Source organism: Haemaphysalis longicornis, unplaced genomic scaffold, assembly GCF_048455015.1.
Source record: "Haemaphysalis longicornis isolate Haplotype H1 unplaced genomic scaffold, Haemaphysalis longicornis Haplotype H1 scaffold_5, whole genome shotgun sequence".
NCBI lineage: Eukaryota > Metazoa > Arthropoda > Arachnida > Ixodida > Ixodidae > Haemaphysalis > Haemaphysalis longicornis.
In genome coordinates, this window is record NW_027526385.1 from 196,735,899 (window position 1) to 196,862,580 (window position 126,682).

The following is a 126,682-nucleotide window of genomic DNA, read 5'->3' on the forward strand; positions in this document are numbered from 1 at the left end:
CTTAAGAATGAACTGAAGTTTGGTTTACCCGAGGGAGATAGTGGGATGATGCTAACACATCCCGGCCGCGGCTGCCGCTTTTCTGATGGAGGCGAAAAGCAAAAACGCCCGTGTGTTCGAGATTTCAGCGCACGTTGAAAATTTCCAGGTGGCCAAAATGTATTAGGAGCCCGTCATTACGGCGCGCCTCATCGCCTGAGTGGTGTCGGCGCGTTAAACCCCAAAACCAATCAATCTAACGGACTCGTTGAAGGCCTTTTTAATAGTATGCGTGTTACCGTTCGCATTCTACTGTGGTGGAACGGTGTTCGCGGTCCACGATAAATATCCCTATTGAGAAGATTTTGGAATCTTTCTGGAAGAAGAATGAAATGAATCTAACGTAAAACCCTGTGGAGACAATAGGCAGTTTAGCATATCGTTACCGTGTTTGCGTTACCGTTTACCGTGTTACCGGAAGCGCTGGCGACGGTGAAGCCTGTGGCGGTAAGTTAACGTTCGCGGTAACTCTCGCGCTGAGCAGTCTACTCCCGCAAACACGGCAAACGGTAACGTAACCACGGTAACCATATGCTAAAACTGCCTAGTGTATTCAACAAATCTGCATAATCACTTGGAGTTGCCGTCAATGCGAGCTTGCGCTATAATTTGTAAATTCCAACGCCGTCTTCCCAAACCTACATATTTATATCGGTACTTTCGTATCATTGTGAGCATATGAGCACCGGTAGGTAACTTTACGAAAATTCAATGTTTCAATTCTCTTGGGATCAATCCGTGCCTCATACATTCTTCCCGTTCGGGGAACGTTATCGTTTTTACAGGACACTGAATAGTTGGCACCACACGGCGGTCCCCTATGATTTTTTTTTTTCAAGGGGCGCGAATAATCTCAAAATTAAAAGTTGGCATTGGGCAACAATCGGTGATAAAACGCGCTCTTGTCTCACTCCAAAGGCACCATCCATGCAGTAACCCTCAGTCAGGACCCTCGTCAAGGTATAGCACGGGCCGATAAAGTCCGTATATATCTCAACTTCTCATGCATGTAACAAGTTCACCTCCCCCCTCAGTGACGCGCAGACATTCTGCAGCCTCCCAACCCCAGAGCTGCAGGAAAGTCGGAGCAACACGGCAAAGTTGCTGTGGAATGCTTGTTCGGATTTCGCGCTTTTTTTTTATTTAGTACATCAGTCCTCTAAGGACCAAGCAGGAGGGCAGAAGGGAAGGTTACATGTATCGCATGGTAGCGGTGAATACATATCAATTACCATGCTTTGGTCACACACACGAAAAGTATAAATATATAAACAAATACACACACATACATACATTTATACACACATCTTCAGGTAGGAAGTAACGGCAAAACCATTTTAAGCAAAAACCGTTGCACAGTGCAAAACTCATTGTAAACTAAAAAGTTGCAACGATCACTCTACGTCTCTAGGTCAAGCAAAATAAAACCATTGTACAATAGAGCTCGTACATTAAGAGACCAGCGTTTCTTGGATTTGGCATACCAATTGCGAAACACCTTGTAGGAAGGAGCCGTGACTGGTGCCATGGGGGTCATGATGCGACTTCCTACATTTACTGTCGATGCACAAGTCCCTGCAGCGATGACATGCGAGTGCCCAACGCACAACGTCACAGTGTTCCATCTATTGTGTCGTGTGGCACGGCTTGGCACGGATCACGCTCAAGCCCAGGCGCAGTTGATGATGATGATGATGACATTCGTTTGTGATGATGATAGTGGCGCTGGTAGTACGAGATTCACGCGACTACAATGTCGTACACTCTGCGCATCTAAACAATTTTGCTGTCGCCTAAATGAACTACGCTGATTCATTTAATTAAGGGTTCAAAAAAAGCCCCCCTCCCCCTTACTTGGTTGCGATTTCAAATGTCAGCATAAAAGGAACATAAACTGAGCCATTGCCAGTTTTTCAACGTGAACAAATTTTTATCGAAATTAACGCGTTTTTTCACGAGAAACCTCCAGATTTCTTTTTTTTTTTTTTGAACCAAGCTGGAACACTGGCCCAGCATCAGGTTCTCCCCTTTGTCCACCAATTGAAGCTTGTCTAGGCTTTCCGTTACGCCTGAGAAAGATGCGGGCGCCTTTAGAAGACGGATGTAAAAATAACGGGGGCACATATAAGCGCGATGATCACTTCTCGTTGAATTGTGGCAGCATATATGCGCGGTTGGCAATAGGCGCCGTGCAGTGAACAGAGGGCGACACTGAGCCGCGACGCCCAGCGCCGCCATCGGGAAATGGGAAAAATACTGGGTCGGCCACCGCTCACCAGCGTGTTCGGGTTTCGGTTGGACACCTGCTTGGCGGCACCGGAATAGGTGCAATATACGCAATTTTAGCTTAATTAAAACACACTACAGTAATTCTACAGCACCGGGCTAGGAATAGACTGAAGGATTGAACTGTTGACTACGCGTGCGCAGGAGGGGGGCAAGCGATATTCACTTCCCAGTGCCACGCACATCCAGGGGCCCTATTCTCGACTGCACAAATTGCCGGCATTTCGCCCATGTTTTTTTGCGTAAGCACGACGTAAGCAATCAGTGACGTGCTGCACCTATAGTTATGACGACATGCAGTGTAATTTGACGAGTCACTCATAAAGATCGCTACCAAGGTATCAAATATTGTGCAAGAAAGATATAAAAACACTTGGCATGTACTATAAAAATTAAGACGGTAGCTGAGGCTGACAAGAAAAACACATTTCTGGAGGTCAAATTTGGCATCAACACCACAAGGCGATCGAGTAACGTTGATCCAAAAGCGAGCGAAAGGCGGATGTCGAGCTAAAGAACATCACACAATTTTTTTTACTGTATCTATTTATTTCTTTCAATCGCTTTTAGTAACATAGCTGGGCTCACTGCTTCAATGCAAGCTTTGTTGCGTTATCACCTTCCCTGCCGCCACCGCCGCCAAGCCATCGTCTGCTGCTATGTTACAAGTTTATGGCGTGATCACAGAAAAAGACGGCCGCGACCATCGCTTCTATGATACATAAGAGCACCGAAGCGCTGCGCCTGATAACCGCGGAGCGCACCGATGTCGCCGATTCACTCATTCATCAAGCTCGACTTGAATCAGCGCTGTAATGAACCAAATAGTCACTATTCTTTGTTATTTTTCTCTTGAGTTCGATCATGTGACCCAACAGCTTACTAGGACGAGTATGGACAAATGCCATGCATTGGGTTTTCTTTGTCATGGAGAGGATTGTACTGCCCTCTTATGTTGCTGTTACGCCAAACAAATAATTTTTATTTTATTGCCAAACATAAAAGCAAAATAGTGCACGTTATTTGTATGCTCCATGATCGCTGACTTGGAAGCAGCTTAAACTATAATTTGTTTCGGTAGGAAACATGCTTTAAACAGCGCGCATGCGAAACTGCGCCTGCTGCAAATTGCCGCACATTTCGCGGCGCCTTAAGTCAGGGCAATTTTTTGCCCTATTTTTCTTGTAATTTGCGACAAAAACAGCCGCCATTTTCAAGCTGTTACGTAGCAGTACGTCACTTTTACGCAGGCTGAAGTTGCCAATGCATGACGTAATCGTTCCCGCCAACTGTTTAAATTACGTCACGCCTTCTCAGCCAATCACAGAGGGGGTGTGTATTACAAGCAGTATTGTTGTTGAATAGCAAAGACAGGCCTACGCTGTCATGTCCGCTGCATTTAGTCTGGTTTTTCATCGCCGGCTAAGAATTATGCGCCTTTAGTAACGAGAAATAAGGCAAACTTTAGAACTGGTGTCCGTAAACGTCATAAAACGTCAAAATGACGACAGCACACACAACCACTTTGTCAACCGGAAGCGCGTGACCAAAATTGAAAGCCAATCAGAAAAGACTTCCGGAAAATTGCCTGAATTGCCGGCAATTTGTGCAGTCGAGAATAGGGCCCCAGAACGCGAATACAGTCGGCCCCTGGCGGCGGCGGCGGGACGAACCGCTCGTAGTGTGGATGGCGCTCTCGCGTCGTCTGCTTTTTCGCGTTGCGTGCGGCGCAAGACGCGTGCTGCACACGACAAAACAACTAATATGTGTGCTCGTTTGGCAGTAAGCAATGACATAGTTACCTCTGCTTGCGCATTTCCTCTAGAAACGCCATAATCAGCGGCTGTTGCGGTTTAATGCGCTGGTTTAATTCCACGAAACATCTTCGCCGTGGTCACCGCTTGAGTGTGAAACGTGTTATAAACATTGCTTCCACACATTGCACTTTTATTATTGATGAGTGCAGTCGTCTGCCGTTTCGGGAACGTCGAAGGGTGCTTTTTGAAGGTGGCGTGGGGATTATTTAAAGGATAAAAGTTTAGTACGCGAAACGGGTAAGAAGCGACAAGACCTGGGCATGCGCGTGCAAATTCCACACCCTTGTAAAATTGCGCTGTGTCCTTATAGAAAGAAGAAACAAACAAAAACATTTACACTGCACACGACCCGTCCGCTATCGCCCATACATTACCGGACACGTATTTTACACCCGCAAGCGCCTGTGATCGTGTCCTTCCCGTGCCTTTTCTAAAATAAATACCATTTTTGGACAGTCGTTGTTTATACTAAGGAGGAGGAATAAACATTTATTCAACTGTATCGAGTTGCTAATTTTACGTATTATTTAAAATACGTTTCTATGGATGCGCAAGAGTATTTAGGGGGGATTTTTTGGTAAAATTAAGCAGTTGTGAGTTTGCGTCTGCCATGTGGCATTCCGTGTGTCATTTTCATATACCGACATGAATCACCTTGTCCAGAAAACGTGCCTCACTCAGCATAACCAAATGCCTAATATGGTCACGGCTTAACCTCTTAAGGTGGACCTAAGTTTAAAGAAAGAGGAGAAAACGCGTAATATAATGCACGTTGTTGCCCACATGTGTGAGGGGTGTGTGCCATGACTCACTGTTTTTTTTTCCCCACAATGCTTGCTTTCAATACAATTTTGGAAAAGGCGAGCCACAATTCCTGGACAATCTCGGACCAAAGGGGGGTTAATCAGTTTTGAAAATACGTGTTAAAATACTGCTTTTTCACCGCTACAGAACACGACGCCTAGTGTAGTTTCGATTGTAAGTAATAGTGATAACCATAGTTTGGCTTTTCGCGTTACATGCATTCTCTTCTCGCTGCACTTGCAACGTTGGCAGGACCTCCCCCCCCCCCCCCCCCCTTTCCCGAAAAAAAAAAAACGAAATGCACAGAATTTTATTTTTTAACCAATCCTCAAGAAGTAAATGCCAACACAAAGGCGATATTCAGTTTACAAAACAAAGTAGTTACCGGGAACCCGTTGAGCTGATTCGCCACGAGAAATAAAAAGGAAATGTTTTACTACGTCTGCAACAGCGCAACTTCATTTATTGCCATCTTTAGGGATCGTAAGCGACCTTATACGCAAGAATGCAAACACATCTCGCTGTTGCAGGCACCCGTTAGATTTTAAAAGGAACGCAAACGGTCAACAGAGCAGTCGTAACAGAAAATTTGTGCTCACTGTGAGGTCCCATGCTTGGTTTGCACACTGTAAACCTGCTTGTCACTTTGCGAAAACCTAGCTAAACATGAGATGTTGATTGTACTGCGTGCGTTGACAATTCAATTCGCAAGTTCACTTGCGACGAAAGCTGTAAATAAGTAATCCGAAACCGTTATTCATCAAACCTTCCTTCAGAGTCGCTAAAATTTCATGTAAAAGCCCGGGCCCGTTAGAGCGGTTACATTTATATATCTGCACTGATCAAAATTCAGTAATCTTATGTTGCCTCTTGAACACACAAAAAATATCGTAAGCTCTTAGAAAAAATTTCGGGGCAGTTACGCAGTGTTACCATTTCAGGGCATCCCACAAATGCAAGAATTCGTCATGCTACCAGTGAAAGCGATTGAGATTGCCGTTGTAAACTGAATTTCAGAGATCGAGGTTCCCTGATTTGTTTCTATTTATGCTTTTACTGAAGGCTCAAAGCCATAGTCTGGAAAGATCGAGCTTGCTACGAGCCACAGCGTACTAGTTCATTGTCACAATTACGGCCATTCTGAGATTCCCGATGAGTCGTCGCTTTTTTTGGCGTAGTAATGAAAACTTACTGCCGCTTCCATGCTATACATTGAACGTTGAGGAACCGAACTACAGGATACCACTCTTGTTTGCACCTTTCGTGCGCACATACGGTGAGAAAAAGGCACGAAAGTGAGCGCTGATCGTGAAGGGACGCGCCTAGGTGTTGTTGGACAAGCTAGATAGCGCCGCCTCCCATGGTTACAGCCGTGTGGCGTTTGTGCCTCGGGGCCATATCCCAGGACAAGCTGAGGTATATGAAAATTAGAGGATGGTGTGTTTATGTTGCAGCCAAATTGGGACTGGTCTTACGAATAGTCATGAATTTTGAACTAGCCGGCGTCGAATTATTGAGGGTCTACTGTAATTACCTACAGGCGGAGAAGAAGTTCCGTGCGGTTTGTCCAGCAACAAGTACTGCAGGCGCATCAAACCTGCTTTGTAACATACCCACCGCGGTGGCCCAGTGGCTAAGGCGTTCGCTGCTGAGCACGAGGTCACGGATTCGATTCCCGGCCGCGACGGCCGCTTTTCTGATGGAGGCGAAAAGCAAAAATGCCCGTGTGTACGAGATTTCGGCGCACGTAAAGATCCCCAGGTGGTCAAAATTAATCCGGAGCCCTCCACTACGGCGCGCATCATCGCCTGCGTTGCGTCGGCGCGTTAAACCCTACAATCAATCAAATCAATGCTTTGTAACATAACCCGTCGTCCTTAAGGGCTCGAAGCCTAATGCACAACCAGCCGCGGTGGCTCAATGGCTAAGGCGTTGTGCTGCAATTGAGCCCAAGGACGCGGGTTCCATTCCCGGCCGTGGCGGCCGCTTTTCTGATGGAGGCGAAAAGCAAAAACGCACGCGTGTGTTCGCGATTTCGGCGCGCGTTCAAGATCCCCGGTGGTCAAAATTCGTCCGGAGCACTCCACTACGGCGCGCCTCATCGCCTGTGTAGCGTCGGCGCGTTAAACCCCACAATCAATCAGTCGATCGATTCCCGGTGGCGGCGGCCGCTTTTCCGATGGAGGCAAAAACGCCCGTGTGTTCGAGATTTCGGCGCACGTTAACAGGTGGTCAAAATTAATCTGGAGCCCTCCACTACGGCGCGCCTCATCGCCTGTCTAGTTTCGGCGCGCTAAACATCAACCAATCAAGTCTAATGCACAGCCATGGGCGAACGAAACGATAACACGAAAATATAAGCGGCGCAAGCAGATTGGAAGATAATGCTTCGATAAGCGCATCATATATGGTGCCATGGTTCGAAATGTATATATATATATATACTTAGCAAACCCTTGGCCGCACTTCATACCCTGCTCTGCCACAATAAAATTTTCATAAATCGTTCAGTGTGGGTCCTGCGTGGAGTTTCTTTTTTGTTTCGGGTTTAATTTTTTACTTTCTTAGAGGGACCGATGACGTCCAGTCAAAAAACTAATGCCTTTCCCTATAGACAGGTTGGTCGACCGATAAGCTCTGGTAAGATTTCTGGACCCACGGTGCGTGCGTGAAACCGGGCGTCATCCATTGTGTCAAAACGGTTACTCGAAAATCGCGAAGAAGGAATGGTTCTAAATAAGACAATTCAATGATGAAGGAGTACAATAGTGTACATTTATCTCATTAACCATGGGCGGTATTCTCGTAGCTGTCTCTTTTGAAAACGTGCCTTTTGAGCCCCTTTCATGGTGACGTACTTCCGGTTAAGGAGTGGGCGTTGGCAGTAGGTTTGTTGCGCTTGCGTTACGTCACTTCCGGTTGTTTGCTTTTAGCCAATCAGGGCTTGCCGAGAGGGACACTTTGTAAAGGGACGCAAAAGGGACAAAACTCGAGAATTCCGCCCCATGTGTCGGTACACATTTAGATCGTGCGTATAGATGCATTTACTTTAAAGTGTGCGAAAAATTATCGCATTGGTTGATTCTTTGTTTGCGATATGGGGCTTGAAGGACTTTCAGAGAAGGTTTTGGTGCACTTTTGATGCAAGAAAGCTTTCGCTCTCTTCTCATCGTTATATTTATAGAAAGGGATGGCAAATTTGTTTTGTTTCACGAGTACACAATGGTTGTACGTGCACAACTACATTATTCGCTAAACAAATAATCGCCTTAATGTGGAATTAAAAACCTTACAAGATTTTTTCTTTTTTGGATGGAAAAGATCTTTCGCTCTCCGCACGAGGCAGCGCGAAACTCCCAGAATTCAACGTATATTTATTTACTATACATACTCACAACGTATACATTAAGGGCGCAACTTCTCCAGTTCAGCTCGAATCAGCTTATTGCTCGTGCAACTATATTTTTGACTTCGAGAATTTGTTACGATTTAAATGCCATCTTTGTGAGACTTGCGCATGCGCGACAGGCATGGCAGCCAATCATAAAAAGACCTGGGAAATCTTCGCCACTTTTTCCAAGGATTTAAAAGTCGAGCAGAGCAATACATTATAGAGATAAAAATATTATTTGTGGCGCTTACGTTCTCATAATACGAAAGCATTATGGTCTCTGGCGATACTTTCTATATCGATTGTGCAGTATATGTTGGTGCCATGAACACAGATCCAGATTCATAATTGTAGCTTGAAGTGCCTAATGACCTGCAGTTTGGTAAACAATGGAGGCCAATAAGAAAAGCGCAAAATGTAGTATACTACTACATTTTATACTACAGTCAAACCCGGGTACAACGAACCCGGGTAGAGCGAATCATGCTATATATCGAACAAAAATATTTCAGTTACGGAAGTACACGGGAATCATATTCCTTATAACGAAGGTCACATCCGATATATCGAACTCTGCGCGCCTAGAATGGCCGCCGAAATGCATGATCTCGGAGCGGCGATTGAGATGTGGATTGGCCGTAACCACAGAGCAAGAGCCGCGACTGAGACATTGCGCCTTGCATGGAGCGACGTGACGCCGGACACTTTCTGTAACTGTTTCCGACCCGCGGGACTCACGACGGACCCCGCCCACTCAGCGAGTCCGGACCAAGACACCAGCATCAGTGAACTGTGGTGAAAAAAAAAAGGCGGGGAAAAATTAATGTTCCGGGAAGAACTCGCCAACGTTCCCGATGATGTCGAGAATGAAAGCTGTCCGACGCTTATAATGAAGCGCTTTCGGCAGTCGATGTGCTCCGCCAATGCTTCTTCAATTTTGGAGAACGCGCACTCCAAGTGGTGCAAACAATGTTTCGTGTAGAGAATGCTATGCTGGTTGAAGCCACCAAAACGAAAGCGAAAACAAAAATCACCGCTTTTTTGCAAAGTAGGCAGTTAAGGCGGAAAGTAGATTTATTACTTGCAAAAATTGATTATTTTGTGTATGGTAATGGCTACTTTACTGTGTTCGTTTCTGCATGCTGCGGGGATGGCGGAGTTTGGGTGGGGGGAGGAGGGGGCTCCAGTGGATCGCGAACTCGTAACAATAAGCTCATTATAGGCGGGTTCGGCTATATCGAATAATTGGATATATCGAACTAATCGCGGTGCATATTGCAGTTCGCTATAAATGGGTTTGACTGTATTGTAGTACATGTAGTACATTTTATACTATTTTACTACTACTTTTTATACTACATTTATACTATTGTATATGTAGTATACTACTACAGCACTACCATATATAGTACAGTGCTGTGCTCGCAAGTGGCGCGCTCGGTGCACGTTCTTGCCGCGCCTTATTAAATTAACGGCGAGCGGCACGTGGATTTTTCGAGCCATTCGACGAGTCCAGCGCCACCCTTTTGACAGCAACGCTGTTTAATCTTTTAGTTCGGCCGTATGGGCATTACCAGAAAGAAATACAAAAAAAAAAAAAAAAGACCGCGTGCACGTGAGCGTGCTCCCCGTGAGGAGCGCCCGGCGTCGGCCAGGCAATTGTGCCACGCCAGGAGCTCGCAAAAATACGAAGAAAAAGTTCCCGTTCAGGGTGCAGAAACCAGCAAGCAGTGTCAACGCTGGCAAAAAAATCCTGGGCAACCTCCATTGACGTGAAACCTGGGGAGGGGCGAAGGATGCAGTATACAAGTGTATTCTTGGCGCCTTGGAGTTTTTGCCAACGGAGATGAAACCATTGCGGGGGGCGCGGGGGTGCGTTGAGGTATACCGTATACAGCTTTTCTGTAAAAGTCGCTTGTCTTTGAAGCTCGAAGCTCAACAGCTTCGAAGCTCAAGTGTCCCGGTGTTTTAGTACGCGTTACGAAGCGCTCCAGCGCGAGGCGTAAACGGGTGTCCCGGTGGTTTAGTACCGTGACTACATGAGACGACGATTACGACGACGACAGGAGACGCCAACAGCCCCGGCCCCTAAGGGGCTCTGCCTTAAAGATACCAAGCGCATGCGTATAAGCATGCGCCTCGTGAGGAGCGCCCGGCGTCGGCCAGCTCAGCCGTCGAGAACACTGCCCAGCGTTCGTGGCGTGATCTCTCGCGTGCTGTTCTCCTCGCCAGTTCACGTGCGTTATCGCCTGAATTGGGGAGCACGGGCGCCGAGTTTGCGAAGCCGGTTGCCGCGGGTTCTGGCGCGTGCTAACGCGGTGCACTGTGGGAGAGATGTGAAACCCTGCGGGCTTTCTTAAAACGACCCAGGTCTGCCAGTCATGGAGAACTTTCAGCGGCAAGTTCGGAAATCCATTTGAGGAGCAACAGCCGGGTCTCCGACGAAGGGAGAGATGGGGCGACAGCTGTTAATTTCTCCAGCCTTGCACCACCAGTGAAAGCTGCGCCATTTTTTTAAATCGCGACACATACAAGGCTTTCGCATTGACAATATCTGTTTTGGAGAAACTCCCGTGAGCAACGTCCAAGAGCTCCGAAGTAGATATGGGCGGCTCTCGTAAATGCCAAATGTTTACGCAAATTTATTTACACGACGATAGGGAGAACGACACGCGAACGAGCGCTCGTGTTCTTTATCGTACTCGTGTGTACGGCGCTGTGAACATTTGGTATCGACTGCCTACAAGCCCAACAGGTTCCCATTGACTTATGCGTGCGTTGATAGTCTCGAGTTTGCCCTGTGGAAAGTGTTCCAAGGACAGACGGAACAATTAAACCGATTACGCAGGAAGCCTAGAGGCACTCCACGCGAGTGTCAATTTGCATATAAAAGGAGGTCATGTAAATACCTTATACAGTGCCATCATATCTATAAATTCATTTTTGCATACTCCTAAGTAAGCGTAACGGAACTCGATGGGGTAATTTGTTGGAATGAATTTGTGATTTGAATTTGTACTTAGTTTAAGCTAATACATATTGCAAGTCCTTGCATACGGCATTATAAAATTCGTTTTAAAAACTGCTGCTGTTTACTGCGTACGGCCCGAGATATTATTAGCCACACTACCAGACGCTCACATTTTTAACGGCTCCCGTGTGAACTAATCAAGACCAAGAAATGCACAGGAGAAAACTTGGCGCGGTTATGTTGTCACCCGCCTTTACTGCTTGGGCCTTGCTGCCTATTTCCGTCTGCTGGGTACGTCTCAGTCATCTCAGTTGTGGAAGTCCTCCAGAAAATCGAGCGTAGAGCCGCTAAGTAGTTCATTAAAGGAGCCGTGAAGAGAAAACACAACTCTGTTTAATTTAAAAGAACTAGGATTCAGTATCTCACTCAGCTCCATTACAGCCACAAAAGGTGTTTTTTTAACGAAAAAAAAAGCAAGAAGTATTTAAAAACTTTCAAATTTTGCGCCACAGTGACGTGTTATGAGCAAGAATGATGTCATACAGGCCAACAATAAAATATAATTTTTGAGTGCGTTAACTGCACGCTAGCATTCAAGTGATGCGGTCAAATGGAACTAGAGGCCCCATTACAGACGTCCAGTCATGTGTCGTCACAACAGGTGAATTAGGCGGCGGCCAATCGCACAAAATTTCGTGACGTCATAGAAAAGTTACGGGAAATCGGCGAGGGGGTCGCAACTGCTTCACACGTTTTCTTTAATATCTCCGTTATTTGTTCAAATATTGCGATGATATTGGTATCATTGTTATTGGGACTAAGCCATCTTTTTAATAAACCCAACTTGTATTTTGTCTTCATGGCTCCTTTAAGTGCCCACAGTCCATGGTGTACACAACGTGGGGCTCCGTACAGGTTCATTTCATACCTGGAGGGGGTGCTGGGCGTGCGATCAGTTTGACCACACGGCACATATCCTTGCATAGAAAAATAGGCATTTAAGTGCACCTTAACTGCATGTACCAGTGCTACTGAAATGCACTTTGCCGAGTCACCACCATCAGTTCAGTGAAAGATGTCTGTGGAACAGCTGCGTACCTGTTGCTATACAATACAGGGTAATGTAAACCTCACATTTGACACAGCAACATTCACACTGCTGACGTCACAGACAAAATCACCATTATAGTGCTACAAATTACCGCTGCAACTACGCCATGACAACGCGTTGCAGACGATTCATCTAACGCCACTTCATCGAATAGCGTTGCAGAACGCCGTTTGGTCAGAGGACGTTTCATCGAATTCATCAAATTATGCAAGGCCTTTAGCGTGCGTGGACAGAAATAAATGAGATTGATGTTTTTTTGCCAGGGTGGCGGTTTCAGCGGCTCGGGTCGCATATGTTTTGTGGGGAAGGAAATGTTTGTCTTTGAACATTCAACAAATCCCTCCATCCTAGCACGCCGTGGTGTCGGCCGATACTATCGCCCATGCCTGGTTTGATGTTTTTTTGCAAGCTCTATTCGTCAGGATGATAGTAGCTTTTTTATTCGAGCATGTATTCCAGTTTTTTTTATTTCAAGATGTTTACAGGAGCTTGCAGAGCACTGGACTGCAAATACTTTACGGAAGTGACGCCATTTTTTGGTCTTAGTGGGGCAAATCTGCGGTTTGGTAGGCCTTTAATTCCTGGAACTCAACGGATATACCTGGTTGTTCAAAATTAAGTCGACAGGCGTTTTTTTTTAATTAGGCGCTTTGGTTTACGTGAAGCTCCCCCCTTTTGTTCTGTTTTGATAGCGGTTCCGAGTATTGCAGATTGCGATGTCAGCCAGGACTGGAAGGGTGCCAGTTATCACTTTTGCCTATGCCCCCACACCGTTGTCAAACTAAACACTGTACACAGCAGGCATGTCACAAAAGGGAGGAGCAGCCTTGCCCCGGTCCTCGCTGTGCCTAATCATGCGGGCGACGATTATTTCCCAGTTCGATATCTCGGAGTACGGATGCGCTATACTAAACACTGTACACAGCAGGCATGTCACAAAAGGGAGGAGCAGCCTTGCCCCGGTCCTCGCTGTGCCTAATCATGCGGGCGACGATTATTTCCCAGTTCGATATCTCGGAGTACGGATGCGCTATAAGAATTCTGCACAATGAAACTGCATAGAAATACGACTGCGTCTAACTTTTCAACGCAGACATGCCTGCTTACTGCAGGCACTAAAAAGTTAATTATTCGATTTCAGTTAAGAAACTGACATCAAGAGTCACCACCTCTATTCGTGTCCCTGTGAGCACATCACCTCGCTGTAGTGATGGTCTTCACGTACACCTAACCGCCTTATTTTTTAAAAAAGCTGTCGACTTAACTTTTATCACCCTGTATGTATACGTCAAATGATCACAGTTACTTAGCGCATCACTACAAACTTGCTGACTCACAACTCACAGGGGTTCGAGCTGCGTCGGAGCAGCTATGCTTTTTCGAGGAGAAATGACTTCTGGGAAAGCGTGCCAGCTGCCTGGTGGTGTACTGATTCACACACCACCTCAGTTCCTCCGCTCTGTCCGTTCGCCGTTTGACGAAACAAGGGCTGCCACGGGGAAACAAATGAGAATAAAGCTGGCACAGTAAAGTTTCAAAATTGATCGGAATCGCGCACATTTCTGCATTGGGTGGCTCAACAGGAGCAAAAAGCCACGTGCACACCTCCAACAACCGAAATCTGCCTGTAAATGACTTCTTGTCGACCATTGCTCATCGAATAATACAGTGACTGCGATCTTCTATGCTTTCATGCAATTTGCGAGCGATTCACACATGGAACTTCAAGTTACGTTTGTTCTCAAAACGATGGTCCGGTATCACTGCAGATAAGCATAAATTTTTCAAAACATGACACTTATGACACTTTTTTCCCTTCTTTCCAGTCCTCCCTTTTTTACAGCATCCAGCCTTACCTGGAACAAAACTCTGCATATGCCACTGCTTTCCACGTTTCTGGAACTAGCTGGGATGTTGCACATCCACTGCTATTTTAAAGGACGTGGTTTCTGGGTCCCACACTAGAATTCTACATTCACACGAAAATGGAGGGGATTTGGGGCTTCCCTAGGCCGGCCTTTTGGGATCACAAATGTGGGACATGTTCCAAGGCACTAAAACAAGTTGCTAATTACAGTTCAACAACTGTTTTAAGCGCAATGTGTGCACAGCACCAGCTTTGCAGAGCAGCTCCCCAGTTACCTGCATGAGCAAAGAAAGTCAGGAGGCAGAAACAACACTTCACCGCCCTTTCGCAGCCCTACAATAAAGTTTGCCCAGACCAGGGGCAGTACTCTCGCGTTTCGTCCGTTTTGAGGAAGCCCTGATTGGCTAAAAGCGAACAACCGAACGTGACGCCATGCAAGCACGGTAGAGCTATGAGCCGCGGCTTCTTGGAGCAGACGATTTGGAGCAGACGATTTTTCGTCGCCTTGTTGTGGGTTCGCTGGCGGAACAACAAACACAGAAAAGATAGTTTGAAACAGAATTAGTCGTTTAAAATATTTACAAGAACAGTTGCGCAAAAGTCAACCCAAAGCCTGCCTACAACTGAAAGTATGTCGCAACAAAACGGACAAACACGAGAATACCGCCCCAGCACAGCGCGTGCTAACAATCAACTCTCACTGGCATTCAACGAAGAATTCTTGGCCATGCTGTTCACACAAGCAAAGCTGTGCAGATATTTTGAAACCTAACCGAAATGCCAACCGACATGACAGCCAGGTTAGAGCCAAGTTTTGAGCCACACAGATTTTTCTCTACCATATGAACTGCACAACCGTTCCCGAGTCTGCTTACATGAGACAAACCTTGGCACTACACGCCAATGGGCAACACCCCCACAAGAAAGAAGGCCTGAGACTAGTGAACCCCTGCCCCCACCCAGGTGCAGAGGTTTAAAGGAGCCACGAAGACAAAATACAAGTTGGGTTTATTAGAAAGACAGCTTAGTCCCGATAACAATGATACCAATATCATCGTAATCTTTGAACAAATAACGGAGATATTAAAAAAAACCTGTGGAGCAGTCGCGACCCCCTAGCCAATTTCCCGCAACTTTTCTATGACGTCACGGAACCTTGTTTGTGCGATTGGCGGCCGCCTAACTGACCTGTCGCGATGACACATGACTGGACGTCTGTAATAGGGCCTCTAGTTCCATTTGACCGCATCACTTGAATGCTAACGCGCAGTTCACGCACTGAAAATTATGTTTTATTGTTGGCCCATATGGCGTCATTCTTGCTCTGAACACGTCACTGTGGCGCAAAATTTGAAAGTTTTTTAATACTTTTCTTTTTTTTCGTTAAAAAAACATCTTTTGTGGCTGTAATGGAGCTGAGTGAGATACTGAAGCCTAGTTCTTTCAAATTAAACAAAGTTGTATTTTCTCTTCATGGCTCCTTTAAGCTAAGGTGCTCTCCCACCACAGTAAACAGCCACTGGCAGCACCCTTTTTCTTTTATTTCAGGCACAAGGAGACGAAGGGAAAAGGAAGGGGGGCCACTGTGTTGCTGCTGGGCTCTGCTGGGGGGTGAGCGGACGGACGGGTGGGCAGCACCAACGGGCTTCCAAGAACACGGAGGCCATCTTCCAGGAGGAGGTGCAGTCCATGGGGGCTGGGCCGAGGTCATCTCAGGTCTCCTCTGCAAAGCAGGCAGCACGGCAAAGGAAGGGGCCAATCCCACACACACTGTGACAATGCATGGCATCCACAAAGCGCAGTGTCTACACCATACCTCGGCAAACTTGGCGCCGCTCACTCAAACTCACTCACAAATTTATTTTGGAATCACCAATCACTCAAACTCAAGACTCATCGCGGAGCAGCACATCTGCGCTCACTCAAAACTCAAACTCACAGTCAGCGCGAAACCCAGAATTCACTCGGGCTCAAAATGTACTCTAAACGCAAAATGAACTCAGAATGCTGAATGGACTCAGAACTCACTCGGTCTCAGGCGTACTCAAACTCAGTCGGGCTCACTCAAGCTCAAACTCACCATGTCACACTAGCCTCGCGCTCACTCAAACTCAAACTCACGCGTGAGTTTCAGTCCAAATTGGTTGAGTGAGTGGGCTCATGAGCGAGTCCGCTGACTTCTGGTCTACACTGCCATTCCTTCAGAGGACATTCGAATACCATATTTTTGTGATTCCTAAGCACACTCCCCTATGTTAAAAGCAAAGAAGTTTGCATGCGAATCTAAGCATCTTCTTTCCTAAGCAACTATCGCAAGGTGAATTTCACATGCATGTAAATGGGCCCTAGTTCATGTTGTGGCGAAGCCATTTATGAAGTGTTCAATTATGAACCAGTTTGATGTAACTAATGCAAGACCGACCTGCTGTGGGATGCTAAGAGCGGCGGCTCAAGCGGTGGTGCAACAAACTCGAATTATAGTGAGGGTGACCGAGTATCACACAAAAACAGTGGGTTTACTGTCTGCACCTATTTTTTACCTCGAATGTTTGCCCCAAATAAGACATTTTTTGTGCACGTCTTGTCAAAATATTGCTGGAAAAAAAAAAAAAAAACGGTGGGGTGTGTGAAGGATTATTTTAAGTTTTTCGAATGAAAGTATCACCACTCACTTTGGGCATCACGACCACAGAAAACAGCGGATGCTTAGAATAGAGTAAAACATGGTATGCAAGACAAGGCTTGCACAGGGCGCAGCATCTGCCACTGTTGTGGTGTAGAGGTTCTGTCTTTGTTTCTGGGTGCTAAGGGAAGTAGTTCGACTTTAGCTCCCCCCCCACCTTTCTTTTGAACTTTAGTTTCAATCACAATTTTGAAGGCAAAGGTTTGTTTTGGGTGTTATGATTGTTTCTGTTCATTGGGGTTATGTTAGGTTAGTTTACGTCACGTTAAGTTCATGGAGGGCAAAGTGATTCCAGATTTGGCACTGTTCTTGCAAAATGTCAGCGGACGGACATTGCTTTAGTGCAGTACTTAAGTACAGTAAGATGGCACGACTCTAGACACAGCCTTTACAAAACATGAAGATGGGGACCATGAACACTGAGTTCAAGTGTAAGGTGAGGGTGCTTGCCAACAGCATACCAAGTGAGCACGCACAAATAGGGGGGGTAAAAAAAAAAAGAGGAGGATTCTGAACAACAGGAGTTCCCGGAAAGTTGAACAGCATGCAAGTTCACTCAAAGCAAAATCCCCCCTTTTTTTAACTGCCTTGGTTTTGTATGTAACAATAGAGAGTTTTAGCAGTTTGTCTGTTACGTCGTGTACGTAGTTACCGCGTTGACCGGGGCCTGTCTGGGTACTTGTGCATTCGTCGCGGTAGAGGGATTAGTTCCGTGGGCCAGCCTTCGCCTTCACTGAAGCGGCTTGGGCACCGCCATTTTGGCTTTTGACGAGACTTGGCCAGGCTTTGTTACTGAACTGGTACAAGAAGCCGCAAGTGATTTGGAGAGGCCGTCACTACATGGCCATCTGTCGAAACTGCTATCACGATAATCACTGAGCTTACAACAGAAGTTTCACTTTGGAACGCTGGGAGTGTGTGATGTTAGCGCCGCCGTCCTGTCGTAATGGTGCCATGCAGCGTTTTCAGATTAGGTCAGTTGGCAAATTAGGTCAGTTGGTCAGTTGGCCGATCCAGTACTTGCGGCGCGGGCCGGTGCTGCCGCCCACCAGGCGGCGGCGCTGTGGTAGCGTTGAGATCGGTCTCGGTGCATCATCTGCTGCTCCTTGTTACTCTCGGCACTTTCTACACCACCCATGCCATCACTTGCGCCAGTCCTTCTACACCGCTCTTCTACACACTACGCTGCCTACACCACCTATACAGCCGGTCAGAACAGCAAGAGAGTGGTACGGGGATTTCACGACACCCGATTTTGCTGTCGACCTTCACGAGTAGGGTGACGGCGAGCGAGTAGTACGGTGATTTTACGACGACTAACATGACTTTATACCCGTCTTAATTGCTCTTGGCAACACTAAATGTGCACATAAAAAATGCAAAAAAAAAAAAAAGACCGCTACCTTTGGAAGAACAGGCAGAAACCAAGTTGGCAATGATGGAGTTCTAGATAGGGGGTGATTCAACAACGCCACTTAGACACCGGCCCATTTTCATGGCTTTCCTCACTCTTACGTTTTTGCGGCTGTTACGTTTTCCTTTCCCGGTCCGGTGAAAAACACATAACGGGGTTCCACTGTATTCCAATAAATACGGTACATCACTGTAGCGCGACATTTGAAACCTGTTCAATAATTCTTGCATTTCCGAATAATGTCTTTTGCGGCTGGAGTAGAGTTGAGTAAGTTACCTAAGGCTAGTTATTTCAAACCGACCAAAGTTGCACAGTAAAAGTTCGTGAATTCGAACTCAGTTATTTCAAACTTACGCTTGATTCGAACTCACGCCCCGGTCCCAGCACAGCCCTGTACATTTCAATGGGGGAAAAAAAACTCCAGATAATTCGAACATGTCGGTATCCAGAACGGTTAATTCGAACTATGATCCCCTGGTTTCCATCGCTCCTGGCAGAAAAAAATCCGCCCAGAGTGATTACAATGTATTGCAAATCATAACCAAACGAAATTTACTAGAGATGCAAAACAACGAAACGGAAAAACGGTGTGGCGCGGGCGCTACGTTCCTGCAACAGCTTATTTAGCGTCTACAGAGGGCGCCACACCACTGGCGCCAGTGCTCTGGCGCATGCCATCATTATTTACGAAGTGTTATTTACGAAATCACCTGCCACAAACATGTAGAAGCGCCTAATTTGCAATAGCGAGTCCAGAGGTGGTTTCTTTGTGATCTGCCCGTGCAGTGGGGCGCGATATCCGTTCATTCTAGTGCCCGCCCGCTAATTCGAGCAATTTTATGGTCCCCTTCCAGTTGAAATTACTGAGCTTTTACTGTATTCTGTCTTCAAGACTCTTTCAAGAAAAAGGATGAACTTGGCGACCAGTGCGACAGCCCAGTTACACGCAAAGCTATGTTAGCCGTGAACGTCTCTATAAACGCCCACTGACATACTGACAGAACACAACGCAACCAGCATGCATGTGAACTGCTTTGCCTCGGCGGAAACTTGCACACTGACTCTGTGCAGGGAGTGAAGAGAGTGAATGAACTGCGATAAAATGGGAATGAAGCACTGAACCGATAATTGAGGGGAAAAAAAAAAAAAGCTCGGCATGAAGCTTTCAAGAGGAAAGCGAGCGGACAAGTTTACGTAAAACGTAGTTTGTATAATGTTTCCATTGAGGAGCATGCGGCAGAAAGCTGCGGTGAGTGCAGTTGCATGCATACACGCAGCAACAAATACTGCTCAAGCTGCTAGCAGCACAGTTCACCACTTAGTACACTCTAAAGAGCATGCACCTAACAGCCTTTTTTCGATGAAGAAACTCGTTGAAGCGAGGGAAAGACAACCGCTTTTTGTGGAGTGCACGTCCCCGAGCTTATATCAAAGCCAGCTTTTAATATAGCAGAGTAACCGCAGGGAATTCCTAAACAAACTGAAATCTGAAAGGTGGTGCCTGGTAGTGTCTACTTGTGACACCACCGTACATATACAAACAGACCTGCTATGGTTTCCATGTGCAATTCAAAGACCACATTAAGAATTACACTGCACTTTATTAATGCTTTAGCTGGGGACATGGGTGTCCAAAGGGGGGGGGGGCAAGGGGGGGCAACTGCTCCCCCCCCCCTGTAAATTCAGATATTTTGACGAACAGCTTGTGGCCGAGATTCGTCAAGAGTATGACTTCCTTGTAAGGCATGGACACAATATTATTTTTCAATGGCTCCCTAGCCACTGCGGCATTTCTGGGAATGCATGTGCAGACAAAGCGGCTCATCGCGCCCACGGGAAGTGCCCATTTAGCCGACATCCCGTTACCGCAACATGATGCGGCAAGGTCACTGCGCTCCATCGCCCGCAAAATCATGCTGACTGTTTGGAATACGCCGGCGTTTTCAAACCCCCGCCTGCACTTGCTCGACCCTGACCAGCAGCGCCATCAACCCACTAACATGCCACGCTCGGATGCCATCATACTGTGCCGACTGTGGATAGCAATTGCTTTCACTAAAGCTTACTCATTCACTATCAGCATGACTGACAGCCCTGCTTGTGTCACATGCGCCACGGACGAGACAATAGAACACCTCTTGTGTCACTGTGCCCAGTTTGCAATGCAGAGACTACACCTGTCAACCGCACTCCGAAAACTCGACAACCAGCCATTAACTGCGCAGACTGTTTAGTGTCACAGGCGTTGCCCATCACAGTACCAAAAGGTCACAAAGGCATTACTTCGTTTCTTAAAAGACACATGCCTGTCTGAACGATTGTACAGACACTGTGTGCCATTGTTTATTTGTCACTTGGTTAGTTTATCGTTTCAGTTTAGGCTTCATTATCGCCCACTGTTTTGTTTTTGTAGTTATCTTTTTCTCTTCTTGCTCCTCAAGCTCTATCCCCTGACTTTTCAATACCCTTTCTTTCTCTTTATATCCTTCCTTCCCCACTTCTTATGCGTAGGGTAGCCAACCAACCGGACTGTAACCTGGTTAACCTCCCTGCCTTTCATGCACTGTATTATCCTTCCTTCCTTCATCCTTGATGCACTACAAAAAAGCTGCACAGCTTGGTTGGCCCATTATTAAAATAACTTTGCCCTGATGGACGGAAGAGAGGGTTTGTCCCGTCCTTTAGCGCAAAGTTTTTTAAATTACCTATGTACGTGTACCAACTAGCCCAACAATCCAAGCTACTCAAATAATCAGCACACTCATGCAGGTCCTGCGTATCCGTATGGAACGCCCTTCAGGACTGCAATCAACATAGCACTTCAGACACTGACTAACATTGCCGGTCATGTGATGGCAGCGAAACAGGCTGCCTGTGCTGGCTATTGAAGATAGCGAACAATTCTGAAAAGTTTGATGTTCTTTTTTTTAATTTTTTCCCCTAAACTTTAGATTTATGCAGTCCTACCGCAAGAAGTTCAGTTTTCGGACGAATTTGCAGCTATATCTAGCAAAAAATCTTCACCGCTACACTTAGTCGGGAGAGTGTAACATCCTCCCGTGCCATCCCATCCCTTGTACACCCTTTCCTTCGAAATAGCGAAATGTCAGCACCACCCAAGCCCAGAAACAAAACCTATGAATCAGCCCCTCAAAACGCTTGTATGCCTGTACTGCATTGAAAGTCGGGGAGGCCAGTAGTATCTTTATTGTGTGAGCCATTCCAACAGACTTCATCACACATGTCATCTCACAATTTGCCCAGAAAAACCCGAGGCGTCTGCAGCTGCTAGTCAAGGAAGATTGACGAAGTGCAGTTGTATGTATGTGAACGTATTGTGCTGTGTGCTGGTGATCAGTTGGCGTGAGTCGAGAACCCTCACGCAGCGAGACTGGCCACTCTTCTTTACAAAGTGACAGTAACTTTTCGATTTTCTTTATTAACTTTATTTCTTTGTTCGGTAATAAAATCCAATGTATATTCTCCTAGTCTGGTTCTAATTCGCTAAATAGCGCCTTTTTGGTGTTTTCAAAAAGCCCCCCCCCCCCTCCCCCCTGCTAATGGATGCCCCCCCCTTGCAAAAAGTTCTGCGGACGCCCATGGCTGGGGGCAAGTCTTCGAGTACCATTTTTCATCTCGTGTATAGTTAACAATATGTTGCCATGTGGCCCACTGCCGTTGCCAGCATTTATTTTGGCAGCATACGTAAGGGTGGTAGGTGTAAAAATTCCCCTTTCAAACGTTCTAGGGTCCTAGCAGGGTAACCGTTTCACTTTAAGGTTTGGTATAGAAAGCATATACCGTATTTTCGCACGTATAATCCGCCCCTGCATATAATCCACACCCCCACTTTCAGCCCTACGGAAAAGAAAAAAACCTTCGCGTATTGCCCGCAGATTTCATACAGGAAAGGCTGCACCAAAGCTACTGCTCAAGCAACACATCACATATCATGTAGACAGAAAAGGCGTAAAATTCAGTTGTTAGAGTGCGCTCGTCCTTGTTTTTTCTTTTTTGTCCTTGTATGTTTTGCGCAATCGCTGCCATGAAAGGCTTAGTCAGTGTTACTGTATAGGAGCTTCACGGCAGAGCGTGCATTGCCGCGAAGCTTAACTAAAGGAAACACCCAGCGTATTATCTGCACCCCTACTTTGCCACAGAAGTTTTCGCATATTTAGTGCGGGTTATACGCGCGAAAATACGGTACGCCGCAAAAATTGGTTGGCTGTCTTTTTAAAGCGAGACCGCTTGGTGGTTGAGCTAGTGTGAGGTGAGGTAGCTTCGCTCAGTCCTCAGCCCTTTTAAGGCTTCTGGCACACCTGAGCCCCCTTCGACACTGGTTGCAAACTTTTTACTTACCACTGGAAAGATGGGTCAACTGTTTTTTCAGCGGTGTAAGAAAACAGAGCAGCAAATTCGAACTTAGCTTATATACACGTTGAACATGCAAATATGTAGATGATCAAATGCACTCTCCAAAAAGTTGCAAACTTGAAGGTCCTTTGGCAAAAAACAAGTGAACAAAAAATAATCCAGAACGAAAGCTTTGAAGTACTCACTAATCTCAAAAACTATTCCTACATAAAGAGGTGATCTACCAACAACAGCTTTTTATACTTTAAAAGGTTGGGGGGGGGGGGGGGGATTTACTTGAAACTGCGCGGAATGCAAGATGTCCCTCTGAATAACAGCTGTGTGAAAATATTTTCTGTAACACTAAACACTAGTTTCACAGTAACCAGCCCGCAAAGGAGCATAATTAGCCGAAAAGCTGCACTTGAGTAGATGAACATTTCAGCCACAAGCCACAATCTCGGTCGCATAATTGAAACGAACCACGATTCTGACCCAGCACGTCTTGGACCAACCACTAGATGGCCGGTACTGGCCTTACAAGCGCCTTGAAGGCTACAAAATTGGGGATTGAAATTGTTGACAACTGGAGATCAATGGAAACAACAGCAGTCGCACATTGGTGCAAAAGATAAGACTGCAGGCTGTAAGAAGCCTGGCAGGTGGTTGTGAATTGCGTGCACTTTCCACCACGGAGTTTAAAACTGACCCCGGAGTTTAAAACTGATATAGTACTGAAAACTAGCTGGAAACTCGGTGCGAGTGCTATGAATGCATCACACTGCACTACAAGGTTCTCAACAGCTTCAGCTTATCAATGACTCTGGTCCCTAACACTAATCTTCCAGCAGGTGACTCGGTGCACACTGCAACACACACACACACACACAAAAAAAAAAACACTTGCATAAACACCCAACCCAAATGGTGGCCAGGACACACTACAGTGAAACCTAGTTACAAGTGACACTGTTACTAGAGACACCTGGTTATAGGAGACATTTGAATGAAGATGGTTTGGTTGGTTTTCCCATGTTCGCCATGTGAGCGACATTGCACACAAGAGACCTTGGTTACAAGAGACATTGCCTGGGTCCCTCGAGTGTCCCTTGTAACAAGGTTTTACTGTATAACGGGTGCATTGAAGTGGAAACCTTTTTTTATCTGAAATTACTGGTCTCTGGCAAATCCCATGGCACTTATCTGGCCACAAAATATGTTTCATAGAAAGAAAAAAAAAAGCACAAACAGTGACAAAGTTTAAACTTCCCGCCATATGGGCAAAAGTGACAGCACGACTATGTCATTTGTGGAATGTGGCGAAGCAGCATTGTCTATGCTAAGTGCATCCCGGCATGCGAGGAGTGATGCGATCCAGCACAGACCCAACGATTCGTAAAAACACAACTCTCTTTTTCTTTGTAAGAAGAGGCCAACTGCACTAACTAGTACTGATGACGTCTTGGGTCCTCAGACCAAAATCTGAAAGGCGGTACCAGCGGTGATCTGATTTGCTTTTTATCTTGCTCGATTATCGGAACTTCGCGATAAAACTGGTCACAGTAGAATCTGTGTGAAAATACTGCGGAACGGCACCTCTAATTGCAATCTTTTAAAGGTAGTGTCTATTATCGCGGCAACCATGAAAATTCCCGTCAAATTTCTTACGGCAGTCGCCTCTCATTGGCTAAGAACGCTACCCGGAGATTCTACGGGATAAATATTCCCTAAAAAGCTGTGTTTGCAGCTGCCCCTGTAGCGCTGTGGTATAGTTCTTGGTTTTAAACGAGAAGGCTCAGATTCGAGTTCGACATTGCAATTTTGTTTTTTACCTTTCAGAATTTTTCAGTCATTGTGATTTTGTTAATGCTTTTTTTTTACTCTGGTTTTTACTATATCAAGAGATCGACGCACAGGCCTTCTAGAATGGATTGAATTACGTTTAATACAGGTTGTGTTGTGTCGTTGGCCTGGTTTATATTACGTTTGTTGCAGTTGGTCTGGATTTGGGTAGGTTATGATGCATTCGGTTAGGTTACATTAGGTTCGGTGAGGTTATGTTACGTAGTTGGGATGTAATATTATTCAGCAAATGTTAGGCCAGCCAGCGTTTATGGTAACTACTGTGAGAATATGGTAACTACTGCAGAAAAGAGCATGAAGTTCGTGAAAAGGCGCCCCTCTTTCAGCGTAAGTTTGGTTCTTGAAACACGTTAAGGCACCGAAAAGTACCAAAAAGTAAAAGTGATGCTCAGTTACTTTTTGTGAATTCGGGGTAGCAGCAAGCGCAAATCACGCACTTTTTCAGAGTGAAATATATCGTTGATTAAGGGTGAGTTCAGCATTACTGATGCCAGCGTCACTACATAAGCTACACATAAGAATACCGCCACTTCGTGCACCCGGAAGCGTCTGGGGGGCATTTTGTTTCTGGCTTGCAGTGTTGCCATCTCTCCCAACGAAACCGCCGCCGGTTGTGACGGGCAGAGTGCGACCGGCCGCTCTAGCGTCCGCGCAGCAGAGAGAGAGAGGCGCTCAGAAACAAAATGGCTGCGCCCATATGTAAACAACTATCACGTGGTGCCGACCGACCCGTAAAAATCCTGGCGGCGCATAACAATGAGAGAAAAGAGTGCCGATACTCTAAAAGCCTTTATTTAGTGACGCTAACTGATGCCTGGCATATTGGTTTCGTTTCTGCTTCATTCCCGCGAGCTTTAACTCAAAACCTGCATGTAACGAAAACCTGGATGTAACGAAAAAATGCGAATTTTTGTCAACTTCGTTACATCCAGGTTTAACTGCATTTTGTAAAAGTGGTGCGGGGTACAACTAAAATCAGACAGTTAAAGTGGAAGTGAAATGGAGTGAAAGCCAGATAAGATAGCGTGTCCAAAGGGCCAGGTTGTGATTACGCAGTTAATATGCACCAGTTGTAAAACTCCCCATAGGCCCCCATGTATCAAAATCCAGTCCGAGGTTTTCCCTCCTACTCTGCAGGCAAACAGGCGCAAGCATGGGGCATGTCGACTGGCCTGTCAACTGTCGACAAAAAGTTGAAAGTGTGCTCAATCGCTTGTGGCTGCTGCCGCAAGTCATGAAGGAAAAACCATGGAAACATAAGTAAACGTTACTTAATTCGACGTTTCCTAACTTGAAAAGCAAGCTCTGCTTTACTAAGCTCTGTTATTAAGTAAATGTTTAGCAGAGTTCAGTTTATGGCGGCAGATCGGTCTTTGGGGCCAGAAGACGGTCAAAAAATTGTTTTTTGGAAACAGGCATTTGCGGCATCCAGGGCCATTTTTCTACCAGTGTGCAAATTTTCTCATCATAAGACACCATATTTTATTGTAAATATCATTTTAATGTGCACTCTATAAAGTTCGCAGAGAATTCGATGGTGAAACAGCACTTTTCTTGCAACGCTAAGCTAGCATTTCACCCTCGGATATCTCGGCACCACCCAGAGCAGGTACAACTGTAATTTCTTTTGCTTTTGATACCTAAATGCGTGGAGAATACAATGTTGGAAATAAATTGTTTTGCAGCTGGTAGCATTTTTTAATAGCTGATAGCTTTGGAAAATTATTATTGTGTTTGATTGTCACCACCGCTGTGCCATTGCTGGCAGAGTGTCGTTGCAAAATGACCAAAAATAGCTAAATAATAAAAAATTCTTCCAATGTTTTGTTCTTCAGTCATTTGTCTGCCTAGCCACGGGGTAACCACCCTTATGTATGGAGTGGCTATTTTGTAATTGTGACCCAAAATAATGGCAGTCAGTCATTGTCTAAAAAAATATTCCACTTGCAAAAAATCTCATTGCAGGTTTGAAATCAGCACAAAAAACTCCACAATGCTGTGCAGTTTAATAAAAATTGGTTAGTAAATAAAAAAAATAGCTATAAGACCGGTCTGCCCCTTTATGTCCCTTTGGTGTGCCACGCCAATGCAGTTTACCCCCAGCTCCAACTAAGCAGGGGTGCTTGCATGGTTCGGATTCTGACACAGAGTTTTGCAAGTGGCGTACATTGAAGAACTCTGGTGATCGTGTGGGACACAAAACAAAATGTAAAACAAATCCCCACCGTTTCCGGGGGCATCGGCCATGTTGCACATGTGTTTCATGACGAGGGCCACGATGTTGCGGATGACCATGCGCGAGAAGCCGCCATGCAGGATCCGCACCTCATCCACATGACGGCGGATCTCGGCCCTGCACGCGGCAAGGCACAGGGGGTTTCTTGGGAGCCCCCCAAGGTCTCAACTTTTCGCCCACGCTTTTTGTTCTTTTAAAATTCCCCTAACGTTCTCCCTTTTCAACTTCCTTTGGTTGTACGGAAAACACTTCCCTGAAGAATGGAAACACTAAATACTAGTGACCATTCCTTAGGGTGCATGACCCAACCCAATGCTTACCACACAGGTCTTGCAGTAGCAGAACTAGTTTCCAACTGCTATTCGTGTCCAGGAAAAAGGCAAATGAATGTAAAAGACTTGCCCACAACCCTACTTAACTACAAAAAGCACCTGCTTTTCTAGGTAAAACTGTTAACACTTAATAGACTGCACCTACAATGGTTGGCATAAGTTCTTTTCACATGTTTATGAATAAAATAACAGCAGATGGCACAACAGGATGCTGCAGATTTCAGCAACAGGTAAACTTATTCTGTTATTGATTACTATTGATTAATATCCAATCAGTATTCCTTCACCAAAGCCTTTGGCTATCTCCTTTGGTGGTTATTTGCTGCTCTGTGTAGGTGTTATGCACGCCATACAGTTTCATACAATAACATCTAGAGAGTTTGCCTATGTTGGAAGAAGCATTCAAAAATACGTTTCTCTTTGAACTGAATGCCACACGCGCACTGACGCTGCCCTGAGTGGAAATGGGTTGTAACCATAGTTGCAAATCGGGTGGGTTATGAATTCATTGCTGGCACAGTGAGCACGAAAACATAAATGAGGGCGCTGTGCACGGCGAAGTTGCCTGTGAATTAGGAGTTGCGGTGCTACTCATTCGGTAGAGCAATGCATTTTCGAAGCCGACGGCGGTTGTGAACTGCTTGGAACAGCCACTTTTCGTGCGAATGCCGGCTCCTATAGACCAGCAGTGCCGGCGGCTGATAGCAACGAGGCTTGATAAATGTCACAAATTCAGGCTAGAATAACTTCTCCAAAGGTAATCGGTCTCTTTTTTTTAAAACACAGAACTTTTCTTCATATTAAAAACTACAAGCGCCGAAACCTTGCCAAACAGTTTTTAAAAGAAATTCGCTTCCTGCTGTAGTTGGCGCCAAATGGCAAACCTACTCCGCAAACCTCCTCGACTCCGCGTCTGCGTTTTATTTAAATGCACCGTTTTATTTTGTACAAAACCAGTTTTTGATCACTAGCTTTCTTGTTCGCCACCGGCCAATGAGAGTTTTTTTTTGTCAAAGAACAAAGTGCACAGCCATGGGCCTGTTTCTATCCTATGCAATCCGGTTCCAGAACTACCCATCATTCCCATCGAAGCGGAAGCGCCACCTCAGTGTTTGCATTGACACTAGCGCCAGTTTACACCCTAGCTATTATTGTATGAAACTCTATTATGCACACTAAGGCATAAAGTGGGTCGCACATGTGATGCAGTGTTTTGCCGAATGCCACAAAGTACAGCAATTATGGATGTTACAACCTGATCGCTATGAAACCACGCAGCCATGCCTAGCCAGAAATGCCCCCAGAGCTAAAGAAACACCGAGACAAATTCCACATGCATGTCACCAACAATGCAAAAATGCTAAGGGCATTTTTGTTTAAAAATTCCCATTCTCTATCTCTTCCCCCCCCCCCCCCACACACACACAGACGCACGCACACAACCTAGCCTGTCAACAACCAATATTGCATTTAAAATTAACATTGAATGTAGAACACAAAACTTGACAGCTATTCTCATGACGTGAAGAATTTGGCCTTTTTGTTTTATCTTCATGCCACAACGGACTACTGTGTTATTTTATAATCACAGGCATTGTAGCTACCCTGTTTCTACGCATGTGTTTCTATGTATCTCCTGTTTCTAGTGCACTTGGTATCATGGCACCTTGCGCACAATACATGTGACTTAAACATCGTAAAAACCACGGCTCACAAACTAGAGAGGACGAGAACACAAGCGCTGGGTTCTCGTCCTGTACAGATTGTGCGCTGTAGTCTTTATGAATAGCGTTCAACCAGCCCAACTTTCAACGCTTTTAAACATCACTAGCAGCCGTCACCCGTCCTGCGCCCTCACATACGCACAGCGCACAGTCTGTCCTGTATGTCTCTAAATCAAATCAAGCGGCACTTTTGTTCACAAACATAATTACTTTCGCAACTCCGGATGCGAACTAAATTCATCACGCACTGATGCCCAGTTTCACCAGTAATAACGCCACCACAATTATTCTACACTGCTCCTCAGCACTAAATTTTTTGTTCTAAAATAAAAAAAAAATCAAGTGTCCCGTACAGTTTGTTACAGTTCACTGTGGGATTAAACAGCACAGCACAACCGGAGATAAGAAGGACTTGCACATACAGTATCGATTTACAGTAGCCGACCGATTTTTCGGACCTGAAGGGGAACGAAAAATAGTCTGAATGAAAGAGGAGTCTGAAAAATCCACCGGTTGCAAAAACGAACTTTTTTTCATTTAAAGGGGTTACGCAGACAACATACAAGTTTGTTTTATTCAAAAGATTTCGGGTTTTACAGGGCCCTCAGCCCTTGTCCGGCAGGAAACGATGCCGTCTTCACTGAGAAATTAATTTAGGCAAAAATTTTGATTCTCCCGCTAAATCGCGTGTTTCCGTGACGTCTGCCATGAAGTCAAGTGCGTCAACCAAGTCAACCAAGGAGGTTGTATAAAACTTCTGGAGTGGAGGCTGCCCATAGCGGGGAACGCGAAGAGGTGAAGCCGGGCAAACAGGTCGGCGGCCATATTGCCGTGGGCAGAAAAGGTGCTGAGCTGGCAGGGACGCTGAAGTGCGGTCGTGTTTTTTTTTGGCTTTACAAGGGAGAAAACGCTGGGTAAGCTGGTTTATCGACCACAATATTTGAGGGCAGCCTGAATTTGGCCTTACGCGGAAGGTATTGACGCAAGATATGGTTCAAGCAGCGAGTTCGCGTGTGTATATCTTACGGTGGTGAAGAGAGCTGTTGCCGCGCGAAAACGCGTAGCGCTAGGCTGAAGACACCACCCCTGCTTTTATTTTAATAAATGTTTATTCTGTATATCTAAGGCGATAGGCCGCCCCCTTAACATTAAAATTACCTCATGTTGCACGCCAAGGCAAGAGATGCCGCGTTATAAGGTTACTATTGGCCGTGATTTCACGCTGAAAGTGCGGGACACGCGACAGCGTGATTATTTGATGGTTGTTTCTTTTAGCGGCATTGCTGGGATTAGTGAACGCTTATTCATTAATGATTAATGAGTAATAACGCAGCTCTCACACCCAAGAAAGCTCTGTAGACACAGTTTAGCGGTTCGAATGGTTTTTAGGCAGTACTGCAAGGAATCATATGCATCAGGACATTGCAATCTTTATATGTACTGCACATGCACGTTTTCTGGTTTAAACAACATTCCCAGTTTTGCTTTTGCCGAAGAAGACCAAATTAAGCACGAGCTTTTGATTGATTGATCGATTGATTGATTGTGGGGTTTAATGCGCCGACACAACGCAGGCGATGAGGCACGTCGTAGTGGAGGGCTCCGGATTAATTTTGACCACCTGGGGATCTTTAATGCGCGCCGAAATCTCGTACACACGGCCATTTTTTGTTTTTTGCCTTCATCAGAAAAGCGGCCGCCGCGGCCGGGAAACGAACCCGCATTCTAGGGATGAGCAGCACAATGCGTTAGCCACTGAGCCACTGCGGCGGGTCTATTTCCAGCTTTTCAATCGCATTTTGCAAAATGGATTAGGCACACACTGAAGCTCATTAAAGCAGGTTTTTTTTTATTCCGTGTGCACTTTACAGAAAGCATGGGACAAATTTAAGGAATTATGAAATGCGTGAGAACATGAAGTAAAAAAATCACATTACACTCAAAAATATACATGAAACTTTAAGGAATACAATTTCAGGAAACACAAAACAAAGTATTTACAACAAATTTCAGGTATTATGAAATGCCGCAAGAGTATGAAAAGTGAAAGATCACAATGCACTCACAAATATAAATGGAACTCTGAGCAATACAATTTCAGGAAACACAAAACACCGCAAAACTAAGAAGAAATGTACTGAAGGTATTTACAAAAAAATTAGGAATTATGAAATGCCCCAAGAACATGGAAAAATAAAAAAATCCCCATGTGCTCAAAAATATACATGGAACTAACTCTAAGCAATACTATTTCAGGACGCACAAAACACAGCAAAACTAAGGAAATGTACAGTATGAAACTGAGCCTACACTTAGTGTACCCACTGGGTATTCATCCGAAATTTGCTGTACTGAACACTGCTCACTAATTTTTGAAAATGATGAGCCTGGACAGCATTGTCTGCACCTTCCCTTTGCAGTTCACTACGTTGGTTTCCTTGGTGATGCGGTGCAGCCGAACCTTCAAGTAGCACTCTTCAACCATCTTCGAAAGCTTGTAGATGCGATTGTCGAGTGGGTCGCAACGCGGCAGATGTGGCTCAATCAAGCTCAGCAAACCACGCCCTCTCTAAAACCATGGTTAATATATTCACAACCGATCCCGCACATTTTGCGTGCGACAGCCGCACGTTCTCGCACTGCGTCTGCAGCAATCAGAGGCCCTTTTCTGCAGCTTCACAAACTCGCAATACATCCCGCGAGGGTGCCACAAGCCCACCAAAAGTTTTAAATGCAGAGCATTTTAGTAACTCACGATGTCACCCGCGTTGGCGTCCGTAGTCCGCATCACTACGTAGTCCGCACCCTACACTATATAAAGAAATAATACCTTCCGGCGCCAGGTTTCGATCCCACGACTCTGCGGGCGGAACGCAAGGTACACGGCACTTTACCGACTGCTCCACGGAGCCGACACAGAATGGAACGTTACGCACGCGCCTTATATCCTTGACTCATTCAACCGTCGGCCACAGGTGCGCCCTCTCCCCCGCGTCCTCTTCGCCTTCTCTCAGCTCGCAACACCCTCTCTCGCCGCGTTCGGTTCGCGTTCATGTGGTGGCGCGATTTCGGCGCTATAACACTCTCTCGCGAAGGGCATTGGATTGGATTGGATTCGATTGGATTGGCTTGGATTTGGATTGGGTTGGATTAAAGTGGATTGTGTTGGATTGTGTTGCGTCATAGCCTTTCCACGTTGCGTCGTAGCCTTTCCACGTTGCGTAATAGCCGCGGCAGGGGGTTCACGGCACGTTTCACGTTTCACCATCGACTTTATCGACAATGTCTACGCTGGAAGACGACAATTACAACAACAACAACCAATAAGTAATCCATAAGACTTGCAGGCACGCCCCCTGCGGAAATGCTCTGCATTTGATCGTGCCCCTCGCGAGGGGGATGTTTTTTTTCACTGTTACTGCATTTTATCGCGATATCGCTGCGCGAAAATATGTTTTTTGCTTTTGATGAGGGCAGGAAGCTCACTTGATTGCAGAGCAGCAACACACTCCTTGCAATGCGTACTTGCCGCAACTTTTCGTGCAACAAATCCGGCACATCGATACGACACGTGTAGTCGGTATCGTCATCGAAGGAGTCCTGTGCTGCACACCTTCTGTCCTGGCTGACTGCGGTTGACTCTAGTTTGCCGACAGCGCTTGACACGTTAAGCACTGCGACAACACTGGCAGCGCAGTTCCTGGCATCTGAGGACTTCACTTCAAGTCTGAATAAGCAGCCGCTTATAGGCTGCTCTAAATTGGGAAGCAGTTGGGTTGTTGCAGAAACCACCCCTTCCTCTGATGCAACCAAAAAATATCTCCAAGTGATCTTGGGACAGTTTGTGCGTAAGAAGGTACCTGAGCCTTTCGATGGCAGACGAGAAGTCTCACAAACCCAGTTTTCTCCAAACTTTCAATTAAAGGACATCTACTTGCTTCCTTCAGTGCCCTAATGTAGCTCTCTGTGTGTCCCGCAGGAACTCTTTCCCCGAAGCGGAATTCTCACGGTGCGGTGGTGCTTTGTAGGACCTCGCTAGCGGGTTCTTCGAATTAGAAGGTCAAAAAGCCTGTCAAAAATGCGTACAAATTTGGCTGCGGCATGTGCGCCCTGAAACTGAGGTAACTTTAAAGTGAATTCGCAAAAGTCAAGGGCATCGGCTACCAAAGCACTCAGCGTTTGAACAGCCAGCCTGAGCTTCATATTTTTTTGTTTTGCCCATTCAAGGTGGACCTTCGTAAGCTTCTTACCAAGGTGCACAGGCCTTCTTGACGTTGTAGAAAGTTCTAGCGCTTCAACGTACTGCCGTTTAATGTGCGAGCCATCACCATCAACTAGATGACTGGCTGATCCCAAACAGTTCCTAACTAGCTCCACCACGCGGCAGGCGTCCAGCATCGCACGGGCCTTCTTTGAACGGTCAGAAGGATGGTCGAAGCTAGTTTCCAATGTGCTTGAGCGGACGTTCGACTCGGCACCGAGGCATCGTGCCACGGCGAAGTTTGAGGCTGCTCCATCAACAGTGAGGGACACGACATCAACTCCCGCAGCTTCCGTTCTTAAAAGGCACTCTTTAGTGAGCTCTGCCCAAGAGCGAATCAATAAAGAAGTACCCCAGGGGCGCCTTCAACCTCATGTTCGGGGCCACTAACATGATGCACACACATTTGTAGCCTCAGGAAGGCTGTCATCAGGCAAACTCCCTCCCGAAGTCAATGTAGCCGGCGACTACAAAGTCGTCGGCTACGACTATCTACGCCCTGCAGTGGGCGTAGATAGGCTGACGATGATGATGAAACATCCACATTTCATGCTTTTGTGATGTGTCACGGGCCAGCACTGAAAGCAACTTCACCGTGTTAACTGCACGTCTGCATCCAAGCGATCGTTCAAGTGCTGAAACAGAAGTACAGGCCCCACTGCAATCGCTGGATCAGGGTGGAGGCCTCCAATAGCACAAACAAGATTCCGTGATGTGAAAGTGAAATCAATTGACAGTGGCTGAGGAGTGGTTTCTTCCCTAATATCTTATTGTTATCAAAGTAAACGCGTTTTTTTCAATGAGCAAAGCTTCTATATTGTCCACACAGCCCCATTAAGTTTTCAAGTAATCTTTGTGAAACTTGTCAGTCTTGCTGCTTTTCCCCCACTGATTTTGAATGCTATGCCACTATTTTTTCAGCCGGTGAATTAGCTCCCGAGACAATTAGTTTTGGACAAACGATAGACAAAACAGCGTTTGTCATAAAACCACAGTTCTTTTAATTTTTTAATTCTGTGAACCCTGGTGAATGCAATAATCAAAGCAGTTTTTTTGATGCATCGCTTGGAACTAATTTTAAATCTCATTAAACTTCGGTGGCACCAGTGGCAAGGAACCATTTTCAGTGCCCATTTCAAACACCGAAGTTTAATTGGCTGTAAAATTAGTTCCAAGCGATGCATCAAAAAACTGCGATTATCGCATTCCTCCAGGGTTCACAGTATTAAAAAATTTAAAAAACTGCAGTTTTATGACAAACGCTGTTTTGTCTATCGTTTGTCCAAAACTAATTGTCTCGGGAGCTAATTCACCGGCTGAAAAAATAGTGGCATAGCATTCAAAATCAGTGGGGGAAAAGCAGCAAGACTGACAAGTTTTACAAAGATTACTTAAAAATTAAAGGAAGTTGTTTTAAGGCCAGTGCTCCCCCCTCTTAATGCCTATTTTGCTACCCCAAAATGGTACCCCTCTTCCTCCGACATGCTTCCACTCCAGCACAGCGAAGATGGAAAGTGAGAGGAAGAAAGAAGAGCGGACAGAGCAAGAAGCACGGCTGTGCGAGCGCTCACTCGGTGAATGCAGGCATCCTCTTCTTCACCAACTTGACTATCTTGACCATCTGGGCCTCCGACTGAAACCACAAGGTGAAAAGAAAGGGGGAGACAGAATGAGGCACTCGGTGGGAGACAGATCAGGGAGGGAGAGAGGGACGTCACTCTATCTCTCTCGCAACTAGGACGACTACCGTAAAGTACCGATCAAGCACCCCCACCCAGCATTTTCTGGGAATTTCCCATTTTTGCACACGGCCGGGCAAGCGCCCCCTCCCACTTTCAGCCAATCCGAAAGCGTTTTTTTTTTCCCCCCCCTGGGCTTTTGGATGCCACAGTGTTCAAAGCCAACGTGAGTGTCAGAATGTAAGTTTTTAGCATTGACTAGTTCAAGTGTCGTAAATTAGCATCTTTGGTACTGCTGGCTACAGTGCTTTTCTTGCGACCGCCACCATTTTGTGCCACCATCTCGAATTTGGGGCCCGATCTGAATAACGGCCCCCTCCTAGCTATCTCTTGACCAATTATCTACAAGCTTTTGGGGGGGGGGGGGGGGGGGGGCCTTGCTCAGTAGGTTGTAGCGCATACAGTGGTGAAGCTTACACATGCGTTTTTGCAACCCTTATTATAGACGGGGAGAGGGCGAGAGCAAGTTTTGTGGCAAACGCTACTTCCAATTTCAGGGCAAGATACGTCTCAATATTGCAATGTTGAGTCGCACGAAAGTATGCACAGAATCAGCCGTTCCTCTCTAATAAATTCTAAAAAAAAAAAAAGGGAGAAAAATCTTGGGGGAGTATGTTCATCACCAAAGGAAAGAGGCTTATTGAAAAACGTGCCATGCAGTCAAGTTTGCGCTAAAAGTTGCAATGGACAAATATAAACGCTGAAGTTAATTTCATTTCTGTGGTTTCCACATTTCTATGAAGATTCGAGGCCTGGTGTGAGCCGTGAATGCTTCTATAATGCCTCCATTTTTCTTTCTATGAACACACTTTTCTTCCCTGGAGCTATAGTTCACTTCAGGATGCACATATCCGCCATCCCTTGGTAGACACTGGAGCTACTTTTTCCACTTGCACTGGCTGCACTGGTGCAAGGAGTGCAGCACATGTTCATTTTTCTAAACTAAAATATGGCTCCAGTAGTGCTCTGCAGTGGTCTGCATGACAATGGACTTATCTGCACCAGTTCAAGAAAAGACAGAAAGAAAGGAAAAAGAAGAAAGAAATAGGGGGGGGGCTTTTTTTAGTACTTATGCAGTTTACATCTACATCAGTTCTTTGTTCTGCACCTCACAGCCTTCAGAAGAATTATACGTCTCAGTTACTTCACATTGAATTTTAGCATTGTTTACGCATGTGGCCCCTAACTGCAACTCACAACTATTGGCCTTTAACTGCAACTCACAACTATCTGAAAATAAACAAGCAAACAAACAAGCAAGCCAGCAAACAAATGAATGAATGAATGACTAAATAAATAAATAAATAAATAAAAGGCAGAGCTCGTGGTTCCCTGTGGGCATTGCTATTTCTGACAGAACAATGCTGGGAATGAAGCGGACATTGGCCTTCGTGGCACTGTCTGCTTCATAAATGCAACTTGAAAACAAGCACCTCTTTTAAAGAGGCTAACAAACCTTAGCTTGGGTAAAATTATTTTCCAGAATAACATTTGTGTTGGTTTGAATGTAACTTCAGTAAGACAACTTAAACATTGAGCAGGAAACGAAAAGAAGCCCAGTGGTGATGGACTGGCTGCTTTTATGTTCTAAAGTTTCAAAGCAATCACTCTAACTTGAATGATTGGCTGATGCCCGCCAAATCACGAGTCGCTTTAAGCACGTTGGTTTAACTTTCACAATTGCAGCTGGGCCGCATTGAACATCATGGAATTTCTTGGTGATAAAGCAATGTGCAAAGAGCGATTGGGAAACAGCCAAGAAACTATCAATCAACAAGAATCAGAAGCAGATGCCTGGAAGAGGATGCTACGTGCATCTTTATAAGCCATGGTGACACTGGGTCATCCCTAAAATGGTTCTCACAACGACCCAGAAGCTTTCGAAATCAAACGAATCAGGGAAAGACTTCGTGTCAGTCGTTTTCTCAGAAAACCAACGGTTCCTGGTGAGCTCAAGTCACCCAAAGAAGCTGGTAGTTATGCGGCGCCTCAAGGCATTTTTCCACACTCACTGCTGGTGTCAACTGTACGCTGCCCATACAAACATAAGACTCACAAAAATATGACGCCATCTCTACACAGCTCGGGTAGAGAGCGACATTAAAAACGACACACCAGGAACTTCTGCTGTCACGTTAAACATTGAGAGACGAGGTGGGCCCTAGTTGTTCAATTCCGGTCAGATGCAAGCCTAAGCCCATGCGTTATGGTCTGGAACAAGTCCAGTATCCAAGTTTGCATATTTGTAAGCATGAAACATTTTCGCACGTTTGACTAGGGTTATTTCTAATGACTGCTGCCGAGCTGTGTTTCTGCACATGTACATGGTCAGTATACTGCCTGCTTTTGCTCCCCCCACCCCACCCCAGTATATGTCACAAGAAAACCTTAGCATTTAATCCGGGATCGATGTGAATGGTTAATATGTCCTTTTAAATTTCAGCTACTCCGTCATGAAAGCATCACTTGCTGCTAAATAGAACTGCAGCCAATCTATTGAATCAAGCAAATTTCGTATGATGTCTTCACGATCCCTTAAAGAGATGTGAAGCACAGAACACAAATGACAGTTTCAGGATGTGCTCTGTACTTGCCGACACGCTGTTCTACAAGACCCTCTGAAGTTTGACTGCGCTGCCAGCGTAGCAGATCCGCCCAAGTCATAACGAAGCAGTGCAAAAGAATTTGTCGTAGCAACAATTCAGACTTTTGGAATAGTGAGAAGCGTGCCTTGAAGCGGTAAAACTGCATTCAGCACAGGAAAACAACCCACCATTACCGGTTCGTCACACCTCAGACGGCAAAGTAGCTCATGCCTTTTGATAGATTGGTGAATCTTAATGAATAAACTCGCAAACATACAGGCCAAAGGTCTTTGGTTTCAAGTGACTAGGTGCAGCGCACAGCAATCATGACCCAGAATTCAAAATTCAGAATGTACAGGCGTAAAGCCAAAAGACATAGTATATTGTACAGTTAAACAAACCCCCCAACAGAGAACTCCGCTTCTACAAACTATTTCTAATTCCCCATCAGCTAGCCATAGTAGTCATGCAACAAAGTCTTCGCCACAACAACCGTTGTCAAGCTTGTTCTTGTTTCAACGAAATTTTTGCTCAGTGGGACTGGATTTACACATTTGTTCTACAATAAAATACTGCATTTACTCGCATAATGAACCCTCCCCCCACTTTTCTTGTTGAGAATTTACTTTTTTGTCACTGAATAAAAAATGCAGCCGTAATGTGTTTTTATTTTAAGAATGGTTGCTGATGCTGTAGGCGATCGCAGTAACTTGATATCACACCACAGTACGCGCAGAAATGCTAAAAATGCATTCCAAGAAAAACAAATCTCATCAGTAGCCGCAGACGTGAGCGCGAGTGCCGTGGTTTAGAATTTAAAAATTGCGCGTTTGCAGTGCACCACCTGTTGAATGCAAAACAAACCTTGCACCATAAAAACGTTGCGGTGTGCGAACAAAGCACTAAACGTACTCTGCACTCCTCTGCTCTTGCTGTTACGTGACTTCGCCATTACACTTTGTGGTTTTGTTTGTTATTCAGCTGTGTTCCAACCTTTTTTTGCGGTCCTGCCGCGCGGCGTTTTAAACTACGGTGGCGGAGCATGCGCTGCACATGGAAATGGCGCAGCTGTGTGGCACTTCACTGTTGACCCAGTGCGTGTAGGCTACGGGCGAAAACGAGAGGTTTTCGGGCGGTGAACAGGGGTCACCGTGTGTTTCGTGGGCCCAAAGGAAGTTTGGCAGTGTCGGAGAAGAAATTTTGGAGTGCCTCGACGGCACGGAAGACGGTGCCGACAACAAAAGCGCGGCCGCAAGCGACTTCAGTGAGGAGGGAAGCTCCATGGCGAAGGGGGACGATGGCGAGTTGCAAATAAAATATAAATTTCATTACATAATTACCTACGCGTTTTTACGAAAATGGTAAGGCTCTGACAGCGCTTCTCTTAGCAACTTTATTGTATGAAATTTCAACTTTAAACAACTCTTGCAATTTTTTTCCCGCATAATAAACCCTCCCCCCCCTCCAAATTCATGCCTAATTTTCCGGAAAAAAAGGTGGGTTCATTATGCGAGTAAATACAGTAAGCATGATGCCAGCCATCCGCAACTTTTGATACTTTCAGGACGTGTAGTTTCACTGAAAACGTGTGCCCGCACCACCACCTATAAACCAACTCGTAGATGACTGTTCGGTGCTGGTACCGATGCGGCTGGCCGTCCTTCCACAAGGCATGGGTCTGGTTTACCAAGCCAGAGCTACGGCCACTCCATATCCAGTTGTAATCACGCGAATGAGCGGTCCTGGCGTTGCGCCGTGATGTATGCACTGCAAGCAGCTTTCATTGCAGTTTTTTTTTTTCTGCCATTCTTCAAATTCAAAAGCAAAAATAATGCGTTCCTGTTCAGTCTTGAAACCAAATCATCCTATCTTTATTGCAAGCACGCACTCTGAATAAAGGGAAACGGACCCCTTGCCTTTATCAGAGGTCAGAGGTGAGCCCCGCTCCTGCCACAAGCCTGCCACAAGACCTAGCAGCTACCTCCAAGTGATCAGCTCACTAGATGTGCCTTGTTGCACAGGAGCATGTTTTGCGACTGAATTTTCCCCCCTAGAAATGCACTTTTTGATAACCAGTTTGATAGCCATTGGTATGTCCGTTATCTGATGCGGATAATATAGGGGGCCTATTTTCTTGCCCTTCTGTGGAGTGTTGGGGCAGATTTTGCCACCAGAAATTTCCACTTCAATGAAAATTTTTCCCCCGTCCCTCCAATTTCGTTGTAATGCGATCTGACTGTACTGCAAGTCTTCACAGATTACAAAAAGTGTTCTTACACAACCAACAAGACCCCACTCCCTCTACCACCCCCCCCCCCCTCAATCCTTATAATGAACACCAATTATTATCTACCCTAAATGACTGATGATGACATCCTTGCAGCTTCGTGATGCAGTGAAAAATGACTGCTACAGTTGTCTCGCCAATGTATGTAACATGACAAGAATGGGACACCTTTGCGTGAAGCCGCCGGGAAACAGTGGCCAGAAAAATCTTCATAAGGTTGCAAGTGAAGGAGGGAAAGAAAGGTTAAATCTTTTGTAGCATGGGGAATGACGCATTTCTGGTGTTGTACCGCACTCGGCTAACGACTGGCACAACCACAAGGTCAGCTATAGCAACGATTGGCTTGAGCCAATCGTTCCTATCGAGAAACCCTACCCGACACACCCTTGGTGGTTTGTTTCTGTAGATGACGTATTCTGAACAATCAGAAGGTGATCTAAGGCTCTCTTGTGCTTAACACACAGTGTAATAAAATCATAGGGCACTCAAGCACTTCCTATGAATTGTGAATGTGCAACCTTTAATGTCCAACTTATCCTTTTCTTGTGTTTAAAGGATGAGAAGCACATGGTTGTACTGACTGCGGAGCCGTTTGGCTGCCCCCAACACTAGCTATTTCGTTTCAATTGGCCGTTTCATGCCTTCGAATTAAAATTCCGCATTGACGTAATGCACATCTATTCCCTACCCTCAAAACGATGCGTATATGGGAAGGAGTTTTGGCAACACGCAAAGCAACCTTCCAGCCCTCTCCCTTTTTTTTCTTCCTGGGACATGAATTCATGCACCAACCCTCTCACAAAGCTACACAAAATGGCCTGACCTAACTACATCAGAAACAAGTATACATGCCCCAGGAGTTTCAGCCCACATTAGGGCCCACTCAAGCGCTAGAAGGAAGGAAAAAATTCTCGGAGTAAGTCTTGCGTTTTACAGACACTCACTATTAACATTCCAAGGCCAAACACAAAACCCTCGAAGGAGATCGGAAATTTCGTTGACCAATAGCCTAAGTTGACTGTTGTTTGCCGCCCCGAGATTTCTCCCACAATTATGCTGTCTTGAGCTTGAACGCTGAATATTCCAGATCCTAATAAACAAAAACTACCCTTCCTCTTTCATAATAATATTTTGTTTCTTTTCTTTTTACAAAATGCTAATTTTGCCATGATTATTCACAAAACATTGTACATTTCCTTGGCTGTCACACTCCAAGCTCCTCCGAACGGCAATTCCTCCTTATGTTCCCGAACCTCTTTCATTTTTTCTGACACAAACTCCTTTAGCATGAGGGCAACTGTGGCCCACAATACGCCTAAAAATTCAGCTAGACAGTTACGGTCAATGACACTGCCAAACAAGCTTAGTTTTATGCGCAGTAAGATAGAGTCCCCCTAGTTGCTTGTACACAAGTTCAGGTATGTAGAATTGCCCGATTTATCAAACCAACTTTAGCGCATTAAATCTTTCGTGACCGCAGGAAAATTGACCGATTTTTAGGGGTTCAAGAAAACATTTTTTTTTCTGTTAAAGAAAATTGGTTACTAATTACAGGAACACAAAATGCAGATTATATTTCAGATACTGTTAGCCCTTACGGGCTGTTACAGGAGTGGGCAAGTACATCATAAACAATACTCACATGCACAAAAACTGCTCAAGTCACAGTGCAAACGAAGGACAAGAAAACAACTCATATTATTTTAGAAATATTTCCAAGTGTTTCACACAGCTATCAGTGGTATTTGGTTCCACAAACACTCGCGGGTCAAGGCTATTCTAGTCTACAATAGTTTTGACAAGAAAGGAATGCTTAAAAATATTAACCCTTGGAGAATAAGGCAAAACAGCATACAAATGATTCATGCGAGGGGAGACTCGTGTGGGAATTTGCAGATATAACTCAGGACGTAAGTTTAGTTTGCCGTTGAACAGTTCGTGAAAGAATTTAAGTCTTGCCATTTTTCTACGCGAGGCCAGTAACGGAAGTTCTGCCTTGGCAAGTAAGGCCGTCACCGACTGATTTCTGCGATATTCTGCATAAATAAACCTGGCAGCTATTCGTTGAACTCGCTCAAGCTTATTTATTTGATACTGCTGATACGGGTCCCAAATTATACTTCCATATTCGAGAGTTGGCCGCACGAACATTTTGTATGCCATCAGCTTAACCTCCGCAGTTGCATCTCTGAGCCTTTGTCTCAGAAAACCTAGCTTTTTTTGGGCAGTACCACATATATTGTCAATATGTTCATTCCAATTCAAATTTGCAGCAATTGTGAGACCAAGGTATTTTAGCTTACTCGTTCGCTTAATATCTGTATCATTCATGGAATAGTTAAAATTCAAAGGGGACTTCTTCTGTGTAACTGTTATACAAGCACTTTTTCCATAATTTATCTGCATATTCCACTGCACACACCAATCATGCACAACTTTCAAAGAATCATTCAACAGTTCCTGATCCCGAACGCTCCTTACACGACAAAACAGCAAACAGTCGTCAGCGAATAATCTCACTTCAATAGATGAGTCCGCGATGTCGTTGACATACAAAAGAAATAAAATAGGCCCCAAGACAGACCCTTGAGGTACTCCGGATGTTACGGCTAAACTGGATGACCGTTCGCCAGCAATTTCAACAAACTGTTGCCTGTTATGTAAGTAGGCCTGAATCCAACGAATAATCCCCGGATTAATACCGAAATCATACAACTTATTAATAAGTTTCACATGGCAAACTCTGTCAAAGGCTTTCGAAAGATCAATCGAAACTGCGTCAATCTGCTCTTTCGAGTTGATGGCTTCGGCGAAGCAATGCGAAATTTCAAATAATTGTGTTACAGTTGAGAGCCGCCTGCGAAACCCGTGCTGTTTCGAATAAAAAAGGTTGTTGTTTTCAATGTATTCGACTAAATATTTACTGATTATGTGCTCTAACATTTTGCATACTGCACACGTAATCGAAATGGGGCGGTTTTTTTCCACATGCAGACGGTCTCCTGTTTTAAATATCGGCACGATTCTCGCCAGAAGCCATTCACTCGGCACAACGGCTTTCTGCAACAACACGTTGAAAATTCTAACAAGAAAATAGGACACCCATTCACAATATCGCTTCAGAAATGCATTTGGTATCATATCAGGCCCGCATGATTTCTTTACATCCAAGTTTACCAGCAACGCAAGCACACCTTGCGACACAACAAGACTATCACTTAAATCCCCGGTTTGCTCTTCCACGAAATTCATAGTCGTCTGCGCAGTGAAAACGGACCCGAAAAAATTGTTGAAAGCCTGCACAATGTCCGTCAGCTGACTACAAATGTTCCCATGGCCTTTCCAATACCAGTTTTTAAAATGTTTTCACACATCATAGTTGCGAACAAAAAATACCAAGATCAAAATTTTTATCAAGTTGTCAAAGAAAATGATAAAAAAGTAGTGTAACCAAAGCACCAGTAGTAGAAAAAATTTATGATGTACATTTTGCAGGAAAAAATTTCAAAAGCACGCACTAAAAAAAATGTCGACTTGCACAAAACAGTTTGTCAGATATATTAAAAAAAATGTTACCACTGGAAGTACTCGTGCCATGCAGTGAAGCCCAACCTCAATTTCAAAATGTGCAATTTCAAGTCGTTTTCTGAAAGAAATCTGGTGGTTTGACATTATCAGAGGCCCCAATTTGCCCCAATGTAACGTAAAAACATCTTGTCAATGATTGACTTTGCATTTACGGCCAGCACACTAGTATTTGGGACAAGCATGCGAGGCGGAAAAACATGCATGAAGTTGAAAACGGAACTCCGTGGTTGATGCTTGTTGACTTTCACTGTTGGTTATCTCTCAAAAAATAAAGTCGCGGTTTATTATCATCTTTTGACTCGCAATTGTAGCTTTGCTTGCAGGAATTAGGTGCGATGCGCTAGAATCGTGCCCTGCAAACTTCGGCCAAGTAGCCGTTGCGCAATAAAAAAGATCAGCACTACGAGCCTCCTGCATTGCAGCGCCACCTAACATTTTTGAAATGAAAAAGTACAAAACTTATTGGAGACTTTGTTCAAATAGACAGTTCAACTAAGCAGCAACATTAGACACCCGGATATACCCTCGCATGGAAACGAATCTGGAAGGCGAACAGCTGGCAGTGTAAGGCCGGTTTGAAGCGCTGTCCTCGGCGGAACAGGTATCTGGAGACTGGGTGTGACCTTTTGACTTGCATCTGAAGTTCTTATCGCAGAAATTGGGTTAGGGTGGGGGGAAATCAGGAGCAGCATGCTTTGTTCGAGGATCAGTCGCGGACGCTCCAGGCGCCATGGCAGGTAGCCTTGAAGTCGGGTAACTGCGTAGTAGTGCTAAATATGAATTTCGCAATGCAGAAACGAAACCGAAACTGTTGTAAACTGTTCTCGAATGGTCCTGTGGTAAGTAGAATTACCACACAACTTAGAACAGCGCGCGCAAAGGCAATGAAACTGCCTAAAATCATAAAGTAGCTTTGCAAACAGGCACTGCTTGACATTTTCAGCCAATCTCTGGGATTGTCACTGTCAGAGCGCAAACCTGACGATTGAAAATCATCTTTTGATTCACTATTCGTGCCCTGATAGCAAAAACCAAATGCTGCTGCACAGTAATTCCGAGTGGCACGCATTCTTCGTTGGTAGCAGTGATGCGCGATGACCTCGCCCCTTTGCCACACCCAGGTGAGGCAATCACGTTTTTGTTGCAAAAATGAAAACAAAGCTTATTTTGGAAGGGCATTTTCTGAGCTAACTCCAAATAGCTTTACTTGTTCCAGCGACGCCTGGAACGCCATGAAAAGGCGCTGCCAAAGTATCGTTCAACTTGAACGATTTTGAACAGGCGCGGTCACGAAAGAGTAAACCTGCTTGCTGTAAGTGGGCTCGACTGTACTGGACAAGGGAGCGCAAGACATTTGACAACCAAAACACACATTGAGGAAAAGAGCTACAATCCATCCAAAAATATTCTTCTGCGGTGAAGGACCAAATGAGGTTTTGAAGAAATGAACGTTTATTACAGCGAACTCGAGCTCCGCAAAGGATTTAAAGAAAATGCCAGCATCAAAAAACCAGTCAGGGAAGCAATGTGCCCAGAGAAGCGCTGGCGACACAAGCCACCTCGTTTCCTTGGCATGCATTTATCCACTGTGCTCTCACTGCTATTAACATCGATTTAGATCGAGAACACTGTAGATGAGACAAGAACAGTCTACGATGGGGACCAAAAAAAGCTTCACACTTTCTCGATCAAGCCTGCCGATACGGCATGCGAAAAGAACAAGGATACATGCCCTGTGCAAGGAACACAAGATAAGGAAGCCGAGTGCAGCTACATGCTGGTGACAAACACAAATATAAACAAATAGGAAGGCACGGTTCGGAGAAATACCAATGAACAAATTTTGCAGATGTTTTTGCAGCTGTGTTCCACCAGGTCATGCATTACAACCACAATCAGTAAAAATGGAAGCGGCTTAGCACAGCTAACCTTGAATATGCAAAGCAAAAGCTTTGCTCAGTCTGGTTAAGTCTTGGGTTCGCTTGGTTGACCTTTGACGTAGCTGAATTGCCGACCACAACTCAAAGCCGTTCGGTCCCGTGCAAACGCTCGCAAAAGGAGGCCTGGCCTTGTTTCATTCTCGGCGAATGCAGCGTCCCTGTTTCACAGCGAACGCGAGAACGACTTAAAATGGGGCCTTGTGCGGAGCCCCGACAGCGGGCCCGGCGGATCACGCTATGCGCTTCGAGGGGAGTGTCGCCGGGGGTGTGTGTCCGGTAAAAAGGGCACCTTGCGCATCCTCCGCGAAATCGCAGGACGGAAGTAGTAAAGCTTCGCTTAAAAACTCCCTCCAAACGGACCTGCATGACATCAAGTCTGTAGCTTTGCTGGGGAACCGGTCAACATGCTGCTAAACTTTGCCACACACGTACTGTTATGCTGGGAGGAATGCCTTCTTCGAACTCACTTGATTCTAGAAACTGCTGATTACCTGATCTTTGGTCGCATAAGCCGTTTCAGATAGAGGTAGTCTGGGAGCTTCATTCTCTAAAACGACACACGTCGTTTTAGAGAATGGACTATTTTTATACAATTTAAAGGGACCCTGCAACACTCTTTGAGCAGTGCAAGTAAACCTGCGCGACGTTTAGATTGCACTGCCAGGAATACCTGAGCCAAATATTACACGTGCACGTGAAGCGGTGAGCGCGCAAATCGATGTGAAAGACGCGGAAAAACCAACCGCTCTCTCTTCAGTTGTCCTCATTATGCAACCCCTGGCATGGCCTAAGGGACGTCACATAGGCCATGGCTGCCCAATCGGCTGTCACTGGTCAACTTCGCGGCTAGATTCTCCCATTTCCGTCGTCGTCATCGCTGTGTACGAACCTCTTCTATGCCTGAACCTGTAGGCACAGTTTTGCCGTTTCTTTTGTGTTTTGAGTGCGCGCGGAGTTTGAGTGATGAGCTCAATACTCCCCTTTCAACGGGACCACTCGACTACAAACGTTTATTGCTTCAAAAACGCCCTACCAGCCCAAGCGCGCACTTGCGAGCAGGCACCTATGCCTGTCTTTTTTTGTGGCACCAGACCGGAAATAGGCCCCTCCGCGTTGCGGAGAAAAGGAGAAAACTACCCGGCATGTGATACAGTGGAATCTCGATGATACGAATTTCTGAAAAGTCCCGGCGAAATTGCATTGTTTGCAATGGGAAAAATTTCGGTTGTTATGAACGGACCTGCGTGGCCCGGCGGATGATACGAACGAGCCGGCGAGGTGCCCAACTGCCGAACAAGCAAGTGACGGCTCTCTCTCCCCATTTGTCACTCTCCTTTCTCCAGAAACGTCCGAGCTGTTGTTTCTGCTCGCGAAAACGAGTCCCGAACGCCCCATGCCAACACCACCTATGCGCGCCGCGGCGCCGCGGCCGGCAGCGGCAACATGGAGGCGGCTTCGGCCGCGAAGTGGCACGGCCGCTCGAGCGACCGCTTCTAGCCGCTCTTTAAAGTGCCGCTCAAGGTGCACACGAAGTTGTTTGTGCAGTAAAGGAGCTGATAACGTTGGCGAAAACGGTACTATAAAACATCATCCGCGCCGCTAGTGAAAGCGCCCATAAAATATCTGCCGGAGTGCTAAGTCTAAACATCTCGGGCGGAGCCAGCCGGCTGTCTCGATCGTTACTCAAGTCGTCAGCGTCATTTTCTGAATGAGGTAGGAGATACCGCGGGCGCGAAATCGTCAATGCGGGCGTGAAAATACAATGCGCGCAAAGCCGAGGTGTGCGAATCGCGTGCAAAAACGCACCATGCGGTTCACACTTGACTGTTGCGGCATGTAGCGAGCTTGGGCACCGCGAGTGAGGAGACAAGCGCGAAGCTAGGCGAAGCGTTACGCTCTCCAGAAAAGACTGCTTTGCGACATGTGGGTTAAAAAAAAGCAGAAAAAATCACGGATTTCCCCACTCGAAAGTAAGTAAAGAAATAAACGAAAACTTTTTTCAGCGCTCAATTTTTTGGTCTATGTTGGGTCATACGAATTTTGGATGATACGAATATTTTTCGCGGTCCCGCGAGATTCGTATCATCGAGATTCTACTGTATATCGAAAGCCGCCGAAGACAACGCCGCGAGCTGCCCCCTCTCCGGGAGAGAGCGCGCAGCTTTCGTCGCGTTGTCCGCGGTCGAGTTGAGAGGGAACGATTATGCGCGATTTCTCATCGCGCGTACCGTATTTACTTGAATCCAGGCCGATGTTAAAAAAAAAAAAAAACGGTGTGCGAAAGTGGGGGGGTCGGCTTAGATTCGAGTGCCATGGCTTGACCGCTAAAGGCCCGGCTGGGCCAGCGCCATGACGGCTCGCCATGCGCTGATCTCGGGCTGCCGTGTGCAGGCGGTTCTGCATGCGCACCCGAGGCTCATTTTCGCAACTTCTACGGTCGCTGCACAGTGACGTGGCTGCTCTGGCTCAGCGGCGGTGCAGTGGTCCCCACGGCTACATAGGCGAACCGCGTCGTCTGCTTCGTGCCGTCCATTATTCCGAAATCTCGCAGGCCCACGTTCATGCAGCGAGAATCGGCGAGCCGGCGAGCTTTCACGCCGGCAAGGCTGGATCGTGTCACATGATTGCGGCGCCGGCGACGGCCTGCGCTTTGACACCCCCTCCTCTCTTCCTTTCGCGTGGCGTGCTGGTGTGGGCGCGGAGTTTTCTCGAAGCGTTCGTTTGGTGTAGTCGTGGTGGTAGAGGTTTGGAAGTGTCGCACCTTCACCGCGTGTTCGCGAAACGCCTGTGCCACCTATGTGCTTGAGAAGCGATGGCACCAACCAAGCGGTACTACTACAGCGCGGCCTTTAAGCGAAAGGTCGTTTTGCACGCCGAGAAGACCTCAAACCTGCAAGCGCAGTGGGAGTTCGGCATGAACGAAAAGAATGTGCGACGATGGCGCAAACAACGGGCCGAACTGTTCAGCTGTAAAGCAAGCCGCATGGCGTTCCACTGGACCAAAAACGGGCCGACACCATGAGGTGGAAGAAGTTGTCGCTGAGTTTATCAGAGAACAAAGGGAAGCGGGAATGCCCGTGACTACAGAGATTATCCAGGCGAAAGCCAGGGAAGTTGCCAACTTGAAGGGTGTCGCACGAGCCACTTTTAAAGCAAGCAGGGGCTGGGCAACGCGCTTCATGAAGCGATTTGGGTTCAGCCTGAGACGACGGACCTCCGTGTGTCAGAAGCTTCCCGTTGACTTCGAAGAGAAACTTGTCAAGTTTCAGCGCTACGTGATGGACAGATGGCGGGAAAAGGACTACCAACTGGGGCAAATTGCAAACGCTGACCAGACCCCGGTGTTCTTCGACATGCCAATGGCATACACCGTGAACAAAAAGGGTGCGAAGGAAGTCAAACTTAGGACGACGGGTTACGAAAAGCAGCGAACAACAGTAATGTTGTGCTGCACCGCCGATGGACGAAAACTCCCCCCCTACATAATATTTAAGCCCAAGACTCTACCAGCGGGTGAAAAGTTCCCCAGAAATGTTGTTGTTCGCGTTCACGACAAAGGTTGGATGTGCAGCGGCTTGATGGAGGACTGGGGAAAAACGGTTTGGGAACGTCGTCCAGGGGCCGCGCTGTGCAAGCACTCACTTCTCGTCCTCGACTCCTACCGCAGCCGCGTTTTCTCGTGCTGGGACAGACATCGCCGTAATCACTGGTGGCATGACTAGCCAGCTCCAACCCCTTGACGTCGCTATCAATAAGCCTTTTAAAGATAGGCTTCGCAAGCACTACACCGACTGGCTGACGTCGGAAGACCATCAGTTCACTCCAACCGGGCGCATCAAGCGTGTGTCGCTCGGCCAGCTGGCGGACTGGATCGCCGCGGCGTGGAATGAGATTCCAGATGAAGCCATCATTAGAGCTTTCAAGAAGTGTTGTATTTCGAACGCGATGGACGGAAGCGAGGATGATGCCCTCTGGGATGAACTCAGCAACAAACAGCGATGTTGCGGACGACGATGACAACGACGATAACGAATAAAACTAGCGTACGGCCCTACGGGGTATGCGCGTTCGGCCTGCATTCGAGGTACGTTTTTTTTTTTGGAGGGCCTTGCGAATTTGGGGGGGTCGGCCTGCAATCGAGGTCGGCCTGGATTCGAGTAAATACGGTAGTTTCGTTAATTGTGAACGGATTTTCATAATTCTTGCGGGAGGAGATTTCTGGGACAATAGACTTTATCCCAAAATACATTACTAGTAGTCGATGGCAAGTGTTGCAGGGTCCCTTTAAGGGGCGACACTGCTCTTAAAACTGCTCCTTTTAATTTTCGAGTAAACTCTGTGAAACTTGCCACTCTTGCTGCTTTCCCACCACTGATTTCAAATATGCGATAACCTTTTGAGTGAGTCAATTAGTTCCCAAGATAATTAGAGATAATTAGCCATTTTTGGAGGAACTACAGATAAGACAGCGTTAGCCATAAAACTGGAATCTTTACATTTTTCAATACTACGAACCCTGATGAATGCAATAAGAGAATTGGTGTTTTGGTGCACCGCTTGGAACTAAATTTACAGCTCATTAAACCTTGGTGGCGCAAGCGACAAGGAACCACTCTGAATGCCCATTTCAAACACCAAGGTTTAATGAGCTGTAAAATGAATTCGAAACGGTGCATCAAAACTTATTGCACTCACCAACTTAGGGTTCATAGTACTGAGAAATGTAAAGATTCCAGTTTTACGACCAACACTGTTTTGTCTATTGTTCCTCCAAAAATGGCTAATTATCTCTAATTACAATTGACTCACAAAAAAAAAAAAAAAAAAAAAGCCACATTTGAAATCAGTGGGGGAAAAGCAGCAAGACTGGCAAGTTTCACAGAGTTTACTTGAAAATTAAAAGGAGCAGTTTTAAGAGCGTGCAGTGTCCCCCTTAAAGGAGCCATGAAGAGAAAATACAACTTCGTTTAATTTGAAAGAACTAGGATTCATAATCTCACTCAGCTCCATTAGAGCCACAAAAGATGTTTATTTAACGAAAAAAAGCAATAAGTATTTAAAAACTTTCAAATTTTGCGCCACAGTGACGTGTTATGAGCAAGAATGACGTCATACGGCCCAACAATAAAACATAATTTTCTGTGCGTTAACTGCACGTTAGCATTCAAGTGATGCGGTGAAATGGGACTAGAGGCCCCAGTACAGACGTCCAGTCATGTGTCGTCGCGACAGGTCAGTTAGGTGGCCGCCAATCGCGCAAACAAGGTTCCGTGACGTCATATAAAAGTTGCGGGAAATTGGCTAGGGGGTCGCGACTGCTTCAAACGTTTTCTTTAATATCTCCGTTATTTGTTCGAAGATTGCGATGATATTAGTATCATTGTTATCGGGACTAAGCAGTCTTTCTAATAAACCCAACTTGTATTTTGTCTTCATGGCTCCTTTAAAGCCTCTCTAGGTTCTGCACGTTTTGTAGGAGTAAGTGGTGAAATAGGCAACCATTTTTAACAAGTGTAGCCCGGTGTGTGGCAATCTTTGAAAAGAAAAATGAAAGCAACAAGTTTCTAGGAAGGATAAACGAACTGCTAAGGCCCTCATTTTGGTGGCCGTTTCTATATAACGGTGCTGAGGAGGTTGGGAGGGGGAAGGGGCAAGCATGGCCACAACAGAACAAGAGTTCTTCAAACGTTGGTTCCAGAATGTCACCATTAACTCCATTGCACTCATTCATTTAAAGGGACACTGAAGTGATATGTAAACATTGCGGGATTACTAGCGCAAATTGTAGCCCGGAGTCCCCAGGCCATGTTTCGACCACTCTGGGCGCGTTTACGCGATTTTATTTAGTAGAAAAATTAATTCTAAAATGCTGTCCTCCTCTCTTTACGCTCGCCCATTTTCTGTGGCGTTTTCGTGTGACGTCGGGAGGAGCCGAGCTCGCAATTGGCTGCGCAACTGCACGGCTCCCCGGCCTTCAGACAGAGTCAGTCGGCCCAGCGTTTCGTCCGCCGGCCGCCGACGGGTCGTCGCAATTCGTTCGCTCAGTTGAAACGAAGCCAGGACACGTTTGTGAATGGAAGAATGTGCCTTTCTTTACTTGGTTAGTTTGTACACTGTATCTATATAGCTCCAAGTCAAGGTCGCTTCACACAAGCGCTGCACAAGCGAACATGCGACGCTTCGCTGACTGGTACGCCAGTAGGAAAACATAAGGCCTCTTGAAGGCGGGAGAAGAGTCAGCGAAGTCAATATAGGTACTAAGGAAATAAAATCAACTGATATTTTTACCGTACAGTGTAAAACTAGGGTGCGGGAAGCACTTTTTTGCGCTGGGCGAACAAGCACAGCGGTCAGCAGCACGACTACGCATCTGCGAACGCTTTTCCGTCTACGAAATGCAATTGCTAGACGTGAGCTATTGTGGAAACTCGGGGTACGACGCTTACTGCACGAGCGCAATACAACAAATAGTCCCCTAAGCTGCTTGAAATGCCAAAACTAAATAAAAGTGTAAACTTGTTGTACAATATATACCTTATATTACCAAGGTCGGCTGAGCCGGTTTGGTGGCCTAGTTGTCTGGGGCGCTAGGTGTGTTGTCGCAAGTGTTTTGCAAGTCACGAGTTCGAGTCCCCGCGGGTACGTGCTTTTTTTTTTTTTTAAGTTGACTTTTTTGTTTTCTACCGATGTTTTCTATAGTGAGTTCATCATTTTGGGGCCGCAACGTTCATGGCTCCACGAACTAGTTCACAGAACGCGCGCAGGCCGGCACTGGCGCGCTAGCGAGTTCTCGTTGGCGTGCTGTCGCCATAAGCACCGACTGCTTGCAGGCAGTGGGCACCGGCCAGAATGAGCAGACCCTTGGCCTGGTGCGAACACGCTTTTTACGATACAGGCATGAGGGAGGCAAGCTCCAAATATGGGGGAAAAGCGCATGACATTTGGGCGTCTGCGGGTACGCGGAGGGTGTCCGGAGGGTGTCGAGGCGTAGGCCTTGGCTAGTGAATGCTACGATTCCAAGCCGTCCTGGGAGGCTTATCTTTATGCATTTTCACAGCTGACAACATGGCAGAAGCGCGGTACGATGATTACTGAGTTATTGAGAATGCCCATCCGACAACGCCACCAGTTGTGTTTTACAGAACCGAAACCGAAACCGAAACTTGTTTGGTTGCTCACCTTGGGCATCGTCCAATCACGGTGTCCGCTCCTCCTAACGTCACAGCTTTAGTTGGTGCGGCCGCCGCAAACCGCGCATGGTAGTTTTTGTTCTTTCACGCTTTGTAAAATAATTACCGATTTGTCAACCGGATAAACGATGAAAAGTGTGCTAATTTGAGCCAGTCTACGCAGTCCAAGCAAAAACGGGAGCTTGGCAAATTCACTTCAGTGTCCCTTTAAAGGCTGCAAGCTATCAAGAATGTCGCAATAAATTATAACCGTTCCGTGGAAATTTATTCGCATTACATCGCATTGTCTCCGTAATGAATTCTGCCCATTTGATCTATCCCAACTGCCTTTCTCAAATGTGTAGTACTGCTGGCCGACCGGTTTAAAAAACAAGATCCCAAGTGCACCTTGGTCCACTGAAGGCACACATAGGTAGGCTACAAGGGTCACCAGAGTGAAGGGGTACAAATTCATAATGCCCACAGAACATGCGCCGAAACCTCAGGGCTCATTAATGAACCACTTAATTAACTCTTGTTTACCACGCCTATTCAAATCTATCACCGGCAAATGATGCCATATATAGCCAATTTTGACATGTTTCTCGTGCACATAACGCACTTCAGTGGTAATTCTAGGCACTGCACTTCTACGATAAGTTTGAGTTTCCAGCTCCAGCAACACAGATTTTTGACGTTTTTCTGCAAGCTCAGGTGTGCGCGTTTTTGCAAAAGAGGGCGTGGCTGCTACGCTTGACAAAAAAGCGTACCACTTGTGGTTATGTTGCATACCATCACATTCACGTGATCTACCAGCAAGTCAAATACCAAATTATGTTGTTAGCTTTGCGATCTTACAGCTTTGAGCAGCGATAGTTACCTGAAAATGACACCAGCGAGTCACTAGTGAGCTTTGGTACAAAAAAAACAGGTAGCTTTAATCTGCCAAAGGCTTATTTCTAAAGGTCCCCCCCCGCATGTCTAGCAAGTAAACCTGGCATTTTCAGCCAGTTTCCAGTAGTCGCAGTTTTGTTTTTGTGTTGCAAAATTCATATTTGGCGCTATTACGCAGTTACACAACTTCCAAGCCAATCTGCCGTGGCATCTCTGCCGCCCACTACTGTCCCTCGAAAGATGCATGCCGTTCGTGATTCCACTTCACCCACATCTTACTTCTGCAATAACTGCTTCAGCTGAACGCCGAAAGACAGTAAGTCGTCGAACGTCCGTTCAGACATGAAACTGCTTCCGATCGCTTTGCCACATTGCCAGCTGTTCGCCGGTCAGTTTCGTTTCCGTATGAGAGTGTTTCTGATGATGATGATGATGGTTGGGTTTTTATGGCGCAAGGCCAACTAAGGGCAAAGAGTGCCAGAGGAAAGTTTATTTAATGAAGTGAAGTGGTTACCACAAAAAGGTAGGTAAAAAAAAAACATGTCAACCGAACATAGTAAAATCAGTTACAATAATGGTGATGGCTGGTGTATAGGGCCAGATTTGATTATGCGTGATAGGAAATGAGGTTTAAAAACTTAACGTCTGACAAATACTCAAACACACGTTTAACAGAAACAATGGCTTCGTCACCTAGAAACAGCGATGGATGTAGTGGGATATGTTGTCTGTAGAGTTCTCTGAAGTGTTTGTGTCGTGTTGTGTGAAGTGCCTTGCATGTGATTAGTATGTGCACTACGGATAGGGCCTCTCCGCACCTGCTGCACAGAGGTCTTGGAGATGCAGTGAGAAGGTGCGAGTGCGTTGCATGAGTGTGCCCTATCCGTAATCTGGCCAAGGCGACTTCAGAGTATCTATTGCGTGTGTCGGTGGTGTATGGTCCCAAGTGAGGTTTTATTACGTGTAACTTGTTGTCTGTTTGTTCACTCCAGTGTGTTTGCCATGTTTTGCGGAGTTGTTGTCTGATGTGTGGTTTCACGTCGGTGTAGGGTAATGTGGTTATGTCTACTGTATTCGAGAGTGTAGCAGCAGTAGCCATTCGGTCCGCTGCTTCGTTCCCGGCTATACCACAGTGGCCAGGGACCCAGCAAAGAACCAGTTCAAATTTGCGTACATACACCGACATAATACCCTTGACGATCAGATTGACAACGTGGTTTTTCGAAGGCATTGTTGACGACAGTGCCCGCACAACACTGAGGGAATCTGTATAGATAATGGATTGTGGGATGTGGCTTTGAAGAATATGATTGACAACAAGAAGTACACCGTAAGCCTCTGCCGTAAAGATACTAGTATGACTATTCAGAGTTTTGGTGACACTAAGGCCGGGCCCATGCGCCGCGCAGGACACAGAGGTGGCAGTCTTAGAGGCATCCGTATAAAATTCAGAGCACTCGTACTTCTGCTGCAAATACAAGAAATGCTGCAGAATTGCACATGTGGGAGCTCGGTTTTTATCTACATGTGTGAATGATGTGTCGCATGAGACAGGGCGGAGATGCCATGGTGCTATGAAATCTGTTACAGAACTTTGAATGGCATCTAAAAAGGAGACAGCAAGCTCTGACGCTTCCTCTCTAACTCTGTAAGAGAAGGGCGCAGAGAACGATGGTCGGTTTAGGAGTAGTGCAGTCATGGAGGTATCATAAAAAACTGATTTAAAAGGATGGTGAGGCATGGATGAAATTTTAAAAGCATAAAGGAGGTCTGTGTATGCTCGCTGACGTTGTAGGTTCCATTTGTTGCACTCTACATACAGGCTTTCGACTGGACTAGTCCGAAAGGCGCCACACGACAAGCGGAGCCCTAGATGAAGCACAGGGTCCAGCATTCTGAGGGATGTTTTAGTGGCTGACCCATAAACAACGCTGCCATAGTCCAGTCGTGAACCTATCAAGCTGGTAAAAACACGCAACAGAAGCTGTTTGTCAGCACCAAAAGAGATGTGCGAGAGAACCTTCACGATATTCATTGTTTTTAAGCATTTATGTTTTAGTTGTTTTATGTGTGAGATGAATGTGAGCTTTTCGTCAAAGATTATACCTAAAAACTTGTGTTCCTTTTTGACAGGAATCGAGACACCGTGGAGTTGAATGTCTGGATCCGGCCGGATTCCACGCCTCTTGGAAAACAAGACACAAGTGCACTTCCCTGGATTAAATTTAAAACCGTTGCTATCTGCCCAACCAGCTTGCTTGTTAACACCAAGCTGGACTTAGCGCTCGCAGACAGACAGGTTACAAGACTTAAAGGATAATTGTACGTCGTCTACATAAACGGAGCAGGAAATCGACGGTGGCAATGCCTTCCTGAGGGAATTCATTTTTACAATAAAAAGGGTGCAACTTAAAACTCCACCTCGTGGCACTCCATTTTCCTGCACATGCACCCTAGATAGTGCAGTTCCAAGTCGCACGCGAAATGTCCTTTCGGACATGTAACTAGAAAGCGTGTTCATCATGTTACCCGTTATGCCAAAGGACTTCAGGTCGATGAGGATACCATACCTCCACCTCCAAGCAGTATCATACGCCTTTTCTAGATCAAAGAATACTGTCATACAGTACTGCTTATGGAGGAAAGCATCTTTTATATACGCCTCTAATGCAACGAGTTGATCGTTGGTAGATCGCCCCGCCCTGAAGCCTGCCTGGCAGCTCTCGAGAAGACCATTGTACTCTAAGAAGTACACGAGTCTCCTGTTTATCATCTTCTCAAAGAGCTTACACAGGCAGCTTGTCAGGGCAATGGGACGATAACTGGCGGGAGAGGAAGGGTCCTTCCCTTCATTTAGGAAAGCCACTACAATGGCCTCCCTGAGCGTGGAATGTGCCCCGAAAGCCATATTTTGTTGTACAGGTGTAGGAGTGTTTCAAGGGTGTCTGAGTGTAAAAAGTGTATCATTGTGTAAGTAATCTTATCTGCACCTGGAGCTGAAGGTTCACATGTGGTCAAAGCAGCCTTCAGCTCATAAATTGAAAAAGGAGAATTGTAAGAAGTGTGCGACTTGTTGCTATCACGCAGTGACTTCTTCTCCGCAGATGTTTTGTGTTTCATGAAAGTGTTTGTGTAGTGTGCTGAGCTGGACACGTGTTCGAAGTGTTGTGCAAGCGTGTTGGCCTGGTCTTCCAGTGTGTCCCCTGTTGTACTAACCAGGGGCAGGCTGTGTGTCTGTTGTCCTTTTAGTTTTCGTATTCGTGTCCAGACTTTGTGTATGTCAGTGTATGAGTTGATGGATGTGAGGAAGGTGTGCCAACTCTCCCTTTTCGCCTCACGACGCACTCGCTTCCCAAAAGCCTTTGCCCGTTTAAAAGAAATGAGGTTATCTGACGTGGGGTACCGGCGAAGGACACCCCACGCCTTGTTCTGGGCCTCTCGCGCCCGCCTGCAGTCATCGTTCCACCAGGGCCTCCTTGGGGTGCGGGATCCACTGGAGGCCTGGGGAATGGACTTTTCGGCAGCGTCGAGGATGTGCGCCGTGACGAGTTGGGCGGCTTCCTCCACGTGTAGGTGTTTTATGGATGTGTGGTGTAGTTGAGATGTTTGTGTGAATGTGCTCCAGTTTGCTTTTGATTCATTAAACCTTTTATGGGAAGATGGACTGCTCGGGCCTATACCTATATACGTTAATGAAGTGGGGAAATGGTCACTACCATATGGGTCCGTGCCCACACCCCACTCAAGACATGGAAAGAGAACTGCGGAACCAATAGCCAAGTCAAGATGCGAGTATGTATTGTGTCCTAAGTTATGGTATGTAGGCTGTTTTTTGTTGAAAAGGCATGCTCCGGAGGATGTAAGAAACTTCTCTATCAGGCGACCTCGGGCATCCGTTCTAGACGAGCCCCAAAGAGAGTTGTGCGCATTAAGGTCGCCTGTTATGATGTATGGCTCGGGCAGCTGGTCGACCAGCGCCTCGAAGTCAGAGCTCAGAAGTGCAAAATCAGGAGAGATGTAAATGGAGCACACCGTCACCAACCTATTAAATATTATTGTTCGAATTGCTACAGCCTCAAGGACAGTGTTCAGAGTGACAGGGTGGCAGGCTAAGGATTTCCGGGCGACAATTGCCACACCTCCTGAAGAGTGTGTGCAGCCAACCCTGTCCTTTCTGAATACCATGTACCTATTTAAGAAATTTGTTTGTTTAGAATTGAGGTGGGTTTCCTGGAGACACATGACACTTGGCTGACTGGCATGCAGAATCTCATACACATCGTCAAGATTTTTAAGGAGGCCTCTGCAGTTCCATTGGATGATGTTTTCTGTTCCCATTATTTAAATTTAATGATGATGATGATGGTTTGATTTTACTGGCGCAAGGCCGACACGGGCAAAGAGCGCCAAACAGAAAGTTATTTGATGAGGAGACAACACGAAATAAAATCAGTTAAAAACTATGAGTACGGCTGGTGTAAAGGGCCAGGGTGAAGAACAAGAGTGGTTAAAAAAAATAAATAAGGTGGCTGGTGTATAGGACCAGGGGTAAAACTATGGGTGGTATGAGATGAGTTGTAAAAAGTGAACTTCTGATAGGAACTGAAAGGTGCTCTGAACAGAAAACATGGCATCATCTCCTAAGAAGTATATGATGGGTGTGGTGGAATATGTCGTGTGTGTAGTTGAGGGAAGTGTTTGCGTCGTGTACTGTCGAGTGCCTTACATTCTATGAGGATGTGGATCACGGATAGGGCCTCTCCACACCTGCTGCACAGAGGTCTTGGAGATCGAGTGAGAAGGTGTGAGTGTGTTGCATGAGTGTGCCCTATCCGTAATCTAGCCAAGGCGACTTCAGTGTATCTATTGCGTGTGTCGGTGGTGTATGGTCCCAAGTGTGGTTTTATTACGTGTAACTTGTTGTCGGTTTGTTCACTCCAGTGTGTTTGCCATGTTTTGCGAAGTTGTTGTCTGATGTGTGGTTTCACGTCAGTGTAGGGTAATGTGGTTATGTCTACTGTATTCGAGAGTGTAGCAGCAGCGGCCATTCGATCCGCTGCTTCGTTTCCGGCTATACCACAGTGACCAGGGACCCAGCAAAGGACTAGTTCAAATTTGTGGACATACACAGACATAATACCCTTGACTATTAGATTTACAACGTGATTTTTTCAAGACTTTGTTGACGACAACGCCCGCACGACACTGAGGGAGTCTGTATATATAATGGATTGTGGGATGTGACTTTGAAGGATATGATTAACAACAAGAAGTACACCATAAGCCTCTGCCGTAAAGATACTCGTATTACTGTTAAGAGTTTTAGTGACATTAAGGCCGGGCCCAGGCGCCGCGCAGGACAGAGGTGGCAGTTTTAGAGGCGTCCGTATAAAATTCAGAAAATTGATACTTCTGCTGCAAATACAAGAAGTGCTGCAGAATTGCACATGTGGGAGCTCGGTTTTTATCTACATGTGTGAAAGATGTGTCGCATGATACAGGGCGGAGATGCCATGGTGCTATAAAATCTGTTTGAGAACTTTGTATGGTGTCTAAAAAGGAGACAGAAAGCTCTGACGCTTCCTCTCTAACTCTGTAAGAGAAGGGCGCAGAGAACGATGGTCGGTTTAGGAGTAGTGCAGTCATGGACGTATCATAAAAAGCCGATTTAAAAGGATGGTGTGGCATAGATGAAATTTTAAAAAAGCAAAAAGGAGATCTGTGTATGCTCGCTGACGTTGTAGGTTCCACTTATTACACTCCACATAGAGGCTTTCGACCGGGCTAGTCCGGAAGGCGCCACATGCCAACCGCAGCCCCAGATGAAGAACTGGGTCCAGCATTTTGAGGGATGTCTTACTTGCTGACCCATAAACAACGCTTCCATAGTCTAACCGTGAACCTATCAGGCTGGTAAAAACACGTAAAAGAAGTTGTTTGTCAGTCCCATATGAAGAGTGGGAGAGAACCTTGAGTATATTCATGGCCTTTAAGCATTTATGTTTAAGTTGTTTTATGCGGGGAATGAACGAGAGCTTTTCATCAAGGACTACACCTAAAAACTTGTGTTCATTTCTGACTGGAATTGAGACACCATTGTGTTTGATGTCTGGATCCGGCCGAATGCCGCGCCTTTTCGAAAACAAAACACAAGTACACTTCACTGGATTAAATTTAAAACCGTTGCTATCTGCCCAGCCAGCTAGCTTGTTAACACCAAGCTGGACTTGGCGCTCGCAGATAGACAGGTTACAAGACTTAAAGGATAACTGCACGTCGTCTACATAGATTGAGCAGGAAATGGTTGGTGGCAGAGCCTTCCGAAGAGAGTTCATTTTTACAATAAACAAAGTGCAACTCAAAACTCCACCTTGCGGAACACCGTTTTCCTGCACATGAACTCTAGAGAGTGCAGTTCCAACTCGCACGCGAAACGTTCTTTCAGAGAGGTAACTGGCAAGCGTGTTCCACATGTTACCCGACATACCAAAGGACTTCAAATCGCTGAGGATGCCGTACCGCCAAGCAGTGTCGTACGCCTTTTCAAGATCAAAGAATACTGTCATACAGTACTGCTTATGGAGGTAGGCATCTTTAATATACGAGTCTAACGCAACGAGTTGATCGTTCGTAGATCGCCCCGCCCTAAAGCCTGCCTGACAGCTCTCGAGAAGACCGTTGTACTCTAAGAAGTACACGAGTCTCCTGTTTATCATCTTCTCGAAGAGCTTACACAGGCAGCTTGTCAGGGCAATGGGGCGATAACTGGCGGGAAAGGAAGGGTCCTTCCCTTCCTGTAGGAAAGCCACTACTATGGCCTCCCTCCAAGAGCGTGGGAAGTGCCCCGAAAGAAATATTTTATTGTAGAGGTGAAGAAGTGTTTCAAGCGTGTCTGCATGTAAGTGTTGTATCATTGTGTATGAAATCCTGTCTGCACCTGGAGCTGAAGGTTTACAAGTACCGAGTGCGTCCTTCAGCTCATGAAGTGAAAAGGGGGTGTTATAGGATGAGTTCGACTTATTAGTGTCTCGCAAGGACTTCTTCTCACATGATGCTTTGTGTTTAATGAAAGGGTTGGTGTAGTGTGCTGACCTGGACACGTGTTCGAAGTGTTGTGCAAGCGTTGGCCTGGTCTTCGAGTGTGTCCCCTGTTGTGCTAACCAGGGGCAGGCTGTGTGTCTGTTGTCCTTTTAGTTTTCGTATTCGTGTCCAGACTTTGTGTGTGTCAGTGTATGAGTTGATGGAAGTGAAGAAGGTGCGCCAACTCTCCCTTTTCGCCTCACGACGCACTCGCTTCCCAAAAGCCTTTGCCCGTTTAAAAGAAATGAGGTTATGTGACGTGGGGTACCGGCGAAGGACACCCCACGCCTTGTTCTGGGCCTCTCGCGCCCGCCTGCAGTCCTCGTTCCACCAGGGCCTCCTTGGGGTGCGGGACCCACTGGAGGCCTGGGGAATGGACTTTTCGGCGGCGTCGAGTATGTGTGCCGTGACGAGTTGGGCTGCTTCCTCCACGTGTAGGTGTTTTATGGTTGTGTGGTGTAGTTTAGATGTTTCTGTGAATGTACTCCAGTTTGCTTTTGATTCATTAAACCTGTTATGGGCAGATGGACTGCATGGGCATTTACCTCTGTATGTTAGGGATGTGGGGAAGTGGTCACTACCATATGGGTCTGTGCCCACACCCCACTCAAGACATGGAAAGAGAATTGCAGAACCAATAGCCAAGTCGAGATGTGAGTACGTATTATGTCCTAAGTTATGGTATGTAGGCTGTTTTTTGTTGAAAAGGCATGCTCCTGAAGATGTAAGAAATTTCTCTATCAGGCGACCTCGGGCATCCGTTCTGGAGGAGCCCCAAAGAGAGTTGTGCGCATTAAGGTCGCCTGTTAGGATGTATGGTTCGGGCAGCTGGTCGACCAGCGCCTCGAAATCAGAGCTCGAAAGTGCATGATCAGGAGGAATGTAAATGGAGCACACCGTTACCAACCTATTAAATATTATTGTTCGAATTGCTACAGCCTCGAGGACAGTGTTCAGAGTGACAGGGTGGCAGGCTAAGGATTTCCGGGCGACAATTGCCACACCTCCTGAAGAGTGTGTGTAGCCAACCCTGTCCTTTCTGAATACCATGTACCTATTTAAGAAATCTGTCTGTTTGGAATTGAGGTGAGTCTCTTGGAGACACATGAGACTTGGCTGATTGGCATGCAGGATATCATACACATCATCAAGATTTTTAAGGAGGCCTCTGCAGTTCCATTGGATGATGTTTTCTGTTCCCATTATTTAGGTTTAAGAATGAATGGAGTGTGTGTATGTGTTCATGTGTCGTCTTTCGGGGCTGTTACTCTGGGGTTAGGCTTTTTAGGCCTGTCTGTAGGCTTGAAAGTCGGTGGCCGCTCCTTGCGCTGCGTTGCAGGCAGGAACGGCCCGACATCCATCTCGTCGTCGGATGTCCGAGGGGTGCCCGACGGACCGGGCCCCCCAGACTTGCCCCCCCCCTCGGGAGCCCTTCGTTTGAGCCGCCACCGCCGAGGGCGTCCGGGGCACCAGAGGTGGCACGGGCGGTGCGGTGATGGTGGGAGCCGGTGCGGGGCCCGTGGTGTCCATCACCTCGGTACCCTCCAACGGACTGGAGGACGGGGAGACAGAGGCGGGAGCGGCACCGGTCCCGACAGAAGTGGTTTGCACCACAACCGCTGCTGCCTCAGCAAGCGGCGTGGTGCCGGGTTGGGCTGCGTGGGGCAACCCAGCGGGGGGCGGGGGCGGGACCAGGTCAGACTCGCTGAACTGGGTCCCTGTGGAAACCAGACGCCGCTCCGCCCCCCGGCGAGCCGCGTCTGCGTACCTCCCCAGAGGGAAAGAGGCGAACCTCCTTCGCGCCTCTGGGAAGGTGATGTTCTCCGTGACCTTGATGTTAATTATCTTTTTTTCCATTTGGAATTTTTCACACTTGCGGGAGTACGCTGCATGCGGCCCCCCGCAGTTTACACAAGTGAGAGTTTCGGATGGGCAGTTCTCGCTCGGATGATCGTGCGCCGCGCATTTTGCACACGTCGTTCGGCCACGGCAAGAGTTCGTACCGTGCCCGAACCTCTGGCACTTAAAACAGCGCCGCGGGTTCGGTATGTAGGGACGGATGGAGCAACAGATAAAACCTGCGTTTATGTATTGTGGAAGAACTGCGCGGTCGAAAGTCAAGATAATGTGTTTGGTCGGAATCTCCCTGTGGTCTCTGCGGATAGTGATGCGTCTCACTGCAGTGACGCCCTGATCCTTCAAGCCGGCAAGGAGATCCGCATCCGTTTCGTTCAGGAGGTCTGTCTCGGATATCACACCCTGCGAGCTGTTGAGGCTCCGATGGGGTGTGACCCGGATGTCGAGATCAGCCAGTCTAGTCTGAGCAAGAAGCTTTACAGACTGCTGCTTGTCATTTATTTCAATTAGGAGTTCACCAGACTTTTGTTTTTTGCACTTATACGATTTTCCTACTATGGCTTCAAGATACTTGGCAATCAAGAAGACTGACTGAGATGCAAGAGGGTGGGTTGGATTGATGGATTCCATGACAAGAAATCGAGAGAAATTATCTGGTTCAGGAAATGTCAAAGATGGCAATGAAGGAAAAGATACTTCGGTGCGGCCCCTTTTCAGGGACCGATCACGTTTGGGGGGGGGGGTTTAGAGAATGCCATACATCATAGTATAGAAGCAGGGGACGGGGGTACTTTCTTCTCAAACCTTACCCTGATAGCCTGAGAGGTCCTGGAGCTCCCTGCCTGGTAAACAGACAGGGAGCCCATCCGCCGGAGCTTGACACCTGGGCTCCGACGGCCACCGTTTGAGGCTTCTACCCTTCACCATTAAACACATCACCACGGTAGGTTACAGTTTGTTGGGGGCTCGGGGTCCGCGGTGTCGCCAACACCGTCACCATGAATACTCAAGGTGCCCCGTGTGGGGTATTTAAATTTAAGAATAACTGGAGTGTGTGTGTCTGTTTGTTCATGTGTCGTCTTTCGGGGCTGTTATTCTAGGATTTTTAGGCTTTTCTGTCGTCTTGGACATCGGAGGCCGCTCCTTGCGCTGCGTTACAGGCAGGAACGGGGCGACATCCATTTCCTCGTCGGATGCCAGAAGGGTGCCCGGCGGACCAGGCCCCCCGGACTTGGCCCCCTTTCGGGAGCCCTTCGTTTGAGCCGCCACCGCCGAGGGCGTCCGGGGCACCAGCAGTGGCACGGGCGGTGCGGTGGCTGTGGGAGCCGATGCAGGGCCCCCGGTGTCCATCCCCTCGGCACCCTCCAACGCACTGGAGGACGGGGAGGCAGGGGCGGGAGCGGCATCGGTCCCAACAGAGACGGTTGGCACCACAACCACTGCTGCCTCAGCAACCGGCGTGGTGCCGGGTTGGGCTGCATGAGGCAACCCAAGGGGGGGGCGGGGGCGGGACCAAGTCCGACTCGCGGTACTGGGTCCCAGCCGAAACCAGACGCCGCTCCGCCCCCCGGCGAGCTGCGTCGGCGTACCTCCCCAGGGGGAAAGAGGCGAACCTCTTTCGCGCCTCTGGGAAGGTGATGTTCTCAGTGACCTTGATGTTGATGATCTTTTTTTCTGTTTGAAATTTTTCACATTTGCGGGAGTAGGCTGCATGCGGCCCCGCGCAGTTCACACAGGTGAGGGTGTCGGATGGGCAGTTGTCGCTGGAGTGATCGTACGCCGCGCATTTTGCACAGGTCGTTCGGCCACGGCAAGAGTTTGTACCGTGCCCGAATCGCTGGCACTTGAAGCAGCGGCGCGGGTTCGGAATGTAAGGACGAATGGAGCATCGAATGAAACCTGCATTTATATATTGTGGAAGTGCCGAGCGGTCAAAGGTCAGGATAATTAATGTGTTTGGTGGGGATTATCTTGTCGTCCCTGCCCATCGTGATGCGCCGGACAGCTGTGACGCCCTGATCCTTTAGACCTTCGAGAAGGTCGGCATCTGTTTCCGTCAGGAGATCTGTCTCAGAAATCACACCCTGGGAGCTGTTTAGGCTCCTGTGGGGCGTGACCCTTATGTCCAGATCATGGATGCGGGTTTGTTCAAGAAGAGTGCAGGCTTGTTGTTCAGCATTGAGTTCTACAAGGATTTCTCCGGTCCTGAGCTTTTTAGCTTGATATTTGCCACCTAAGGTGCTTTGCAGAAATTTAGAAATCAAGAATACGGACATGGAAGCGACAGGTCTTGCTGAGTCAGCTGACTCAATCACAAGAAAACGAGCATAGTTATTCACGGTTGTTGACAAGACATTTGTTGAAAGAGGTGGGAACGAAACTTCGGTGCGACCCCTTTTCGGGGGCCGATCACGTTTGGGGGGGGGGGGGGGGGGGGGGTTTGAAAAATGCCATATGATACATTGGGAAGCAGGGTGACGGGGGTACTTTCTCCTTTGACCTTACCCTGGTAGTCAAAGAGGTCCCGGAGCTCCCTGCCTGGTAGACAGGCAGGGAGCCCATCGGCCGGAGCTTGACCAAGGCTCCGACGGCCACCGTTCGTGGTTTCTAACCCTCCACCTATAAACACATCGCCACGGTTGGATCCAGCTTATGTTTGGGGGCTCGGGGTCCGCGGTATCGCCAGTACCGTCACCAAGATTGCTCAAGGTGCCCCGTGCGGGGACGAGAATGTTTCTGGAGGCCTAGTGTTGCTTTCAGTAGTGCTGTCTATTGTGACAAAGTTTCCAGCATGTTTGGTATTGTTTGTTTTCGAAAATGTTAGGTGGCACTGCAATACAGGAGGCTTGAAGTGCTCAACTTGTTTTGTTGAGCGACAACTGCTCGGTGAAAGCTTGCTGGGCACGGTTCTAGCATGCCACAGCTTATTCCTGCAAGCAGAGCTACCATAGCGAGTAAGAGTGAAAGCTCTGAAATATAAGCAATGATAAAGTGACAGTGAATGCATCGACCACTGAGCTTCGTTTTAAACCCCAAGTGAATTTCTTCGTATCGCGTGCTTTCCCACAAAAGTTTGTGCTTGCCGTAAATGCAAAGTGAGTCACTGACAAGGCGTTTTTACATCAGGTGGGGACAAATTGGTGCTGCTAATATTGATTGCCAAACCACCAGATTTCTTCCAGAGAACCATCCAAAAATGCGCCCATTGAAATGGAGGTTAGGCTTCACCACAAGGCACGGGCACCACCCGTGCTAACAATCTTTTTATATCCGACAAATTGCTCCGCACAACCCGATTTTCGTTTCTAGGAAGTGTTTTTACAAGGTTTACCCACAAAATCTAAATTCTAAATTTTTTCTACTACCAACAGTTTGTTAACCCAACTTTTTTCCCCAATTTTCTCTGTCATTTTGATAAATTTTTATTGCGACCATTATTTACGAAAACATTTAAAAATTGGCACTGTTAGAAAGGGCTTTGAATCATCTGCAATTCATGTCGTTGCAATATGTGCTTACCTCTTTCGTCACGGCGAAAAAACGGCCGATTTTGAGTGCTTCCACAAAACTATTTTTTTCTCCTAAGCTAGTGGACACATTTAGCATTGCTATGCATGTAATTGTAGCTTATAGATTGCTCTTCCAAACAAAAAGCAGCAGTTTTGTGAAAGGTGCAATTACTTAGTTTATTAGTCAAATAATCAGAAAAAAATGCACGAAAAAGTATACACGCAACATATATAGGCGATTGTAATGAGCCTAAAAATTATTTGAGGAATTCTAAGACATACAAATTGTTCCTACATTTCTCGGCTATGATTCAATATATATATCAACGCTGTACACCAAGTTTTGTATTTTTGTGGGCCCGTCAACCTAGCAGAACTGACGGCTGTGCCACTCCTCCAAGTGTTCTGACACAACACCCTTTTCACTGTAGTGGTAACTAACTAAAAAAAAAAAATCCAGCGCTCCTGAGAAGTGTTGCGCATCGCTCCGTAGCGGTAATCTGACACAAGTGCCAGGCTATCATGAAGGTAATAACGCGATATGACGCGGCGCATTTGGCAAAATATCCCTACCGTACGTTGTCCAGACCCTACACATCAATGTAAAGCCGCAGTCGTCAGATAGGAAGCCCGTTTTGTTTATAAATACAGCCCAAATACAGCGGACGCCGTTTTCACACAACTCGCCACTACCGCGGGTTCAAATTTCACTCTTGGCGCGGTCTCTGCATGCGAAATATCAACAAAACAAAATCGAAAAATGAGTTGTCAATAAATACGCCAGATGGCGTTAGTTGTCCAGCAGGCGCCGTATTTAGCTTTCGCGGGACGTTTGAAATCATCGGACACCGGTGTCCGATGGCCTATGGCGCCGTACTGAAAGAGTTAACCAATATGTCTAGCACAAAGCAATTTTTTAGACCCCTAAAAATTGTTCAATTTCCTGCAGTAACAAATTAAGTATCCCCTCTCTATGCTGCTGATTCAACTTACACTTAACGTTTCACTCTCAAACACCTCTACTGTCGGCACAGAGAGCAACAGCTTTTGTACTTCCTGCCTTATCCTGCCTCGCTCCAAAAGGATTTGAAGAAAACTACTGCGGCGTTCTGAGGTCTAAGCCCACCCCATTTGTCCTCAACATCTTTGTAAAAAGTCTGTGCTCAGTTCTGAGGAGTAACTACAGGTGTTCCGGCTCAATTTACACTAATCGTGTTAATTTAATCCAAGCGCCATCCAATGTAATCCCTTCGCCAACCAAATTAATCCAGGTATCAGAAGAATGTTCTGGAGTGTTGTATTAAACTATGCACAGTGGTGCCACTGATGAACGGTGATTTGGAGCAATTTTTGTATCAGCAAATTATTAATTTTGGAGCAATTTGGAGCACCTAAATGCCAGTTTTGGAGCACCTTGGTGCAACTAAACATCAACTGCTAGATGTGTCCAAAGCATCTCTCAACACTAAAGATTGGCCAGTATCGTCCAGTAATTGATGTGTAGGTCGTCATGGAATGCGCTTCAAGGTGCTTTTCCCACATGCGATCACAAATGGACGGCACAGCTCAAGAATAATGGTCTTCTTGTCCCTACTAGGGGAAGTCTTTTTCAAGGAGTCACTGAAAACGCTTCATAGTTGGCAGGCTCGAACATGCATTAAAAATAGCTTTCACAGTCAACTCTCCCAATAGCCCAAGAATAGCGAAATAGCCAATAAAGAAACTACAATTACAAGAAAAAGTAGCCATATTTGGCTCTTTATAGCCCGACCTGTCATTCCTGGGGCAATGGGATTTTTTTTTTTCCACTTATTTCGAAACAGTCGCTAGAAGTCGCCAGAAGTTTGATGCAATTAAATCCCCAAGTATCCACGCAATAGCAAAAATGCAACAAAACATAATTTGCAAGGTATTTAGTTCCTTTCTGGTGTGTATAAAAGACAGCATGCAACACAATAATGAATATTGAAATGCTTCGAGAAACCTGCCTAGCAAAAAAACAACGCGCCTCTTTTCAAGTTTATTAATTGTTGAGGCAAGCCCTCGTGTTTTACTTTTTCATTTTATTAGATGCAGGCGCTTGCTATCAGTCCCCGAGCGCATTTCCAAGCTAGCTGGAAATGTGCACGAGAAATGCGCATGGAGCACTTTTGCATGCGATTCGTGCGCGTCGGTGTTGCGCGTGCGATTTTTTCACGCCCGCACGCGGCAGTTTCTACCACGCTCAGAAAATGACGCGCGTCACGCGCGGCAGTGGGAGGAGCCTGGCGACTTGCGCCAATGGGGAGGCGCGTGCCTCGTGGCGGCGGTTTTGAAGCGCTCGAGACAGCCCGGTCACGGCCGGCTGGCTCCGTCGGCGGTTTTTAGGCTTACTACCCCGGCAGGTATTGCATGGACGTTTTCACTAGCGACGCGGATGATGTTTTATAGTATCGATTTCGCCCACATTATAAGCTCCTTTACCACACAAGCAACTTCGTGCGCGCCTTGAGCGGTGTTTTAGAGAGCGCTTAAAGGTGGTCGCTCGAGCTCCCCACACCGCGGCCGAAGCCGCCGCCATGTTGCCACGCAGCGCGCAGAGTGCGGGTGCTTACGCGGCGCATTTTCGCAAGCAGAAAACGCTCCATGAGGTTCGTGCTTTAGAGAGACTGGCTGTTTTTCACGGCCCGCTTCACTTGCGGCGATCCCCTCCGCGAGCCCAACAAGCGAAGCGAGAGCTTGCAGCCGACCGCGTCACGCATGCCGCGAAACGGCGCTCCCGCTGGCTCTCGGAGCGGAGAGGGCCGGCAATAAACGCCACCTAAAACTACCTATTGTTTATAGCAGGAATTATTGGAAACTACAACAAAAAGGAAAGTTTTTAACCGCGGTACGCCAGCGCTGCAATGACTTGCTAGACGAAAACACTGTATCGGCGGTACAGTGACGGCGCCAACCAAACTCACCGCGGAAAACACGATTACGGGTGCGAGGGAGTTCAAGTTATCAACCCGATTTAGTTATAGTACATGTCTAGAGACCACTGCGAAGTAGTGCTTGTAACAGGCTGCACGCGATTGGCGCGACACAAATTTTGGCGCACTTTTGGCGCACTTGCTTGCAAAATCGTGGTTTTTTATCAGGATGGCACAGGATACCTCATTTGGCGCAAATTGGCGCATTTGGCGCAGGAGTGGCAGCACTGTATGCACAACTTTGCGGACTTTGTTGGTGTGGTCAGGTGAAAACATGGTTTTTCTTGATCCATTCGCACAGCTTAATGGACTTTTACCAACACCCGCACACTGGGAGAGTGGTCCTGTTTGATCCGTTGATGCCGTGTGCTGATCATCTGCGAGATCGCCAGAAGTATCGTCTGCTCACGTATTGTTACGCCAGCAGATTTGCCAGCGTATTGTTACGTGAGCAGACAACACTTCCATCGCGAGCACGTGATATTTCCGGCAATCTCGCAGACGACATTAGGATTTGGAAATAATGCTTAACGCTGCAGAAAAGCATTCATTAATTGAAAATCAGAATGCAAAGGGCATTTTAATGTCTTTTTCTCTAAGGAGCTTCTGAAGGCATTGTTACACGTAGAGCAGACGACCCTTCTGACGTGTGTTATCGACGGCGCTCTCGCAGACGATCAGCTCACAGCACACGGCACCAACGTCTGTGCGTGTTAGTAAATGTACATTAAGCTGTTTGCGTAAGATATTTTGCACATAATGGATCAAGAAACACCATGTTTTCACCCCACTACGTGCGACAAAGTTCGCATAGCTGTGCCTAATTTTGCACTAAACACCCCTGAACATTTTTATCGTAGGTGGATTAATTTGGCTAGTGAAGGGATTAAATTGGTTGGCACTTGGATTAAATTACGTGGCATCTGGATTAAATTAGATGGTGCCTGGATTAAATTGTACGGCAAATGGATTAAATTGAGCGGGAAAACCTGTAGTTAAAACTTGAACTCGTTTTTTACAGACAAGTGTGTTGCACACTATTTTTACTGAAGCACTCAACTGAGTAGTCCAGGATGCCAGTTCTCACTGGTCACCTAAAATAGACTAACAGAGGGCAGAAAATAGTGGTAAAAAGCAGAAACGACAGGTGAGTACCCTGCTCTGGGGCACAGATCCGACAGAGGCTCCGCGGCTCGAGGCCATGGACTCGAGGTCCCAGATGGCGGAAGCAGTCTCGGGGGAAGGCTGGTACACCTCCACAAGCTTGGGCATCTGCTCGGGGGGGTCCGCTGCATGCGTGGAGATTGACGAGAGACTACTTTTAACCCAATCTCCTGCGTTTCAACAGGCCAGCTGCCAAAACCAAAACACCAACTGAGTTGTACAGGTTGCTTGCTTTCTCTTTAGGTGAAGCGTACATGACCAGGGATCCATCCAATTTTTACATTCGAGATAAACTCCTTAAGCTGAATGTGTTGTCGAAGCGCGACGCATTGGGAAAACGAAAGTCCCGCTGAGCATGCTCCGAGGACGTAATCACCACCAAAGTCGCAAGTACTTCAATTTGGGCCTCAAGCTAATGCACCTCACAACTTTGATATGCATAGGGAGTGGATTAGTTATCTACAGGTACCACTTTCAAAAGCAGTAGAGAGTCAAACTAAAGCTGTGTGGCCCAAAAGCATGTACGAGTCACTCTTAACGGTGACTGCCGTCAAGGCGCAAGAGAAGTACAATTTGCCCACATCTTTCAGCTTCACTCTACGTCACCTCTATGTTATTCGCCAGAAAGGTTCATGGTCACCCATCTTCGCAGAACGAAATGGCTGAGAATTTTCTTTTTCCCTCTGGGCTGCCGCGTTGAAATGAGTATAGGAAAAGTAAAAAGCAACACGGGCTTGCAGATTAACAGGTGCTCTTGTCCCCTCTAGCATTAACTTGGTCAGTGGTAGGTTGGCATAAGGCACAAGCTAGTCTGCAAGCCCAAACAGAATGAGGTTTCTTTAAATACTGTTAAAGGAGCCATGAAGACAAAATACAAGTTGGGTTTATTAGAAAGACGGCTTAGTCTCGATAACAATGACACCAATATCATCGCAATCTTCGAACAAATAACGGAGATATTAAAAGAGAACGTGTGAAGCAGTCGCGACCCCCTAGCCAATTTCCCGCAACTTTTCTATGACGTCAACGGAACCTTGTATGTGCTATTGGCGGCCGCCTAGTTGACCTGTCGCGACGACGCATGACTGGACGTCTGTAATTCGGCTTCTAGTTCACTTTGACCGCATCACTTGAATGCAAACGTGCAATTTACGCACTGAAAATTATGTTTTATTGTTGGCCCGTATGACGTCATTCTTGCTCATAGCACGTCACTGTGGCGCAAACTTTGAAAGTTTTTAAATACTTTCTGCTTTTTTTTCGTTAAAAAACATCTTTTGTGGCTCTAATGAAGCTGAGTGAGATACTGAATCCTAGTTCTTTCAAATTAAACGAAGTTGTATTTTCTCTTCATGGCTCCTTTAACACAGTGCCACATATCACCCGTAACCAGCCCATTTGTGTGCCCGGGACAGTTCCAATCCATCTGAATTCCTCATAATAGTTAAAACCAGGCCGTGCAAATATTTGAAACTTTAGAATGCGTATATCGAACCCAGATATGTCAAATTATTGCATTTATCGAACAGTCCAAACATCCCCTTGGAAATCTTATGCAAAAGGAAATATTTTATATATCGAATTATTGATATATCGAACTATTTTGCGATCCCCTTAGAGTTCGATATATCCGGGATCAACTGTATTTGAAAATTTCAAACATTTTCATAGTTTGGAAGTGCCGATGGACCGTTGTTTCAAGGAGTCCGGGTACATGAAGGTACGCTTAGCTCGAAACTAGAAATGCCCCGCAACAGACACATGACAAGTTCATTCTTTACAATGGGTGTGAACTAGCTGCACAGTGGATGTGTATCACACTTTTGAGCGCCTGCAATTGATCGCTGCAAACATGCACCGGCTTTCTGATCCAGCACTAACCAGCTTTCCAACCATGCACTGGTGATGCGTGGGTGAAGGAGCAACACAAAGGTACTTGTGAGCCCCTCTAATTTCCTTGGCATGAAACACCAGTGGTTGTGCTGACCACGAGATGAAAGTTGCTTCCCCATACAAAAACTTTGTGCATTCTTTTTTGTGCATCCTGGTCTTCAAACAACCTCTCTTAATTTTCAAGTAAACTTTATGAAACGTGTCAGTCTTGCTGTTTTTTCTCCCGGTGATTTTAAATATGCCATTATTTTTTTCAGTCGGTCAATCAGTTCCCATGATAATTAGAGATAATTAGCCATTTTTGGTCAAACAACAGACACAACAGGGTCGGTGATAACAGTGCAATCTTTATATTTTCCAATACTATGTACCCTGGTGAATGCAATAATCGAAGCAGTTTTTTGGTGCATCGCTTGGAACTAATTTTACAGCTCATTAAACCTTGGTGGCACCAGTGGAATGCCCATTTCAAACACCGAAGTTTAATGAGCTGTAAAATTAGTTCCAAGCGGTGCACCAAAAAACTGCTTCGATTATTGCATTCACCAGGGTACATAGTATTGGAAAATATAAAGATTACACTGTTATCACCGACCCTGTTTTGTCTGTTGTTTGACCAAAAATGGCTAATTATCTCTAATTATCATGGGAACTGATTGACTGACTGAAAAAATAATGGCATATTTGAAATCATTGGAAAAAAAAAAAAAAGACAGCAAGACTCACAGGTTTCACAAAGTTTACTTAAAAACTAAAAGAAGTTGTTTTAAGACCAGTGTCCTTCCTTAAGCGAGCCTTTCAATTCCCTACAGGCAAGCTGAAGTGAGCTTAGGAAATCGTTACTTTAACTTTTTTCTCCCTCGAAATTGTGCAATATTCGCTTTATTTTGAAAATAGTCACCTTGATTCCCAACTATTTGAACAAAATCATTATTCACTTTGTGCTCTAAAACTGAACAAAGAGCTGTGCACCCCTTAAAGTTAAATTGCCATATGCCATAAATTCCCATAACAATATGCTTACAACCTAGCGATGCGGTACAAATCCTCCACCCATAATAATCAATCTGCTTTCACACAGTTATTCCACTTAAAAGAAAATATGCCCATTAATAGTATTAGGAATCAAGATTACTGGAATATTCTATTTTGTCACACGGAATATGGTCGCCAAATGCTTTGTTATGCTGTTCTGCACCTACTAAACAGGTTAAAAAGCCAAAAAATTGTTTTAGAATCGTGTCATCCATGTAATCTTCACAAAGTTTTGCTGCGTCGAAGGCCATAATGGAATTTATAGAACTTGCAAAGTGTTGTCATTTAATCAGTTTGATTATCTTTGTTTGCAGTACGCAAGCATTGTGGACTTGGGTTGTATGATGTCATGTAGTTTTTGTGAAAAAAGTGTGAGAGAGAGAGAGAGAGAGAGAGAGAGAGAGAGAGAGAGAGAGAGAGAGAGAGAGAGAGAGAGAGAGAGAGAGAGAGAGAGAACATTGTGTGTATTTTGTAGGGCCTTTTTAGTTACCCTGGAGAACTGTAAAGCCATAACAGTCTTAAATGTTCGCTTATGTACAGCATACCGGCACGTTGTGAAGTGCTGTACCTGCTCCTGGATTGATTCCTTGTACAAGGGTGGTTCGGGCTTTTTCAAGTAAAGCTCTTTTCACTTTTCGCCTGAGCCAACCCACATCTTTATGATGTAAATGAAGAACTTGACTTGATATTTGGCAAGCCTGAGACACACGTTCTGAGTTTTTTTTCTCCTCGTGAAGATTATTTGAACTCGAAAACAAATTGCACTGCAGCAGCAGTGTATGACGCCTTGCTAGGCTTTACAGTAGGAATAAGTAATACCGCCTACACTAGGGTCTGAATGTCATTTGAACCAAATGTCATTTGACTCAAATGGGGTGCTTCGAATGCCATTCAGAATCCGCCGTGCTACACTACAATTTCGATGGCATTTAAAAGCTTGCACAATTGCTCGCCGTGTTGTAGTGATGCTGTTGTCGCCCCATTCCGTTTTCGTACAATAATACAACAATCAAATTTAGGAGCAGTCTAATACCCCTGCTACACTAGCATCCGAACGTTATTTGAACCAAATGTCATTTGACTCAAATGCCAAGTTGTGCTGCTACACTATGTTTTGAAATTCCATACGGCTCAAATGACATTTCTAGCACTCTCACACGCAGCGTCTTCGATCGGCAATAAAAAATATATTACATCCGTATGTAAAACAAACAAACATTTTTTGTTCGTGGAACTTTCTTCGATGTCCATTTACTTAAAAATATGAAATCAACATATATAATTTTCACACTCTCAATACCAGTGCGTCAGTTGAGAAAGAAAAAAAAAAGAGAAAGGAAAAAAAAAAAAAAAAAGCTACGCAAGACAGCCACCACATCAGAGTCAAAACTGGTGTCTCTTCTAATTTGGTATCATTTTACTGCCTTAGATTGCTCCTAAATTTGTTGTATTATTGTACGAAAACGGAACGGGGCGACAACAGCACCACTACAGCACGGCAAGCAATTGTGAAAGCTTTCAAATGCAGCACGGCGGATTCTGAATGGCATTCGAAGCGCCCCATTTGAGTCAAATGACATTTGGTTCAAATGACATTCGAACCCTAGTGTAGCTGGGGTATACGGAAGTAAAATCATATGAAATTAGAAGAGACACCAGTTTTGACTCTAATGTGGTGGCTTTCTCGAGTAGATTGTTTTTTTCAGAGTTCAGAGTTTCAGAGTTTCTTTATTTGACCACAAAGCAGCGCGTGCTTATACAAAGGAAATTACAAACAGAAATGTCAACAGCGCAATGTGGTGTGGAAAATGAGGAGAAAGCTGCGCACATGCAGCTTGACAAAGCCCCACCTTCCAGAAAAAACAACAACAACAACAACAAAAAACAAGAAAACACAAAAAAAAACAAGAAGGAAGACAGCAGGCAAACTATGCAATAATTTCTTAGCAAATAAGGCTTCCGCGATTTGTATCAAATGCATGTATTTTTGCATATAACAACACATTCAAAGCACTACTTTCTAATGACCGCAGACTAAATTTGTAGAACAATTTTTCTAACGTAATACACTTATTTTACAAAAACAAATGTCAGACAGACAAAGTGATAATATTATATGTGTGTGACAGACACAGGTATCCTATGGTCCGTGGTTGTGCACGACTACGACTGAAGGAGGAATAGGTTGCTGCCCACAACTGAGTAGAGTAAAGACAGAGCTTGCAGAAAGTGAGTGCAATTGTTCCAGAGTAAGCCTATATTTATTTAGCACATGCGGAATGGCAAATTTCAGCATTTGAAAGCCGTAATTTGTTCTCGGTGTAGGGATGTGCCAGAGTTCGCTGTGCCGATTACAGCGAGCTGAAACGTTTAACTGCAGGTGAGCTAGGCTTTTCAGGGTATTACTATTAGTGCGAATTTCGGATTTTAAAGACATTAAAAGCCGATATTCATAAACCGAGTTAAACCTTAGGACATTAAATTTAGCGAATAAATGAGATGTATGGGCATTGTAACAGAGATTCCCAATAGCACGCATAGCATTTTTTTGGAGTGTGTATATCTTGTTTTTGGAGGACTCAGTTCCGGATGCCCATATCAATTGGCAATAATGTAAATGTGAAGCGAAAAGTGTATGAAAAAGGAGAAGTTTAAGGCGAGTTGGTAGAAGCGACTGGCACCTTCTAAGCATACCCAGAGACTTACTTAATTTGCAGCACACAGCTTCGGTTTGAGAGTCCCATAGCATATATTCATGAAAAACAACTCCTAAAGTCTTAGCAGTTTGGGACAGCTGAATTTCAACATTGTTTAGGTGAAGTTTACTCGAGATTTCACATTTTTTGTTTTTCGCACGAAAAAGGACCGCCTTGGTTTTTGTGCTGTTTATAAGTAGAGAATTTTGGTGGGACCATTTGTGTAGTTCGCCTAATGTAATGTTTTTTCTCCAACTAACCCACTGATTTTGAGAGTTTGAAAATTAAATATGTTGGTTTCATATTTTTAAGTAAATGAACAGTGAACAAAGTTCCACAAACAATAATACTTTGTTTGTTTTATGTACGGAAGTAATATATTTTTTATTGCCGATCGAAGACACTGCGTGCGAGAGTGCTAGAAATGCCATTTGAAATCCCAAATGTCTCTTTCGGTGCTCATGTGGCTCGAATGTCATTTGAGCCGAATGGCATTTCAAAACCTCGTGCAGCAGCACAACTTGGCATTTGGTTCAAATGACATTCGGACGCTAGTGTAGCCGGGGTATAAGTAAATTCTACATCTTGCATTTGAATCTTTGGCCACCATTGGACTCTTTTCGATCCGAGCCCCATTCCAGCTGACACTTCCCTCTCGTGCTGCTGCCATCTGAAGCACGAAAGGGACAACCAATCTAGGAGGAGATGCGGAGATAGAGGGAGAGAGAGAGGTAGAGGGTAGAATAATAGCGGAGAATACAAAACAGCCAAGGTAACCAAAAAAGAGGCAAGGCAGATAGAAACGAATAAATGGAGAGAAAAAATGGAAGCTGAAACGTTGTTAGAGATGTACAGGGCTGAGAAACTGGACATCAGAAAGGAAAATTTCTACGATAATTCCCTGGGCAGTGCTGTGCTTTTTGAGGCTAGAGAAGGTTGCTTGCGAACTAAGAGCTTTGCGGGGAAGTATTCACAAAATGGGCCTGAAAATTAATATGCAGAAAACTAAAGTAATGATCAATAACCTCGGGACAGCACAGCAGTTTGAGATAGATGGCGAGGCAGTGGAAGTGGTAAGCGAATATATATACTTAGGCCAAGTTGTGACCCCAGATCCCAACCATGAGGCAGAGATAATTAGAAGGATCAGAATGGGGTGGGGTGCATATGGCAGACATTCTCAGATAATGAATAGCAGCCTACCATTGTCGCTGAGGAAGAAAGTGTATGACAGCTGCATCTTACCGGTACCCACCTACGGGGTAGAAACTTCGAGGCTCACTAAGAGGGTTCAACTTAAATTGAGAACGACTCAGCGGGCAATGGAGCGGAAAATGATAGGTGTAACATTAAGGGACAAGAAGAGAGCGGAATGGGTCAGACAGCAAACTGGTGTTAAAGACATACGAGTAGAAATTAAGGAGAAGAAATGGACTTGGGCAGGGCATGTAATGCGAAGGCAAGATAACCGCTGGTCATTAAGGGTAACAGAGTGGATCCCTAGAGAAGGCAAGTGCTGCACGGGGCGGCAAAAAGTTAGATGGGCAGATGAGATCAAGAAGTTTGCGGGGATAAATTGGTCACAGTTGGCACAGGACCGAGGTAATTGGAGAATAATGGGAGAGGCCTTTGCCCTGCAGTGGGCGTAGACAGGCTGGTGATGATGATGATGATGATGATTCACAAAATGATGGGGTATGTGTGGTCTGTGGAAAAGAAACAGAAACTAGGCGGCACATAGTGTTCGAATGCAAGGGTATCCATCCAAACCTACATGAAGGAAATATTTGGCTTCCAGAAGCGCTAGGATTTAAGGGTATCACAGAGGAAGTTAACTTCAAGGCTGTCGAGGAGACGAAAAGAAGATTAGAATGCTGGTAGACGAAAAGCAGAGAGGGGAATATTGCCTAGGACAGTTACCACCTGTAACAGGGAAAAAAAAGTATTTCGGGCCTAATAAGCTTTAGTGCCTGCCCTAAGCAGCGCTAGTATTAAACCAAGAGTGTAAAACATGGTTATATTAGTCCTTTTTGGTAAGATGACACCTTATCACCCCGCTACAAAGGGTAAACCAATAGCAATCATCATAATTATCATCATCGCATAGAGGTAGAGGTAGGGGGTGATGGGGAGAGAGAAGGCAGAGAGAGGGAGGCGCTACCCACCATCCGAGGCCCCGATGGGAGCGGGAGCCAACGAACGGCACTGTGGGCAGCAGCAGCGAGGCCTTAGCCTGGGCGGGGGCTCTTCTTCGGCTGCCGACTCAGCGACCCCCACCTCCCCCTCTTCCACGGTTGCGGGAAGGACGGCCTCCTTGGCCCCCTCCTCCTCCATGGAGGAGGCACTGGCTCCTCCCCCTCCATCTCCTCGGCCGCTGGCGGGAAAGCCGCTCTGGTTGTCCCCCTCCACGCTCACGCTGCCATTTGGGTCCTCCTCCTGAAGGGTGAAAGATGGTTTCTTGTGACGAACACCGAAACTTCGAGGGCCTGCACTGCACAAATGATGATGATGATATGAGCAAACTTCGTTGTTTCGAGTCAAGGTGCCAGCCAGTGTTAGGGCAGTCAGAGGCATCCGCAGGCCACGAGGCCTTGGATCTCGCTGGCCAGCCCACTCCACTAGTCGTCGCTGGTCTGAGGTCGGAGCTGGTGAGCAGCTGCATCACCGACTGCTCATAGCATGTTTGTACCATTTTATGCCTATAGTTCCTCCCTCTCAAAAGCTGTGATACAATAGTCATGGGCTGGCTTAGACTGAGGAGCTGTGTCAGAACACACTGAGTACGCGTCCCAACCCGAAAAATAACACGCAGCTAGTGTAGAGACACTAATATCCGCGGCCACAGTCAACCAGAGGAAAAATTGGTCAAGTATACTTAGACAAGAGATTCCATGTATTTTGCCACATTTGTATCTTTTTGTACTCTGTAAGCACCACTCCTCTCAAAATGCTTCAGTGATTGAGAGTAAGGGAAACAAACAAACAAACAAACTGGCAGACCCTTTCAATCATGCTTGATCAGTGTTCCATATGAGCTTGACAGTACAAGCTTGTCCACTTAATGCTGTTACATCACTGGCAGTGTCCTTATAGTAACAGGCTTTAGATCAAAAGTTGTGCTGCCGGCCAAGAGTTTGTCGAACCGCCAGCTAAGGCAGCAACCTGGCATTCATGAAAGAAGCATCCACAATGATAGAGGCCTCGAAACAAGCTCATGACAATGCACTGTAAAGCTTGACCGAAAGCTCATTCTGAAGGCACAGCACTGAAGATGCACTTGACCGCACCAAATATTGCGCGCATACTCTATGCAGGCTTTCACTACCCAGCAAAGCCAGTGATGGTGATAATGTCAAGCGAACCCAAGATGTCTTGTTGCTAATAAATGTCCCGTTAGTTTTGCGGCTGTTGTCCTTGCCTGCTGTTTCGGTCAGCTCACATTCGACAAATTTTTTTTCCCTGCCCTGATTTCTGGCCTTCTGGATTTCAGGGGTCAGCTTGGAATCGTGGCCGGCCTAGCTTCAAGTAGATACAGTCGGCAGGGTTGAGGTTAGCATTGGGCATTGCTGGCACTCCCATTGCAGGTGGTTACAGGGTGCCTGGTTGGGGGCGAAATTCACATGTGGTCAGTTATAGGGTGGGATACATGGCATGTACAAGGGTGTTTTTGTGGGTGGGAATTAGTTTGCAGTCACTGGAAAGGTGGGGGCTTCATCTCGGGAAGAAAAAAAAAAAGAGCTTCCTATGAAGAGTGCTCTCAGCAGAACCACGGTTTGAGTTCCTGTTCAACGTGTGGTGCGATGAGATTCAAGACAAACAGCCCAGCGGATGACAGCAGAGTGAGACTTCGAGGCGTGATGACACTGATGATGGTTGGATATTAATCGTGCAAGGCCAGTCGGGGCACACAGTGCCAGGAACGGTGATTAGCTAACAAAGATAAAAAGGTTAAAGAAAAAAACCCACATCAGTAAGCAAGAACAAAAGTGAAATTGACTAAGTGTTCTCCACACCAGCCGCACAAAGGCTGTGAAGAACAAGTGAGCAGGTGTGAGTGTGTTATATGTGTGTGACCTATCCGTAGCCTAGCTAAGGCAGCTTCTGTGTGTCTGCTGTTAAGTCAGGCGTGTATTGTCCCAAGGATGGTTTTACAATGTGTAGTTTGATGCCTGTTTGTTGACTCCAGTCTGCCTGTTATGTTTTACGAAGTTGTTGCCTGATGTCAGTGTATGGTACTGCTGTTACATTGATTGTATTCGTGAGACTTCAAGACATGCAGTCCTGGGGAACTACATGATCATCTTAAGATGCCGATCGCAACCCTCGACCGACGACCACAATAGCCGGCTGTTTAACAACACGCCCTTTCTGATAACAAATGCACCGCAAGGACTGGAAGACAGTCCCCGGACACAAATCTCCGAACATGTCAAGGCATCAGACCGCTCCTTGAAACTACCATCTACAACAATAAGCCCCCACAAAGCTCCTCACGAATCGGCTCAGCTTTACTATGGCTAGTCAACCAGATTCGGAGAAACCTCTTTGAAGGCAACACAAGGAAGCATGAAGAAGAGTCCGATGCACACCTGGCCACAACCGACTGGCTGCCTCACGAGTGAACATCGAAAGCCAGCTTCACCAGTACATTGGATACAACCCAGCAAGTCAGTGAAGGCCAACTCTTCACGAAGCCATCCCAAGGCCACTCCCCTAGAATTGCTTCTGTCCAAACGTTCACTGGCACCTCCAGTAGTGTTTAGTAAAACGTTAGTCCATGCCCACAAATCACGGATAATAGTAGAAACACTACAGGGAGCACACTTCATCATCTGTAGCGACGTCAACAACACCTGCTGTGTCATGCCATGTTCACTGAGAAAGTTCATACCACAGCAAAATTATGAACCTGGTGAACTCCTAGTTTGGCTTCTTAAAAGCATGCGAATTGATCTTGAGTCAGAGCTTGGCTTTTCTGGGTACAAAAGGTTCCACCACAAACATCAGCTCAACCTGTGTGCAAGGCATGCAAGCTTTATTGCTGTGGGTGGGAGGATATTGCAGAAAAGAGTGAAGACATTAAGCGAAGGGAGCACACTATCACCATCACGAGCTAAATAGGGGCAATTAAAGGGCTTTCTAACATAGCCATGGCCCCTGGGTCCTGTTACTGTACAACACTATCACTAAAAGCAATGATGGTTGAATAATATGTGAATACAGTCGAACCTCCTTAACTCTTTCGTTACTGCGGGAAATTGACCGATTTTTAGGGGTCTAAGAAAACATTCTTTCTGAAAAAAAAAAAAAAAAATTAGGTAGGCTCTAATTACAGGAACACAAAACGCAAATTATTTCACGCCCTTTCCCATACCACCAGCCTTTTTAAATGTTTTCCTACATCGTACAGTCGAACACGGGTATATCAAATTATTGTCTATATCGAACACATAAATTATCCCCTTGAGAATTCTGTGTAAAAGTATAGGAATTCGTACGTTTATGTCGAACGGTATTTTTCCTGACATTGGGTATATCGAACGCAATGTGAGCTGGAAGTTGCTCTTTGGCAGTCGCTTAGCGGGCGAAATCGAGCCTTCGCTGAAACCCGGCAGGATCAGAAGCCCGAAACGCTCGGAAAATGTGACGAGGCGAGGTAGGAATGCCCCGATGGCGCTCCGACTGCATACGTTCTTCGAAATGAGGAACAGCTCTTTTTTTAGGCTTCGTACGTTCGCAGGCTTGCCCAAAAGATTTTTTTTTCTCTCTCTCTCTGGGTCTGCCTTCCCCCGATGTCGCCGCGGAAAAGGGAAGAGCAGGAAGGAATTGGCGCTGCTGGCCTCCTCCTTCTTTTGCATTTTGCTGTTGTTGCTCTTTTGAGAGTTGTCCCGCACCTTCCGTAGATCGCTGTTTCTCTCAGAGGTGACCATCGCGAGCGTTTTATGGAGAACGTTCAGAGAGCCTTGGAATCGTTACCATCAAAGTTCTTGTCTTGCGTGCGCGTTGTTCTTTTGCGTGCGTGTATTGGTGCATGGTGTGCGAAGGCGCAGTGAACTGCAGGAATTTTCGAGTTGTGCAGGCATCGTGTACATGTATTACGACACGTGTGACTGGGTGGTGGTGAACCGATGCGGAAACAATGGCCGCTACAACTGCAGCCAGCGTAGAGAAGCATAGAAACCTGGATTAGCGGCAAAGCTGAAAGCCATTCAGCGGGTCGAGGCGGGAGGGAAAGTTTACACCATCTTCCCGCGAGGGGAACCATGGGGTAGACGCGACGCATCGGAGGTTGCCGTTGCGTTTCCGTTATGTTAGCGTGTGGATTGCTGTTGTTGTGTGTCCTATTTATGCAGCATGTTCACCCCCGATGCGACACATCTACCCCATGGTTCCCCTCGCGGGAAGATGGTGTAAATTTTGTTATCGGGGTGGGCGGTGCTTGTTACGGTTGCGCCGACCATCGCGATAGCAGGCCTGTTAGTCTCCATTTCAAATCATCGGTGGTCATCGGAGGATGTCATCGGCGGAGCGGCGGCGGAACGACTGAGCGGAGCGGCGCAGTTACCGTGTTTATATGTACGGTGAGGGGAATGAGAGAGAGCAGCGCAGAGCAGCGCATGCGCATGTGTTAACCCGCACCCACGCACAGCTGGCACGGCGACGGAGCGAGCGCAGCCGAGCGCTAACACGCAGATGGCGCTGCGGTGAGAGCGGCGCTGGCGCACAGCTGGCGCAGCGAGGAGAATGGGGGAGGGATGCGGACGCCGCCGGACTACGCCGGAGGGACAAGGCGGATGAAAGAGATGCGTTGCATCTAAAAAGTCAACGGAGTGTCTGCCGACGACTTCATGAACGCTAACAGCAATGTTCAGGCTGTTTCGAGCGTCGGTGACGAGAATATCGTAGCTGCGGTCGCAGTAACCCAGGCTGATAGCTCCAGTGGCGAAGATCGTCCGGACCAGGAGGCGGCTACGCGATCGTACTCCGCTGGCGAAGTGGCGACTGCGTTCAGCTTTATTTGCCGTTGTTGCGGCGACACGGATGGAACTGGGCTGTCGCACCTGGACAGCTTCGAGAAGATCGAGACCAGCGTCTTGAATTTTATATATACGACGAAGAAGCAGGCCAAGATCACAGTTTTCTTTTTCACGCAAAAAAAGCATCCTATTGCGTCGTGAGTGCCAAATTAGTTGTCATTCTTGAATGCGCCGATCGGTAAGTGATCGTCCACCACAGGTGAGGTCTTAGAGCCCATATTTTTATATCAATTTTTTCACATATCGAACTATTCTGCGATCCCCTTGAAGTACGATATATCCGTGTTCGACTGTAGTTGCGAAAAAATATATATCGACATCTAAATTTTTGTCAACTTGCCGAAGAAAATGACAAAAAAGGAGTTGCAATAACAAAACACCGATAGTAGGAAAAATTTCGAATATACATTTTGTAAGGAAATGCTTCAAAAATATGCCCCAGAAGAAATGTTGACTTGCGCGGAATAGTTTATCAAATGTAAAAAAAAAAAAAAAAAAAAACCAGGGTTTGTACAGGATTTAGGGAGACGAATTCAAGGATATTCCAGGACTTTCAAGGCCCTGCCAGGGCATTGTCAAGGGTGCAGGGAAGCACATGTACTACCACTTCCCTACCGTTTTTACACACTAATTGTTTGCTTCTTTCAAAAAATGACCTCAAGAAAAGTCTCCACCCTTTGGCAGTGGAGTCAAGCTTGCCCCCACCTACAGTAATAGTGAGGGAGCTTTACAAAAGCCATGCCATCTTGAACTTTTTTGAGCTCTGCAAACGCTGTTAATACACAGCCTCAGCTAGCGAGGTACGTAAAGTAACTTAACACCCCCTGCCATTCTCACTCCCCAAATTTCTGTGTTCATTAAGGGGGGTGTGGCGACTCTACTGGCTCTGCCCACCATCACACCCATCAAAATAAAATATTCCAGTAATGCTTAGGAGCTGTTTGCTTACCTGTGCTCATTTTTATTTTACCCTGGAATGCCAGCACCATTCGTTTTCGTAAAATGAATAACATGTAAAATGAATAACAGGATGAGGCAATGCAGAAAGCAGTATGGAAAATTGGAAGGGGACCTATGCTAATTTCTGCCTCGGTCGATGCAGAGATGTTCTGCAGGAACAGCGCACCTGTGCTCACAAGCTCACTTTAAGTTGCAAAAGCTGTATAAAGCACCACTACTACATTCCCCAGCTGGCTTTAAAAGCATGTTTTTTTTGGGGGGGGAGGGGGGGGAAAGGGGGGGGCTAAATAAGCCACGAAAACCCGATAATGTAATTGGGTTTCCTCTTTGTTGCCCAAAGAAATCGGCAGTTTTCAAGGAGAAGGAAAAAATTCCAGGGTTTCAAGGCCATTGAAAACTCAATATTCAATTTCAAGGGTTTTAAAGGTTTTAAAGGTCTTGTACAAACCCTGAAAAAATGTTAGCACTGGTGGTGGCCGTGCCATGCGGTGAAGCCCTACCTGTATTTCAAAATGTGCAATTTCGGGTGGCTGCCTGGAAGAAATTCGGCCGTTTGAAATCATCAGAGGCACCAATTAGTCCCCAAGTGACATAAAAACATCTTGTCGATGACTGAATTTGCATTTACGGCCAGCACGGTATTCAGGACAAGCACGCGATGAGCAAAACCATGCATAGAGTTGAAAACGAAACTCCATAATTGATGCTTTTTGACGTTCACTGTCAGTTATCACTCAAAAACATTAAAAAGTGCGGTTTATTATCATCATCTGACTCGCCATTGCAGCCTTGCTTGCAGGAATGAGGTGTGATGCGCTAGAATCGTGCCCTGCAAACTTCGGCCAAGTAGCCGTTGCGCAATAAAAAAGATCAGCACTACGAGCCTCCTCTATTGCAGCGCCACCTAACATTTTTACAGGCTGCAATTTCGGGGTTCGTGCACGCCAAAAACTACTCGCGAGGAACGCTATCGCGTAGGCGTCGCGCTGCTCTCGCAATACCTATTTTACAACGAAAAGACGCATGATTGCGGCCGCCACGACATTCAAAAGAAGCTTGTGCATGCGCTCAGTATCGTAGGAGTGCCCTTCACGTGGGAGCTCACTGTCGTGCGCATGCGCTCGGTATTATACAAAACACCTCGTGCGTAGTGTCACTTCGCAGTTCTCTGCATGGCCCATGCTATTGAAATTAACTATGGGTCCGTCAATGCTCACCCACAACAGCTTCGCGATTCAAGTCTTGCGCATGAGTGCAAGCGTCCATAGGTTTTTTTTTTAAACGACACAGTACAAAACTTATTAGAGACACTGTCCGAACAGACAGTTCAACTAAGAAGCAACACTAGACACCCAGAGATTCCCTCGTACGGAAACGAAACTGGCAGGCGAACTGCTGGTGGTGTGTAAGGTCAGTTTGAAACGCTCTCCTCAACGGAACTGATATCTGGCGACTGGGTGTTATCTTTTCACTTGCATCCGAAGTTCTTATCCCATAAATCGGGTTAGGTGTGGGTGAAATCGGGAGCGGCATGCTTTTTTCAAGGATCAGTCGCAGACGCTCAAAGCGCCATGGCACGCAGGTTTGAAGTTGGGCAAACTGCGTGGTAGCACCAAATATGAATTTCGCAATGCAAAAATGAAACCGAAACTGTTATAAACTAATTGTGAATGGTCCTGTGGTATGTAGGACTACAACGCAACTTACAACATGCGCAAAGGCAGTGAAACTGCCTAAAATCATAAGGTAGCTTTGCAAACAGGCACTGCTGGACATTTTCAGCTGATTTCTGGGATTATTACTGTCACAGTGCAAACCTGATGATTGAAAATCATCTTTTGATTCATCATTTATGCCCCGATAACAAAAAAACAAACGCTGATGCAGAGTAATTACAAGTGGCACGCATTCTTCGTTGGTAGCAGCGGTGCGCAATTACCCCGCCCCTTTTTTGTGGCTGGGTGATGGAAACACGTGCAACAAATCATGTTTTCGTTGAAAAAATGAAAACAAAACTGATTTTGAAAGGAAATTTTCTGAGCAAACTCCAAATAGCCTGACTTGTTCCGGCAATACCTGGAACGCTATGAAAAGGGGCTCCCAAGGTATCGTTCAAATTGAATGATTTTGAATAGGCGCGGTAATGAGAGTTAATTCGAACTCGAAGGGGCCCAAAAATTTGTGCGAATTAAAAGAAGTTTGAATTAATGAATGTTATTTAAATACACCTTTGCCGGGAGCGCAGTTTCAGTTCGAAAAAAAAAAAAAAAACCAGAAGCTTCAATTAGCGACTTCAAATTAACGAGGTTCGACTGTAATATTAACCCCTTCCCCCTGTCATCGACAGGAAGGTGGAATGTTCACATAACGAATGACAGTTTTTCATCTGTCAGCCGTTCAAATACTGTAACACGTCTACGAACCGTGCTACGAAAGTTCCTAAGCCTGCATGAGAATGTTAGTGCGGACAGTTTATATATACGTACAACAAGGAAAATACAAGAGATGTACAGAGACGATAATCACCACCAAGGACCGTTCCCTGTCCTGAAGATTGAGCCACCACAAAGCAAACAAACACTGGCAGAGCCTGTCACAAAGGGGCACAACAAGGAATGTTAACAAACACAAACATGCAGGCATGGGAACAACTATTGTGGAAAATTCTTTTCACGCAGCTTTCACCACAGCTTCCGCATTCCCAGAACGCAGCGCTGGGGCATTCACAATTGCATGATTTGCTACAACTTACTCAAATTCATCGATGATACGAATAAAATTTAAAAAAAAATGGCTGCGGCTGAAAGCGTTTAAAATAAGTTTGTCGAGTGGTAGGTTGCTTATTGCTTATTGCGCAGTGCACACAAGTGCACTGCAAGACAAAGCACAAATGCTGCTGGGCACAGTCAGTCGAGCTTGAAATAATAGCTCGAATAAAGCTTGAATTAAAGTGAGTTGCCTGCACATTGAAAACATTTGCAGTGCGCCCACTTTGCCAAGAATGCCCTGGCCTGATAATACTCATCATCATCATCGTGTATCATACGGGCCCTTGGGGGTATTACATAAGGGGAGGAGAAAGTACAAAACTCGACAATGGGTGATGGTCAATGGTACAGGCATAAGCATAAGCCAGGCGCATAATGAAATGCTGTATTTACTCGCGTAATGAACCCTCCCCTCACTTTTCTTCTTCAGAAGTTACTTTCTAGTCACCTTGCATAAAAATGCAGCGGGAATATGTTTTTATATCGGCATGGTTGCCGATGGTGTAGACCAGGGGTTCTCAAGCATGTTGGTCCCAGGGAACCCTGCTAAGTTCCGTTAAGTGCCAAGGACCCCCCTCCCGCCATTTTTCGTTCCGTTCATGCTACACTAACGTGCAATAAATTCAAAAGCAAGCAAGGGTATCGTTTTTTTCCCCCCGTCGACTTTACGTGAATGCATACACTAGCGGCACCTATCTCCAAACAGGAGAAATGCGCATGGGGGTAATATAAGGCCGAGATTCAAGTGCAATAGTTTAACCACGTGGCCCGTTTTCGGAGTCTGGCTGGCTACAAGCTGCTGGCGAGATTTATTGCGCAGCTCGCGCGTTTCTGTTATGCGCCGAGGTGTGCTTACTGACACTCGGGCGTGAGTAATGGAGGTTCCTTAGATCGATCGCACCTCAAGTTCACCATATAAGACTTTCCGACTGCGGAACCAGGGAAAATTAATCAGTGGCTCGCGGAACCCTGAGGAGGGGCCTGCGGAACCCTGAGGTTCCGCGGAACCCACTTTGAGAAACCATGGTGTAGACGATCGCAGTAACTTGAGATCCCGCCCTAGTACGCGTAGAAATGCTAAAAACGCATTCTAACAGAAATCCTCGGCTGATGTCACAGAGATACGAGTGCAAACGCCATGGCTCACAATTTAAAAAATGCGCGCTTGCGGAGCGCCACCTGCAGAACACAAAAACCTAACAAGGTTTTTGGGCGGTGAACAGGGATCGCCATGTGCTTTGTTGGCCAAAAGAAGGGAAATTTCCCGCTGTGGGAAAAGAAGTTTTGGAGTGCCTCGACGGCACGAAAGACATGCGCCATGGGCCGACAACGAATGTGAAGCCGCAAGCGACTAGAGAGGAGAACAGCTCCGATCCCAAGTAGCCACTAGCATGTTATGAATAAAAAAGAAATTTCATTACATGATTACCTACGTGTTTTTGCTAGAAGTGACAGCACTTTGCTTTTGCTTTGACAGCACTTCTCTTACCATCTTTACTGCATGAAATTTCGACTTTTAAAAATCTGTTGCAACTTTTTTCCCACATAATGAACCCTCCCCCAATTTCATGCCGACTTTTCTAGAAAAAAAAAGTGCATTCATTACGAGAGTAAATGCGGTAATAACTGAGGTCACTGGTTATACGCGTGAAAGGAACTAGCCATTAAGAAACTAGCAACAACTGAAATGATCCGAGATTGACTGCTCGAATGTTAGGGGGCCGTGTTTGTTGAGTATGGTTTCGGGCAGGTTATTCCGATGCTCAATGGCTGTAGGTAAAAAGAACTTGTTGAATGCATTAGTTGACCAATGAAAACCAAGCTTGGAGAGCTGAAGAGGCAACGTGATGAATGGGTGGGTGGGAGGATAATTGTGCTGCGCTGTGAAGGGAAATAGTATTTGTGTAAAGGGAAGCGTCGAGAAATTTGTCGGCAGGTTTCAAAGGAGGGGAAGTTAGATAATTTAGTAGCGCCACAGTAAAACTTCGTTACAAGAGACACCCAGTCATAAATGTGATTTGAAAATGGTTCGGTTGGTCCTCCTGTATTCGCCATGTTAGCAACGTTGCATGCAAGACACACTGTTACTAAGGACAACTTCCGCACTAAAAGCAGTACCGCACTATCAACAAAGCATGCGCCAATCCAACCATTTTGTAAGCTGCCTTTCAAAAATTCGCAGTTTATCATTACTGAAACAAGCGCCACTTAAAATCAGAGGTACGGTCTTTATTTCGTCTTTCTTTTCCGCATGAAGCGCTCCTGAACGGTCTCACAGCCACTTTAACTTATACTTCGTGTGTGTTTCGAGGTATCTCTCTTTCTTAGCGTCTAGAAGAACAGTTGCTGCAAAGAGGGAAGCAGCCTGGCTTAACGTCGATGAGACAACATGATAAGAATGCCAGCCAGATTTTTTTTTTTTTCCATCCGTGCCTCGCTTTCACGATTCCAAAGGTGGTTGCTTACAAGCATGACAGAAACCTCCAGCGTTACAGATCAACCCACTATCTCCACATGTTCGAAAAGGGAAAGGGTGGTTCCTTATCTACACTATGCTCTAATTGCAGTGCATTGCAGAGGGGGGGGGTCATCGACTAAAGCATGGTTTCTCAAAGTGGGTTCCGCGGAACCTCGGGGTTCCGCAGGCCCCTCCTCAGGGTTCCGCGAGCCACTGATTAATTTTCCCTGGTTCCGCAGTCGCAAAGTCTTATATGGTGAACTTGAGGTGCGATCGATCTAAGGAACCTCTATTACTCACGCCCGAGCGTCAGTAAGCACATCTCGGTGCATAACAGAAACGCGCGAGCTGCGCAATAAATCTCGCCAGCAGCTTGTAGCCTGCCAGACTCCGAAAACGGGCCACGTGGTTAAACTATTGCACTTGAATCTCGGCCTTATATTACCCCCATGCGCATTTCTCCTGTTTGGAGATAGGTGCCGCTAGCGTACGCATTTGCGTAAAGTCGACGGGGGGAAAAAAAATGATACCCTTGCTTGCTTTTGAATCTATTGCACGTTAATGTAGCATGAACGGAATGAAAAATGGCGGGAGTTGGGGGGGGGGGGGGGGGGGGGGGTTCCTTGGCACCTAACGGAACTTAGCAGGGTTCCCTGGGACCAACATGCTTGAGAACCTCTGGACAAAAGGATGCCTATTTTATTTATTTTCTGTGTTTCCACGAGATAAGGGAGCGCAGGCTACGTGGAATGGCAGAATCCACCTTTTGTCTTTCTTTTGTTGCAACCCTAAAACGATGCCCCAGCTGTACCGTTCGATCAGCGGACCGGCCAAAAAAGAGCACTAAAACATTATTGTGCCTGAGGGCAGCCACATACAAGCAGTACACTTATCAGGGTGTCTAGCAAATTTCGTAATTCAATTTCCCTGACTTTTCCAGGTTTTCCATGACCATTTTAGTTGAAATTCCCTGACCAATACAACACGCGCCATTTTGTGGAAACGGTCCGTGAAGCATATAAAAAGCGTAGAGAAAAGACATTCTATCATACGGAAAAACACATTTGTTGCAAGTGCCCTAATTTTCAAAATGCACTTTGATTAATTTCAGTTTGCTCGTTGAGGTTTAATTGCCTTCAGTTACGGCTTCAGAGTTTATTTCATCTTGCGGGATAGAAACTTCAAGTTGCGCTTCAGCAAGCACCTTTTGTTATTTCGCGCACGCGGCAGCTTCTGCCTCGCTCAGAAAATGACGCGCGTCGCGCGCGGCAGTGGGAGGAGCCTGACGACTTGCGCCAATGGGGAGCCGCGCGCCTCATGGCGGCAGTTTCGAAGCTCTCGAGGCAGCCTGCTGGCTCCGCCAGACATGTTTGTTAAGGCTTACCTCCCCGGCAGGTATTGCATGGGCCCTTTCAGTAGCGGCGCGAATGACGTTTTATTGTACCGTTTTCGCCCACATTATAAGCTCCTTCACCTCACGAGCAACTTCGTGCGTGCCTTGTGCGGCATTTTAGAGAGCGCTTAGAAGCGGTCGCTCGAGCTCCCGTCACCACTTCGCGGTCGAAGCCGCCGCCATGTTGCCGCCGCCGGCAGCACCACGCGCAAGGTGCGGGTAGTTCCACGGCAGCGTCAGCGCGCCTGTGATGTGCGCGGCGCGTTTTCGCGAGCAGAAAACACCCCATGCGGTTCACTGGGTTCGCGCTAAACCATGTTTCTTTTTGATTATGTAATTCTGGCTCCTGATGTAATAAGGAAGTTCTTTCAAAATTAGCCCCCCAAAAACGCTGCCTTTTAAAATTCGCTGAAAAAAAAGCCCCGTTTTGCGTGCGATTTGGGCACCACCTAGACGTCCCTCTGCCGCAAATGCACCCAGCAACCTAAGCCAGGTGCGTGGACCGCACGGCGAGTTTCTGCACGTGATTCGTGCGCGGTATTTTCACGGCCGCGTCGACGATTTCGTGCCTGAGGTGGCTTCTTTCCTGCACAAGAGAGTGCGTTTGTGCCTTGAGTAGCATTTTAAAGTGGTCAGAAGCGGCCGTTGGAGCTACCGCACTACTCCGCGGCCGGTGCTGCCGCCATGTTGCCACCGCCTGCCGCTCGGCAAGCACCGTGCGGGAGGTTTCCGCGGCGGCGTCAGCGCGCCTCGGGCGTACGCGCCGCGTTTTCCCTTGCAGAAAAACCAGAAAATGTTTCATGCGGTTCACGCTTTCGTCGCGCGCGAACGTGTTACGTTCGGTTTGCGTTCGCGTTGCGTTCGACTGGTTTCCCCTATTCTAAAACTGTGTGGACAGGCCCCAAAGTGGTTTTCCCTGACTGGTACTACTTGATTCAAAAATTCCCTGACAATTTCCTGACTTTTCCCGGTGGCTAAAAATTCCCTGACTTTTCCCGGTTTTCCCGGTTTTCCCGGTCGCTAGACACCCTGACTTATGCATCGAGTTCTATGGGAGGCCTACCGGTGGCCTGGAAAACCAGTGCTGTATCCAATCCTGCACTATGAGTGGTTACGTTATACAGTGTAGACCATTTATAACGTAACCGCTTATAGTGCGGGACCGGATATAACGCGGGTTTTCGTGACCACCGGTTTGCCTCCCATAGAACTCAATGCATAAGCATACCGCTTAAGATGCGGTTGGCCGAAGCACAATACCGTTTATAGTGCGGTTTTTCGGCGGGTCTGCTCATCGACCGGCGCAGCTAGGGCATCGTTTTAGGGTAGCAAAAGAAAAAAAGAAATGATGAAATCGGCCATCTGACGCAGCGCGCACCCCTTGCTCTCCTCTAACTTCGACACAGAAGCAAAAAATAGGCACCCTTTAGTTCGCGCGTACGTGATAACCACAGCTGCCCTTGCTTGATGCACCTCGGAAGATAGCGACCGGCTCCCCGTCCGCGCGTGGCAAGTTGTTTCTATAAATCGTGAACCGCATGGCCCGTTTTCGCACACGAATTGTGCACGTCGGCGTTGCGCGTGCGTTTTTTTCATGCTCGGCGTCTACGATTCCGGGCTCGCGGTGGCTTCTTCGCGTGGCAGTGGGAGGAGCCTGACGACTTGCACCAATGGAAAGACGCGCACCTAATGGCGGGAGATTCGAAGCGCTCCGAGCTGGCTAGCCGCGCCAGAGGTGTTTAGGCTAAAGTCCCTCGATCAGATGAAGGGACTTTAGTTTAGGCTTACCGCCGCGGTATTTTTTGATGGGCGCTTTCACAAGCAGCATGGATGGCAGTTTATATTCCACTTTGCGGTCACATTATCAGCTCTTTTCTTGCATGAGCATCTTCGCTTGCGCCTCGTGCGGCATTTCTGCGAGCGGTTGGATGTGGTCGCTGGAGCTGCCTGCACCGCTTCACGGCCAGTGCCGACGCCATGTTGCCAATGTTGCCGCCTCTTACCGCGCCGCACACATTGCGTCAGTTGTATCCGCGCCGGCGTCGCCGCGCCTGCGGCGTGCGCTGCACGTTTTCGCGAGAAATCGCTCCATGCGGTTCACGCTTTAGAACGTTGTGCAGATAAGCCACCGCTCTCCCCAAACAAGCGAGCCGCGCGAAGATTTCCACCACCAGTACGTTGCGCTGATAAGCAGCCGCCTTCGGCATCGTGAACGCAAGGTGGGGTAAAAAAAAATCCTGCTGGCCTTTCTTATCATGTCCTGGGGCATCTTCATAGACGCAAAAAACGCAGCCATGGTCTTTCAAAACACAAACACAACGGAAGTTAAAGCCGCACTCGCCGTTTGTAAGACCGCGCTTTTGCAATGTGTGAGACCCGGCAGCAGCGGCTGATGTGAAAAATAATACGAAATAAAGACCCTTCCTTCGTTTTTAGGCGTTGTGCGTTTGGGTGATAAAAAATTTAGGATGACTTGAGAGGTACGTGGCGATTTGGTTGAATTCGCGCACGTTTTGGTTATAGTGCGGTACCGCTTATAGTGCGGATTTTCGCTGCTCCCGCGACATACGTTATAAGCGGTCTACACTGTAAATGGTCTACACTGAATTTAGAAGAGAAACGGTGAAAGAAGGGCCCTACTGGCGGTGAGTGCGACCACGGGCGGCGCTGCGAAGCGCACCTGTGTGATGTCGGCTTGGGATTCTAACTTATCGTAATGAATAAACCTATAATGAATCGATCATGACGAACCTATCATAACAAATGAACTTATCATAACAAATAAAATAAATAAAAATATAAGGAGAGCAGTAAAATACCTATAAGAAAGCGTGTCAGACAAGGAGACAATCTCTCCAATGTTATTCACAGCATGTTTACAAGAAGTATTCAGAATGTTGGATTGGGAACAGGTGGGAGTAAGGGTTAATGGAGAATACCTCAGTAACCTCAGATTTGCTGATGACGTTGCCTTGCTGAGTAACTCGTGGGACGAATTGCTAAGCATGCTTTCCGCACTGGGCGAACAGAGTAGAACCATGGGCCTGAAAATTAATATGCAGAAAACTAAAGTAATGATCAGTAACCTCGGGACAGCACAGCAGTTTGAGATAGGTGGGGAGGCAGTGGAAGTGGTGAGCGAATATATGCGAATATATCTACTTAGGCCAAGTTGTGACCCCAGATCCCAACCATGAGGCAGAGATAATTAGAAGGATCAGAATGGGGTGGGGTGCATATGGCAGACATTCTCAGATAATGAATAGCAGCCTACCATTGTCGCTGAAGAAGAAAGTGTATGACAGCTGCATCTCACCGGTACTCACCTACGGGGCAGAAACTTGGAGGCTTACTAAGAGGGTTCAACTTAAATTGAAAACGCCTCAGCGCGCAATGGAGCGGAAAATGATAGGTGTAACATTAAGGGACAAGAAGAGAGCGGAGTGGGTCAGGCAGCAAACTGGTGTTAAAGACATATGAGTAGAAATTAAGGAGAAGAAATGGACGTGGGCAGGGCATGTAATGCGAAGGCAAGATAACCGCTGGTCATTAAGGGTAACAGAGTGGATCCCTAGAGAAGGCAAGCGCTGCAGGGGGCGGCAGAAAGTTAGATGGGCAGATGAGATCAAGAAGTTTGCGGGGATAAATTGGTCACAGCTGGCACAGGACCGGGGTAATTGGAGAATAATGGGAGAAGCCTTTGCCCTGCAGTGGGCGTAGATAGGCTGGTGGTGGTGATGATGATGATGAAATAAATAAATACAATTTGTCATCTGCTTCACTCGGGCTCTCTCGCCCTGCTGTTTCTTCGCACTTGGTTCCCGTCTGATGCTTGTCTGCACTAGAATTTTCGTGTGTGTAACTTTTTATCACAATAGAGAGTTAAAATCATAAACACTAGCTCAAGGCATCCTTTAAAGTACAGCTTTTGATACCACTGCAGAAGAAACATTGTCGGTCCTGCGCAGTGCGGGAAGAGTTGGAGCTAGGTGTCAGCTTCTGTGTTCAGCTATCTTTCGAACAAAGGGAACAGCCAGCTGCTAGTAACCGACAGCAGCGAAAATACAAGACCAAAACAAATTTCAGGGCTTTGGAGCTGTCGGTTTTGGCAGAAGGCATCACGATTCCCGGGAATCCTATGTAAGGTAAAACAGTTTTTGCAACCTTGCCAAAAGCTCGAAAGCATTGCATCACCTCACTTTTAGATGCAGAGCATCTTATAGCGGCGGCCTGTCACGCGTCGTCGGCGCGCGCCGTCCGTCCGCACCCGCCAGCTGTGCGATAACGCGCGCTCGTACCCTCCTCTCCTTCTCTCCGCGCCGTCTGTGCGCCGACGCGCTTCTCCTTCCGTGTCTTCACCCCGCCAGCTGTGTGATAGCGCGCATGCGCGCCTCTCTCTCCTCCTCCTCTCCACGGCAGCTGCTACCGCGCGCTTGTACCCTCCTCTCCCCTCCTCCTCTCCACGCTGTCTGTGCGCTACGCGCTTTCTCTCCGCGTCTCATCCGCAAGCTGTGCGATAAGCGCGCATGCGCGACTCTCTCTCATCTCCCTCTCCACGGCAGTTGCTTTATATACCCCGTGCGTGCGTCGCTGGATCAGTTGCTTCTTCGGTTGATTTGCGCAGCGCCATCTCGATGTGCTGAATGGACGCCAACGAATCTGCCAACGAACAGTCTGGCGCACCTTCAAACAGCGCCAGTCAGTCCGTTATGCTCTGCATCCTCACAATCCCCCTCGGGGAGGTGCGGGTATTTTTTTGTTGTCATGGCATGAAAGTATGCCGACAAGCACTACGGGCCACAAAAAATGTAGATGATTCAGTTCCAAATAACCTACTGTGTGCAAAGGCGCGTGCTGGTTTTACACCAGGCTTTTAAGAAGTATGGAGTCTTATTGAGAAAAACGAGTCACGTGTATGGGAAAAATACAGAAACACTGCTTGCTCAGACCTGGAGGGATAGGTCAGTACATTTCCCAGAGCCATATCTCCCCAATATTCTGATATGTCACAGTAAAACATCACTAAAGAGGAGGAGGAGCGGTTGGAAAGCAACAAAGAGCTCAATAAAGAGCTGCTGTATTCATTGGTTTCGATTCTTGTGATGTACAAAAAACCGGCATGTATACTATTTATTGCATTCGTTAGTGAGTATATCAAGCCTTCAATGCCATAATCATGTCATAACTGTTTGGGGTTAAATTCAGTGCATTACGATAATGATTACGATATAAATTCAGAACACAAAAGCCACCTGCGAGTATTCTGGACAACGTTGTCTGCGCCGTTTTGCGGTGGTGTGGCACAAACCTTTTTCATTGCATTTTCATGTGATAAGCAACGCACGCTGCGGATATGCACCTTCTTGCACGCAGCCATAACAAAAGCCAATTTGTGAAGAAGGGAATGTATGCCTTACAGCCTAAGAAAGCATCCACACGAACTATGTAAGCCACCCAAACACCCCCAAACTTCCTTATAAAATGTTTGTGACAGTTCAGAAAAATAAATTCGTTGGGCACAGAAAAAAACATTTCTGATACAAGTCAACGACAACGAAAGAAATAAAAGACAGCCGCTTTATTTACTGCTGTGTGATGCCTGTGTAGGGGCCGGTGCTTGGTGTGCAGCATTAGACTGTTGAGTCTTCATAAGAGTATCCCAAGAATACCGTCGAGAACCTACACATTTTGAATACTTACCGAGGGGCTGTGAGCACTCAACATCTCAAATAAGCTCTGAAGAAAGTTGTTCTCTCTCTCCTCGTGCGTTGCAAACTTGTGTGGGATAGAGCTTGAAATTATCCAGAGGCGTCAGAAGCTGGCAAAATGACTGAATTACTGCGAATACGCTTTTTAATGCACGCAATCATCAAAGCGGGCGATTTATAGCACAGGAACTGCTGCCCCCCACAAGTGGACTGTAGCAGACAACAACGGCGCGAGTCCCTAAGCCGACGTCAGAGCCAGGGAGTGGCACTCAAACATCTCACCGCCAATACAGCAGGTCCTGTGTCAAAACAAGCGTGGGTCTGCATTCAAAAGACTACAGAGGGTCCAGAATCTATGGGGGAGTTTGTGCCTGCAGATGCGGACCTTGTGTGCTCTGAGGAGCTCACCGATCGCGTGATGCTCATGCAAGTACATGGTGCCCTAAACGAAGATGGACCAGTGGAGAACGGGGTGGACATTCCAGGGCAAAGGGTAATGGTAGTTGAGGCTGACAAACACCTAAGAGCCCGTTAACGGTATTGTGGGCCACAAAAAAGGCTTGCAAGGCAAGGCACTTCATCACCAGGAGTTGAAAAGGAAGCTAATTTAAAATAAAGTCTCTAGAACTACTACAAATGACTTCTTTGAGCCGTAGTGAGCAATCTTTGCGTTGACTTGTCTAAATGCACTTTGATGCTGATGCTGGTGTTTGGTATTACCCGCAAACAGGATATCGCCACCCCTGCCTTAAAGTTCTTCGCCTTGGAACTGATTTTGCAAAAATACACGGCAAACACCCATCTGTACACGGATGGTGTGACCGCTAGCTCATCGGCTATAGGAATCTGGTTTCCGTCCTCCCGTGCCGCCTTCAGCGCAACGCTTAGCCACAGGACGACATCCATGGTCACCGAACTTGCCGCTCTGCGTGCTGCTTTCACCTACATCATCGAGCAACCAGCACGTCAGTGGGCAATCTCCATGGATCCTGGGGCGGCCCTTCAGTGCTTAAAATCGTACCCGAAAGATCAGCTTGTTTTCGACATCTCTGCATTGCACTTACAAGCTCTAAATGCACACCATCATGTAGAGCTTCAGTGGATTCCTGCCCACTGCAGTATAACTGGGAACGTCAAGGCGGACACTGCAGCATCGATTGCGCATGATCTGCACGGTCCAGTGATACCGATACCGTTCTCCAGACAAGATGCTTCTTCTCTTCCGTCCGAGGCTGCCTGGAGATTTCAGCGATCTATGTGGGATGCTGCGCCGCAAAATTACGCGCCGCTTCACTCCATAGACCCGCACGGGACCTTTCCAAGTATGACAAAGCAGTTCTTCACCGCGTGCGGCTAAATGTCGCTTACAGAAGTTATTTTTGATTCAAGATGAAACAGGCCACCTCCCCTTCTGCGCTCTTTGTGACGTGCGCGAGGACCTGAACCACGTATTATGTGAGTGTACGCGGTATAGAGCAGCTAGAACGTCCCTTTTAGTGTCCTTGGGTCTTCCGCTTTCTAGAGGACTAACTCTGAGTGATGTGCTAGGCCCTTCGTCTAACTTTACACGAGGATCTCGAGCGACAAAAGCTCTATTGTCTTTCCTGCGAAGCACAGGACTTGATTAGACCCTTTAAACAGCTCTTTTAATGAGCGCGTCATCTTCATCACAGCCATTATCATCATTTCTTCATCGATTTCATTTTTTCAAACGTCTGGTGTAGCAAGCTAGGCGCCTTGGCCAGGCTAACTTTACCAGTATCATTAAACACTATTCTCTCTCTTTGATGCTGATGCAAATAGGTTGCATATAGGAGTGCAATCAGCAGGCATTCTCAGTTAATGGCAGCCTACCATTATCACTGAAGAGGAAAGTGTATGACAGCTGCGTCTTACCGGTACTCACCTACGGGGCAGAAACTTGGAGGCTCACTAAGAGGGTTCAACTTAGATTGAGGACGATTCAGCGAGCAGTGGAACGGAAGATGATAGGTGTAACATTAGGGGACAAGAAGAGAGCGGAGTGGGTCAGGGAACAAACGCGCGTTAAGGACATCTTAGTAGAAATTAAGACGAAGAAGTGGATGTGGGCAAGGCATGTAATGCGAAGGCAAGATAACCGCTGGTCATTAAGGGCAACAGAGTGGATCCCTAGAGATGGCAAGTGTAGCAGGGGGCGGCAGGAGGTTAGATGGGCAGATGAGATCGAGAAGTTTGCGGGGATAAATGGGTTGCAGTTAGCACAGGACCGGGATAATTGGAGAATAATGGGAGAGGCCTTTGCCCTGCAGGGGGCGTAGACAGGCTGATGAAGATAGGTTGTATTCACTGGCGTGGTGCACATGCCAACAACCATGTGTGCTGCCTCAGCAATGGGAATGTGTGGCCGCCATCATGGCGGCACACGCATCAGCCCGCCCCAGCGAAATCAAAAGCATCCCCTCCATGTCAAGCACTGTTTCGCGTCCTACAGTGTGTACATGTCGCAAGCCATGAGTGAAGTTGTCTGCGCAGGTCAGCTAAACTGGCATGCATGGGTGAACCTCACAATTGCTTGTGAAACATTACTTGGCTTTTGTACTGAGTGCTTCAGCCACGTGCAAGGTGTGGTTGCGCAAACGTGTTCATATCCATGTTCAGGGACAAAAGAACTGCAGCGTAGGCATTTCAAGCGTTGTGGCGCTTTTTGCAACCGCGGCTCCATTCTACGGTGGTGAAGCGTAGTTCTGAAGGGCAAGTACAGCACCACCACACAATGTAACTGCGATTATTCATGTCTGTTGAGGCCACGACTCAGAATCGGGTTGTAACGGCACGTACTTGGTGCCCTTTTTTTTTTGCTTCTGCGAGATGTTAAGACATGTGCCGACCCTGTGAGCACTGTCATGGCGGTTCTCAGTGTTGCCAAGAGAAGAAATCGCCCCCTAAATTCGTGTGAATACCATCTATAAAATTTCCTAATCTCACTCCAGGGTGTTTTTGAAATTTCCGGTTACCAAGAGACCCCAGTCGCAGGAGCCACGTTTCCCAGGTCCCTTGGGTGTCTTTTGTAACAAGGTTTTGCTGTAATATACTCGAGTGTGGGCCACCCCGAGAGGTGGCCCCAGAGGCAGGCGGGTGGCCCGTAACCCACCTCGCCGGGCTGACCCCCAGATGGTGGTGGCGTTGGCGGCATCACCCGGCGGTACCGGTACTGCATCTCCTCCAACTTGGAGAGAATCTCCTCCAGCTCGTAGTGCAGCTCGTCCAGTGCAAGTCCCATGTCACGGCTGGAAAGTAAAGGGGGCCACAGCAAAGGCATCTCGTCAATGACGATGATCACTGGGTTTTTACGGCACAAGGGCGAAGATAGTCATTTAAGGGGGGACGTGGCTTTCAAAATCAACTTTTTTATTTCTTTGTGGATTTTGATGAAAATTGGCACAGCAACTGGAAGTGCTCCCGTGATAACACCATAAAAATTTCAAACTAATATTTTGAAAACTTTTTTATGTATTAAATTTTCTTTCTGTTCCGCTTGTACCGAGCTTGAGCGGCTTATAAAACACGATAGAAAACTTGTTCGAAGTGCTTTGCATTCCCAAATGAATGGACGAGGTCGTGACAGTTTTAGAATTTTTTTTTACAACACAATGTTTTTTAGTTTTCATTTTTTTAGAGGTTAATGTGCAACAGGCATGTCAACTGTGAACGATTATTTGAATAAAAAAATCACAAAAAACAAATCTGGAAAACTAAAAGTGTCACGACCTGAACAGTTCATCAAGGAATGTAATGCAAGAAACGGAATCAAAATAGACCCAGCAGTCACGAAGAAATCCCTGGGACAAGCGACACAGGTGGCAAAAAAAACTGTTTTGAGAAAACGGCTTCCGAAGTTGCAACATAGGTTTCACATATCAAAAGTCGTCACGGTTGTAGCCTTTCATGTCCTTTTGAACATGGGGCTTCTGGAAGGCCTTGCCTTGAAATTGGAGTGCCTTTTCAGCCTTTCTCTTTCCAGAAAACATCATTTTCAGCTCCTCCGTGAAGAGTACATACCCCCCTTTGCAAACCAACCGGAGGGGAGATGGGTTTCAATGGGCTTTCAATGCAAAGTAGGTTAGTTGGTTGGCTGTATCGCACTGGACAACCTCCTTTTGCAGTGTTGTCACCATGGCAACAAGTTAAGCATTTTTTTAACTTAAATTTGAACATTTTTGGCTTTTTTTTCATGTTTTATCTTGCCTGGCACAGCAACTTAGTACTCATAGTGCAGGTGTTCATTGCCAAAAGTTTGCATACCACAAGGTTGAAAATGAGCTACTTTGAAGCTTGGTAGAGTATTCTGCATAACTCCCAACTTCAATGCAAGAGCATATTTTTTTTTACTACTTTTGACATTCAAGGCATCCAATATTTCTCGCAGCACAGCTAGTATGCCCTGAGCAATGGTATCAATAATTTCCCTAAAAAAATCACTGTTAAATGATGCCACAGTAACGTACATTTTTAACGCAGAGAGCATATTTTTATTCCTATATTACTAACTCAAACCTGTTTGCATGAAAATTACAAGTGCACGGGAAATGTTGCGCAAGAAAGGCGATATGGCTCGCGCGCATCGCAGCGCACGCTTACCGCGACATATCGAGCTTTGATTATACCTGATATGGCTGGTCAGGTCGCTTTTAAGATTAAAACAAACGTCGCAGGCATTAATTACAACTACTGGCGTTCAATCGTAACCGGTTGCCCAGTCATGTGATGCTCAATGCGCGTCGGCTATGCCGTGCGCGCCGCAGCGTTTAATGCGTCGACCGTTTCTTTCTCAAGGCTAGCGAGCCCACAGTCAAAACACAGCAATAACTAAGCGTGTAAACATCGCAAATCCGACTAAAAGTTCACTTCACGAACTGCTATCGCAAGCGCGCACACCGCGTCACCCTCCGGGGTCTGGCGACGGTAGAGTCACGCGCACCACGAAGCGTTCGATGACCTCCGCCTTTCGAGCCACACAACTTCCCGTAATCTGGCTCGTTATCTCTGGCATTCCCATCGCGATAACGTCCGTGTTGAATACCACAGATTGAACAGAAACTCGGCTGAGCGAAGCGGCGAAAATGAACTCAATCCGCTCGCTACGCAGCTCAGGCGGCCGCCATCTTGCGTTGCGCCCGCGACATCCAATCAGGAGGGTCGGTGTTCTGCGCCCCGACCGGAGGACCAATAGCGCTTCAGCATCTATATCTAGCTTCGTTTGTGCGTCGTTTCTTTTCTGCCGTTTGTGCGTTTGTGAATGAACGAAGATAAAAGAGACGAGCGGAACGGGAAAGACGATCGCTCGGCCGATCTAACCATATCAAAATGGCCGCGCCCGGTGGCACCGTTGCGGAGATAGAGCGCTCCGAAAATTGCCGTTTTTTCGCCCTTTTGCGCTGATAGTTTGTCACCGCGCCTGACAAAAGTATTTTTTTATGCCACTTTGCGACGCTTTTCAGCGTAAAAACTTTGCAGACGCACAGAATACAGGGGTGCTACTGACTAATTGCAATTTGGAGCAATTTTTGGAGCACAAATATTTAGGTTTTGGGTCACTTTTGGAGCAGCCAAATACAAGTTTTGGAGCACTTTGGAGCAATAAATTATGAATTGTATAGAGACATATAGGAGGGTTTTTTGGGAGGGAAATCGCAAGTAACAATGCGTTGCATCGAGAATGAAATGCTGCCAAAGAAAAACTAGTAAATGTCTAAAATTAGGACACTGAACACAGTCACAAGATGATTACAACTTGTTTATTTGAAATGAAACTGATGACCCCACTGCACCGCATTCTAGAGCTTCTGCAATTCTTCATTGACAGCTGCCAGCTTGGCCATGTTCTCGGCAAGGCTAGAATCAGCCTCAGAAAGTAGCACCTGGACACATACAACATCATCCATGTTCCTCCTAGTCACACCAGACTTGACTAGGCTACAGTCATTGACTAGGCTACTCGACGGGCGGGACTAAACGAAATGCGCACGAAGCCGATATACATATGAGTGCGCGTTTTTGGTGAGTGTCATTCGCACGTGCCTTAAGGGGGGACGTGGGGATCGGAGTGAACTTTTTTGTTTTTTGGCGTAGAGTGATGAAATTCGGCAAGCACATTGGAAAGCACTCCAAATGGTGAAATTTAAAATTCCATGATGATACCTGCAGTAGTTCTTGTGTTACAGAGGTTTACATGTTGCCCGCTCGTGGAAAGCCTAGCAAGGTATTGACACATGCTAGGAAGTTCTGAATACTTCTCAATTATAGTCAAAAGAACACTACAGGGCAAGACAGTCTTCAATTTTTTTTTACGCCCTTCATTTTTTTTAGAGAAAAGAATAATTTCACTTGTAACCTATAGGACATAATTGACCTAGCCATAAATTCCACATTAAAAAATAACGAGGCCCTAAAATGAAAATCCAAGACTGTCTCGCCCTGCAGAACTCTTCAAGGATCGAAATAAAACAGACAGGGTCAAAATCTGCCCAGTGATTGCCATGCTATCCTTTCCACGAGCAACGAAGAACTCGTAAAATGCACTTTTGAGAAAACGGCTCTTAAAGTTTACGATGATGTCACAATTTTCAAACTGCACCAGCAGCATAGTCCTTGCTGTCGTTGCTTGGGGACAACCTCGCATACCTTTGCCCTTTGATTTGGTGCATCTGGGATGCCTTCCTGGCTCATTGGAGGTTTCTATGTGTAGGCCTTTAGATGGCAGAAGCACCAGTTTTACGCAGAGTGTACCAAAAAGTTTACTATGGGCTACTAGGGTACCTATATTTTACTTCATGTATGCCTAATGCATAGCTGTCTCCAAAATGAAGAGTAAGGCATGGTTTTTTTTTTATTAATGTGCCAGCAGACTTTCAGCTTATTTCTGGGTGTCATAACCTTGATGAAGCTACAGCTTAGTACATGAGGCTATTCAGTGTCAAAAATTATATCAGGGCATCACACGCATAAGATGAGCTATTTGAAGACAGAATATACATTCGTTTTACATAATTACAACATTAATATTATAAGAATACCATGCTCTTCTTCAGGCGAAAAAAGCATTGCAAAATGGACATTATAATTGCAAACATTGCAAAAATAGAAAAAATAGTGACATTAAATTTTTTTTAAACGCTGTAACATTACGGCATCTTCTCTAATTAATTTAATACTGAAAATATAATTTTGTAATCCCAGACTTCGTTGTACGAACTAGTTTAGAGCCACGGAAAAAGTTTCTCAAATAAGCTGGGTGACGGTTCATTGCACCCCCCCCCCCCCTTCCCTACAATCCCCGACGCGCACGTTCACCACGATCGTAATTTAGGTAACCTTACTATGTTTAGCAACTTTACTTTTGCCATTAAATTACACTTTGCGTACATCAATTATTACTACTCGCGCGCAATAGCAACCGATCCCGCTATCGGCCGCTGCCCGAACACGTCGCGCCAATGCAGCGCGCGCCGCAACTTCTGGCGAGCCGGTCATTCCATTCCTGAAGCTCGCGAGCTCGCTGTGAAACACAGCAATAACTAAGCGTTTTATAACACGGCAATGCGTCCAAAAGTTCACTTCACGAACACCAATTGTACACGGACGCACCGAGTTTCCCACTCCAGGACGCACCACGGCGATGTCGCGGGCACGTTTTCGATGCGTCTTTCGAGCCGCGCACTTCCCTATCTGGCGCACGATCTCAAGCATTATCGCCGCGATAACGATAGCGTCACTGCACGGAATCGCAAAGCATGAAACCACTGAACGGGAACCGAGCCGACCGCGAAACCGAGGAAAACATTAGCGACACGGAGTGCGTGCGAACTGCGCGTCAGCCGAATCGCCCGGCGGCCATCTTGTTGTGGCCATGGCGGCACCCAATCCGGAGAGCCGTCTTAGCTAACGCGGCCGGAGAGCCAATCGCGTGTTAGATTTTATCGGTTGCTTCGTTTCACCCGTGGTTTCACCGTCTCTCATTTTCCGCCGTTTGTGCGTTTGTGAGTGAGCGACAATGAAAGCAGCGACAGGAAATCGGAAGTTGAAGACTCTGCCGATCTAACGCGACCAACATGGCGGCGCCCGGTGCCGTCGTTCCGGAGATACAGCGCTGCGAAAATTGCCGTTTTTTTCGTCATTTTGCGGAAATAATTTGTCACCTCAGCTGACGTAAATATTTTTCTTTGGCACTTCGCGATCGTTTTCGACGGGGAAACTTTGTAGACGCATAGAATATAAAACGTGCTATCCGAAAATGTGACTTCCGAAAAAACGATTTTTTCGTCACTTTTCGCCATCTGATCCCCGCGTCCCCCCTTAATTGTGACAGGTGCACTCGGAATGACTTCGCGCTTGACAGCGGTATAAGCTTTCGCACTAAGGTTGCGCACATATCATTCACAAAGGCTTACTTTCTTCATTGCATCTGTGCACGCTGACCGCTGTCCGGGTCCAACCGCACGGTAAGGAGGCCGCAATTATGCTACACAAACAGTTCCTCCAACAATACACATGTCAACCGCACGTGAACTGAGTAGCTGCGAGTCACAGGGAGCGCCCAGGGCAACCGTTCCGCCAATGCGCCACATCGTGCGCTATGGACGTAAAATAACGGCGTTTCATGCAGTTCAGTTGGCTGAGACGTGAAATGACGTCATTATTTAAAGATATTACGACTGTTGCGACAGTAGTCTGAACCCGGCCTAACGCGATACTCAGCCGCACGTGTACCGAGTGGTACCTGTGACAAATGCAACAAATGGCGCCGAAGAGCAACGCCTACAGGCATACAAGGCCCGCCATTCTCGCGCTGTTTCGGTACACCCGCCAGGGGGCGGTAACAACAGACAAAAAAATGCAGGCAGTCATTTTGGAGCACACTGGCGCAATATTTTGTGTTTATATCAGTTTGGAGCAGAGAATTTGCCTTGGCGCAAATTGGCGCATTTGGCGCAAGAATGGAAGCCGTGAGAATAGGAAACATAGAAGCCGAATATGTGGGTTTCAAAAAAACGATGTTTTGGTCATTTTTCCGAAGTTGAAAGCCGCGTCCCCCCTTAAGGAGAGCGGTATAATTACGAAGACCCGTTAGCAGGAACACCAGTCAAATGAAACAAAAAGCAAAGAAGACGGCTGGTTTACAGGGTCAGGTTGTGATTATGGGTCAAGCGCACGTACCAAAGCCTGAAGAAGGTCTCAGGTAGTTCGGCTTAGAACTGGACACATGGCTCAGGTATGGGGAACGTGGAGGAGTACTGGCGTGAAATTTTTGTGTTACTGGTGTTACTGGGTGCCTACCACGCCCCTAATCACAGAATGGCACATTAGATGGTCGACTGCAGTGCAACTAACTGCTTACAGCATTTACAGCCTTCCGCTACAACAACCGCCCAAATGAAATATCCGCTTCAACAGAATATTTCCAATTCCATAGGAGTCAATGCAACAAAGTCCTCGCCACAACAAACCATTTGTCTGGCTTGTTTTTGCTTCGACGAACTTTTCGCGCACTGGGGCTGGGTCTGAACAATTATTTTACAATAATATAAGCACAACGCCGGCGATCTGTAACTTTTTATACATTCAGGACGCTTAGTTTTTTCGAAAACGTGCGCCGTGCACTCACACTACCATGGACACCATAGTTTGCTGGTGATAACGATGTGACTGGCCGTCTTTACATGAGGCGCAGGCCCTGTCCACCAAGCTGGAGCCACAGCCAATCTGTATCCAGTTGAAATCATGCAAATGTGCCCTGCTGATGGCGTGTCATCTATGCGTTGTGAGCAGCTGTCATTACAGTTTTCCTTCTACAGTCTTTCAAAGTCAAAAGCAAAAATAATGTTTTTGCGTTTAGTCTCGAACCGGCGTCATCCTATCTTAGTCACGAGTGCGTGCAGCTCGCCTGCCGAGGTCAGATGCCCCTGTGCCTAGTGAGAGGATAACTCCACGAAGGATAAGATAACGGCAGCTCTCCTGCCTGCCACAAGCGAGAGGAGGGGGGCTTCCGACAGCCTAGCAGCTATCTGCAAGTAATCAACTCAGTGCACACGCCTTGTTGTAGAGCAATATGCTTTGCGTCTGCATTCCCCCCCCCCCCCCCCCCACCCCTGTAAGTGCACTCTTTATGTGCAGGTAAACAACAGAGAACCATTGGTATGTTTGTTATCCGAATAAACATGGTGCAATTGCACATCAATACTCTTTCTGAACACTGCATTATGCTGTAAATGATGCGGATAATATACGGGGCTATTTTCTTGCCCTTCCGTGCTGTGTTGGGCAGATTTCCCCTCAACGAATTTCCGCTTCAACATTTTTAGCACGTCCCATCAATTTCGTTGTAGTGGGATTCGACTGCATACCAAGTGGCTACGGTTGAAACTTCCTGTTTTAAACGCTAGTTACCTCAGTTTTGAAATTTCATGTCAGTACTCCTTTAATTTAGTCTGCGTATGTGCTTCCAAGGCATAGGCATTATGGCTTCCGCTGGAAATACTTAGGCTTTACTGCTATGCTGTGGTTGTGTTTCTGGGACTGTGTCTGTGTGTTTCTGGGACCCACAGGGACATAAAGTTGACAATACCAGGGGTGAGACAGCTGAATCAGATTTGGGAGCAGTTTTTGGAGCAGTGAAAACTCGATTTTGGAGCAGAAGAACCTTGGTTTGGAGCAGAAGAACGATATTTATTATGTCACCTTAGGAGCCTAAAAAATCAAATTTTTGGCTACTCAAGGGGGGAGGGGGGGGGGGTGCACTTTTTAATCGGTTTTGAATGTACATAACACTGAAACAGCCTTTCAATAAAGTTTTTTTCTACCTGAGTATCACGAGGTACGAACTGTGATACCTTTTTGCAAACTATTTTTAAATTCTTAGGCTCTATGCCTAGATAGCGTGGGCGCCGTTGAAAATATCAAATTGAAAAACTAAGCAATCGTATGGCCTTTTTATTATGTCAATGCCGACATTATTTTGTAATCCCAGACTCGGCTTTACACACAAGTGTAGAACCATGGCAAAAGTTGCGGAAAGCGAGGTGACAGTCCCCACACCCCACCAGCCCTCCCATTTCAATTACCAATATGAATAACGTTGGTATGTTTAGCCACCTCCCATTTGGCATTAATTTTGACTTCACATAGGTGAACCATTCTCACTAGCGTGTAATAATAGCCCGTCCCACTATCGGACACTGCTCCGACATTTCGTGGCGATGTAGCCTGCGCCGCCGCTTCTGCAGTGTCGATCGTCCCATTCCCACCGCTCGCAAGCTCGCTGTCAAAGGCAGCAATAACTCATTGTTTTACAACACCGCAATAAGTCGAAAATATCACTTCAAGCACATGCACCGCGCCTCCCACTCAAGGCCGAAACACGGCGAATTCGCGGGCGCCACGTTGTTTTTGATGAATTCCCGTCTTTGGAATCGCGCAACTTCCCGCAACAGATCAAACGACTAAATTTAAACGAAGCCACCCCCATAACCAAAACCACGGGAGAAATCGGCGTGTACCACGAGCAACGGTTTCGCCCGGCGGCCATGTTTTCCAATCTTCACCACACCAAGATGGCGGCGCCCAGTAATGTCGTTCTGGAGCACGACCGACTAAGTCCGGTCGTGTTCGAGAGATACGGGGCTCCTGAAATTGCCGTTTTTTTTCATCAACTTGCACGAGTGGTTTGTCGCTTCAGCACACAAGTATTTTTTCTACAGGATTTTGCAATGGTTTTCGATGGGAAAAAATTTAAAAATGCACAGAATATAACATGTGTAACCCGATATTGCGACTTTCGAAAAAACTAATCTCGGGGACAATTTTATGGGGTTTTTTATTGTGTGATTAATCAATTAAATCACCTTGGGGGTAGAGGAAAATTATGCCGTTAGTAAGCATTTTCCCCCGCTGAAACTGATGGGAGCGTTAAAATTCTTCGCTCTCAGACTGTTTTGGAGCAGTTTGGCGCAATTTTTACAATTTTCAAGCTTTTGGAGCAGCCTGGCACAGGAAAACACGTTTGTATCAAAACTGCGCAATATGCGCAGCTGTCTCACCCTTGCAATACACTTCTGAATTTCTGCTCACCGCAAGAACAAATGAAGGCAAGCAAAGTTCCAGAACAGGTATCGGAAAATCACCTGACACAGATGAAGCTCCAGACTACGGTACTGCAAGGGCACTTTAGGTGGGTGATCGAGAAAAAAAGAAAAAGAGATTGGGGGGGGGGAAATAAGGAAAGGAAAAACAACCTTAATGCCAGATTTTCTAAAACACTGTTTTAACTTGTATAAGAAAAATTTCCTCTGCAGTGAGCACACATCTTTATTTGAAATTCTAACCAATAATTGTGTTCAATAGTCATCAAAATCACCAAAATTGCAGTGTTTGGATAAAGAATTGACAACTTCTTCCATTCAAAAGTGATAAAACCTTAGAAGGGAACATACTACAATTTTTTAATTCAATACTACTTTGACTAAGTTATTTCTTTTGGTTTAGTAAAATCACTTGTAAGAAATGCACGGGTGCACTTTGGTCACTCTAGAAAGAATATTTATTTTTAAATGTCAGAAATTTGCTTTGTTCTTTTTTAAATTCTAAAGCACTATATCTTGGGGGGGTTGAATGAATTCTCACGTTGAGTAAATCAAATCAAATTTACATAGGTGTGCGAATTTCGAAGTGTTTAGACAGGGTGAAAGTTGACAGTTCCGCCGAAGAATGGTAGACTAATCACTCAGGATACCCTTAAGTTTTTACCTTGATAACTTACTCCCACTACCCTCGCCCCCAGAGCCCACCGTTTACATCCAGAGCTCTTCCGCGGCGAACCACCACCTGTCACCATCGAGGAAACACTCACCTGCGGGCCTTGTCCAGAGATGCCTGCTTCGCCTCGATGCGAGAGGCCTCCTCCCACCTCCGCCGTTGCTCTTCATCCGACAGCTGCCAAGAAAGAGGGAAGGGAAAGAGAAAAATTGATTGTCTGATTGATTGATTGATTGATTGATTGTGGGGTTTAACGCGCCGACACAGCGCAGGCGATAAAACGCACCGCAGTGGAGGGCTCCGGATTAATTTTACCCGCAGCGGTGGCTCAGTGGCCAAGGTGTTGTGCTGCTGAGCACGAGGATGCGGGTACTTTTTTGCTTTTCTGCTGGAGGCGAAAAGTAAAACCACCCATGTGTACGAGATTTCGGCACACTCTATAAAGATCCCCAGGTGGTCAAAACTAATCCGGACGCCTCCACTACGGCGCGCCTCATCGCCTGAGTTGCGTCGGCACGTTAAACCCTACAATCAATCTATGAATCCGAATTAATTTCGACCACTTGGGGATCTTTAACGTGCGCTGAAATCTCGAACACACGGGCATTTTTGCTTTTAACCTCCATCAAAAAAGCGGCCGCCGCGGCCGCGAATGGTACCCGCATCCTCGTGCTCAGCAGCACAACGCCTTGGCCACTGAGCCACCGCGGCGGGCGGAGAGAAAAAAAGTTCCGAACACTGGCCAAACAGTCCTGGGGTGCAGAGCGGGATCTACACTAGAAAGCTCGGTCCAAAAATGCCGTGGCCAGACGGAAAATGTCCTTGGGGCACTTAGCCTCAGCCCTTGAAGGCAAAAACCTGGCGATACTTATAACAACTTCTTTGCTGGTACATCTTATTTGAATCTCGTTCTTCGCTTTCGTTTCTCCGTCTTACGGCACTAATTATGTGAGCAAGCTAACTGGCACACACCACAGCATCTACAAAATCAGGGTCTGTGCGGCTGGTGTGCTCTGTGCGCACGCCATCATGATTAGGTGTAGCTTGCGCTGCAGATATGTGTATTTCAGCTGTCATATTTTGTATCTTGCACTATTTATAGGCAGAGCACACGAAAATAACGTGTCCAAGACGATGAAATTTTGAGTGCAGTTGGCCTTTAGAAACTGGTGTTAGAAAAACTTTGGTCACACTGATCTTAGTTTTTTTTTTGCTTTCTAACCAAATTTCGTGAAACTTCATGGGCTTGTTCATTTATTTAGCTAATTTCAAATATCCATATAGTTTTGATTAAAGCTGATTGTTTCCGAGATGGTTCTCGAGAACAATGGGGGAAAAAAAAAAAGCTATTCAACAAGAAATCACCAGCTAGGCATGAATAGATACTAAACGTTGTGAAGAATGCGACGTTCGAAGCAGTTTTTTTGTCTAGCATTCACATGGGAACTCCTACGCTTAAAGTACTCCTTCTAAGCAATTAAAAATAGCGCTAATTAAACACCTATTAAAACGTGAAATGCAAAACCTGTTTCCTTCATTGCAAAGTTTAAACATCAGCTTCTTGCTGCAAAATAAGTGACCTTTCTATCTGCACTACATGATGGGATGTCACCATTATCATCATAAGCAACAGCCTGACTGTGTGTCCGCTGCAAAACAAGGGCCTCCCCTAAATATCTCCACACACACATCTATCGATCAGCCCTACTAATGCCTTTAAAGCCTGGAAGCCTAACTAGCGGATATCCAGCTGTCAACAGTTGCAAGCCAGTTTCTGAAGAGTAGAAACAGGGGACCGTAATGACACGCTCGCGACTGATGGCCTGCTTCAACGTTATGCCTCCTAAAAATATACAGTAAACTCCGGTTAAGGCAAACTCTGTTAATACGAACAACACATTTGCCCTCCTGTAACGTCCACAATGCAAAACACCTCCGCTTAATTTAAGATGAATTTCTGATAATACGAACACATTTGCACGGTCCCCTCGAGTTCGTCTTATCAGAAGTCTACTGTACTAAGTAACACCCCCCCTCAGGATGTAACACCTCTAGAGAATTTCCTACCGCTGCGATACCATGCGTCGCTAATACCCCTGTCACACGGCAAATCTAATGCCATTCAAAGTGAATGACATTTACTGTTAATGACATTCGGCTCGGCCGTGCGGGTCTACACGGCGAAACAAATGTCATTTGATTGTGATAGCAGTGACGATTAGCGAGCTCGCAAAACCGCAAAAATTACATTTCAAGCGCATCTACAGTGTTTTCACACGCAATATTAAAAAAAAAAAAAAAACGTGACAAAGGATTATTTTTTATAATAAATGACAAGAAAACCACCTATTTAAGTGACATCAGTACCCTTACTAGCCGAGACAAGTCTGCAAAAAATCCGGATTAGGCTAGCGTGCACACTGGGTACGAGATTTTCTTTTTTGTTAGTACTTGTTTATCTTTCTTTATTTGAACAACCCAAAAAAGAAAATATAAGTTTACTGACAGTTTTTAGAAACAATATTCTCTGGTTTATTGCTGAATTTTTTCTGTCGAGGCACGCGCTACTGCTGTCGAGGCTACTCATTTGGCCACTAACTGAGGTCCGGGACCTCAGTTAGCCGCTAAATGTCATTCGCCTCAAATGTCGTTCGGTATTCTCGTGTAGCGCCGAATTAATGACATTTAGAGCGAATGACATTTGCTCTAAACGTCATTAGATCTGCCGTGTGACAGGGGTATAAGAAGGGTGAAATTGTGAAAAAATTATTGTTTTCATCGAAAGTGGGTCTGTAGGGCCTGTACGGCTTTTATAAGTACCTGGTACAGGCGAGCCCGCTTATAACGAACACAACGGGAAACCGAAATCACTTCGCTATATCCACTTTTCGCTATATCTGGACAGAAAATCTATGTATACCAATGGTAACGGGAAACGAAGATGTGTTCGTTATAGCCGCTATATCGTTAAAACCGGGTTCACTATAAGTGGGCTATACTGTACTGTTCAAGTGCCGACTTTTCGGAGGGAAAACTGTGCAAACCAAAAGAAAAGTGATACCTGAAAAAAAAAAAAAAAAAAAAAAGCCTTTTTGGGGCAATTTTCACAGTCACTAAGACCCATGTGCCCCCTCAACCCTTTCAGCCCTAATGTTTTCATTTCAAGCAAAAAAATTTTTTCTGGGTGTTTTCTTCAATTTTGGGGCCCAATAGCATCCCCAACAGAAAATAGAGCTTGAAGAGCACGTAATAAACGATTTGTTAATGAGGCAATGAATTAGGACATCAGGCAATTAAAAATTTCATGTCCAGCAGAAACATATTTTTTGCCCGTTTTCCTAAACTTTATGACCACATGAGCCTACAAACAATGAGCTTCACAGTGCACGCATTGAAAGATATACGAGCTTGGGAATAAAACTACGACCTCAGTTTTCTTGCCCTCCATGTTGCACTTTTGTCTTCACCGGAGCTGCTGCTTCTTTAAGTGTCCAGTTCCCGCAAAAATGCAACATCAGTGATATCTATCGCAATAGGCATTCTTGAAGTACGATTCTAAGTTATCTGATGGACACAGAGCAGTAATTTTTGGCTGAGGTACTTAGCACTGGATGCGTTGCTTGACTCCGTTCTGCAAGCATTTAAAGTGACAGGTGACCAATTTTTGTAGGGTATGCACTGTCCGTCACAAATGAAATGGCAACACTTGAAACACCTTGAATCGAAACAGTATCCCTACTGGGGCCCTAAAGAAGGTTTGAAATCGAGTTTTTAGATCTATGCAGGGTCGAGAAAGCTGAATAAGATTTGGGAGCAGTTTTTGGAGCAGCGAAATCTCAATTTTGGAGCAGAAGAACCTTGATTTGGAGCAGTCAACAATATTTAGTATGTCACCTTAAGAGCCTAAAAAGAATCAAATGTTTGGCAACTCGGGGGGGGAGGGCTGGAGTGCACTTTTTAGTCGACTTTGAACGTACATAACACTGAAACAGCCTTTCAATAAAATTTTCTCTACCAGAGTATCACAAGGTCCGAACTGGACTACTTTTTTACAAACCCTTTTTAATTCTTAGGTTGTATGCGTTGATAGCGTGGAGTGCCGTTGAAAACATCGAACCGAAAAAGTGGGCAATCGTAAGGCATTTTTATTGCCGAAATCATTATTTTTGTAATCCCAGACTCGGCTTTACGCAGAAGTGTAGGGCCATGGCAGAAGTTCCGCAAAGCGAGGTGACAGTCGTTGCACCCCACCAGCACCCCCGATTTCAATCCCCAAGGTGCACGTTCACTACGATCGTAATTTGAGTAATGTCGGTATGTTTAGCCACCTACCTTTCGGCACTAAATTGCACTTTAGATAGACGAACCATTATTACTAGCAAGAAATAATAGCCCGTCTCGCTGTCAGACACTGCTTGAACATTTTGCGGCGATGTAGCCTGCGCCACCACCATCTCTGAAGTGTCGATCATTTCGTTTTCGCCGCTCGGAAGTTCGCTGTCAAAGGCAGCAACAACTCAGCGTTTTATTATAACACCGCAATGAGTCCGAAATTTCACTTCAAGCACGCATCGCGCCTCACACTCAAGGCTGAAACGCGGTGAATTTGCGGGCACCACATTGTTTTTGATCGACTCCGTCAGGTCACACAACTTCCCACAACAGATCAGACTTAAATGTAAACCCAGCCTCCCCCACAACCAAAACCACGGTAGAAATCGGCGAGGAGCACTCTGCCTGAACCACGAGCAACTGCTTCACCCGGTGGCCATGTTTTCTAATCTCCAGTGCACCAAGATGGCGGCGCCAAGTGTCGTTCCGGTGATATGGCGCGCCGAAAATTTGCGTTTTTTTCATCAACTTGCAGAAGTAGTTTGCAGCCTCCAGAACACAGAAGTATTTTTATACAGGACTTTGCAATTGTTTTTTGATGGGGAAACATTAAAGACGCACAAAATATAACACGTGCAACCCGACATCGCGACTTTCGAAAAAACTATTTCGGGGACAATTTTATGTGGGTTTTTTTTATTGAATAATCGATCAATTTAACCTTTACCTTAGGCGCGCTGGAAAATATGAGGTCAGTAAGCATTTTTTCCCACTGAAACTGAAGGGAGCGTTAAAATCCTTGGTTCTCAGACTGTTTTGGAGCAGTTTGGCGCAATTTTTTTTGCAATTTTCAAGCTTTTGGAGCGGCCTGGCGCAGGAAAACACATTTGTATCAAAAGTGCGCGATATGCGCAGCTGTCTCACCCCTGTCTATGCCGCCAGAATGAATGCTGGCCACTATGACAGTGACCAGGGTGTCTAGCAAATTGCCTAATTCAATTTCCCTGACTTTTCCATGTTTTCCATGACCATTTTAAACGAAATTCCCTGACTTATACAACAGGCGCCATTCTGTGGAAATGGTCTATGAAGCATATAAAAAGCATATACAAAACACATTAACTTCAGTTTGAGGTTTGCTTGCCTTCTGTTACGGCTTCAGAGAGTTTATTTCATCTTGCGGGATAGAAGCTTTAAGTTGCGCTTCAGCGAGCACTTTTTGCTTTTTTTTTTTTATTGTCCTGGCTCGACATGCAACGTGAACCGCATGGTGCGTTTTTGCACGCGACTCGGGCGCGTCGGCGTTGCGCGTGCGATTTTTTCACGACCGCGTCGACGATTCGCGCGCGCGGCAGCTTCTGCCTCGCTCAGAAAATGACGCGCGTCGCGCGAGGAAGTGGGAGGAGCCTGCCGACTTCCGCCAATGGAGAGCCGCACGCCTCATGGTGGCAGTTTTGAAGCTCTCAAGACAGCCGGATGGCCCCGCAAGAGATGTTTAGGCTTACGTAACCCCGGCAGGTATTGCATGGGCGCTAACACTAACGGCGCGGATGATGTTTCATAGTACCGTTTTCGCCCACATTATAAGCTCCTTTACTTCACAAGCAACTTCGTGCGTGCCTTGTGTGGCATTTTAGAGAGCGCTTAGAAGCGGTCGCTCGATCTCCCGTCACCAGTTCGCGGTCGAAGCCGCCGCCATGTTTCCGCTGCCGGCGGCACCGCGCGCAGCGTGCAGGTGGTTCCGCGGCAGCGTCAGAGCGTCTGTGACGTGCGCGGCGCATTTTCGCGAGCAGAAAACCACTTCATGTTCCTTTTTGATTAGGTAATTCTGGCTTCCGATGTCATAAGAATGAAGTTCTTTCAAGATTAGCTCTTCATAAAAGCGCTGACTCTTGAAATTCGCTGGAAAAAAAAAGCGCGTTGTGCGTGCGATTTGGGCACCACCTACATCGCCCCTCTGCACAAGTGCAACCAGCAACCTAAGCCAGCTGTGAGCTGCGTGAACCGCACGGCGAGTTTCTGCGCGCGATTCGTGCGGGGTATTTTCACGGTCGCGTCGACGATTTCGTGCGTGGCTCCTTTCCTGCACAAGCAAGTGCGTTTGTGCCTTGAGTAGCATTTTAAAGAGCGGTTAGAAGCGGTCGTTGGAGCTACCGCACTACTCCGCGGCCGGTGCAGGGTGCAGCCGCCATGTTGCCGGCGCCTGCCGCTCGGCGCGCACCGCGCAGGTGGTTTTCGCGGCGGCGTCAGCGCGCCTCAGGCGTGCGCGGCGCGTTTTTGCTTGCAGAAAAACCAGAAAACGTTTCATGCGGTTTACGTTTTCGTCGCGCGCGAACGTGTTGCGTTCGGTAACTTCTTGGGGGCCCCTAACACTGGTTTCCCCTATTCTGAAACTGTGGGCAGGCCCCGACGTGGTTTTCCCTGACTGGTACTACTTGATTGAAAAATTCCCTGACAATTCCCTGACTTTTCCCGGTGGCGCAAAATTCCCTGACTTTTCCCGGTTTTCCCGGTTTTCCCGGTCGCTAGACACCCTGGTGACCCACAGAGCAACATGCTTTAAACTGTTTGTGACGAGAACTGAGGCATTTAAAAACGTGTGCCCAGTTAAAACAACAATAAAAAAGCCTTTTCTCTTTTTTGATGCAATTTTTTAAGCGTGCATTGATACCGACAGAGCTGCTTGCATACCTATGCTAGTGTTATGATGCTTAGGCTCTACATGGCGCCGCCTTTCAGATTTCAGAAGGTCAAGTACTAAGCTAAAATAATTTCTGTCAATTTGTGTAGAAATTCCCTGTGGGTATACCCCACTGTATAAAACACCAGCTTTCATTTGAGCTATACTCGGTGACAACTTAAGAACGGCACCGGAAGTTGCCGCTGTGCCTTATCACCGTAGCCGGATGTTTCTCCACGCGGCGCAAGTAGGGCGCTACTGGGAATATTTTGAACATGGCGTCAGCCGTTCCCGTGATTTTTTGGACCTAATATGCTTATAAACGACTCCAGTGACGACAAACAAACTGCGTGAGACAAGGCAGACGATATGACGCATTCATAGCAAACCCCTTTCAAAATGCGCGCGCACTGACGTCACGGGTCCGGCGCTTTGGCGGAGTGATACACTACATGAGGTGGTGCCGTTTTTGAGTTGTAACCGAGTATAGAAGACACAAAAATTGGTTGCCTGTCCCTGTAGGATTTAGAAAGTTGAAAAACGTGTTGCAGGTCCCCTTTAAAAGGGGCAGCGTTTTACCTCCTCCGGCGTGTTGTCGGGTTCATCAGTCTGGGCCTCGCTGTCGCGCACCGTAGGCACAGTCTGGACGCCCTTTGTGTCGTAGCACGTCGATGTCGTCCCCGAAGGGGGTCTCTGGCGACGAGGCTTTTTCTGTTCCGCCCTCTCCCCCTTCTCCTCTCCGTCCAGGTCTTCCAGGGCGGACTTGTACGAGCCGCCGCTCGAGCTGCCGCTGGGACTTCCACGCCTGCCCCTCCTCCCCTCGGCCGCTCCCCCCTTGGCCAGTCCCCCCTGCAAGTCCAAGTCGAAGTCACTCCACACACCCACCCCTTCAAAGGAAACTCTGCCCAGCGCTCTAGAGGAACAGCCACTGGTTTCTTATCTCCAGTGCAGAACAGCTCTGAGCAGTCAAGAGCTGCTCTTCAATTAAAATTTTTACGGTCGAGGGGGAAAAAAAAAAAAGCTCTTATTGCCAGCAGTCTGAAAACACAAGTCGAAGAGACCTGTTCATTGCATGGTTTTTCTACTGTTCTTAGCTCAAAAATCCCCAATTAACCCCCTTCACCAAGGTTGTCTGTTGCCCCCCATTCAGTGGATGTCGAGAGCGAGAGAGAAGAAAAATGGCTTAGGCTTAGAAATTATTACAGTGACGTCCCACCAATTTGCAATGTAGCTTCAGGCTAGACCCAGTCAGCAAAATTTCCACACTCCCCATTCCAAGTTATACTGATTCTTTGGTTCTTCACACAGGCAAAATTTGCAACTCTCTCCACTAATTAGTAATGCCTCTAATAGGCCATTAATACAAAATAAAACCTCATTTAGTTTAAAAAAAGAACTAGCCTTTGCTAAGCATTCACTCCTACATTGGCAGACAATGGACTACAAGAACTCCAGAAATATTAAAAACAAACTTCATGATACACAACGTCGGGAGACATGCAAGAAAGGGAACACTAAAAACAGTCGGCCAGTCCGCTGGAGTCACAAAGTTGGTAGTGGCGACTTTGGTTTGAGGCCCCTCAATACCACGAACAGGTCCCCGTGGCTTTTTAATTACACACTGCCAAAAAATGCCTCAAGAGTCACCACTGCTACATCCGTTTTCCTTAACATCTACATTACTTTGTTTTCCTTAACATCTACATTACTTGTTTGAAGTTAGCGTTTAAACTGGCATTGTTGTTGTCGGGGTTAAAGCAGCATCTTCAGTGACCCAAACTTGTATTTTCTCTTCGTAGACCATTGGCAAACATTGGTATCAGTGGCTTCAGGATTAACAATGCTAAAGTCCTGCTGCAAGACAAGAAAGTCAGTAAAATACGTTTAACCCCAACACAGCAGGACTACGAAGATCCACCACTCTACACTCTTAGGCAAAAAGGACTAAAAGTTCATCCTTTCGGGGACTAACGGCCTCTGCCACAATCATTAGTCCCTTTGGGGACTAACTGCGAGGGGACGAAAGGTTAGTCCCCCACCCGGATGGTCCGTTCCAATACTCCCCAAGGACGAACTGCGTAGAGTGCAGAAAAAAGAAAAGAAACTCCAGCACCGGCAGGGATCGAACCCCTGACGCCCTAAATCATACACAAGGAACCCGACGCGCTATCCGCTAGACCACGCCACCAGGTCGTTCGTGCGGCAGATAATATTCAAGTGTACAGCGTGTAGTTCTGTGCATAATGCAACAGATCCATTGCAACTGGTGCCCGAATTTCTATCTGTGCAAGCGAACGTTACCGTGTTTTGCGCCTTGCGCTTCGCTAGGTTTAGGGACTATTTCTCAGTTCGATTCGAAGTAGAGCCTCACAACCATAGTTTTTTCGTAAATAACAATCAACTCGTTGTCGCCTAGTTGAGATAGGTAGCTGGGCGTTCGGACGACTCATTTGTTTCCGCACAACTTAGCGCAAGCTAAGTGTTTTCTTAGTGTTCAATACATATGTTAAGTGCTCTATGTAACGTATGTGAAAGGTGTCGTCTGTGTGAGTGTCAGAATAAGGAAACATGCCATATTTTCCTGCATCGGCGAAAGCGAATTCGGTGTTGCTTAGCCTGAATTCTTCAAATTCGCGTCGCTAGACGATTGCGACTGTGAAATGCAAGCGGGTTTTACAGCAGTTGCAGCATTGTCATAGCTTTGGTGCCCAAGGCAATTATGTACCGAGTGTAAAAGACAACTTAGAAGACGCTTACCTGTAGCGAGCATTTTCGTTTTGCAGTTGTCATCAGCAACATGCGTTTTTTCTAGTCTGTTAAACATATACATATTCATTACACTCAGGAATGCACTTTTGCTATTGTCACTAATTTTTGAGTTTTTGTTAAGGCGCTTTAAAGCTTTCATTGGTCGTTATGATCTCGCACGAATCGTATGCAACACAGCGTATCAACATAGCCTCGCCGAGAAGCGTATAACAATCGCGCTTCGCCGCTCCTTGCCATTACCCGCCGCTCTACTAACCCTAGGCAATTTTCTTATAACTAACATCAATATTTTCTCCTGAAGCACCATCTAAAGCACCCAGTGACTGCAATGGCTTGTGTTTTGGAAATATAAAACTGTTCGCAGGCATATGCGCGATAGGGCAACGACGACGCCATTAGGGGATTAACGACGCAGCAAAGAGACTAACTGCATGCGTTTCGTCTTCCCGTTACTCCTTATAGATCGGCGGGGACGAACAGTTAGCCCGAATGTATGCACACGGCACGTACTCTACCGCAGATACTCCCCTTGAAGATGAACGGTCGCCCGCGAAGACTAACGACGGTATTTTAGTCCATATTTTAGTCCTTTTGCCTAAGAGTGTAGGAACCTAAGGTTCTCAAAGCCACAACACACTTCTCATTGATGGGAAAACTTGTCTAGAACAACTAAAATGTAGCGTCCACTTGTACTTTTACAAGGGCATCAAAGACTGGGCTGTTGAAGGCACAGTGCCGTCTGTGCCGAAATGCCGCAACCGTTCTAACAAAACTCTAATCAGTTGTAACCCACCGCGGTGGCTAATTGCTGTGCTACACGAGCGTTTGAAAAACATTTCAGTCGAATGGCCTTCGAAATTTCACATGCCATTCGAATTGGAAGGAGTTTCGCCGACCTACACGACAATCCTCAAAGGCAGTTGAATGATTCCGCATTCGCCCGCCATGTTTTGGTGTCGCCACTGGTGCCCTGTTTCGATATTGACAACAATTTAATTGTAGAGTTAAAATGAGCAAAAAACAGTTACTAGCTTGGATCAAATTGATAACAATCGACAAGCGCATAAAATGTGCTGACCGCCAGTTCCCCCCCCCCCCCCCCCCCCGTAGCGCCGGTGTTGAGAGTACCAAGTTACCAAGGTAGCCATTGTAGAGCAAGTGATAGAAAACAAAAACAAGGGAGAAATTATGAAGATTGTGCACCTTGCACCCCAATGTCTACTCGTAAATAATCGTTTTTGTATTTACCGCATGCAGAGACTGCTCCCTAGAGTACGGCCATTCGCGCTTCGAAGGCCTTTGAGAATTTCAGAGGTCGGATGTCGTCCTCCTTCGTCTAAAATGGCATTTCACTTAAATGCCTTTGAAAAACATTGTGCAGTAGCTCAAAGGAGTCATTCGAGTCAAATGACATTCGACTCAAAGGCCTTCGAAACGTTCGCGTAGCACAGGCATAAGACATTGTGCTGCTGAGCCCAAGGACGTGGGTTCGATCCCTGCTGCAGTGGCTGGCTTGGGCGTATAGATGGGCGTAAAGAAAGACCCCCCGGTGGTCAGAAATAAATCCGGAGCCCTTCACTATGCACGCCTCAGTCCAGGGGTAGCCTCGGTGCACTACACACCCCAGTCAATCAATCTAATCAGTGGTACGTGGTGGCGCACCTTGGGAAAGGATCCACCGGGGTGGCCACTGCTGAGGGGGTGGCAGGAGGTGGACTGGGGGAAGTGGCCCCCTTCTTTCTTGGGACCCCAGTAGCAGAGCAGGGCATGTTCCCCCCTGCGCTGGCAGTGGAAACCCGGCTGCTTGGCCAGGTAGGCGGCCAGGCTGCCAAAAGACGACCGCACCAGACGCGCCTGCCAGGGGTCCACCAGGCCCCAGAGGTCCTCGTCCCGGCAGGGCCCATGATGCTGCAGGAAGGCCTGCGCACGCCTGCAAACCACTTATCATCATCTTTTCGAGAGAGCCACGGAAGAAAAAAGATGGGAGTAATATTTGGGGACAGGAGACCAAGCATCGGTGACTATGGAACAATTCAACACTGGAGTATGAGCTGGTTGATGACGGCAAAACCCTGATGTTAGAGGTTAACCAGTAAAGCTGGCATGTGTGGCCAGTGTTTGCCATTGTCACATTGAACAACTCTACAACCTGGTTCTCTTGCGCATGCGCGGAGGGTTGCGCCGTAGGAGCTTTGTGCGTACACGGTGCCGCCGAATTTTCATTTCGCCTAGCCGCATAACGTTTCGCTTTAAATAAAAGCGCATAGGAACGCAAACACTGGGGAAAGGCACACAGACTGAACGGGCGCTAGACATCAAGCATCCTGAAAGTCGGAAGACGTACCCTTCCCTAGCACTGCAAACAACACCTGTCAGTGGTCTCTGCTGGCTCAACGCGTAGTTACCAGTCGAATGAACCATCGACAGGCTTGGCAGTACAAACAACGCCGCGTGACGAACGCCCGAGAAACTTGCGTCACACAAAAGCTCTCGCCACCAACGAACACTCACCTGACGATGTCTCTCATGTCTGCATCGCTCAGGTATTCCGCGTCCATCGCCACTCCCGGGTCATTCGCGCTGAGAAAAACAACAGACGCGCGCACATTTAAAATCCGGGCGTCAAATGAGTACACGAGGCTAAACCGTACCCATTGATGCAGCCTGGGCCGCACAGCGGCCCATCACCGCGAGGTCCCCAGGTCGATCCGAGCGGGAACTTTGGGTTGACGAACTTTCTCCGTTCGCGCGCCGGGTCCACCACTGACATGGCGGCCTGCGTCCCAGCAGAGCGAAATAGAAACAAGAAACTCTCAAACATGGCTGCGAGCTCTCAGCGTAGAGGCGGGCGACGCGAGCTAAGCACTGAGGATTGCGCGATCATCAAAGCGTTGTTGATGATGTGCAGAACGGAACGCGTTTCGGATTGATCAAGGAAGGGAGACGGGGGCGATCACTCACTCGGACATCGATGGATTTCGAAGCAAGGGAGGTTGGGCCCACAGGTAACTGTGGGCCGACCGTGTTGAGGGGACGATTCCGGAACGCTCGCTGCTGCTGCCGCTGCTATCACCAACAGCTCGTGAATCCGCGAAATCGCGTTCATCGCGCCCGAGAACTCGCAGCACGCGCGGCTCGATCGCAGTCCCAAACGCTCGCGCCATCAACGATTCCCGCCGCTTGGGGGACACGGACTGGTAAAAATGACGAGAAGCATTTTTGTTTTTATTATGGCTGCGTCTGCTGCAACCCGGGGCTTCCGAGCCGATTCCCCTCGAACTGGCTGCTGCGCCCCACGAAAGTGACGTACGTCAACAAAAAAAATTGCGTAATTGCATTACATTGCAATTACTTCAATAATAGTGCATATATTTTTGGCAGTGACACACTAATATTACAGTATCAAGATTTATTTTTAGCCTGAGTTTATTGTCTTTTAATATGACTTCACCTAGTCACCGTGACGTCATGAACATGCTTTGTAGATGTTTGCATTATATTTTTCTCTGCGAAACCAGGCCTCCCAAGCTTGGACGTTCCCTGTCTTCCCTATAGGCGGCGTAAAAATCGACGCCCCATGTGACCAACCAAAAGCGCTGTTTTCGACCATCAAGCCCACCAGACGACGCAGGCAAAATGTTACTTTTGGTATAGAATACAAAACATTCATTCCGTGACTCAAAGAGCCCACACAGTTCGCTTACAATGTGTTATTTAAAAATACTATTAACAAGTTCCGCATCAAACATCCGTTGAGCAAAAATGTACGCAACTTTTTACGAACAGCCGACTGGTGCACCACCTCGTTTCTGAATTCGCAACCACAAAGCCGCCAATTCAAATTGAAACCGCTGCAACGGCCGACCGTTTCAATGTGCGCGGAGCACCGGTTTCGTGACTGTTATTGCTGTTATGTGCTTTTGCGTCCATCAGTTGTTGAGAGGACTGGCAAAACACGGGAATTGAGTGCTTGTGGAATGACAAATGTGGGAAATTCCGCATCGGAAGGCAGCTGTCGAGGCCAGAATATTCGATTCTTCCAACAGAAGGTGAGTGTTATGCACTCCGCTAGAAAGACGGTGCAAAGGAAACCGTTGTCGCCGTCAATACTTCATTTGTGCCCTTCGTTCGAAATCTTAGCGCAAGTGAACGAGTTGTTATGGCAAAAAAAAAATGTCACGAAAGCGACGTACAATTGCAGCGATCGAAATGAAATGATGTCCTGGCCTCTGTAAACTTGCGGATGTCAATAAACGATTTGTTCTCACTTGCTGCTCACTGTGGTCTGTGCCAGTCGAGGCCATTTGGTCACCTGGCGTAACATCACTTCACTAGCGCGGCGCAAGTAAACACGCGACCAGCGTGCCAGCCAGGAGCCAGCAGGAGCAGCCACGGCCGGACTCGACGCCCCTTTCGCGCGCGGGAGGAGGAGAGTCGAGTCCGGCTGGTCCGGCCGTGGAGCAGCGAGCCGGCGGCCGCCGTGCGAGGGCAGCCATGTTATTAAGGAGCTCAAGCGGCCTGTGCAAAAAGCATCCGCCATGTTTACAAAGCCGTGTTTTCAGCGCCATCAAGCGGGCGTACTGGGTAGTTCATGACGCCGCCACTACGCTTTTTCTGGCACTACAGGCAAAGCTAGACCTTTGCTTCTCTAAAATCCTCCCTGTTCTGTGGCGAAACTCGAGTTTGTTAATGCTTATGACACTCGCGTGGAAGAAGTTGTGTAAACAAAGCACTTTTTATAGATTTACCACGGGTTTTACGGATGACCTACAGACGAGCGGCATGGAGAAGAGGCCGAATTCCATCGAAGAGCGAATTTTGGCCCCGTATTGGCATACGGGTAGAGTTCTCTCTAGTACGGGCTTGTCTGTTCCGAGTTTGTTCCGTTGGCCTATTTCAAATATTCGGGCTTCGCGCGGTGCCGAGGCAAGCAAGAATGTTACGAGCGTCGGCGTTGTGTGGAGTCGCTCACGAATGGTGCGGTGCTGCGCTGTGTTTTCGTTTCATATGAGGTGTTCAGCTCCAAGCCTGTGTCACCGCGCTTGTATCTTCTGCAGTAATTCACAGTCTTCAAAGTCCGATGACTATTCGTGGCAGCAACGCGAAGTGCTGGTCAGCGCTTGCGCAGAGCGCAATGTTTTCATATCAAATACGTACGTATCAGAACCAAATGTTGCCCCAAAATGTGCAGTAAAGTACGAAGCACCGTGTTGCCTTCAAAACGTGACCGATGTGTGTGGTGCGTCATAGTTTTCCAGAGGTTTGTTTGTGTGAAGCTGCTGGCGCCGCAGTCATCGATGCTATCATCACAGTCATTGTTATACACGGTGTTGTGTCGGTATCACAACGCGAGGCAAATTTGATACTGCTCCGTACTCGACTTGCAAGTGTCCAGATTCGTGTCGCTGCAGGAGTGTATACGTGAATAATCTAGAGCCCCATCAGCTAGCAATGGTGCGTCGCAGTGACAGCGAGTTTTCGTTCGTTCGCTTCAACTTGCCGTGATCCCTGTCGTTACAAGCGTGGCCAAAAAATGCGCCGGATATCTGTCGTGGCATTTTCCGTGTGTGTTGTGTTCGTGTGCTCCAAAATTTACGATGTCGCCAAACGTACGTGATCGTGCCCGTTTAGGACAGGCTAGGTGATGCGTCAGTGGCTTCAGCAATAACAGATGCTACGTGCTGTGTTGAACTGTTATATCTACATTCTAAGCATACCATATAGGTGACTCTGCGTAGTTGTTGTTTCTATTTGCTCTAACCTCAGTTGCCTTGTTCATCTTTTTTGCAGGGTATTTTTATTTACGTGTGCACGCAGCATATTAGCACTAAATCAACCTTACACACTTACCTGTATATGCCATAACCCTCTTTGTAATCACGTGTGCACGTGCTACTGTTACCCTGCAGTATTTCGTCAGCTACTGTGCATGCTAGCAAAGATTGTTTGCATGTCGTTCTGAACCATTGCTAATAGCCTGAATTTCCTTTAGTATTACTAGCATACCTTTTTCTTTCTCACCTGCTGGCTTCGTGTTGCTTTTAAAAGGAATGAATGATTTAACGCTTATGTCGGACAAACTTGTAAAAAACAATACACGGGATATACCTGCTAAATTTCTCAATGGCACAAAGCACGTACACTGATCGCACAGGCTAAAAGTATGTCTGACGTGCTCCACACTCTTCGTCTGCCCCTCAACACAGTCATGCTTGATTTTTACCCAACCGGCAAAACCATTTCTGCTCACTGACGAGCCAGGGTCACTGTCACGCCCACTTCACAACATATAGTGAAAGCAGTCTGTTCTGATTTTTGCCCAACAAACCAAACCACTTCCACTCACTGACTAGCCATGTAGAGTCACTGTTAATAATTAATCGTTACTAATAATTAAAAAAATCCAGATGTAACTGTAGCGATGGTGAAGGTGGTAGTGAAAGTCCGGGGTGGGCGACTGTGACGGCACTTGTGGGTTTCAGTGCATTTGGACTAAGAACGGCTCTCACGGGGTTGAAGCCCTAACATCCTTCTGCTCGCAAATCCATAAAATATTTCTCTGTCTCGTTGTTTAATGCAATGCAAAGTTGAGGCCATTGAAAAGCACCATCAGAGAAACATGAGAAAGCGTTGCTTTTGCCTTCGTGGAATGAACCAAGGTGGACCCGCTAGGTATATCTGCATCTAAGCATACATTGGGTGCTACTGCGCAGCCGACTGGTACCCGTTGGCAAACCTGCTTCCACACAACAACACAAACACATGCCTGTTGCATGCGGCCTGTGCGCATTTTGTTTGTCTGCGTGGAATGGAATGGCTGTGCCAGCAGGAAATAATTCATGAAGCACTGCAGGGCAGTGCAACAGTCGCCAGAAAAAAATTTCCATCGGCAGACTCGCATACTCGAATGGCAACTGCCAGGCTCCATGGTTCAACACAGTGGTAATTCCAGTGTGCCACCAATGTAACAAGTCTCTCCATAGTATCAGGAGGTTCGAATATAGGTTAACAAGGGCGGTGTGACAACTGTCGCCGTGCTGAAAAATACCGCAACAGGGCTGTATTGTGCACAGATTTTTGTTGCCACTCCCATCCCACCTAGTTGTGCCAGCTTCCAGTTTACCCCGTATCATTTCAAATTAACTGACCTTTGCTGGTGTTTGATTGATAGATGCAAGCACCAGTAAAGTGTGTCTGTCATCTTTAGCACTAAAATCATGTTCTCAAGGGGAAACTGAGTTTAACGAGGTTGCGGACATGAAAACTGGCAGTGCTCATGGGGGTCGTAGCAGAAAAGTTGCAGCATGGCGTCGTGCTGTTTTTGCTATGTTGATGTTCGCATGGTATTTATATGGGTCATACGTTTCAAACAAGGCACTAGCTGGAAGTCGTTGCTGTACCTTCCCTTTGTTACACTTTGTAGTCGTGCTCTTTGTTTGAAAAAATTATTAGAAACTAGCTAGTGTAATTACAATTATAGAACTAATTTTCTGTGAAGGAAATGCTGCCTTGTGCCGGCTAAAGGATATACACTGTTTTGGCTACACACATCATAAGACAAGATAGCAATGCAATACTCTACAGAGCCTGTGCACAAGCTGCTGCCTTGCATTGGTCTGACCCACAGAATTGACAGGAACAGCTCCCCAGGACTGATCCCGAGCAAAGGTTCTGGCTCGCTCATGCCCCTCAATGAAACCTTGTTACACAGGCTGCGGCTTAAAGTAGCATTGACCTGAAAGTATCTGCACACAATCGGACGCGAGGACAGCCCAGACTGCCTTCTGTGTAAGGCTGTACAGAGACAATTGATCATTTGCATAGTTTTTGACCAAGGTATACTAGTGGGTGAAAAGACCTTGAAGCAGCCTTACTACGCTTGAATGCTTACCCTCTGTCTGAACGAAAGATTTTTGGTACGTGGGCTGACACGAAGAAGCAAGATCGAGCTGTCAAATCGCTGCTTGTCCTGTCAGGACTCTTGGGTCTATGTGGTGAAATTTCACAAACTGTGGAACTTTTTTTTATGGTCGGTAAATAAGTTATGCGAATTATGCAGTGATTAGTCTGTTTCTGCGCCCCATACATGCTTTAAGTGTACAAAGTTCATTGGTTGATTTCACTGTCATTTCTCGTACCCTCAGCATTCAGTACCTTCCTTGCCCCAGTGGGATTTAAGTAGCAGGCCCAAGTTCAGTTTCTCAGGCTGGCCTCTTCTCCTTTCAGAAATCTTTTACTATCTCTAC

General features: G+C 46.6%; 1 protein-coding gene across 1 annotated transcript; it reads right to left on the reverse strand.

Moving 5' to 3' along the window:
* Positions 1-15,849: 15,849 nt before the first annotated feature.
* Positions 15,850-121,489, reverse strand: LOC144138929 (uncharacterized). The gene is made up of 12 exons (XM_077671445.1): positions 121,398-121,489; positions 121,088-121,212; positions 120,948-121,016; positions 120,099-120,366; positions 116,247-116,516; positions 108,750-108,832; positions 99,000-99,135; positions 77,708-77,978; positions 69,910-70,043; positions 34,724-34,785; positions 26,825-26,952; positions 15,850-16,009 (listed from the first exon to the last, which is right to left on the reverse strand). The coding sequence occupies exons 2-12, from the start codon at positions 121,204-121,206 to the stop codon at positions 15,999-16,001; spliced, it is 1,551 nt and encodes a 516-aa protein (XP_077527571.1). The 5' UTR covers positions 121,207-121,212; positions 121,398-121,489; the 3' UTR covers positions 15,850-15,998.
* Positions 121,490-126,682: the final 5,193 nt, after the last annotated feature.

Coding starts and splice junctions, on each gene's coding strand:
- LOC144138929 (XM_077671445.1), bottom strand. CDS start 121,206: ATGTCAGTGGTGGACCCGGCGCGCGAACGGAGAAAGTTCGTCAACCCA. Junction 77,979..98,999: donor CTGGGGGTCAGCCCGGCGAG/GTGGGTTACGGG, acceptor TTCACCCTTCAG/GAGGAGGACCCAAATGGCAG. Junction 34,786..69,909: donor GATCTGTGCCCCAGAGCAGG/GTACTCACCTGT, acceptor TTGTGGTTTCAG/TCGGAGGCCCAGATGGTCAA.